The following is a 144,179-nucleotide window of genomic DNA, read 5'->3' on the forward strand; positions in this document are numbered from 1 at the left end:
TTATTGAACAATGGCCTGGTGAGCTTTTAAAACCATAAATAAAATCATGTCACTTGTCTCCTGAATACATTCTAGATTTTAATTCTTATTATTTATATGTGCTGCAAGTATAGTCTCCCAGTCTGGTTTTTCATCTTTTAAAAAGATGTTTTGATTAACATAAGGCTTTAAATCTAAAGCAGTTGACTTTACCAATCTTCTCCTTTAGAGTGTGTCATCTGTTTTCCCTTAATAAAATCTAACGAGTGTCTAAATGCATTTCCCCAGAACACTTTAATGTTTTTTCTCTAAAACTTGATTTTTTAAAACTCCTGGGATTGATTTTTGTATATCATGTGAGTTACATATCCATTTTCTCTTATTCCCATGTGGTAAAACAATCGTTCTGTCACCATTCTTCAATACTCCCTCATTTCCCCTCTTATCTGAAATGCCAAATTTGTTTATAAATCAAGTTTCTGAAAAATGTGTGGGTTAGTTTGTGGGGTAAAGCAAATCTCCCCAATTTATTATTTTGCTTTAAAAGAAGTTTGGCCCTTCTTAGGACTCTTTGCTCTTTGGTATATAAAATCACTTTGCCAAGTTCCACACAAAAAAATCACAATGAACTTCTAATTAGAATTCTATCGAAACTTTAAGCTAATGAGATTAAAATTGATATATATTTTTGATTATATTGAATCTTTCCAAGAATATGGTATATGGATCTATTTATTTAGATATTTAAAAATACCTTTCAATAATATTTTATAAATTTATCTACAAAGTACTTGCACTATGAAAAAAATTTTACGATATTTTTTGGTTGCTACTATAAATAGTAAAACTGCATTTTCTGTTTGTTGCTGTTGTAAAGAAATGAAATTGATTTATTTACATTGATTTTGTTTCCAGCAACTCTGCTAACCTCTTATTAATCCTAATAAATTTTTTATAGATTCTTTGGGTTTTCTTTCCAGATAATCAACTATATCATCTATATCATCTAAGCAATTACAATATTAATTCTTAATTTTCAACACTCTACCCTCTTCCTTATTTTTTTTTTTGCCTTATTTCCCTGGATATAATCTCCAAAAAAATGTTAAATAGATATTGTGATAGTGGAATCATTGTGTTTTTTCTTGATTCTAAAGAGAATGTTTATAGCATTTTGGCATTAAGAAAAGTGATAGCTTGAAGTCATTATAGATTTTTTTTTCAGGTTATAGGATCCCCTTCTATTCCTAGTTATGTAAGAATTTTAATCATAAATGGATACAAAATTCTGTCAAATGTTTTTCCTGAGTTTATAAAGAAGATCATATGGTTTTTCACCTGTCAAATATTATTGATGGGAAATGTGTTGATTGATCTGCCAAGATTCAAATAACCTTGAAATCTTGGAATAAACACAACTTTGGCAATCACATAGTATCTTTTTACATACAACACTAAATTAATATTTTGTTCAGGATTTTGCACTTACACAAATATATTCAATTCTTTCTCAAAGTATTCTCAGATGGTTTAAGTATTGCATTAAGTCAGTATCCAAGAAGGAGAAAAATAAGACCATTCTAGATATTGCAAGAAGAGGACACTTAATATAGAGAATGAAATTAGTTACAAAGTTATTGGATGAGTTAGAGGGGCACAAAAGGAATAGTTACCCAATGAAGGTAATAAGGGCTAGAGAAACAAAAAGTTACCCAGTACTAATGACTGCCATGATTCTGAGGCTCCTTGCAGTTGGAAGGGAGCTGAAATGAGAAACAAATCATTTCACCATTAGTCTCATTTTCCAGACTCTTGTCAGTGCCTCACATTAGCAGAAACTAACGGGAAGCCAGATGGCAAGAGGACTCCGAGGTACAGTGTGCAGGCTTCTAACGCCAGAGGTAGAGAAAGAAGTATAGAGGACAAATGCGGAGTAGAGGGAATCCGTTATCTATCACAGGTATGGAGATTTATGCCGACCTTATAAAATGAGCCAGGGAATGTTCTTTCTTTTTCTATTCTCTGGAAGATTTCATGAACATGAAACTGTTTGCTCAACTGAATATTTGGTAGACACAGCCTGGTGCTTTCTAATAAAGATTCTGAACTACCGATAAAAGTTTTAACTGTTGATTCACTGCAGAGGTTCCATTTCTATAGTGTGACAAAGGATATGGATGATCGAGCTATGATTCTGACTTACTGTCTATTTCATTTTCTCTCCTAACTTTTTTGAATTATTTTAATCCTTTCTTCCCTTGTATTTTCTGCATTTCTGAACATATTTTCATGGATCTAAAATATTCTGTGATATTTATTAATTCAGAAAGCTCAACCTTTATGTACAGTGGAAACTTGTGCATACCGTGGGAAAGGAAGTATTTGCTTGATGCGAGAGACCATATAGAAGCTGGATGCAGCTGTGGGCAGGGCTGCCTTTATGCCCATGAGACTACACTGTTAGCTAGTTGCTCGGGGCTTCACACCAAGAAGGACTCCCTCTTGTTTTACTGCTCTGCTGTCACTGTCTAGAAATTCTTCATTTTTTTTTTAAAGATTTTATTTATTTATTTGACAGAGAGACACAGTGAGAGAGGGAACACAAGCAGGGGGAGCGGGAGAGGGAGAAGCAGGCTTCCCAATGCGGGGCTCAATCCCAGGACCCTGGGATAATGAGCTGAGCCAAAGGCAGACGCTTAACGACTGAGCCACCCAGGTGCCCCATAGAAATTCTTCATAGTTTTTGAAAAGGGGACCCCACATTTTCTTTTTTGTATTGGGCCCTGCAAATTATGTAGTTAGCTGGCTCTGTTGTGAGTATTGGATTGGCTTGGAGTTAAGCTTTCTTTTTCTTTTCTTTTCGTTAATTGCTAAAAAGTATTCATTAACTGTGAAAATAAGTATTTTTCTAAGGTCTTATTAAAACTATAATTCAAATATTCTTTAAGAAAGGAATAACAGCATTGATTTAGGAAATCCAGGCTTACAAGGTAACAAAGGAGAAATGGCTTTAATACTGAGTTGGGTTGTTCCACAAATTGTGGGAGAAACAGAGAATTTGCTATTGAAAATTGAGTAACTGTGATCGTCAGTGCACTTTTATAGGATCTTACTAAGGAATTAACTTGGGGCAATTGGCTGTTAGTGATTATGTCCACAAGTTAGAGTAAGTTTTAAATAGCTTTGCTTGCAAAGAATAACATGCCAATCACTACTTTATTTAATTTGATCATTCTAATCATTTCTTTATACGAGTAGATAGATGTTAGCCTGAAAAAGCTTAGCGTCTGTCAAATATGAGATAGTTGTTTTAAAACCAAACATTTATGCAAGGTCAGTTTTCTACATTGCCCGTTAAGACCTGTACTTTTATAATGTCTTTTGACACTGATATAAGTGGCTGAGCATGAAGCAGACGAAGAGGTCTACCTCAGATGTAGCCCAGGGGCATCCTATCCAGTATTTAAATCTAAGTTTTTAGAGAACATATACAATTTGACGGGATTATATATGATATATTCCTGGGAGTCTTTTCTCATATTCTGTTCTCTTGTTTGGCCTCTCTGATCAAACAAGGTTTTGTTTTCTTTTTACTTTATTTGTTTGGGTATGCTTGGTTTAGCTTGATGCTAATCTTGATCAAACCTGGAACTGGAGTACATGGCCAAAAAATTCCTGAAGGACTCTCTCAGAATGTTAAAATAAAGTCCCAGGAGATTTTTAGATGTTTATAAATCCTGGAGAGGTCAAGAGGCCCTTGTTCCAGCTCAACCTCCTTGATGTGGCAAGTTCAAATATCCATGCTACTTTATATTCTTTGTTTGTAGGAAAGGTCCAGGAGAGAAACCTCAAACCAACCCCAGGGGCTTTGACCAAACTGGAGAGAGTCCCAAACCCTAATTTTGATGGCATCTCATCAGACCTTGTGAAAGGTATCATGGAATAAATTCTGGGGCTGGTGGGTAGGTCCTAGATTACAAGATTAAGCCTCTGGAACAAGGGAATGATAAAATCTACCTCAAATCAAGGCGAAAATTCCTTTTCTGAGAAATGAAGTTACTCTGATATAGAAGCAAATCAAGGCACTAAAAATGCATCCTAGATGCTGATTCACAATTGCCTTTTGACCTAGCTCCAAGTAAAGATGTCCCCAAGATACTCAGGAGGAGATTTATGAGGCCACCTTTCAGGTGAAAAATAACCAATATTAATATCAGGATGGCCAACATTTACCGAGAGAATAATATGAGTACACACTGTTCTTTATATAATTCTTAATTCTCTTAATAACTCATGAAACATACAATTATTATTTTATTTTAGTGATAAAGAACACTAGGCTCAGAGAGTTCAAATAACCTTACAAAGTTAGTGAGTAGCAGAATCAAGACTCATACTCTAATCTCTGGCATTAACACTTGGCTTCCTCAGCAATCTTATCATGTAATTTTGACCTCTGTGGGAAGAGAGCCTTCTCCAAGGTCACTGAAAGAGAGCCAGGGTATTTCAAGCATTGTGTTCCAAATGGGAAAATGCATGTAGCATACATGATTTCATGTTATAAACTGTCAGAAAATATTATTTATGATGCTGGAAACTCGATGATAAAGGACAAGATCCTAGGTGTTAGATTCTAAGTTCTGGTTTGTAACCGAGCGCTAGCTTGTTGTGTTGATTGTCAGAAAGTTTCCTTTTCCCTGCTTGAAAAATGGGGATACTATTCTTCCTCACTTCGTAGAGTAGTTGTGGTAATCAGACAAGATGATACTGTACTTAGCACTCTGCTTGGCACTTAGAAAGTGCTTAAGAAATGGTAGCGATTGTTTTTGAATGTATTCCTATTGTGGTCTTTGTTGCTTGTCATGTGGAGTCCCAGAGTTGATGCTGGTGCTTTGAAAATCCTTGGTGTCAGAAGCCACCGCGTAAATGAATCGGAGAGGTACAGGTGTGGTCCTCCGGCCTAGCAGAGCCCGAGTTCGCACAGCCACCAAGCAGCGGGAATGAAAAAGAGCAGCAAGAAGCGGAAAAGTCACCAAGAAGGGTGAGCCTCCTGGCATCCTGCTGGAAGAAGGAAGGAGACCCGAGAGACTCCGGGCACCATTATTGCACTGTGGGGTGTCAGAATCCAGATCATTTCACTGCCATCAGCTGGGTTAACCAAACCCCTTCACTGTCCTTCTCCAAGCTCCTGTGCCGCTGGGAAGTCAAAACTCTACCCCTTACTCCCCTTAATTGTATTCTTCAGCCTTCCCAGTGTTCTCCTTTCAGCTCAGAAAGCAATCACCTAATAATATCATTCGAAGAGAAAAAAATCTTTCTCCAGTTTACAAAATTGCAAGTAATTCTATTATTCAATTAAAATAATACCCTTTTCTGAGCACAACCTCCTGTCCTAAACTGAAACCCTAAATGGGTTGCAGACACTTAAAAAAAAATGACCGAAGGATAGAGTACCCATGGTTTCTCTATTCTTATATCAAAGAATGATATTCTCCCAGAATTTTCTGGCATGCTTATCCATTTGAGTCACAGATTCTGTTTCAGTGTGTTTCAATTGCTTCAAAGAATGTAAAACATCATTACCATAATTGCCTCCATATCTTTATAAATATTGCAATATTGGTAGAGTAAATGTAATCTTAGTAGAACCTAGATTGTCTTTTGAGAAAATTTCATTTCATATCTAGAGCTTTAAGACCCTTCGTGGGTAGAATTTGTATTAATAGAAATACTTCATATATTTTATTTCTTCATTTACCAAAGAAATGAGTTGTTTTCCAAGGTTAATTATCTCTGTCTTCTAAAAATATGTTTTTGTGGGGCGCCTGGGTGGCTCAGTCGGTTAAGTGTCTAACTCTTGATTTTGGCTCAGGTCAAGATCTCAGGGTCCTGGGATCAAGCCCCACATCAGGCTCCCTGTTCACTGGGGAGTCTGCCTGTCTCTCTCTCCCTCTGCCCCTCCCCCTGTGCTCTCTGTCTCTCTCTCAAATAAATAAATAAATAAATCTTTTAAAGAAATAAAAATACTTTTTGGTTAATAAAAATAACTTTAAAAAGCAAGGCACAACATACCACGTTCTTTTTTTTTTCAAGGGGTCGTGACATTTTTTTAAAAGATTTTATTTATTTATTAATGAGAGACAGAGAGAGAGAGAGGCAGAGGGAGAAGCAGGCTCCCAAGGAGCAGGGAGCCCGATGCGGGACTCAATCCCAGGACCCTGGGATCATGACCTGAGCTGAAGGCAGACGCTTAACCATCTGAGCCACCCAGGCGCCCAACATACCACGTTCTAACAAAATTTCAATACACTGTGCATATATACAGTTCTGGTTATGAACTAGAGTACACAGTTTCCTTGAATGTTATAGTTTTTCTATTCTATTTTAGTGCTATAATTTTTCCTGGCAATAAATAATGTACTTCTATTGAATTTCAAATTACAGTAAATGTGCTCCGTGCAGATAATTTAACACCTGTAAACTCCCAAGCCCTACGATTATAGATTGCATATCTTAGAGAGTTGAGGAGCTGAATTATATTGCAAAAATAATGAGTTGAAGACTGATTGCAAATGTGTATCTATTAACATAGCCATGAATTTTTTTATTGAATAGATAGATCTGAGTGTGAGGCATTCAATAGCCATAGCAATCTGTTAGATTTAGCAGGTTTAGACCTTTAAAAAATTAACTACAATCATAGCTAATATTCTTCCCCTGGGGATTGAGAAGGGCAAGTCCATTGGTGGTAAACCCAATGCTGCGTATTGGCAAAGTGTACCTTGGATAGGTGACCCCACACCGGGTCGCTCTGGAGGATTGAATATGACTGAAATCGATCCAGGGAGTCCTGAGAAAGAGCCACAGTGCTGTGCACCATCTCACTTCCCCCACCAAATCATGGAGCTACAGAGAGGAGGAACTATATTTAAAAAGGAAAACTGATAAAGTGAGCCAACAACATCGACCTCCTACCCACTCTTGCATTTTCCATACTTTCAGAAGTGATGTTAGAATTATTTGAATTGAACTTTTTATTATTATTGAGTTTTTTTTCTACTGTGAATATCAATTTTATTCACCCAGCTACCGAAATAGTGTTTTATTTATGTGGCCAGAATTACAGCATGGTAGGGCTGGAAGGTTATTTAGAAATCATTGAAATTCTATTTAAGATGTATTTTATGAGAGGTGAGGGCACTGGGGCCTAGAGAAGCTATGTGCCCAGCCAAGGGCTGAGGCAAGAGCAGGTCCCCCGGCCCACTTTCCTGCCCTGGATATTGCTGCAGCCACTTGCCTGGGATTATATGCCCATAGAGCAGTATCTAAGCCTTCCTAAAAAAAACCCAAAAAAACTGAGGGGAGAGTCTTCCAAGGGACTGTGCTACACTTTTTTAAATTGGCTGAGATTTGGAACAAGGGGGGCACCTGAAGTATTGAAGATAAAAGTTGTAAAGATGTCCATGGGTCTACTGCTTTCTCTTAGCCTTTTTCTGATTCATCTCTTAGGTTCTGGCTGGGAAACATCCTATCGACAGGGATCAAATCTTCCTCAGAGGAAATGCTTTGCTGAATACAACTTTCTTATCCTAAATTCTGGGTTTGGTCACGGATTGGCTGGGCTGTTTTATGGGGCATCCAACCTTAGGTCCTTTTCCCCCCCAATCATGACTGAGTTTTTATAAGAGTAAACTACTCAGTTGTTAGCCAAGGAAAATGGGGGGAGTTATGACTTAGAGTTGGAGGTGGGGATTATTTCATTTATTTGGGGAGAGGCTGGTTTACCATATACATCCTTGCTTGAGCTTCCCACTTTCCTCCATCTGTATCATGGTACAAGTAGGATTTATCCTGCTTTCATTTTCAACTGAGGCATCAATACAGTAGATATCAGACATCAAAATGACTGAGGCAAATCCTTATGTGTAGAACTAGCCAAGGAAGTGCTTGAGAACCGATTCCACATTTTTAAACCTCTTCGCCAACTTCAAATGTAAAAGAGTTGAGAGCAGGAAGAAAGAGGGGCATCTATGAGAAGTTTTTAAAGAGAGAGAGAGCTGTTACACTGTGAGTCCCCCATCCCTTCCCAAATACACAGGGACAAGGGGGCGCTGACCTCCAGTCCCACACTTAGGGAGCCAGGAGACTGCTCAGAGAGCTTGGTTTGGTGCCTGAGTCAACCTGAGAAAGTTTAAGAGGTCTGAGAGCAGAATGGAGCTGAATGCTTTGAGACAGTCCAGCGCACTCGAGTTTATCAGGACAAAGGATCTGTAAGGGTTTTCTGTGTCCAGATGGCAGCCATGTTGGAGAGGGACAGGGAAGAAGAGCCAAAGGGAGCCAGAGAAGTTTAAAGTCCTGTCCTAGAGGAACTTCCAAAGGATCGGACCTCTCTTTGGATAACTGGAAAACCAGGAACCAAGAGTAGTATGGTAACGGCAGAAACAGATTCCATCCCCATTAGGAGAGGGGCCTCTGATGGACACTGGAAAGTACCCAAGGAGGAAGGAGGCGGCTTAAAACCTCCATCCCCCCCCAGGGAGTGTTCCTTCCTCTCCTTTCTCCCCACTTCCCAGACCTGAAGGGCTAAAACCACAGTTAGCAAGGGTGGCAGAAGCAGAGCCAGAAAGAGAGAAGACATAGCTTGTCAACACCTCTTCCTAATGAGTGGTTGGGGCTGATCCTGTCCTTAGAAGACAGTGAAATATTTTTACTTTGTAAGCTCTGGGTTCCAGTGTCAAGTTATTCATGATGCAATTTGGGTCCTAATTTTGAGCGCTTTGTTTTGATTCTGTGCCTTATTTTTAAAACCCACCTTATTTCGTCAGAGATATTAATTATAGGATGTCATTATATGAATAGGACTTCATATGTATCATTTTTTTGTTTTGATTCCTAATTTTCTTAATAATCCGGTGATTTACCTAGCTGTTGGTTTTTCTTTTTTTTAAAGATTTATTTGTTTATTTTAGAGAGAGAGAGCGCGCTTGCAGAGCAAGCAAGCGGGGGCGAAGGGCTGGAGGTGCAAGGGAGAGGAGGGAGAGTCTTAAGCAGACTCCATGCTGAGCGCAGAGCCCAACGCAGGACTCGATCCCATGACCCTGAGACCACAACCTAAGCGGAAAACGAAAGTCAGACGCCCAATCTACTGTGCCACCCAGGCACCCCGGTTGTTTTTGTTTTGTTTTTTTTTTTTTTTAAGAATAAGACACTAACAAGCTGACTGTAATCCCACGGGGCAGGAGCTGGGTTTGCACTTGTTGAGAACTTTGAGGCTGTGACAAACTTTTCGCCTTGGGGGATCACCAGCACTCAGCATCTCTAGGACTTTCTCCTCGGGTCGCAGTTTTCTTAGAATGGTTCAGCAGTAGTTCTCACATTATAGCTGCATTAGAATCATCTGTAAGGCCTGTTCAAACAGAGGGCTTGGCCTCATCTCTCCCAGTTTGTGATTCAGTAGGTCCAGAGAGAGACTCAGGAGAATTTGCATTTTTATCAAGTTCTCAGGTGATGCAGATGCTATTGGTCTGGGGACCACACCGGAAATCACTGCCGGAAGTGCAGAGTTTCTCAGCCCCGGCACTCTTGACATTTTGTGCGGGATAATTCTCTGTGGTGCAGGGCTGCTCTGTGTATCTGTAGGATCCCTGGCTTCTCCCCACTAGATGCCAGCACCAAACATGTCTCAAAACATTGCCAAACCACTGACGACCCTAAAGAGTCCTTGTGTCTCCTGCCTGGAAAATCAAAGCCCCGATGTAAGCAATCTGGGAGGCAACGGGGCCCTCGAGAGTCTGACCCTTTAGTTGGGAGAGTCTATTAAACGCCCTTATTTTCAGCATTGCCTCTCACCAGTCTGACCCAACTCTACATTTGCACCTGTACTTCTCTCTAAAGGTAAGTCTCTTCAACAGGGGAGAAGCGAGCCACGGTCCTGGGGAGGGAACCTGGGGGTCTGACTGACCCTCGCATGAACTTTCGACCTACCCTCCAGTGGCAGCTTTGCTCTGAAGTTCTGCTCTCAGAAATGTCCACTGTCGCTAGGATTGGAGGCTTTCTGAGGTTTGGCCGAGCTAAGCAGCTTCCTCTCCTGCAAGCCCACGGGTTCGTTTTCCCGGGTCTGCTGAATCGGTTACCGTTCACCCTGCTGCTTTCCCGAGTCCAAGGTTTGGTTGACATCTTTCATCTGCTGTCATCTCTCCTCCCATTCTCTTTGTTCTTGTGGCTCTGTGCCCTTTTATGCATTTACTTTCAATCTGGAGCATTGCAAAGAGCAACGATAGCCTGTGTGTTTAATCTGCTGTGTAAAACCAGAACTCCCAGCTGCTTTTTGGAAATTAGGTTTCGGTAAGAGGGAGAATAGAAAGGGCATAAAAGTATGTGAGTTGGGGAGGTGTTATTAATGATTTTGGCTAAAAATGCAGAAAAGAAATTTGAAAATACATTCTATTCATATTTCAATTTTTTTTGCCTAAAGCCCTGATTGTTGCACTTTGTTATCACCTATTCAATAAAAACAACATTTGCCGTGGAAAATATAGCCCTTAAGAGACTCTGAAATATCGAGCAAGACAATATTTATTAAAACCTTTTATAAATGTCAAATATACACCTATGTTAGGTTATGATTCCTCACTTAAAAATATAAAGATTATCGGCCTTCACTTTACCCATAAAATCAAAGCAATATATTCTTACAGTAGACTTGCTCTCCACTTTGAAAATAACACTGGCACTAAACCAAATAGCTTAGAATTGAGAATTAAATCCCTTGAAGCATTTAGAGGTGGGTGGTTTTTTTGTTTATTTTTGTTATTAATATTCTAGTCAGTGGAACCACTTGGCTGCTTCCCCAAATACTAACAATCTGAAATCGGAACGCAATCCAAAAGTGTGATTTAGGTCTTAGTCAGACTTGCTCATGTGTAACTTTTCTTATTTTTGAGAGAGGGCCCAGCCCGTGACTTTTGGGGATCAGGTGGGATTTAGCCATAAGAAACCAAAGGGGATATTGAATTTAAATTCAATAATTAACAAAATGACAAGTGAAAATTCTTCACAAATAAATATCTGGCTCTGGGAAAATTACCAGATCCCTCAGGAGTAAATCTCTCTCAGTAGAGGAATTGTAAAAATATCACAGCTGAAATGGACTACGTGTCCTATGAATCAAACTTTGACTTGGCATTTGACTTCTTTTTGAGCTTTCTACGGGTATAGCCATATGTGACAAAATGCCCTCCAGCTACTTATAGAAATGATCAGTGTTTTTTTTATACTAGCACTTTGAAAAATTTTGGTTAGCACATGTTCATTAAATATAAATTCATATTTCCACTGCATTATGACTTACTTGAATCCCCATATATAGACAGGCCACAAGATTTCTGCTAAAATTGTGTAGTATCTCGTGCTTTCAAGCTAACAAGCTCTAAGAAATAATATGGAGTTCTTGCCCTTGATTTTCACACCCGTTGACTTACAATGGCGTATGGTGAGACCTGAATGTGCTAAGATGGAAAGTCAATGGAAAATGTGGGAGGAGGAAGAAGAGGTCATAGACATACTAGAGTATGTCCAAAGTATATATCCAGATCCAGATCTAGATATATTAGACTATATAGAATCTATATTTTCTATAAATATATAAAACAATATATGTAAGAATAATACATATACAACAAAAAGAAGTCAAATGCAAATATGATTTAGAGTGTCTATGAGAACTTGGAAATGAAGAAGGTATACCTGAGAATAATTTGTCATAAGAGCCAGTGAAGTATGGTGGCATAATCACTAGATTAGATATTTGGAGAGCCAGTTATGTGACCTCAAATAGAAATTATCTGGCTTCTCTAAAATTACATTTTTTTATTTGTAAAATAAGATAATATCTGTCCTAGCTCTCAAGAGTCTATGAAGATTTATTGAGATAATATATGTGAAATCACTTTATAAGTTATATGTATTACATGAGTGTCAGTTGTTAACAAAAACAGAATCATAGGAAAATAGAACTAGTGATGTCCACAGGAGGTTGTTTGGTTCATTTACCTACCTAAGCCACTCAGGAAAGTAATTTACCTGTATATGCCTTTGACATATTTTGTGGTATTTCAATTTTCTCCAAACATTTAAAAATTATATTTATTAAAATAAGGCATAGCCTTTTTTTTTTTTTTAGAATGAAATAGCTTTGAAAAGAATTTTAAATTAAGTAAAATGGGATTCTTCTGACGCAGATGATATTACTTAATTCCATAGAGATGAACTCCCCGAAGTAGGGTCCCTTGATAGACTTTGGGGGGACTTTGTGGCTTCACTGAAACTACACATGAAAGTGTGTGTATATGTGCTAAGGGGAGATTTTCTGGGAAGAATATACATCCCTGGGAAGAATGTGCTATAGGTGGTCTGTGCCCCTCCAGAAGGACGGAGAAAATGTCTTTTTCTGGGAGGGGGGAATGAAGTTCACATGTGGAAATTATAACTTACATTCATGGAGGGCTCAAGAGGGGCACTGGGATAACAGCCCTCGTTCGTTGACTATGCCTACGACAACCTCATGAGAGAGGAAAAGATCCACAGCACCTCTTAGGAAGTGCTTGAGTCCAAGTATATGTCATATTAAGGTGCATACATTGGGGCCAGAATTTTCACGTTTTTAGAAAGGTGAGTTGATGCCTTGACCATACATTAAACAATACATCCAAGTGGTTCTGAGAGGTTGCCTCATAATCGTAGAGGCATAAATAAAAGTTTTAAAAAGATTCCCATTAGTTTATTCCATACAAGTCAGATTTTGATGCCAAAAAAAGCTATGAAAAAGCAGTTTCTTTTCCTAGCTTTTAGGATTTTGGAATTGCAGATGAGGGATCATAAACCTGTATTATTATCACCCCATTTAACCAATGAGAAAATGGCTTCAGGGAGTTAGTAATAGCCCTGGTTTGCACAGACAGCAGGTGACCAAGCTGACTTAAATTCCGGCCTTCTGAGTCCAGGTCTATGATATTTTAAGAATTCAATGCAAATGGACGATGCGAAGTCCTGAGAGACACAATTTGGTCTTAGTTCACAGCTACTACCAACCATCTACCTTATTGTTCTTACTGTTTTTACGGGTTGTCATTTTCCCTAGGAACCATAAGCAGCTAGGTGACAAGAGAGTGGGAGAAGGAAGACAGTGGCAGAGTCCAACACATTCCTAGAATCCTGAAATGCTGATGGGAAAGCTGACTGTCCAGATTTAGATGAGTTGGTGGCCAGTCCATGAGATCTTCCCAAGAAGAATTAGGATGAGTTCATGGAACATTCATAAAAGTATTTCTTGAAGATCTACCATATGTTAGGTACTATTCCAGGCACTGGCGATGCAATAAAGTGTATGAAAGTCTCTACTGTGGTAATATACAAGTAACCACATACCTAGGGTACACTTGACTCCTTCACATAGAATTTGGAAAAAAGTCCAGACCGCAAGACAAGTTTTCTTTAGCTAGTAATTGTCTCATAGACCTATGTGGAACTCAGTTCAAGGAGAGGTACTTTCACAGGAAACCAGAAGAATGAGAGAAATTCCTTAAGCAGCTATGTTCCATTTTTCCTATAATCAGGCAACAGTATTAATTCATCATGCTCTCAAAATATTTGGAAAGGAGAAATGAGTAGGGAAGAATACTTCTTTGGTCAAGAGGAGCCTCGAGGGCAGGGTGAGGATCACGGACAGGAGCTCATCAGCGAGGATTCCACTGAGTCATCAGCAAGGCAAAGCCAGAGAGGGGGTCCAAGTGGGCCAGGTAAGCGTAGAAGTGGCAGAGATACACAGTTGGGGGCAGGGGCCAGAGGCCAGGCCCTTCTGAAGCTTGAGTCACAGCATCAGCAATCAAGAGCGGACTGAGAGAAAGAGACTGACCCCCAGCGGGGTTCTTTTTCTGCCCAAGGCCAGACTGCAGGTTGAGACAGCATGGCTGGAGTGGAAGGCTGGGAACCAGGCATTTGCTCATGGACTCTCAGAGCAGTAAAAGCACAAAGAACACATAACATGATACAAGAAGATTCCATGAAACTTGTGAGGACAGATGGGTCAGCTGAACTGGAAAGTGTTCAGAGTACATTATGGGATGAATGATTGTGTGAACAAGCTGGAAACTTAACAACTACTCATAATATCATTTCTATATTAAAATAAGTTGTGCATTCCAAGCCATCAATGTCAAAACAGAAATTGTAAAGAATTTTGGCCTGGAGATACTTGAATTACAATTTCTGTCAGTCACGGAGGCTGTGGCCAAGACCCACTAGGTGGCAGTGTGGTAGTGATTTGCTGGTAAACACAGACCAGAACAGACTGGAATCTCAAGCTATTAGTTTTTTCTGACATTTAGAAGTTCACAATAGAAAATGTGCATGGAATAATGGATGGAAAGTCAAACAATGACCACCATGTGAGCAGCCATTGACCTATAAAATAAAACTGTTTTACAAGTAGTTAACAATGGAGCATTTTATAAAAAGTCAAAACAGCAGTGTTGTCTGCTATGTTCTTAAGTGATTCTTCTGATAGGTGAATGTTAGACATACCTAAAATATAGATAGGTGATAGAAGAAGACAGTGGATACCTCTCTCCCAGCCCTTACAAAAGCCAGGCTCCCTAGCGGGACCTAGCAAGCTTCAGGGGTTTTCTGTCTCAGGCTTCACTTGCTCCTTACCAATCCAAGGTTCCTGTTGCCTTTGGAGATGCCATTGGGGACCAATCCCTGACAAGTCACCTCATATGACCATCTTACTTTGTACTTTTCATTCGTATTTCCCCAAAATTATGTACAAAGCACACTAATGTTTTGCATTATAAAATTTCCCTGTTCTTTCTTGTTTCTTGGATCATCACTTAATAGCTGTGTGATGTATGACACATTATGTAACCTTTCTGTGCTTCATTTTTTTTTTATCTGTAAAGGGGAATGATGATAGTATTAACCTCTTAAAGTTATTGCAGGACTGACATGAGTTAATATAAGAAGTGCTTAGACTGATGGGCCACACGGTAAACACCATGTAATAATTTGCTCCCAACCGGAAAGTAAGGTAAAAAGGAAAAAACTGCATTCTGGTTCCCTTTTTATTAGTGCCTTTTAAGTTCTGGATATATAGCATATATGCTCAATAAATATTTAAATCGATAAATGAACAAATGAATGGTTAAAATATGATGGCGCACTGAGATACACGGGGATGACTTAATAAATACAATCCAACCCTTAACATTTGGAACATCTTTTTTTCTTAACGATTTTATTTCTAAGTAATCTCTACATCCAACCTGGGGCTCGAACTCACAACCCTGAGATAAGAGTCGTTGCATGCTCCACCGACTGAGCCAGCCAGACACCCCTGGCACATTTAAAGAACATATTCTTGCATGAGTAAAGATAGAACACTTCATAAATAAGCCTTTAAAATATTTCTTTACATTTTAGATTGATCAAATGTTATTAAATATCAGGATAATAGTTAAGAAAGATTAGCTGAATCCCAAAATATTGATTTTTTGAAAAGATTTTATGTATTTGAGAGAGAGAGCACAGGCAGGGGGAGGGGCAGATGGAGAGAGAAGCAGACTCCCCACTGAGCAGGGAGCCTGATGTGGGACTCGATCCCAGGACCCTGGGATCATGACCTGAGCCGAAGGCAGACGCTTAACCATCTGAGCCACCCAGACCCCCCCACCAAAATATTGATTTAAAATAGTAGACATTTTTAGTTAGAAGTTACCTTTGAGAAAAATAGGCTAACCCTTTTATTTTTGGACTAGAAGCCAGGCCTTTAAATTCAGTGTGCTTTTTTTTTTTTAATATTTTCTTCCCCAGTTTGGCAAAAGCCATTAGTATGAGTATATTAAGTGTGGTTAGATTTTGCTGTTAAAAACATAGGTGAGGAATACTCTTGACATTCTATATTTTTATATGGTTGTATCCATTTATATAATATTGAAGCATAATTTTTGGAACTGCCTTCTTTACCATCAAAATATAAAAATGTATTCTTAAATCTGTACTTAGCCTTTTTCAAATTATGAAGCACTTTTAGCTGTTTGCACCAATTTACTGTGTGCTTTCTTCCCCTTTGACGCTGCTTCTCTTACCTTGAAGGAACTAGGTTAAAACTCTACTTATCAGAAAAATTAGGCTCAGAGTAGACAAGTGATCTTTTAAATGTATCAAGTAAAATTTTAAACTCAAAAGATCTGAGCATTATTCTTGAAAATAGCTGCAACTAGAATAACATATATTATATTTTGGAGAAAATTCTTTGAAACAGGAAAATGTTAATTCATGCACAAAAGTTGCCCAGACACAATCACCTAGTGCGGTTTCGGTGCAGCCTGCACACAAAAACCAATCCTTTCCTTTTGCCACACTGGGACCTGCCCATGCAAATTTGCCAAGGAATCAGGGGGTCTTGTTGGTTTGTTCTTGTTTTAAAAGATAATCTTGCCGATTTTAAATTAAAAATATTTTTATTGCCATAAATACCAGTGTGACCTTAAGTGAAATCGCAGGTACCATTGGGCCACTGTTTGCCCAATGTATGCCCAACTGTATGCATTCACAAACAAGAGTTGTGCAAGGCTTTTAGTTTGGCAGAAATCTCATTGCTGTTCAAGTTAGGATCTATGTATTTCTTTGTACTTTTGGCGCAGTCCAGTACTGAGATTATTCTTTAAATATCACGGTTTGAGTGGGTTTGACAACATGAGGGACATTTGTGATCTTGGCATGAGTAAATTGAGTGGAGATTTGGAGCCAAGTGTGCTGCAAAGAAACTGGGAGATAAGAAAATGTAGGCTGGGAGGATGGACAGGTTTTTATAAAGAAGTTTTGCTGGGAAGGGGGAGGAGTATTAGCTGAGGGGGACCTGAGGTCATGGAAGGCTGTCAGTGGTTGTTGTAAGTGGAGAGAGGTACTATAGCAAGGTTGCAAACTGATACAAGAGAAACATCTTGGTGTGCTTGAGAGGACTGGCTTCAGACACAGAGGGACTGTTACAATTTCCCCACGGTAGCAAAAGAGAGGAAAGAAAGTCAAGGTCAGATAAAAGCAGCTGGTGGATTTAGTGATTGGAATATAATTATCGTGTTTATTTCCTCAATAAAGTCCAAGACAGCTGCAGTTGATGTACTAGGTTTATAACCTGGATCTTGCTACAGGTTTTCAGCATTTAAACATATTTTAATGCATCTTTGATACATGCAAAAGCATGTTTGTCACGCACGTGTAAGTTATGAAGTATACATAATAAAGGAAAGTCCTGGGCTCCTCCCACCCACTTAAAAGCTACACTTTAGAACTTGACCACAACCACTCACATGCCTGGGTACTCCTTCCTGATCCTGTTGCTCTCTCTCCTCCCCAAAAGCAACCAAGATTTTGAAATGTGTGTTGTAACATAAGTATAAACTAGTGATCTAGTGCATCCTAATGCCTTCCTGCATGATTGTCTCATGAGTGACAACTAGCAGTTATATTGTTAAATAGACTTGGATCAATTAGCAATTCCAGTGGATGCTGCATATGATTTAATACAGAATTTTGAGTAGCTCATATTTAATTCCTTTAAAATTACACCATGAAAAAGGGGCCTTATTTATGAGAGATGATAAACAAAAGGAAGATGAGTTTGAATAAAGCTTCCCTATGCACTCGACTCATGTTTGAGTCACATCCAGTGCTGTAGAGCAGGTGTGATTCAGTCTATAAACTCTGCTGGCAGGAAATATCACATTTATTTATTATTTTAAATCCCTATAAAATCCGCTCTAAGCTCCTATGCTGTCAGACAGGTGAGAAATTCAGTCTTAGTCATTAAGGCTGCAGAAGAATCGAGAAAGTGTATGTGGTGCTGACATATTGGGGGAAGACTGTTTCACCTCTAGTTCATCATGGTCATCTTATCCCCATGCTTTATGCCGAGGCCCTCTGCTGCCATCCCACATGGAGGCTGGGCAGCCTATGCTTGAGAGCCAGCTAGAGGGGTGAAGAGGACAACCAGACCCCTCTGCAGAACTGCTATTTCTCTGGGGCTCTGCTCTGGAGCCATGCTCAGAATCCTGCACATAGAACTCCATTCTTTTCCTTCTCTGTTGAAATCTTTCCACCTCCCTCTGTTGACCTCAAAGTCACTACGTCCTCTCACCTCTACCCCTGCCATACTTATCGGAATAATATCAAAGAGGTTAGACTTTCACAAGAACCAGGGAAATTCTGCTTTTTCAAGCGGCTTCTGCTTTTCATTCTGCCATGATTATCCTCTGAGTTGAAGGAGCCCTGCTTGAAATTGGCAGTGGGAAGAGAGCGGAGGAGGGAAACACAGTTAAACAATTACTATCTCAGCGAATAATCCTGCAACATTTCTATAGAATGCATGTGTTTGTTATTAAAGAAATTTTTTTTAAGAAAGAAAAAAAGGAAAAACTGTGGTCTACGTGGTATTGGATTTTGACCTTGTGTGACTACTGAGAAAATGGGGATGCCCCCCACCTAGGTCATCTCTCTCTTTTTATGGCTAAGGCGACTGAGTTCCAGAGACAACACGGTATAGTAGAGACAGCAAAGGTTTTGCAATTAGCAGAATGAAGTTAGCTCCCAGGGTTCTGTGCCTTATTAGTTCAGTGATCTTGGGCAAGTTATATAGTCTCTCTGAGATTCAAGGTCTTCATCTGTGAAGGGGGATCATGACATCTACCTTACAGGGTTGTCAGGAGATTTAAAGCGCTGACATGCATACGTGGCATCTTACACAGAACTGGTCCAGAGAAGGCATCCAACAATGTTAGTTTCATCGCCCTGGCTCACCGCCATACATGCAGGATGTGGCAGGTCCAGAATGAAATCCCCGGTTCTCCTACTTCCCGTGCACTTCCTTTCATAGTGTACCATCACTGTGGTCCTCTGAGAAAGGCAGTGAAACATGAAGGAGCAGGCCCTATTGACAGGAGACAAACTTGTTACCAGAAGACAGGTTCAGTGGGAAAAGGACATGGCATTTATCAATCAACACTTTTCATTTAAAAGATTCATAATATTTGCAAACACACTTGGAAGCACCAATTGCCTTTGTTTCTGAGCTGCAGGGGATGGGCCTAGGCCTGACAGTGACAAAGGGTGAGGCTCCCAGCCGCTATTTTTCTCAAGCTGGCTTTCCCATTCCTAAAGATGAGCCAAGTGGTCAGCAGGCAGTTGATTAGCAGCATTTGTCATGCTTCAGGGTGAATGGAAATGAGGCCAAGTTGTGAATTCTCTTCCCTTAAGGGTGGGTGCACTCCAGAAAGGGAAAACAATGTGCCAAGACTGATGAGTCCAGCCCTGATCCTGACCAAGCAACTCTCCAACATGGATAACCTGTCACCAGGGCAAGGACATCAGAAGAGGTGATGGCTCAGCTCAAGCCATTCACCACAGAAGAGGTAATCCCATTAGTGAATCTTCCTGACAGAGGACCACCTGTATCCTGCTAAGTGAAGAACAATGTACTTAAGCTTACTATGTGTTTTAGACTTAAGCAAATTGGAACCATAATTATTAATTCATTTATTCACTCAACCAACATTATCAAACTGGAGGTTTTCTTTTTTTTTTTCCTAAGATTTTATTTATTTATTTTAGAGAGAGAGAGAGTGAGAGTAGGGGGAAGGGTAGAGGGAGAGAATCTCAAACAGACTCCACGCTGAGCACAGAGTCTGATGCAGGACTTGATCCCGTTACCCCGAGATAGAAACCAAGAGTTGGATTCCTAAACGACTGAGCCACTCTGGTGCCCCAAACCGGAGGTTTTCTAAATCAACATTATCAAACACATACTCTGTGTCAGTGGATTTCTATGCATTAGCTATTTTTTTTAATTTTTTTATTGTTATGTTAATCGCCATATATTACATCATTAGTTTTTGATGCAGTGTTCCATGATTCATTGTTTGTTCATAACACCCAGTGCTCCACGCAGAACGTGCCCTCCTCAATACCCATCACCAGGCTAACCCATCCCCCTACCCCCCTCCCCTCTAGAACCCTCAGTTTGTTTTTCAGAGTCCATCATCTCTCATGGTTCGTCTCCCCCTCTGACATACTCCCCTTTTCTTCCTCTCCTGTTATCTTCCTCTTTTTCTTTTTTCTTAAAATATGTTGCGTTATTTGTTTCAGAAGTACAGATCTGTGATTCAACAGTCTTGCACAATTCACAGCGCTCACCGTAGCACATACCCTCCCCAATGTCTATCACCCAGCCATCCCATCCCTCCCACCCCCAACCACTCCAGTAACACTCAGTTTGTTTCCTGAGATTAAGAATTCCTCATATCAGTGAGGTCATGTGATACATGTCTTTCTCTGATTGACTTATTTCACTCAGCATAACACCCTCCAGTTCCATCCACGTCGTTCTATGCATTAGCTATTAAAATGAAAGCCAACATTTATTAAAACAATGCATTAAGCACTTTACATGAGTTATCTCTTTAATTATCAAAAAACACCTATGAGATATTTTCTGGCATCCTGCTTTACAGACGAGGAAAATGAGGTTCAGATTGGTAGGCACATACAATGGTAGAGCTGGGATTTGAATCCTGATTTGCCTGTGTTCAGTCAATGTATGATACTGCATTCTAGGGTCCAACCTAGTGCATGTCACCATCTCTGGGAAATCTCCATTCTAGAAAAGGAAGAAGGAATGCTAAGGACAATTATAGAGGATAGACCTGGTAAGTGGAAGTAACATTTCTGATAACTGATCCTGTTTGTGTATTTATCACAGGTAAAATAGGCAACTCAGAGTGATTTCTATTCAAAAACATTCAGAGGAAAAATTCACCATATTTTCACGTTTAAGTAGTAGTCTTAAGTGAGCACTTACTGTAATATAGTCATTTCCTGCCTGAAAATGAAGAAATCAATCTTGCTATCGTAGGTAGTGTCCTATAAGTGCTCTAAAATGCAAGTGTATGGACTCCGAAGCTGGGAAACTCATTATCTAAAATGCTGGTCATTGCCCCTAAAAATTCAGCTATTCACATTAATATTGGGGGAGCACCTGATCACTCTTCTTCACATCTGTATATGGTGCCCAAACACCTGACAAAGTCTTTGATGAGTCTTTGGTTCTCTGTGCCAAAAGGAAAAGTTAATTGCTATAAACTGTGACCCTTTGAGAGGGAGATAGCACTTCCTTGTATTTGTCGGAACCTGGACATGTAATATAATACCCTTTTCTGAATCTCAACCCCTCCGTGCAAGATGTGGTATTTGCACCTTGCTACACAATCCTGTGACGAACTGTGTACAGGACTGGTTTCCAGCCACTTCGTAAGTGCACCTCAGGCAGTGTTTGTACTCATGAGGGTTTATGTAAAGCGTTATGACTCAGTTATAAAGTACTGAATGTAAGTTATAACCAAACCTTCACAGACCATCAGATGGTTACCACCACCAGCAGATGGTAAGAGCAGCCAGGAGCAAACCATAAGTTGGTGAGTGTTCGTTTTCAGTGCTACCAGCATTCGCCATCTGCCGCTTGCACTTAGTACACTTGGGCTCCTAAATCCACAACCATACTCTCTCCTTTCCAAACTCTTCTTTCAGAAAATAGGACTTCTAAGAATTAATTTCCACTGTTACCTTCTGTAGCAAGTGCTTGGATGTAGAAGAGAGACCATCAGTAGTCCAGACATGACTTCTGAGTCAACATAAGATGTTGGTCTTTCCAATTAAAATATCCTATATAGATTTCTAAGTCAATTTCTCTCAGTTTATATGATCAAGTGTATCCTCCTAAAGTAGCCCCTCAAAAGTCAGAGGATTCTTAAAATTGTGAAAATTTTCCCATAGGATTCACTACATGATATGCAGAGGAGATATTTTGTACATATAATCTTATCCTCTGCTAAATTTATTAGGGACCGTGACTTCTACTTCAATATGTACCCAATCTATAATGCAGAGGTGGTTACATGATATGTGTTCAGTAATACTGTATTTGTTTTCTATTGCTGTTATATTGGAGGTTTAAACAATACAAATTTATTCTTAGAATTCTGGAGGTTAGGGAGCACTTGGGTGGCTCAGTCAGTTGAGTGTCTGACTCTTGATTTCAGCTCAGGTCTTGATCTCGGGGTTGTGAGTTCGAGCCCTGCGTTGGGCTCCATGCTGAGCTGAGTGTGAAGCCCATTTAAAAAAAAAAAAAAAAAAAAAAAAGGAGGTCAGAAGTCCACAGTGAGTCTCCCTAGGCTGAAGTCAAGGTGTCGTCAGGGCTGCTTTTTTTTGGAGGCTTGAGAGGAAAATCACTTTCCTTGCCTTTTCCAACATATCTTGGCTTTGTCAAGATATGTTTTTTTCCTCCATCTTTTTTTTTATTATGTTATGTTAATCACCATACATTACATCATTAATTTTTGATGTAGTGTTCCATGATTCATTGTTTGCATATAACACCCAGTGCTCAGCCAGCAGCATAGCATCTTCAAATTCCTCCCTGACTCTGACTCTCCTGCCTTTATCTTTGACTTATAAGGACTCTGGTAATTATATTATGGCCACCTGGATAATCCAGGATAATCTCCCCATGCCAAGGTCAGCTGATTAGCAAGCAACCTTAATTCCATCTACAACTTAATTTCTCATTGTTAAGTAACATAATATATTCACCTTTTCTGGGTGTTTGGGGCATGGACATCTTTGGGGAGCTGTTACTCTGCCTTCCACAAACACTAATCAGGTAAGTAAACACAAAAAGGGTTAAAGTCAAATCAGAATGGATTCTCAAAAAATCTTGTCTTTTAATTCCACAAGAATTTTCTGGAAATTCTAAAGGAAGAAAATACTAGATCTGATCCAATTTAATATTCTGATCATATTTATATTTATATCATTTTGAGACTTTTTCCTTTTTTTACAAACATCTTAGTGTAAGGTTTTCTGCTATCGTAGTCAGCCATCTGGCATTCTTTATGATAAAGTTCAAGGTTACACTGCTTCAAATTGTGTCTCTTCTTGAAACTTTTTTTTCCCCCTGATGATGTTTAATTTCCCTGATACAGTCAGACTGCCAGACAAGGTGTGTCATCTTTGAGTGAAATCTGTCTGGAAGCAAAATATGATGTCGGAAGCATTAAAATGTTTCCAATACATTTGGGCCATATAAGGTTTTTAAGTGCCTCTAATAATTGAGCCTTATTGACATTAGATTCCACAAACTCTCAGCACTAATGTTTGTTTATTGTTTGACAATTTGCTGTCAAACAAGCAAGCAAGGAAGCTACATGATAATAACCAATATGGTCTATCACTTTATCTTGCTTTAACACAACACATGACATCAGAATTCTTCAGCTAATTGACAAGTGAGACTATTCTATGGACAATGCAAAATGGTCAAACATTAATGAATTTTAAGTAAGTAAAGATAAGTAGGAAGACCTAGTTTTACTTTTTTTTTTTTTTAAGAGAGAGTTGGGGGAGGGACAGAGGGAGAGGGAGAGAATCTCAAGCAGACTCCCAACTGAGCACGGAGGCTGACACAGGGCTTGATCTCCCAACCCTGAGATCATCACCTGAGCCAAAACCACAAGTTGGACGCTCAACTGACTGAGCCCAGGCACCCCTGCTTTTTGTTTTTAATTCAGGTTTCAGCGGTTGGTTTATTCATTGTTTTTTCTCACTTGAGAACCTACAGAGATTTGTTGAATGAGAAATGGAATACAATCAGGCTTAACTTGCCTCCAAACTAAAGGAAGCCCATTCTAGTTGGTTGAAGCCAACTCTGACTAAACATTCCAATAACATTTCAGTTATATACGGGTGGATGAAGATATTTCAGGGCAGCACATTCCATGGCACGCATGATAGAGGTGTATTATAGTGACAACCCGGTGTCCGTGCAGACTGACTTTCATCTGTTGGTGAGCAAAGCCCTGGAGGGTGTCTTGGGATTGGCGCACTACGAGTGGTGTCCATGGCAGCCCTTGCGAGTGAGACATTTGTTATGGTAGGTTGTTAGATGCATCGAAACATGCTCTTTGAAAACCTTCCAGAAACTAAGTGACCAAAGGATGACATTTCTTTCTCTACTTTCTCTAACCCTGATAACTGGATGAAATAATAAAATGTATAATTATGTGCTTTCCACACCCAAACACATTTGCAAATTCAGTTCAATAAATTTCAGATATTCATAAACTATTCCTGTTATCCTATCAATAGACTAAACTGGGCAGAAAAATAAAGAGTTTCTACAAACCCAAACCACAGACATGTCTCTTACTTAATATGAGATATTGACCTGGTCTTGGGACAGAAATTCTTAACCTCAGGCTTATGAATAATTGGATGGTCCAAAAGGATATTGGGCCAACAGTGAATTCTCTACAAGCACAGGGAAATATTGTGGATATGAGGGCATTAGGCTTTTCCTGGGATGAGGAGCCATAACTTTCACCAGATTCTCAAATGACCTTGTATCTAAAATATAATAACAAAGAAAATAAAATGGCTCAGGACCAGAAATTTAGAATCTTTTTTCCCCCACCAAGATGTTGCTTATAAACCTCAGAAAAGAAATGTTTCAGGTTTATGATGAGATGTTTTTTGGCTATAATGAATAAACTGAGCAGCAGCTTTAGAAAATTAATGTGAAAACATAAAAAATGTAATTGCTAAGTAACCTGTGCATTAAGCATCATTTTCAATTAATTTTAGCTAAGAATTGGGCTATTAGTTTTAACATCTCACAGTCACATTTATAATTAAAGTTAATCACTTTAAAACTCACTTTAGAGGCTCTCCAAACCACAGCATGTTTTTGTTTATTCAAGAATTTCTCTCCTTTTAAAATTATGAAACACTATATTGTCTTGACAGACTTCCAGAATACTGGAAATGTACACATTCTTTTCTTTAATGAGAGCTTAAAAAGTGAGACTCTATTGTTAAAAGAAACAAAAAAAGGAAAATTATTTAACCCAATATTCAATATATAGTAAGTTTCATATGAAACACAGTATTTTAATTCATTTTAACTATTTTGGATCTATGGTAAGAAGCTAAATTGCTTCCTTGAAAGGTAGCCGTAACAAATATTCCTAAAATTTTACAAAATTATCAAAGGCTTTATCTATAGTGTATAAAAGAAAATGTTGACCATGTTTTGGTAAGTAAGCACGTGGCTGGTGAACCTGGAAAATTCAGACCATCCTGGGGGGCCTTGATTCAAAACTATTAGGAACAAAACTTGACTTTTCTAGAATGGAGTTAAGTCAGTAATTTTAGGAAACTTCTGGGAAAAAAACTTAACTTTTTGGAGATGATGGAATTTGATTACTTCTGTGATTATTATTATTGATTTTTTTAATGTACTTTTGGGTTTTTTGGGTAATTTTATATTGAATCTGGTATAGAATGCAATTTCAGGGATGCATTATCAATAGCTCTTAGAATCTTTTTCAAATAGCCTTTTTAACTTAGAAAAGATTTCATTTCACTGAAAGCTCAGGCCTTCTCCCTGAGGTCCCTTAGGTCAGCCCGAAATCTCCACAACTCACGATCTGAAGTGAACTACCTATATCGTAAGTCATCACCCAGAGAACGGAAAGGATGTTTTGTAGTCACACAGAACTTTGTCTGAAACTTCTGGTCGGCACAAAAATAACTTACTGATGGATGGGTGAAGAAATGACTAAATAATGAAAAGCATGTCTCTGTGGTACTGTGGCAAAGCTAAATGTATCCTAAAGCCCCAATTCTTACATTGCTCCCATTTTCCTCTCCTAGGGTCAGACAACGAGTACTTAGTTCCAAGGGCAACGGAGAGGGGGTGCAGTGTGAGCTGGGCAGATTAGAGACTAGGTGTCCTGAGAAGTGGCTATGAACTGGAAATGACAGGAAAGAAAGTGCTGGTGGAGGATAAATCACCAACACAGAGACAGGGGCACCTCTTCTACCCAAATGGATGCCCCGAGAGAGGGGCCCACTGGACCCCCTAAGGCAGCAGATAACCCTCAGTGAGGAAATTGTTTCTGGGTTTGTTTTCTTCCTCCTATTAACAATTTATTTTTCTTATTGTAGAGTACCCAATATTCACTGTAGAAAATTTGGTAGTACTTAAAAAAGAAAATTCACCCCTAACCACCCCAACAAGTAAGGACAACTGCTGATATTTGGTTATTTTCTTCTTAGTATTTTTCCTACATGTACATCTCTAGCCACCTGTTTGTTTGCATGCCATCAAAATCCTGGAATCTAATTTGTAATCCAACTATATTCTCTTAATGTTTTATACACTAATGTTTTTTTTCCAGAGACACTGGCTTCTCATGTTCCTGGGCCTTGATGGGCAATCCCTCCTTACTGATGCCAACCCCTCCCCATTATACATATTCTCCAAAGACAGAAGGAGGGAAGGAAGAAGGAAGAAAAGAAAGACTTACTTTGGCTTAGGACCCTTTCCTCTGCTATTTCAGGATATGATCCCCACTACACCTTACTAACCCCCTTCATCTCCCGTATCAAAATTTCTGCACAATTTGTTTATACCCAGAACACAGAATAGTATACAAATGGAGGAAGAGAAGATGCTTCATTGATCTAAACCTGGGCTGCGAATAATTTTCCATCAAATTAATCAACTCAATTTGCTCTAAAATTCCTTAAGGGGGGTGATGATCAAGTGGCCCAATAGTTAATAAGGACTTAACAAATAAATGCCTAATTAAGTTGAATTTTACCGGGTTTTTGTTGTTGTTGTTGTTGGGGGGAAGCGGAAAGAAGCCTGAAGAGAACAGGAAGGCATCGGTTGCCTGCGTGGAGGTGGAGGTGGTGTGCCAGGGATCCCGCTCAAGGGAGAGAAGTGTTAGGACAAAGGGCCTAGGCATGAAGAAGGCAAATCTCAAAAACTCGCAATCTCTTTTTTCTTCAAGCAGACACCTCCACCCAATGAGACATTTCCTGTGAGACAGCTGTGGAAGCAACTCCTCAGCTTCTTCTGCCCGGGAAGGTGTTCCTCATGCTCAAAGGAATGGGTTGGATGAAACAGATAAAGCTGGGTTCGTCGAGACAGATCTGTATTTGTGTATTTGTGTGGATGAATAAGAATTCCCTAGGCTATGATATGAGGAATTCTTAATCTCAGGAAACAAACTGAGGGTTGCTGGAGTGGTGGGGGGTGGGAGGGATGGGGCAGCTGGGTGAGGGTATGTGCTATGGTGAGCACTGTGAATTGTGCAAGACTGTTGAATCACAGATCTGTACCTCTGAAACAAATAATGCAATATATGTTTAAAAAAATGAAGGGGGGGGCGGAATCGGAGGGAGAGACGAACCATGAGAGACTATGGACTCCGGGAATCAAACTGAGGGTTCTAGAGGGGAGGGGTTGGGGGTGGGTTAGCCTGGTGATGGGTGTTAAAGAGGGCACCTTCTGCGTGGAGCACTGGGTGTTATGCACAAACAGTGAATCGTGGAACCCTACATCACAAACTGATGATGTAATGTATGGTGATTAACATAACATAATAAAATAAAATGAAAAAAAAATTCCCTAGGCTAGGACAGCCGTAGACAAAACTATGAATGAAATTGGTTTGGGGAGCTGGGGCTAGGGGGAGCACCCACGTGTCCTGAAACCCCCTCAGAGACAGGAGCATTGGGGATGCCGTGAATCCTCCGTGCCTGGCCCATGGCAGGCACGGGACACTGTTCACTGAGTGAGTAAACAGAAACTGACCTTCTAAGCCCCTCTTCACGGTGAGGAAGGAAGAATTTGCCAATTGTCCTCAGGTGGTACAAAAGAAGGCACGCTGTCTCATTTCACCTAAGCACACAGGGAGCACAAGGAGGAAAGACAGAGAACAGATTCAACTAAGGGGAACTTGAAAACTCTCGGTATCTGTCATGAGTCATGGATTTTGTCCTATTCCCAAGTTGAATGTTCGGACATTGAGATAAAGCAGTTCTATTAGTGCCATGAGAGGGGTTACAGATAAGTCTAGAGGGGTCAAAAACAAACTGGGTTGTTAGGACAAGCTGAATATTTTGCATTTATCTTGTTGCCATAAGAAGTCACTGAAGTTTCTAGGCAAGAAAATGACTTCATTAAAAATTAATCTGGTGGTTTTATGAAAGAAAGGGGGGGGTCAATGCCTGTCAAGGATCTATTTTTTTTTTAGGGAGCTATATTAATGAATAAAGATATTAAAGCTTTATGAGGAAAAGTCCATTAAAATTATTTCGGGAGATGGTTTTACTTATCATATCTTAAAACTCAAGTGCGACTCACAGCTTAAGGGGTTTTGAATTGAAACCTCTTCATTTTATGAATTTTCTTACTGTAAATAAAACTTCACCTCTGCCACAAGTAACAACCAAGTCTCATATTTAGGATTGTAAATTATTTCCAATCAAAAGGGCCCTAAATACCCATTCTATCAACACCACTGCTAATACCTAAATACCCATTCTATCAACACCAGTGCTAATGCCGAGTGAATAGGACAATCTAGCTACACCTGAGTGAAGGTCCTTGAAGACTATGAAATTTTCTCTTTCTCAAAACTTATCATTCCAGTGGGGTCTTCATGCTCACTGAGCTAGAAATTAAACATTTTGAGGAGTTAATCCTTATTTTGAATGGAATTCCCGGTTTCTGTAAGCAGCAAAGAAAGCATGTGCTACCTGAGGGAGATTTACCTGTAACAAACCATGTCTTCATTCTGAGAGTTTTAGAGCTTTTATATTAAGGAGCCTCAGCAAAAATGATTATATGATATAGCTTACCTATTTTTGGTTTATAATTCTTTAAAAACTAGAAAGTGGGAAGAAGTTGAAACATTTTTCATTTTCTCATGTTTGTTTTTTGTTTGCTTTTATCAAGGTGTAACTGACATAGAACATTATATCAGTTTCAGATGGACAACATAATGATTTGATATTTGTATATATCACAGAATGATCACAGTGAGTCTGGTCAACACCCACCACCACACATAGTTACAAGGTTTTTTTTTTCTTGTGATGAGAACTTTTAAGATCTACTCTTTTAGTAACTTTCAAATATGTGATACAGTATTACGAATTTGTCACCATGCTGTACATTACATCCCATGCCTTATTTACTCTATAACTGGAAGTTTGTACCTTTTGACCCCCGGTACCTGTTTCTTCCAACCGCCATCCCCCACCTCTGCTACCACCAGTCTGTGACACACTTGTTTCTTTGTTTTTCCTAGCTTCTACATATAAGTGAGATCATGTGTATTCCCATTTCCTACTGTTTCTGTGGGCAAAGAGCAAACAGGAGAATGTTGGAGTACATACTTCTTGCTTCTCTCCTGACTCCCTTTGGGATCTCTGCGTTAAAGGTTCCTCTGGTCCACATTCCTTTATCTTTGAAATTTTCGACTCCTTCTCAGTTAAAAAGGCCAATGCTGTGCTCTAGCTTAACAGCCTGATACAGAGGGCCCAGTGATGAAGAGAGCAGGAGTAGAATGATTTGGAGGTAGCAGTGTTTCCAATTCAGCTTTAATTTGACAGCTCTTCATTTCGGAGTTTGCTTGATGTATTTGCATAGCCTTTGTAAAGCTGCTACTCTGCTCCCTTCTTGGCTACCAGGTTTTTCTGTGTACATACAATTGCTCAAACCCAGAGTGGAGGACAAAAACCTTCTAGAACCTAAGCACCTACACATATGTTTGTGTTTTATTAATTCAGGTTATGAATTTTGACATTTTAATAGTTTGAAACGGGCATCCAGAAATAAAATCTCAATTTCTTTTTTAATTTTTCTTTTTCTTTTCTTTTTACTTATTTTTTTTTAGTAGGCTCTACACCCAATGTGAGGCTTGAAGTCACGACCCTGAAATCAAGAATCACTTGCTCCACCGACTGATCCAGCCAAGTGCCCCTAAAAATCTCAAATTCTATCACTGCACTTGTTATAGGAAATAAGGGTACAACTTCAAATGATGTGATTTGCAACTGAAGCTTGACTCCTACAAGGCCCTGGATGCTCGGCCCCAGACTTTTCCTCTTTCTCATCTCTCACCATTCACCCTCTCCCTGATCTGCCTGGCCATCCTGACCTTCTGGTTGGTCCCCAAACATGCCCAGAACATTCCACCTCAGAGGTTTTTTTGTTTGTTTGTTTGTTTGTTTGTTTGTTTGTTTTGCATTTGCTGTTCCCTCAACCTGGTCTGTCCCTGCTGCAGATATTTTTGAAGCTGTATCTTATCCCATTTAGATATTCCCCTCAGACATCCGCCCCCAGAGAAGACTTCGCTGATGCCTCTACGTAAAACTACACTCCTGCTCCGGATCACTCTCTAGACTCTTCCCCTGCTTTATGTCTTCATAGCACTCATCACTTCCTTTTGCTATACTTTGTGTGTAATGATTTTCTGCCCCTCTGGGATCCAAGTCATTAATGGTAGAGACAGTCAGGCCAGAACAGGACCTGGTACAAAGTAGTAGGTGCTCATGAGAACTATGTTGAATAAAAGAACAATTGTTATCACAAGATTATACTTTCTAACCTTCCCATAGATGGTAAGGGGCCCTAACAGCCTTCTTGGTTTTCTTTTCATTTTTTTTCTTTTCCTGAGGGTGAAGTTCATCAAAACGTGCTCTGTTGTCAATCCTTCACCTAGTAGGTTCCCTTACCTGTGGAACTGTAGGGAAAAAATAAGAGGACAATCAAATACTTACAGGTTTGCAGTAATTAATTCATATTTTATAAGCTCTCAAACCTGAGTGACTCGTCTCAGTGTTGCTTAGCTTCTAATTTTGCAAAGGATTGACAGACAATTTCATCCAAGTGTTCTTTTTGCTGAGGAAAGTGGATTTTTACCTTTATATCTGCTGCGCCATGAACTAGGAGCATATGTCAAATCATTAGATGGGAATTCAGAACTTCTTTGCTATATTGTGTTTTGTCTTTAAAAGTCCCTGCAATTTAAAAAATTTTCTCATAGGTCATCTTTACATTTCAATAAAAATTCTTTCCTCCATCATCCAGCAAAATCATGGATCCAGTAAGTTGGCCCTCATTAATCTCTTGATTTGCAAAGGCCCCTGGCAAATCACCTGTATTCTCACCATTACCATTTACCAGAAGACAGTATTTTTGCATAGGAGGGTATTGAGCAACAGGGGACCTGTATCCTTGGCCTAGCCCTAATATTTGTTAGTTGTCAGATTCTGAGCAAGTTAAACTCTTTGAGCTCCAACATTCCAATGTGTACATTTTCTTTCAAGGTTAAAAAAGTAATTTCAAATCCTCTATTAGGTAACTGATCAATCTGAGAAGGAAAATCTACTGGTACGCTATACACTTCATAAGACATTGTAAGAGAGCATCGTTCTTGAGTATATTTGGGTAAACATTGTAAAAGCATCATTCTCAGATTTTTTGGTTGGCACACATTAACTTTTGTTTAAATAATTAATGAGGAAGCTGACAGGAAATAAAAGAGCTGAGTTAACATGCATTTGAGGAATGAGGATTTATTTTGTCACTAGGAAAAGGAATGCTATGTGAGGCATCAGGCTAGTTAATAGGGTTAATTTCTCTCATAACAATAACATGTCACTTTCTGTTTTTTAAATCATTTAAAAGTTGCTAATCAAATACAGTATGGCAAAAAGTTGCGTTCTTATAAAGGCAGAAGAGTATAATTAGATAATGTTCTTGCTAGCAAGATGTCAAAAAATCAAGCAATCATTACCTTGCCTTTTGAAGTAAATTATTCTTTCTTTTTTTTCTTTTCTTTTTTTTAAGATTTTATTTATTTATTTGACAGAGAGAGAGAGACAGCGAGAGAGAGAACACAAGCAGGGGAAGTGGGAGAGGGAGAAGCAGGCTTCCCGCCAAGCAGGGAGCCCGATGCGGGGCTCGATCCCAGGACCCTGGGATCATGACCTGAGCTGAAGGCAGATGCTCAACAACTGAGCCACCCAGGCGCCCCTAAGTTATTCTTTCATACATTGAAAAGATGGAAATAAAATGAAGCTGCAGATTGATTGCATTTGCCAGAAGATCCCCTAGAACTTTCTTTCAGGAAGTTTTTAATTCAGATTGTACATCTCCAGTAAGGATTCCAAAAATTTTGGATTTTATTTGATGAATTAAGGTGAAATCTGGTATTTAAATTTGTTGTTGTGTATGTATAGGCTAGGTTTGAAGAAAAGTCTGAAAATATGAACACGAACTTCCTACATCTGTCATTTATCAGTAAGATCCTTCTGTTGCTAGGTCCACAGTTACAGAGAAGAGAAAAGTCTTAATGATTGTTACTGTTATTTTAAAAATATTATTATAAAATTAATACAAAGTCATTATAAAAAATTAAAGGAACAAAATGGTATAAAATAAAAATTAGAATGAATTCAGTTTCATTCCCCATTGATAGTCTCTTTTAATATTCTGGTGTGTATCCTTCCATGCCTTACACTTTTATACACACACACACACACACACACACACACACACACACACACACTTTAACAAAGATGGGATCCCACTATCCAAGGTGTTCTACGACTTCTTTTCTCACTTCACAGTATCTCTTTGACATCTACCCATGTCAGTGGATATGGATCTTTTCTGTTTAGGGCTACATGGTATTCCATTGTGTCAACATATCATAACTTGACTAGTCTTCGACTGATGAGCACAGAGGTGCTTTCCCGTTTTCACTGAAAGACAGCTAACAGTCCTTGAGAACCCCAACTCTGGCATCAGCCTGCATGGCTCATAAGCCCAGTTCCTCTACTTACTAACTTGTGTAAGTCACTTAACCTCTGTAGTTCTCAGTTATTTCAGCTGTAAAATTGAGGGGGAAATTAGTATTTACTCGAAGATTTTCGTGAAGAGCTAATGGATATAAAATGCTCAGAATTGTGCCTACCTCGTAGTAAGTACTATATGAAGGTTTGCTATGATATTTTGGTTACTATGGACAATACTGCAATCCATTGCTTTTATATATATCTGAATTTTAACTCTTGAATAAATCAGATGTTTTTGAAGACACAGAATTTAGACCATGGTGAAAACAGCCAATGAACTCTTACTCTTCATTTCTTATTTAGCAGAAGAATGAATAGAAAAGGCAGTGCATGGCATGAATACTGGTGCTAGACAGTGTAAATAAAAATATGTATTTTTTTAATTTCTCCAACTCATCATTATTCCCAGTGTCCTGGTTCAGTCCATAATCTTTCCTTACCTGGGCTATTATAAAAATCTCTAACATTTTTGCCTGCCTGCTTCTGAGTTTCTCACCCCTTCCACAAAACCTCTACCACTTCTGTCAAAAGGACTTTCTAATGTTCCCTAATGTCTCCAGGTTAAAACCTAAAGTCCTTAACCTGGAGTGCAAAGCCCTCTGTGACCTGGTCCCTGTCTAACTTTCCAGATTCCTTTTTATAACTCTGGCTTCCTTCCACACTCCTGCCATCCTGGCTTTACCTATACCCTTCTGAAAGGACCACACTGTTTTCTCCTCTGGAAATTGCACACACAGTTCTTCTGTCTCTTTGAATTCTGCACCCCTCCCATCCATCCTCTGAAGCCTCTTTGTCTTTTAAGACCAATATCTTGTATCCCCATGTCTTTGAAATCTCCTTTGAACTATAGCTCCCCAAAGGATTTCTGAGAACCCCTACTTTATATCATCATTTTGTACTCCCATTAGGGCACTGTTCATATTGCGATTGTATGCTTATAAAAGTGCCAAAACACACCAAACCACAATAAATATGAGGAAACAGACTCCAGCTCACTCATTTTTATACGGCCCTAACTAAATATGATGTCTACTACATTATGGGAATGCTTTCTGAATTAATGAATGAACAATCTAAAACTGAATTTCTACTCATGTTTTATTATAAGCCTGTTCCCTTAGGTGGGGAGGTGTGGTAAGGCTGGGGAAATGCATCTACTTCTGGGGATAAGCTAAAGTCTCTCAAATAATCACCTGGGGATTTTAAAGCAGCCTAACATGGATCATGTGAGTGAATGTTGAATAAGCTCTGAATGAAGACTAAAAAGACCCAGTCATGCCTTTACCACTCTCTAGTTATATGATCCTGAGATAGGCACTTAACTTGTCTTCATAAACTAAAAAATGGGGGGTCTGAAAGAAATATCTAAAATATTTCAAAGGTTATTTTTCCAATAACTAAAAAAATGAATATAGTGCCTAAAAGAGGATGTGGCCTGCTCAAGTTCATTCTAACTCATTCCTTTATGGAAACAGGTGTTTCTAGATCAGCAGTGGCACAGTGAGCAATGATCCCAAGTGTCAAAACTCATTAAATGACTATTGTAATAGAACAGATGATCAGGTTTGACATTTCTGTTGAAAAATGAATGTGTCAACATTTCCTCATGTTTTGAAATAAGTGTGTGAAGGGTATTCCCAGGGCTCCCAAATAGCACAATTTAAACTGCACTCTATTTTACCAACATTGTGGCTTCATTAGAGACTATATGGAAGTGTAAATGGTACTATTTATGAAGTCAACTGTACACGTGTACACTTTTTTGTTGGTAGTAGAATTAAGGCATCTAGATATTTATAAACATTTTAGAATTCAAAATACCAAGTCATCTTGCTCTAATTTAATAAACGCAGATCTCATATAATTGTCAAGAACTTATCCTTCTTTACTCTGGATCATAATTACAGGTGGAGAAACAGAATACTGAAAGATTTGATGGGTATTAAAATCTCATTTTATTAACTAATTTAATGTGCATGTACCGTGATTTGATTAAGCAGAAATTATTATTATTTATTTATTTATTAGAAAGAGAGAGAGGGAAGGGGCAGAGGGAGACAGAGAGAGAGAATCTCAAGCAGACTCCATGCCCAGTGTGGAGCTCGATGTGGGGCTCGATCTCATGACACTGAGATCATGACCTGAGCCGAAATCAAGAGTTAGATGCTTAACCAACTGAGCTACCCAGGCACCCCAATTGAGCAGAAATTAAAGACTAAATTGTTTTACAATAAATCTTCACCATGCCCAAGAGTGTGATGCCGAGAGTGTACCCCTCTTTGGTAAAGGATGTAGCACTCACAAGGTGATTGAGACACTTGTTGAACATCTGCTATATGCCAGACTAAGTGCTTTACAAATACTACTTTATTATCATTGAATCCTTAAAATGGCATTATAAGGACATACTATAATTATTGACACTTTATGGATGAGGACAAAAGAGCTCAGAGTGGTCAGTACAAGTTGAGATTTTAACCCAGTTGTTTGATTCAAAAGCTATGCTCTCTGTATAACACCACACTTCCATCACCAAATAAAACATAGCTAAAAATGCAGCATTTGGGCTGTGCCTCAGGAAGGGATTGAAATGAGGGGTGATAAAAGCAAAGTCCTAGGATAATCACAAGGTAATGTAAACTGCGTCCTAATGCAGCACTTCTCAAATTTTAACAAGCTGATGAATCATTTGAGGATGTTGTTAATTGTGGAGTATAATCCAGTAGGTTTGGGCTGAAGCCTGAGATCCTGCTATTCTAAAAATTTTCAGTGATGTCAGTGTTTCTGATCCTCAGACCACACTTCGAGTAGCTAGGCATTGATGTACGGCCGGTTCAGTACCACGGACAGTGGAACAGGTGGGTCGCCATTCCCATCTTCTCCACTATTTCAGTCAAATCTAGTATCTTCTGTGGGTAGATTCTTGTAACGAAATACACAGTCAGAAACTTTCTGAGAAAGTACTTCCTGGATTGCCAGCAGCCATGAAGTGATCCTTCCTCACATATAGGTACAAATCTGTTCACAGGAAAGATTTGGGGCTTTCAGAGAATGACGGTGTGCCCCCCACTTTGTATTTTTAAAGGCATACTGCTAGTGCTCCTCAGGTAAAAATAACCTAATCAGGTTTATCATCAAATATGGGGGTTAATACAGAATTTATAAAATATTTAAGTAGTAGTATCAGCTACAATGTTATAAGACCTCTATCTGAGAGGGGTTAGTACTCTTACTTGCATGTTTAATGAAGAGAAATTAGCAACATCTTTCTGCTGCTAAATATACTGAACTATTAATCAATTATACAAAATGAGAAAAGAAAAATTAAAAGTGTGGCAGAGTGCTATTCAAATTCACAGTGAAATAAAATGACCTTTAAAATTTCTTTGTAAATATATTTCTATTACCTTTTTCTTTCCCCTGTATTTCTTCTACCTTGTTCAAAATTTTAAAGATAAAATCAGATGGATCATTTTCTTTAATTGACTTTGTCGTTTTTTACCCTTTATTTTGAAACAGCAACTATGGCTTCCAGCAGAGATACCTTGGGGGCCTTAAGACTATCAATCTCTTTCACACTTAGAGTAAAACAATTCAGATAAGAATCTAGCAAATAATTGCATTTGTTTTCCATTGAAAATGTTTTTTATTTTTTGGTTGAGGACCTCTTCTCAGGTCTGGAGATGCTATGGGCTACATTTATGGCAAAAGCAAATGGATATAATCACACATAAACTTTCTGACAGGCCCTCCCTTAGCTTTGTTACATGATCTCTTTATGATATTCTTTTTATTCCTATGTGTATTTTCAAAATGAATTTACTAAAAAATGTGTGTTGCCATTCATTGGGCTTACATTCACAGTATACCAGGAATAAAAATTTAAATCTTCATATTTCAAAATTTTTCTCAAGTTAATTCTTGATTCCAAAGAAGAGTCTTCTTTTTAACATTAAAACAAGCTTGGGGTACATGTGTGTATGTGCATGTATTTCAATATGTATTGACAATCTATGTCACAGGTGAGAAGAGTCTTATATATGTTGTTTCATTCAATTTGCACAGAAACAGTTTGAAATAGGTACTTTGTTCCTACTTAAGGAATGGGAGAAATAAGGTTTAAAGTCCCTCTGTCAGTAGAGTTTTTAGGTAGCTGAGCTTGAATTACAAAGATGCGTGCTCTCTTTCCACTGTGCACTCTTATAAGATGGGCTTGTTCTAGTGGAAACTTACAAATCTCACAAGGACAGGGCAAAAATATTATGTGTGAAGTGCAGTGCAGCCCGATGGTGAGAGGTCCCATCCATTATTTCAAGAGCAGATATGGAGCTAAATTCAAAATCCATTACCAGTGGTATTATCCTCATTGGGCTTTTTTCAGATGGACAGACACTGGCCATTAGCAAAGATTAAATAATTTACCTGGGCTTGCCTTGAGCACTCAAAATGCCGGGAAAGAATTTGTAACTAATATCTTGGGAGTTGTTTGGTCTACTGAATTGTAGATAATCGCCTATTTATAAAACACCTTACTTCAGTCTTTCCTGAGACAAATAGTAATTATTTTTTAAAAGAAATGTAAATAATTTCCTTTTGGTGGTCTCATGTAGTCCATCTCTGCTGCTGCTTCTTTTTTGGTTGAATCACTGAAATCTAACTTCAGAAATGAGGGGTCATCAACATCTGTGGCCAGAAGACTGGGATTATTTTTCCTTTCGTAGCCCTTATCACTTCCTCTTTGAGGAAGGCTCAGTTATTCAATGTGTAGGACGGCTAGATGGCCATTTTAAATGTTTCACCACTTGTATTAGATGCAATGCCATGTTTGATGATCTCCATGGATGCTATGAGCCTGTTATTCATTCCTTGGGAACCTAGTGAACATGACCAGGTGATGTCTACTCTCAGGAGCTTTATAGAAAAATGTGGCTTCATAAACACATAGGAAAGGCCCAGTGGAACTACACACCTTTAGTGTGGGTGCCTTGACAAATGTGTAGGAAAACCAAGAGAATTAAGCAAGTGGCTGTGGGCTAAAGAGTACTAGATGCCGGTGGGGTAAAAATAAACCTACAGATGGTTTATTGGTGTGAATTATTTCTTCACCTCCCTCCCTACTCCTTTAGTTTAGTTTTTTTTTTTTAAACATTTTGATTGTGAAACTTTTACTGAAAATGCCAAATCTCCAAATTCTTCTAGTCAAGACAGGAAGACTGGACAAGAAACCCATTTCCACATTCTCTCCTCATTGCCATGTCTAAATTCCAAAATGTGGGGTTTTGCATAGACTCCCTCCCCTCCGCCCCCCGAAACCCTTCTTCCCTGTCTTAAATACACAAATATTACTTCACCAGAATGCCATACTTGCTTTCTAGTCCATCACCTAAAACATACTCAGGAGACACAGGGGCACCCCACTTCAAGTGCTGGCACTGATGTGCTCCGCACAAGCCCGTGTCATGGCTGGAATAGTAATTCAGAATTTTACACGAAACCTTATTTACTGAATTGACCTGCATATAATAAAATCGCCACTCTGTCTCTGCCAAATTGGAGATAATTATCATATCGTTTTACTCTATGTATAGGGCAGTCTCCACTCACTGGATGTTTGGGAACAAGGAGGAGTAACCTGTACCCCTCATTGACTTTGATGTTTGGAGTTCAACGTCAGCACCGTTCATCGAAGCTCTCAACGGTCCGGTTCGCCCTTATGCCTCCGGCCCATAACCCTCACCCCCAAGCCGTTTCTCGCAGCTTTTGCCGGCCGACCGACGACTAACCGGCTGGGCGCTCTATGGCGCTGTAGACAGAGGGGGCGTTCGCAGGGTCGGCTCGGAGCCGAGTTTGGCTCCGCTCGCGCAGCGCTCGTGCAGCCCGCCAGGGGGACCCCGACCCGCCCAGGCGGCGTCTGATAAAGAGTCTGAGGGGTGTGGGGCCCAGGCGCCTGCTCCAGGAAAACCGGGAATCCGCAAGGGCACCCCTATTGCTCCAGAGGACTGGCGGGGCCCGGACCTCGGCTCTGGGACCTGGGGTTCCACCGCAGAGAGAGGCGCGCCCCACGGGTGGGTGTGTCCGCTTCCACCCGCTGGCCTTCCAGCCCGGAGAAGAGCTCCTGAAAGCGGGTATTTTGTCCCCAAAGATAGGTTTTGTCTGCGGTAATCCCGGATCGAGAAGTGCAACTTTGCGGCCGGGTCACGCGTTAGGGGGCCTTTGGGGGGCCTGGGAAGGGGAGGAGAGGACCTGGTCGGCATCCTCGAGGAGGAGGCGGGCTGCGAGAGCTGGGGCAGCAGGGCGGGGGGAGTTCCCACGGGTGGTGGGCGGTGGTGAGATTGGCTAGGACCCGGGTCCCGACCGTGCGGTGACGCTCTTGGAATCCCGCCCCGCCCCTGTCCCCTGCCCCCAGCCCGCCTCTTCCGTGCTTAGGGCGTGAGGTTTGGTTGGGATCCGTCTGGAGCAGAGCAGAAAACTTTTCCCCTCCCGCCCCCTGGGTCCCTTTTGTCTTTTTTGGAGGCGGCGACCCCTCTTGAGCTGCGAGTCCCTGTCTCCAGGCCGGCGCGCCGCGCCCGCCGACCGCCGAGGGCAGGAGCGCTCGGGCTCCTTGCGCTCGATGGCGGCGGCCGGCGGCCCCGCGACCCACGGCGGGCACAGGCGGCAACACGTCCCCGGCCCAGAGGCCGCCGCCGCCCTCCCGGCGCGGGGGTAGGGGCGCCCCCCACCCTCCGCAGGTCCTCCGCCCTCGCCGCCCGCCCCCTCGCTTGACTCATCCGCCCGCGGTGGCCGCGCCGCGTCCGCCGCCCGAGCCCCGCCGGAATGAGGAGGGAACCCGCGGCTGCCCGCGGCTGCCGAGATTCCTGCTGACGCCCCCGAGCCCGCCGCCTTCCTCGTTCGTCTGCGGAGGCGCCTGACGTCCCAACTGCTCCTGCAGTGAATGTCCAGAGAGGCCACTGGACCCCTGAGGCCCTGCGCTCAGGACAGGTGAGGGGGGAGGGAAGGGTGCTGCCGGGGGCGGGGAGGGCGCTTCTTCACCCCCACTTCTCCCTGCTTCAGGCACCAGAGTTAGGGTAAACATTGTCTCCCGAAGTTTGGGAAATAAACCAAGTCCGCCATCAGTTTCGGACTCCCCAGTCCTCGGAGCGCAAGAGAAGCTTTGCGGGGCAGCCTCTGGGAGCCCGGAACCTTGGAGCGCCTGGCTAGGCTTCTTTGAGCTACACCCTCCTTTGTCTCGGTTCCAAAGAGTCAGCATTTTCTGTGAAGACGTGCACAGCGTCAGTTTATAGTAGTCCTTGGCAGGAGCAAAGTGTAGTCAGGGTTTCCTAAAGGCAGTATCTGGTAGTATCTACATGGGCAAAATGGAGAGGCGAAGCAATTATTTGCCAAATTCAGCACTACTTTTCCCCCTATATAGTCATCCTTCAGAAAAAAAGCTGAAGCTTTGCAAGATTTGCTTCATTAATCATTCTTTTGCTATAATTAATTGTCCACGCAAGCATTTCGCATTGTGTAGGTGTAAGCTCTGTGTCTATTTACTGCCCTTAGATTTAGAGGGAGAAGTGTATGTGTGTGATAGATGTAATAAATATAATTCATTATTCAGTACCAGGCATTGGTAATGACAGAAAGTCAGATGCTTCACATATATGTAATTTACTAATTGGAGTCAGTCCCAGTACACCTGAGTCTGGTGTATTTCGGAACCGGATATGTTGCATTAAAGTCCCTCCTAACCTTTTTTTTTTCTTCTGAAAACCTTCAGAAGTAGCTGTGGGCAAATGTATGCATAGAAAACATTTAAGGAATCGTCAACTGTTCTTATTTGTCCGTAAGGATATTGAACTCTTTTGGTTTTGCAGTCAAACCAAGTTCTGAGCTACACTTTCTGAAGTACTTTATGCATAAATATTACCAGCTCCTGTAAAAGCTATTTACTTGGATGGTTTGTCCCGTGTTGCATTATAGAAATACTTATTATCAAATGACCTTGAGTTTGTTATTTGGCTGCTGATATGGGAATATATTACCATTTTGTGAAAAACTGGCTAAATTTTGAAACTTTTTCAACCCTTGCTTTTCCCGCTACTGTTTATCCGGAGAGAAGCATCTGCTTATAGTTTCATGCTTTTCAAACAGCTTAAGTGAAGAATAGGAGTCCCTCTAAACAGAAAATAATGTTTTCATTAAGTGGAAACTATAGTTAAATGTCACATCAATTTAATGTTATGAGACTTTTTTTTTTTACTCTTAAAAATATATACTGAGGTGTTAGGAATGATTTTCGCTAACCAAGTCCTGCTAGAGAGCTCATAATTACGGGATGATTTAACTATAATTTGTGACCCTGGTTATAATTAGCTTTGTATCCTAGGCTGGGAAAGCCTTTCAGTGAAAGAGGGAGTTCTTGTGTGGGAAGGCTCTGTGTGTGATTTCCAGGCGGTCGGCAGAGAGAGGCTTTACCTGTTGCTTCTGAGTCAGGTCCGGGTAAATGCCATGTCTTATCCCAAAGGCACCCATAATCAGAAGGGATTGTTCAGGAAGGATCATTGTAAGGAAGGATGGCTACACTTGTTATTTTAACTTGAAAGAATTTTTAGTGAAGCTTTGGAATGCTCCAACAGCTAGATTACTATACTCGGACTTGTGTGGTTTCAGAATTTTCAGAATTTTGACAACAGCTCACTGGGCAGAGAAAGATAACCACTGACACACAGGGGGAGTGAATCTGAACTGATTGCTTAAATTCATTCATTCCCCTGAAGATTCTCAGCATAAAGGAAATGAAATTCATATTTAGCTCAGGAAAATAGATAAGAATAAGGATAAAAGCAGATGTCACCTTTTACATTTCTTAAGCAAAATTAGTTGAAGATAAGTAAGTCCTCATAATAATGCCCTTATTAAACAGAATATAGCATCTAAAGGGAAGGTAGTTTTAAAATAAATAAATAAATAAAATAAATTTCATTTGTTATTACTCTCCCTAAATAGGAGACAGCGTGGGAGGTTTTCCTCAAGCAGAATGCATTTGGAAAAACAAAAACAAAAACAAAGCTTGTGTAGAGACCAAAAAACAAATCTGCAGTGAGATGGACCCTTCATTTTATTAAGGGATAGATGATTTGCAGTTTTGGTTAGTGTATCTGTTTTGTCTGTTCATGTCTGATATGTGCCCAAGCACTCAGAGAACACGGATGAACACATGTTGGGGTGCCCTGCTAGCTGATGGACTGCAAGGTAGCCTCTCCTATGGGAACTTAAAGTTTGGTGGGGAGAAGGCTGGAAAGTGGGCCACAGATCACTGAGCACGTGGGATGGTCCTTGAGCATCAGGAGACTGGTGCACACGGGGGGAGCTGAGGACTCTGGATGGGGGCTTGGAAAACCCAAGTTGTCGTCCTGACCAAGCCACTGAATGAGTGGCCCTGGATATGTTCCTTGGCCTTAACGGGCTTCTGCACCCTCCTCCCATCATCCCCTCATTGACAGATCGAGGGCTTTGGACCCATGATCTTTCTGTCCTCTTTTTAAAGTGCTGTATGATGAGTTCTGGTGGAATTGAGAGGGAGAAGTCAGAGTGTAGTTTGGGAAGGGTGCAGTTAATAGAGTTTGGGTCAAGGGAAGACAGACAGGAGGCCATGCTGGACACAGAGAAAGGATAATAATGATGCTAATACGAGGTAAAGGAGATCTGACCCATCATTGATTATCTGAGCTTGAAATACATAATAAAATAATAAATATCAACTTTCGCTTAGTACTGGATGGTTTTTGATGAATTTCCACAAATAATGGCAATTGATTTTTCACAACATCCCTAAAAGGTAACGAGAGCAGAAAGGTGACAAAACTGGAACTAATACTATAAATTATAGTATGCATGTACCAGTATGCCCCGTTGCCTTTCTGCAGACTTGTAGAGATAGGAGAAGCTAGAACGTGCTTTGGAAGCCCTGTGTTCATGGGACAGAGAGATAAGGTGGGTATCTGATTTTAGTGTAGGTTTAAATTTCTGAGTAAAAATTTAGGTTACATTCTGGAAGATAAGTCTCCAATTATGAGATCAAGACCTCCTGAAATGTCTCGGTTCCTATTGTTGATGATTAGTTTAATTACTTCTGTGTGCTTCCTCCCCACCTCACCTCCCTCCCCTTCCGCAGCAGGAATTCTGGGGATTTAACTATTTACAGAGTCATTGATAAGACTCTTCTAAGAGCTTTGAGTGCAGCTGGGAAAAAGAAACTCATATAAAGATGGGGATTTGGGGACCATTTTACTACTAATGGGATATGTTCTAAGAGCAAGTTGCAATTTGGAAACTTTTGTCCCTGGGGGTGAAATTACACAGGAGTCATAGGAACTGAACAAGGTGTGAAGATGTGGATCTCTACATTCCCTCCTGCTGCGCCCTCATCTGCCCAAGCATTAAGTGCATCAAGGGTGGACAGGTGCCACCCTCCCACCCTGTGTCCCTGGCCAAAGGAATTGGTCAGGATTCACCTGGTTATATGTGTAAGGAACCTCTGTTTAAACAAAAAAAGGACTTATTGGCTCATGTGACCGGAAAATCCAAAGATGGACCTTGCTTCAGTCATGGCAAGAACCCAGAGACTCACGTGAGCTTTGCCAGGGCACTTTCTCTCTCTCTCCCTGTTTCTCAGTTCCTTTCTCTCTGGGTCAGCTTCATTCTGAGGCCCCTTTTCTGTGTGCTGAGAAAGTTGACTATCAAGTAGTTCCTAGCCTGCATTCTGGGGCTTTTGAGCCATAGAAAAGAGAAGTCTTGTCTCTTCCAAGTTCCATTCGTAGAAATTTCCTTCAAGGGCTCTGACTGGCCCCATATCAGTCCACATCCATCAGAGAGTGCAGTATGATGAGTGTGGTCTTGAACTAGATCCTGTGCCCCACGTTGTGTACGAGGTGCTGGTGGTGCGGTGAGGAGGTAGAGGCTGGTAGGGACACCATGATGGACAGTTGTGTCAAGATCACAGAGAGGTGTGGGTCTCTGAAGCTACGGATGCTGCCAGTCAAAAACAACATGTCTGTTATCAAGGAGAATTGTCCGCTCCTTTTCTGGGACAGACCCCCTAAATGGTGATGTGGAGTTTGCCCATGGAGGCAGCTCAGGTGCCCAAGACCACTGCAAATTCCAGAAGTGGAACTCTCCTCCCAGCCAAGGCAAAGCCGAGTGATGAAGTAACACCCTTCATGTCTAGACTTTGCTGAAAGAGGCATGGTTGCCAGCATATTTCTGACTGAGGAGCCCACCATTTATCTATATCCACATAAATATCCCTGTGCTTTATTTCCAGCCTAGCAATTTCATTATCAGAAGCCCTGGTCATCTGGGGACGCCTGGGTGGCTCAGTGGGCTCAGGTCATGATCCCAGGATCCTAGGATCGAGTCCCACGTCGGGCTCCCTGCTCAACGGGGAGCCTGCTTCTCCCTCTGTCCCACCGCCCCCCCACACTCGTGTTCTCTCTCTCTCTCAAATAAATAAAATCTTAAAAAAAAAAAAAGCCCTGGTCATCTAAATATCATTAAATTGGAGGCCTACCTTAGGCACTACCGATCTCGTGAATGTTTGAACAGGAAAGTGAAGTGATGAACACAGCACTATTGTTCATGGAGGTCCCGAGTTTGTGGGGGATGGGCAAAAGGGAGGCAGCAGACATAGATTAGAGTTACCACTTAGGACATATGTCCTTTTTTTTTTATTTTTTAAAAAAATTTTTAAATGTTTTGTTTATTTATTCATGAGAGTCAGAGAGAGAGAGGCAGAGGCAGAGGCAGAGGGAGAGGGAGAAGCAGCCTCCCCGCAGAGCAGGGAGCCCGATGCGGAACTCGATCCCAGGACCCTGGGATCATGACCTGAGCCGAAGGCAGACGCCCAACCATCTGAGCCACCTAGGCGCTAAGATTATAGGTACCAAAGTAGAATATTGGCACGTGTAAGTGACATCATGAGTCTGGTAAGAGTGTATGTCAGGATAAAGGAGCATCTGTTTTGCCATGCGAGAGATGAAATGGATCAGGAGGGACCACATAGGAAGATCAGCAGGGCCAGTAGGTGACACGGCTGTGTGCTGTGGGTAAGTGCATAGCAGCTGACTGTGTAGAAAGGAGGCCAGTGGTCACTGTGAGTCCAAAGGGCACAACCTTTATGCGTGTAGCACTGACATTTATTGGGGACCTCCCTTGTGTGCCAGGTCCTGTGTTACATGCTTTAAATTCACCATATTATTTAAATCTCATAAAAGCCCTCTGTGGTGAGAACACTGGAAGTTAGGGAGGTAATAACTTGCTCAAGGTTATGTGGTCATGAAACGGCAGCACTGGGATTCAAACCCTGGCCATCCAAAGCAAATACCCCTTCTTTAATACACTGTGCAATACTACCTCTCAAGGCCATGGTCAGAATCCTGTAGATGAGGTAAAACTGAAGATCGGGCCTTCTAATAGGCTACCAAAGTGACGGAAGTTCCAGAGGGGATGAAATAGAGGTTATTAGGGCAAAGGTGCAGAGCACCCATGCTCCGGGGCCAAACGGGCAGGATTGCCAAAGCCAGAGGGGGGACAGACCTAGATTTTTGGTTTGGGGTTTGGGGTGTAGCAAGGGAAGTGGACGGGAGTGGTATCAGGAAGTGAACAGGTAGGCAGATCAGTACAACAACTGGGGCCTGATTGTTGATCTCAGAACAGGAGCTCTGCCATCTGCTCTGCTTTAAATACCCTTCCTGGTGTAAGGCAGGAAGAACATATACTGGGCAGCTCCTCAGAGGGAAACGGGATTGTATTAGTTGTCAGGCACCGCTAGGAAAAAAAGAGCTAACATTTGTAGAGCATCTGCCATGTGCCTTAGATACATAATCTCCACCAAATCTTTATTACAGTCCTGGGAGGGTAAATATTATGGCTGGCTTTCTTTTTCTTTTTCTTTTTTTTCTTTTGAGCCAGGAGCTAGAGGCTTAGAAAGGTTAAGAAATGATCTGCCTGAGCTCCTGGAGCCAGATTGGAGATGAAGGTGCTGTCATGGAAACCCAGTTCTGTGTGAATCTAGACCTGATTCTGGATCTTCAGGGAGTCATCCCAGCCCTGGCAGGCAAGGTCAATGTCAAGTCTGGGGAATAGAAATGGGGAAGTCAGCAGGGCATATGGTTGTGCAGGGAGACTGAGAGCTAACTTGTAGTCCTAAGCATGTGAGAGGGGAGCAGGTCATCTGGAGGGGGTTGTCCAGCAGGATTATATCCGGCTTTGGCAGAGAGCCTAATAATCCAGTAGGTTTTTCCCCTCTGTGCAGGATCTCTATCATTATGCAGGACAGATAACATCAGCAAGTCAGATGTTTGGAAGGCTTAATTCTAGTCCCTGATTTCTGTTGAAGAGAAGGGACCTCTGCCAGCTGCCATGGCCTGAATGTCCCTTTATATGGACAGGTACTTAGCCCTGAAATATGATAAATAGATACATAGAGGGAGACAGAGAGGGAGGGCGTCAGGAAGGGAGAGCACTAGCAGATACTGAATGTAGTAGGTATGTGGAACCCACTCCAGCGATAAAGGTCTATACTTGGAGATACTCTGGATGAAACTGCTTACTAATTGAATAGAAGTGACATCATGTCATTCCCCAACAAATGCAAGATCAAACTTTTATCAGGTCAGGCATGTGACTGTGGATTTCATTATGTGCACTGGGCTGCGTGTGTATGTGTGTGTGTGTGTGTGTGTGTACACGATAAGCGGAAATGGAATGTGAAGGTATATAAAAATATACATTTTAGGCATATTTGTGAGAACTCAGAGCCTATTTGGGGAGGTAAATATAACCGTGCATGAAACTTTTAAAGCAACACAATAAAACAATATGATTTTAGAGTTAGAAGGATTTTTCAGAGTACAATCAAGATCACAGTGCCTGCTAGCTATTATGAAATACAAACTTAATAGTAGCAGTTGAACTAAATGTTATGGAGACTAAAAAGAATGGAACCATCTAAAACCTAGAAGGCCAATCCAGGGAGGCTTCCAGGAGGAAGTGAGTTCTGATGACTATGTATGAGCAGAGAGATGAGAGGAGGAGCGTTGCAGGTGGAATTAAGAACTTATTAATGCTCTCCGACCAGAGAGCACCAGGAATTACCCATGGTGGAGCAGGTTGGGGTCGGTGCTTGTTTCAGCACGGGTGAATGTACACCATAGGGGAACACGGGGTGTCTCAGTAAGAAGGTGTTAGAAATTAGTTATTATAAGATTGTAAGATTTGAGCTTGTGTTATACGATTTGCGGAAGGTTTAAAGAAGCAGGGCTTTGCTCTAGATTGAAGCAGGAATAATCCTGTGATCTTCTATCTTAAGTCTTATCTGAAGGAGACAAGACTAGAGAGGCTAACACTGTAATTGACAAAGAAGCAGCAGTTCCGTCTGAACCGACTGGGGGGATATTGCTCATTGTAGGGGTTGGACAGTGTCTGTGTTTCTGTTTGTGTTCAGGTGTGATTACAGAGTGGTCTTATTTCTGTCCTGAGCTGTCGTGGCCACAGGGTGGCCTTGTCTGGTGTTGAAGTTCGTGAAGTCGTTTCCATCCGACAGGAGGCCCTCAGGGCCTGGTTGTGAGTGCCAGGCCCGCTCCTGGCTATCAGGGACGGCTCTGCTCCTTCCTAACCTGGAAGTGATATCTCAACGTGTTTCTGATTCCAGACACCAACCAAGATTTCCATCACATGAGGGTCCTATTCGTGAATGTTTCTCTTGGGGGTTATTGAGGTGACTTTCTTCCTAGATCAGAAAAATTATTTAACAATATTTATTAAATGCCACTGTTTACTAGGTACTCAGCTAGATTCTGCAGATGTCAGGATGACAAGGATCTCAAGAATTTCATAAACAAAAGGGAGAGCCAGAGGTAAACCAATGACTGCAGTGCCCTGAAATCAGGCTGGTAGAGATCTTAGAATAGGTAAAGCATATTAGAGGCTCCTTGGATAAAAGGAGTAAGGACAAGGAGCCGGCTTCTTGGCAAATGGGGAGCCAATCACAGAGGTGCTGATAGGTTGGCAGCTGCTGAGGAATATTTTCCTTATTGAGAAGCAGCATCTTGGGGCTGATGTGCAGGGTGAATCCAGGGAATCTCAGTATTCGCTCTGTGTTGATTTACGCGTAGGAGAGGCACAAATTTGGGCTCACTTGGCAAACCACATATCAGATCAGCTCCGTGAACATCCCTGTGTGAGTATCTGTAATACAGGAGAGTTACTTAGCATTTCTGAAGAGATGTTCTTACTTGTCATCGTAAAAGCAATACGTGCTCCCAATTAAAACTTTGGAAAATACATTAAGTGTAACAAATCAGGGAGAAAATTTGCCTATAATCCCCTGACCCCAAAGCACCCATCAGATTTTGACATTTTCGTCCTTGTTTTTAATGATTTTTTTTTCCCATAGTTAATAACATGTTACAACCTGCTTTGTTTGCTTAACCTTATGTCCTAAATATTTTCCGACTCCTAGGCAAGCTTTATTAATGTCTATAATATTTGATTGTGTGGGTGCACCACAATTTATTAACTGGTGGTTTCCAAATATCTGTCATTATAAGTGGCATTTTGATGAAATCTTTTTTCAAATTTCAAATTATTTCTCTAAGCAAGATCCGTGGAAGAGGCTAATTCCTGGGTCAAAGGGTATGGATGTCTTAAGACCCTTGATACTTAATGCAAAACTGATTTTCAGAGTAGGTGAATTTGTGATTGACAGTGCATGGAAATACCCCTTCATCATGCCTATCCTAGGGTTTTATGTATTTATTTTTAAATAAGAAAAGCTACCATTTCAAAATGACTAACACTTTTTGTTAACCACGTACTTTGTTTCCTCGTTATAAAACAACTCTCTTTTAGAGTGTAGACTGCTGAAATATTGTGATAAACCATTCAAGTTTTAAATATGTATTTACACACATTCCTGCTTATGCATCTAGACAGAGGCACAAGACAGAGAGCAGATTAGCTTGTAATTTTTTTAAATCATGAAATGCATATCTTGTGAGGGTGCTCTTCAGACCAGGCTGTGGAGAACCTTCTGAGCCAGAGCTCCACTTTGCAGAACAAACCCTAGCCTCCTCTGCATCCATAGCTCGGTGGGGTATTGTAACTCTTGTGCTCATGGTCCCTCCACTGTTCAGAGGGGCTGTAAGCCAAGTGAGGGCAAGCCTATGCCTGCTTTGTCTCTGGCTGTGTTCTCAGCAGGGGACCCTGGACCAGGTTGAGCCAGGAGGCAGAATGTGAGGTCCCAGATACAATGCGAAAATGCTTGAGGTTTTCCCCCTCCAGAATATCTGCTCTCTTAAACCACCAGTTCCCCTCAAGTAAGCCAAAGATCCTGAATTTTGAGCCTTCTGATTTTGCTCCCTTTTCCGGAAAAAAAAAAAAAAAACAGTCACGTCATAGTATCTAGCTTTCATAGTGAGGAACTTTGACTCATTCCATAAGAAGGCGGAACTTGCATCTTAGGTAAACCTCCGTGGGGTTTTTTCTTGTCCCAAAACATTGCCTGCAACTACAAGGGAACTATTAAATTTCCCATAGCAGTCCATTTGATGTGGGTTTTGAGTGCCATTTTCAATCTTTTCACAACTGCTGTTTTTCTACAAAAATAATACACAACTAAAATAAAAATACTTTTGGTTTTCTTCTAAAAGTTGAGGGAGAATTATAACTCCGTTTTCTTTTATGGATCTCCGTCTGTAACTTTGAACAGAATTACATTCATTCATTAATTCACCAAATCATGATTTAGTGAGCTTCATTCAGAAGTTGCTGCTAAATTATACTTATGACCCATCTGGTCAAATGTGAGGCACATCCCATACAATGATGATGTAGAAGACCCTGTTGGAAAGCAGGACCCATATATTTATGATTCGCTTACTGATAGCATGCACAGGAGAGTCAACTCAAGCTCTGTAGGAAGTTCATTAATTAATAGTTGATTCAATACATATGTGTTGGCAGCTGGGGATAGGGTAGAGCTCAAAACCAAGGTTGTGGGTGAGGGCACATTCTAGATGGGGGGAGACAGACAACGTGGGTTCAGACATGGAAAGGGCTTGAGGAAATAAAGGAATCTGATGTAACAGAGTGCCTGGGCTTTTGGAGATCAGATGGCCAGGACAGACCTCTCTGTGTTTGAGGCATCTGGGCTTAGACCCGCAAGATAATAAGAGCCAGCCTCGCATATTGGGGAGGGCGGGGAGGCTTCATTTTCAGTGTGCTTGGAAGCTATGAGAAGGTTTTTCTTTTGGAGTATGATGTTTGAGGCCATTTATTAAAAGTAGGGGGTTGGGAGCAAAAGCACCATTCACGTTAGAAACTCAAGATGTGCCATACATCATTACGTGGCTGAAGACATTCCATATATAGTATATCCACCTTCAAAGAGTGTTTCATATAAATAGAACATTAAATGCTAATATAAATATAGTCTTCTCAGTAGAATATAAACAGCTCGGTCAGCCCACTGCACATTTTTCTTGTTATGTGAAGCTTATATTTTTTAGCTGTGCCTAGTATAGTGACTTTTATATTGTATGCATTCAGTAAATGTTTGCTGAATTAATTATATTTGATCCTCTATGATGTCAGGGGAAGAAAGTCTCCGTAAGATATAAAACACAGACTTTTTAGTAAGGGACTAAATCATTTCTCTGAAAATATTTTAAGTGTTAACTTTATTCTGAATGTTAATAATATATATTTTTAAGGATTTATTTATTTGGGGGGGAGGGACAGAGGGAGAAGGAGAGAGAATCTCAAGCCAACTCAGGGCTCAATCCTATGACCCTGAGATCATGACCTGAGCCAAAATCAAGAGTCAGATGCTTAACTGACTGACCCAGGATATTAATAATATTTAAAAATGATATTCAAATTGTTAAATGAAATATTGAAAATAAAAATCTAATTGACAGATACAATTACCTTCTTTACATACTCCCCCCCCTCCCGCCGCCCCGCACCTGTGCCATATAGGCAGAAATCTCTGGGAAGTCCACATGGTGGTCTTATCACACCTTACTGGACACATGTGGAAATCCCTTATTTATTTGTGAGCCTTCCAATCCTTGAACTAATCTCTGTCCAAAACTAACTCTATCCAACACCTGCATAATTGAACAGAAGACAATAATAGCATGTAATTAGTGATGTTTGTTAGTGAATGTTTAGCTCAGTGTCTTTGGGGAGATCTCATTCAAAATATACTTATTGAGTCATCTGGTGTTTATCAAGAGCGTGCTCGGTGCCGGCCACTGTGGTCAGTGCTCGGAGCACAGCGGCTTCTCCTGGAGGAACTCACAGTCTAGAGGGCTGTAGTAAGGCTCAGTACTTCAAGCGAGGATAACAGCTTTGAAAGATGGTACAGGGGTCTCCCTGAGTCTAAGCTTGGGGAAAGGGGTGGTAGTGAGTGAAACTGTGGACTAATTCGCAGAAGCCTTAAATTCAGAATTTGGTTAAGTGATTTTTAAAAGACAAGTTATAAAAAGAAAACAAAGATGAAAAGATGGCACACTCCATCCATCTCCAGGTAACAAGGCCACGTGCTTCCTGATTCTCATTTCTACTGATATTCCCTGGGGAGTTTCTGTTCTCCCGCTCCAACTGTCAGAAGCTCATTGCTCATTTGGCAGGAGACCTGCTGACTGGCAGGCCCCTGTGACTCAACCCCCCCTGCCAGCCCATGAACCGAGCCCTCTCTGCTTCAGCTGCCTTCGTGGGGGGAGGGGGGGGGGGGGGGGGGGGGGGATGGTAGGGAGGGTGGGTGTGCAAATGGGGGGGAGTGTCTCTTGGCTCTCCTGCCTTGGGGTGCAGCAACCTGAGCTCTTCCTTCTAACCCTCGTCAGCATCACTCCTCCCTGACCTTCTCAGACTCCTGTAGCTTTAGATGGGAAGATCCTCAGCCCTGCTGCCTTCTTGATTTCTAGTGGAGCACCACTCATTCATTCCTTTGTGCATTCTTTGATACATATTTTCTGAACGCCTACAATGTACCATTTTAGTCCCTGGATATCTAACAGGAAACAGCTCCCCTCCTAATGATTCCTACGTTCCAGTTGGAGGAGACAGAGGATAACCTATAGTCTATTGTGACAGGTAATAAGAAAAATCAAGCAGGAGCCACGCACAGAGAGCAGTTGGGAGGGGGAGTAGTGTGGCACAGTTACGAGAAAGGCTCTGGCATTTGAGCAGGGGCCTGAATGAAGGGAGGGAAGGAATTGTTAGACTCTCTGCGGGCAGAGAGTGCCTGGCCAGGGTACGGGAGGCGCAAGGGTGATGGAGAGGCAGCCTCTGAGAAGTGGGAGTTGGCTTGGAGTGTTTGCACAGCAGAGAGGCCAGTGTGAGTGGAATGAAGCAGGAGGCTCCTGCAGGGTCTTGGGGCCACGAAGGAACTTTGGACTTCCATCTGAGTAACATGGGAAGCATCTGCCCATCCAAACCTGCAGAGGGCGCTTTGCTGGGCCCAGTCCTCACCATCATTACTAGTCTCCGAAGGAAATGGGCAGTAAGCAGAGCCCTAGGTGTCTGCATTCACCATCTGTAGGCTCTGCCTGATGGGTCTGAACTGTGATTCAAGGTTCTCAGAAATCATGGGATCAAAAGAAAGTGACATCGATAAAGACCCTGAAGCAAGAATAACCCAGAGAACTCTAAAGCCAATAGGAGATGTTTTATTTTGGGCTTGTACAAAATTTTGTTGTGGATTGAAAACAAATTCACAGATTCAGAGGATGAGAGCCGCGAGGAGTCTTTTTCATACAACAGCGAGAAATGTGAGGTCTGGAAAAGCAGTTCACCGTTTTTAAAGCCTGCTTACTAAGTACAGGCGCAGATAATGGGATTAAAATCCAGGCCTTTCTCCTCCTAATCTTGGCCCCTGGGTGATACACATATGTAAGGAAAAGAAAAGCTATGAAATTTGGACTGAAATTAGCCACCTAATATGAATGACCCTGAGGACTATCATGGTCAAAGACTCGGGGCATACCCCAAAAAACCTTCTCTTAAATATTGGCATTGTTCGGTCAACAGATACTAATGGAGCACCTACTGTGTTCTAGGCACAGACTGTGTCTCATGCTGGAGAAAATCTGAGTGGGGTGGACTAGGAGCTTATCATCTGGTAGTGGGGCACAAAAAATTACATCATCAGTAATGATGTGATGATAAGTGTGATTAATGCCACAAAAACATAGATGTTGCTAGGAGAGAGGGTCATGAGTCAAAGGGTTGGTGGACTGTTTCCCAGGAGCTGTCTTGAAGATGGCACCAGAGACAAGAGGAACTTGTCTGGAGAGGCTATGCCAGAGAGAAAAACCATGCAGGCAGGTTGAGGAAAGAAAGGGTTCGGTGTTTTTGAGAACAGAGAGAAAGCCCTGTCATTGGATCATAGCAATGGAGAGAAGGTGGAAGGAAAGGTTATATGCTAGACAAAGGCCATCGTGAAATGCCCTGAGGGAGATGATAGGGTTGGATACTTGTTCCAAAGAGCAAGTTTTGAAAGAGGAAGTACATGAACTGATTTACCACCACTGGGCAGTTTCGTGGTAAAGAGGTCAGAGGAGGCAGGAATACATGAAGGAAGAAACAGCAGAGCTTAGACGGGATGGCGGAAAGTGATGTTGGAGATTTGTGGACAGAGCGAAGACAGGTTTTGAAGGCAGCATCAGCCAACATTGGTAACTGATAGCACGTAGAAAATTAGGGTCCAGGATATGCCTAGATTTTAGCATGACCGAATAGAATGGATGGTGGTATCATTTGAAAGGATGAGGAAGACTTAGTTCCTAAGTCTGGTTTCTGAGTTCAGTTTTGGACTCATTATAGTTGAGATGCCTATGAGACATCCCAGGAGAAAGTGCAAGTGGACATTTGGACAGATGGGTTTGGAGCTCAGATGTGAAATTTGGAATGGAGACATAAATTTGAGAGTTATGAGCATATAATTGGTAGTAAGTCAAGGAGAGAAGAGAGACTGGGCAAAGAAGGTGACTTAGGACCATGCTTTGGGGATTGCCATGTTTAGGGGTGGTTAGAGAACATACCAAGAAGTAGCAGCCCTGAAGGTAGAAGAAAAGCTAGGGGTGTGATGTCAGCGACAAAAGGTACACGATATCAGCCATTAAGAGTTGTTGGCATGTGTCACTTACTGAACACTTTCTGAAGATCTTGGTTCAGTTTCTTTCTCCAATTTAATCTCTTAGGACTACACGACTGTAGTATTGCCTTCAAACTTTTGAGCGAAATGGGATTAGAAATCACTGAAGTCTTTTCTTGAATTTCATGTCGTAGTTGTTGGTACCAAATTAGAACAGAATAGGTGCATGAGTTATTTCTTCACAATAAAATACTGATAGAGTTGCACATCTGAAGGTCAGTTTCATTATTATGCTGATTACCAGGCTATTCTCTTATCAACTCCACTGCTGCCTTCTATTTGACTTGGTCTTTATACTTTTAAAGCATTTGCATATACTTCTTAAAGCATTACTAGGTCATGTATTACCTTTGCAAATAGAAGTTTTTAAAACCATAAATAGAAGCTTAAGCTATTTTATGTTCCAGGACATTATAAGAAAAGCATATAATTTAAGAGAGTTGCTTGAACATCTTGCAGAAAACTCAAAGGATTACGCTGGCTCTTATTACTAATGCATTTTTAGCTCATTAAAATGGAAGAGAAAAGACACCTGTTATTAGAGGTTACTTCTAGCCTCTCCGTTTGGGAGCCCAGCTTACCCCACTCAGTATGCGATGGTGGACCCTGAGGGAGCATCACATCCTGTTCCTATTTTCCTGCAGGGAAAACACAGTGGAGAGTCACTGGTAGTACATGAAATGAATGTGCAAAAATCGAAAATCATCTTTGTCAAATTAGAAGCAATGAACTACATCTACTTTACTGTTTCTCGAGTCTTCTAATATAGTCTTTCCATTTTTTAAATATTTTTCTTTTTTTTAAGATTTTATTTTTATTTATTTTTGTGAGAGAGAGCACAAGATGGGGGGGAGCAGAGGGAGAAGCAGATTCCCCACTGAGCCGGGAGCCCGATGTGGGGCTCGATCCCAGGACCCTGGGATCATGACCTGAGCCGAAGGCAGACGCTTAACTGACTGAGCCACCTAGGCGCGCCCCCATTTTTTAAAGATATTTTTTCATCATATTCAAATATTATTTAAGATTCAGGAGTAAACCTTATTTATAAAATGAAGTTATCAGAGCACTCAGTAATGCTTATTGTGTCCACAGTACTCTCTCAAGTTATGATTGAAAAGTCTACAACAAAACCTCTCCTGGACTTGGAGTTCTTTGGAAGTTAGCCCTGTGCTGCCCCACGTCTCCCGGGACAGCGAGAGCTTCCAGTTCCTGCGTTAGTACCTTTCTTTTCTTACTTAAATGCTTAGAAGGCGAATTTGGCCATGGGTTTATCTGTCCTGGCCCAAGTGTCCATCAGTTACGTAAGGCTTTCATTAACAGTGTGTCCTAAGGAGCAGTGCCGGATACTGCTTGCTGGATTCGATGATCTCCTTTTCTTGCTTGCCCCCAACTACAAAAAGAATTGAAAAAAATTGTGCCTTTTGGTGAACCATCTCTGCAGCTAAGCCTTGAGGAAAGGAGCTGGACTGACTTCCCTTTTCAGAGTGGACTTTTTGATAAGTATCCGTGGAGGTCAGCCTGACCTTGGTTCGGTATGGCTGGTTCCTGAGGTGGCGTGCAGAACAGCCAGGTGCCCTGGGTTACCCACCGCGAGGGGGACTCCATGACCTTTTCTCCAAGTACAGTGCTCTCAGGATGTCAGCTGTCTTCCCGTGGCAAGTGCAGCTCAGTGAGTGGCGGTCACCCAGCCGCCAGTCGGGCATCATCCTGTGATGTTCCACCTAGATAATGGGAGGCGGACTTTTCTTTCTGTTGAGGTGCACATGTAAAAAGCAGCTTGTGGAAGGAGTCAGGGTGTCATTTTAAAATATAAGTGTCAGGGGCCACGAAAGTTTATTTGGATTTTATCCTTTAGTTCTCTAGAGTTGATCTAATAGGATTTGGGGAATTGCTAACCAAAGGTTAACGTTTGAAAGGCTGGCTGAGCGACCTGCCTGGAGATTCTCTGAGTGGGATCCCACCTCTGATCTGTGCTCTCTCTTACTTTCATTCTGGAGACCACTGCCATCTGGCTGCCTGGCCCCACTGAATCTCCTTCAGAGATACTTTTAAAGTATAGAGTCAACTTTTGATTCTCTGAGCTCTTTATTGTTTTAAGTGAGGTTTTGTTTGGAAAAAGAGTCCCATTGCCAGGGATTATTTGAAAATCGCTGGAGAGTTTCAGCTTCACCCCTGAAGAGCTAGGTGACCTTGGTCAAATTACGTAACCTTGCTGGACCCCGGGTTGCTCATCTGTAACATGGGACGTGACCTCCTTAGAAGGGTCACTCAGGTTGTAAAAGGCTATGTAAATACACGATCCGGCAGAGTGTGTTATACCGAGTGACACTGCCCAGTGTGGTCCTTTCTCTCCTTTCACTGCCACCTGGATGACCTTGCTTTGCACACATGCTCCGATGAGGCAGCTGTTAGCTCTGCCCAGATGTGAAATCCTTGTGGGGGGTGGTGGGGTGGTGGGCAAGGACTCTTCTGTGGATCCTTCCCCTGCCTCTCTTGGGAGAGTTGGACGCATCTTCCAGGACTTTCAGGGTGCCTTGCTCATGCCAGCAGTCCAGACTGATGCATGGAGGATGGCTAGTCCCCCTTCTGTCTCCCAAACCCAGGGGTGTTAGTAAAAATGGACCTAACAGCTCTCTCAGGACAACAGAAAGAATCGACTGGAGAATGGAAGGGGAATGTTGCTTTTCTGTTAGTGGTGATACCACTAGCAGCGCCACCAAAAAATAGAGCCCACTTCAGCTCTCTTGATGGGGAGCTGCGCACTCGCCTTTTGGAGACTAGTGGATGGAAGGAAGGCTGCAGCCCCACAGGAAGTCCCCCCTCCACTTGCTTGGGGCAGACGCCAGGAAGATGCACTTAGAAGCAGGAACGTTTCTGCTCCTCAGTCCGCTGAGTTCGTGCTGTTCCGTTTCTTCTGTGAAGTTGGCCACGCTCTTCAAGGCACCTGCTCTGGCCCCCTCGTGACCTCAGACAGGAAGCAAACCCTCTCACCCGTTGAACTGTGCGAGCCCCTCAAGGCTGGGTGTGATGCCCTGTTGTGTTTAGGATTCCTCCCGGAGGTCATGGAACTGTCGACCTAATTTGAATGAGGACAGCACCTCTGAGGGGCTCGTTAGCTGCCCGGAGCTGCCCGGAGCATTAACTGCCCCGAGAGGGAGAGTTTCACTTTGATGGAGGGGCGGGTCTTATCAAGCCAGAGGTATTAGCCGGTTCAGAGGAGGAGCCACTCTCTACTTAGACATTTTCTTCGTCACGGTGGCTAAGAATCCGCAGTGCCATCCCGTAGAGAGTGAGACACTGAGGCAGCAAGTTTGGGCAGGCTGGCATGCTAAAACACAGCCAGATGGGAGTATTGCCTGACAATAGATAATCCAGCCTTTTCTTGGCCTTATTCATCTTGATGTTTGGAAACATCCATGAAGCCATCTTAATAAAATTGGAAGTTGAACACTTGACCGCCTGGCAGTGGCAAAGCGTCTGGCTCCGAAGCCGTGAGGACGCGGCCGTCAGAACTCATTGCACCTGGACAGTGCTTTCTGGTTTCTCTGAGGACACTAATCAATAAATCATGAGCTGTTGTGCTCAAAACCCAGTAAGTGTCCTCAGTTCTAACTTTCAGTGATTTAGTAATGCACATTTGATTGGCATAGAGAGATCAAAATGAACATCAAAAAGTGGTGAATACCGTCTTTATTATGAGTACAAATGATTCCTTTTCTCTTTTTAAAATTTTCTGAATAATGCTGATAAATTGTAAAACTTTGAGGACCAATGAACCCAAAGTACTATAGAGGAATAATTTATTCACATAATCTGACAAAAGAAGAAATCACTTCTTGAGTACTTTCTGAACATTATTAGTTGTTTTTGTCCATGTTTTATATAAAATAAACTTACCCTTTCAGAATGTTTTTTTTAATTTTTTTAAAGATTTTATTTATTTATTCATGAGAGACAGAGAGAGAGAGAGAGGCAGAGGGAGAAGCAGGCTCCCCCGGAGCAGGGAGCCCGATGCGGGACTCGATCCCAGGACTCTGGGATCATGACCTGAGCCGAAGGCAGACGCTTAACCATCTGAGCCACCCAGGCGCCCCAGAGTGTATTTCTTTTAGTTTATTAATATTGGTCATGTTACTGAAGTTTTGGTAAACACAGCTGCACGATGTTCTGTTACCTATGTTTTTATATATATATATGTATATATATATATATATATTTTAAGGTTTTATTTTTTTTAAAGATTTTATTTATTTGAGAGAGAGAGAATGAGAGATAGCACGAGAGGGAAGAGGGTCAGAGGGAGAAGCAGACTCCCTGCTGAGCAGGGAGCCCGATGTGGGACTCGATCCTGGGACTCCAGGATCATGACCTGAGCCGAAGGCAGTCGCTTAACCAACTGAGCCACCCAGGAGCCCTTTATTTTTTTTTTAAGTAATCTCTACACCTAATGTGGCACTTGAACTCATAATCCCGAGATCAAGAGTCACCTGTTTCACTGACTGAGCTAGCCAGGCACCCTTGTTACCTACGTTTTTAAATTATAGTTTTTAATTAATAAAAAAGGGGAATATTAGTTCTTGTGACATTTAGAGCTTTCCTTTGCAATTTCCTTGATTCAGGAAGGAAAACAGGTTTCCCAGATGTATCATTGAATATTTTGGCATTTTTATCAAGCTTCACACTTGCAGTGATGACCAAATCACACTGAAGTGAACTTGTCAGGGAGCAGATGACTCCCCCTTGAAGTTTTCTGATGGAATCCTTTTCTGTTCCTCTTGTTAGAAGCTTTAGAGTGTCAGATAGTTTAGGATTATTTTTGCTTTTTCTCTCATATCACAAATGTTTATATTTGGAGTACCTTTACTTATTGTCTTTTTGCAAAAAGATTTCTTACTATCACAACATCTCGTCCAGTGTTAGAGAGAAACATGAGAATACCAGTCATTTTTAATATAATCTTTTGAATATAAATATAGAAGAAAGCAGTGGGAAGAAAAGCAGTCCTAATCTAGAAAGAGGATTTGCATTGTGAACATGGTGATCCATGCATGTGCTTTTGGGGCATTGTAAATTACAGAGATCACAATAATAAATCTTTAATGTCTCGGTGCCTAGAGCCACCACAAGAAAGGAGGAGGGCCAGGGCTCCCTGCCCCGTGCTTTGTCCTGGAGGTGAGTGGAGAAACAGCCCCGGGGCCCTGGGAGGGCCGCATCAGCTTGTTATGGCCATTTTTATCATCTGTTTGTTCTTCCAGTGATCTGACAGAGTTTGTTTACATTCTAAACAGAGTTTATTGTTGAGGATTTGTCAGACCTTTTCTCCTGTTAACCTTATTGCATCAAACAGTTGTCTTATTTTGCCAAACCTAAGCTCCTCCAATAAATAATTTTAATGAAAGTAAAGATAGGTCGCTGCCCTGCTTAAACACTCACTGTAAAAGTAAGTTTATAGATCATTTTGTAGAGGAAGCTGTTTAACAAGATCGCTTCCGATTCCCTCCATTTCTTTCATCCCCACCAAAATCCCCTGGAGAAGATGCCAATTCAAAGCTCATTGTCTAAAGAGAAAATTAATTCCTTTGCACTTCTTTAGCTTTAAAGTTAATGATGTTCCAGTGGAATAAAAGAAGTTTTGTAACCTTGCAACCTGTGAGCTTGCATGCCATTTGCCTTTTTGAAAACACTTTTCTAGGAGTGTAAGCATCAGCCAACTCATAAGCAATCTCCCATGACTATAAACTACAAGAAGAATTTTCAGGTAAGTTCTTAGGGGCTACCTTTGGCCCTCTGGCCATGCTTTAAAATGCAAGATGCACAGTTGAGAAAATGATCCTTCAATTGAAGAAGAAACTCTCCCCCCTCTTTTTTTCCCCTGAAATCTTACTGATATTCTGGGGGAAAATTGTATTATTTGTGAGGGGAGAACTCTTAAACTTGAATTATCTAGAGTTTTCCTGTTTTCTTTATTTCCACTTAGGTGTCTCTGTCTGGGTTTATGCAACTGATGTGCAGTTGTCGGGAAAAATATCTGAAGTACTGGAAGAACTTTCTGGTTTCCTTTCTCTTGGCTGCTCCCAGCCCCATCCTGGAAGGGGAAATGGTCTCTAACAAACTAAAACAGGAGCCCCAGCAGGGACCAGTCCTGTGCACTGAAGCTCTGGGGAAGGCTAAGAAGGACAGGGGAGAGACCTCCATGTAGCAGCACTGGGGGGCTGTGAAGTCTCTGTGGGAAGGAGTAGCAGCTCCGTTTGCTCAAGACAGAGCTGAATGCTGAGCTCCTTTTTGTTAGAGCGACTGTAATTGCCCTAATGGTGCACCTTCTACAGTTTCCTTTTAGCGTTACTAAAGGCAACCGTGTTATTGTCAGCCATAAAGACCGGCACATGGGAATCGATTGGCTTTTCAGAGCAGTAGAGAGGATCAGAGGGAGTGATTAGGAAGGCTTCTAAACGCTTCACCTTGTGTGGCCGCCCCGCCATATCTCCCATGGCTGCAGCATCGCCTGGTCTCTGCCCCTTCCCTACACCAGCCTTCCGGTGCAGAAAGCAAAACTTGGGTCTTTAAAAAGCTTCTCTAAGTGATTAGCACTGAAATATTTTTTCACCAAAAAAAAAAGGAAAGAAAAAGAAAAGAAACTAGTAAAAATGTAATCTCAACGGATAATGACTTTAGAATATCCTCTGATAAAACAGATTTGCTTTGCATGACAATGCTGTTATTTTAAAACTGTGTCAGAAGGCAGTATTCCTATTTCTTACCCCCCCCCCCCCCAGCCTTGGAAAGCCAGGTCCTTTGGTCAACAACCCTGCAGTATTCCCAGGCACTCCCCCTCGGAGAACCTATTTCTAAACCTGATCCCTTTCAGTATGGTGAGGCAGTCTCAGCACAGCTCATGGGTCAGTAATCCCTTAATGCTATTAAAGCGAGTGGGTGGAAGAGGGCCCTTCTTCAATTACCAATTCTAAGAGGATTTGGCCCCAAAGATTCTCCGGAGCCCTATCATTTGGTGACAGTATGCCTTTTCTCACTCAAAGGTGGTAGGTGCAAGACGCTGAGATGCTTGGAAAGAAAGAATGAGGGATCACCTGTCTGTGACTGTCCCCCAGGCCTCTTGTGTTTATAGTAAAAGTAATATAGCAATATTAAAGGCCTTTGGGGAAGTTCCCATAATTCCTCCGTAGCAGAAGGAATGTTTTTGTTTGGATAGAGTTTTTGGAAGGGTGGGAAGTCTTTGTCTTTTAAGTTTGAGTGCAGTCATGTGAACTTTGGCCACCTGGCTTTTCAGGTTTGTTTGCAATTGGTTGAGTCAAGGGGACTCAAATCTGTAGAGGGAATTCTAGGCCGGAATCATGACACAGTTTCCTTACCCGTCAGTATCTTTCCCTGGAATTGTCATACATGAGACAACTGGACTTTAGGTTTAAACTGACTAGGCTGGCTTAGAGCCCTGTCCCATTTCTGTTGGTTTGTTTTTTTTTTATTCTCTTTGGGAAGTCCTTTTTTTTTTAATGTTTTATTTATTTATTCATGAGAGTCAGAGAGAGAGAGAGAGAGAGAGAGAGAGAGGGAGAGAGGCAGAGGCAGAGAGAGAAGCAGGCTCCCCGCCCAGCAGGGAGCCCGATGCGGGACTTGATCCCACGACCCCGGGATCACGACCTGAACTGAAGGCAGACGCTCAACCATCTGAGCCACCCAGGCGCCTAAGGGAAGTCCCTTTTTAAGTCTTTTTGTGAAGATAGGAAAGAACACAAAAGTGGGAGATAATCCAATGTCTTAGAGCATTGAAAGTTTACAGTTAGTCTCTGCTTCACAGGCAGAAGTTTTCATACTGAATAGTATGGGAGTGGAAGGGAGAATGGCAAGGACCACTCAGGAAAGAGGAAAGTAAAATTTTAAAATTCAGTAACTTTATTACACTATCCACTAGTGGCGATCCTTTGGAGATTATGTCCACTTCAACCATCTAAATGTCAAGAAGGCAGTGAAGGAGTTGAAGTTTTAGATGAGCAATAAGGCTTGATTAATAAGTTGGAAAGTGTGAAAGGATTCTGGAGACCAGAGGGCTTATATTAATGGTTTTTGACTGTGTAAGAATCAGATAGCTTCCTCTTTAGGAAGAAAACAATTAAAAAGGAAATGTGCTGAAACTACAACGTTAGGAAATTATCTAAGTATAGATGCTTCCAAACTAAGTTGATAACCCCCGGAATGAATTCTCAAAAGAGAGGTGATATGTCTGTCCTTGGAGAAAATGGGACCTGTCCTCCGGGTAGAATAACTCATCGCTTAGGTAAGTTCTGTTTCTGTTGATGTGATTGAAAGGTGTATTCTTGCTTATGTACATTTTCATTCGTCTATGGGATTGTATAGTCAAAATTCATGTATCGTTATTGCTTCTGTTTCTGAGAAGGTGATTGATTCTTTTGGTGAGCGTCATAATTCGGTAATCATGCTTTCTCAATCTTGTCACCAGAAACAATGACTATTAATTTTTGTCTGTAAGTAGGTACCTGATTTTTAAAATAATTCTAATACTTAAAAAATACATGCATCCCTCAATTATAAACACTAAAATTACCAAGACTGAAAAAAGAAAGCACTTGAATGTCCTTACTGAAAACATGTATTGGCAGTTTATGTGAACTACATCAACCGCTATAGGTGGAGGCGCTTATAAAACCATTTAACTCATGGCACTCAGCGTATCACTACATGACAATATATTTTTTAAAGATTTTATTTTAAGTAATCTCCACACCCAACGTGGGGCTCAGACCCACAACTCTGAGATCAAGAGTCGTATGCTCCACCAAATGAGCCAGGCAGGCTCCCCTAAATGGCAGTAGTTTTAACACTAATCATTATGTTTAAGGAGAAGACAAGCAAACTTATTTTTTTTGAAAAAAAAAAATCCATGATTCATCTGATAAAGATGTACTAATATAAATATAAAATAAAACATGTTTTATATAAAAGTAAAGTAGATATACTATGAAAATACTACTATATTCCAGCTAGATAATTAGGTAAATCAATGACATTTTCATTGCCTCTCAACAAATTAGGACCTTAGAATAAATTGTAGGTTAGATTATAGATTGTTGGATTTGGGTAGTCCTCTGATTTTACAAATGAGGAAACGAAGATTTACAATTGCCACTCAATCATGCAGCAAGGCTTGGAGAAGCAGGAACCAGATTGGGGTGGGGGCCATCTCCTGGTTCTCAGCCCAGGGCATGTTCCACTGTCCAGAATGCCACGTATAGATTTTGAGAAGGGCAGTGAAGGCACATGCTGGGAATAATGATGAGAAGGAGAGATATTTCAGCGTTTGTACCATTAGAGGGAGAGAGGCAGGAGCCTGCAGAAAAGCATTTAGGAGAGCTAGGACCAGGAACTGTGTGTCACCAAGCCAACTCCCCTGTCCAGGACTCCTGTGAAAGGTAGCCATTGCCAATGTAAAGGACTGTGTGACATAAATACCACTTTGGAACTTGAATTTCATCTTTCTGTGAAGGAGATGTCTAACATTTGTTAGTGTGTACTCTATTTTGCTAGGTACTTTGTTCATGCCTTCTCATTTGATTTTCACTGTACCCTGTGAGGTAACAATTCTCCATCTAAGAATATTCTAGAAAAAATGAAGGAACTTACCCTTGGTTGCTTACCAGGTAAGGGGGTTGTCACTAGAGCTTTTTTGCTCTTTGACACTTATGTCGCTTCCCTCAACCCACAACTCTATCATCATGTAAGAAAAAAAAATGAGAGAAAAAAGGTGTTATAAACTTGAAAGTGATACAGTGTTCATATGGATCCCAGGACCCTCCAACCAAAGATGTTTAACATGATAGGGGAAAGCAATGATATAGCTCTTCAGAGTTTCAGGAAACCGTTAATTTTAGATACAGAAGCTCACAAGCCAGATTTTAATACCATCAGTTGATTCTGATGATTCGCTGATTTTCAGATCTCAAAAAATTTCTGAGTAAAATTTCCAGGTCAGTTGTATTTAGTAAGGGCCCTACGTTCACTATTCCATGGGCTGATTTCATTACATGGGCTCCCATTGTTAATAATAAAGCTCCAGGGTCTCCCCCCAGTTCTTCGTTAATACCCATTACTTAAGTGTAAAAATTGCCATATAAAAATGGCTCATCCTGACACTTCAGGGTTACTAATAAACGTTATTCTGCTTCCAAGGGCATAAGAATGGCCAGAAATAAGTGTTTCGGTTTTTTGGGTGTTCTAGTCAACTCAGAGTTGCTCTAAATGCTTTATCACTTTTCAAAAAGTATACCGAATGAAATGTGCAACAAGCCCCTGAACTATTTTTGACTATAATCTTTCTTTGATTAAAAAGATCTCATGTCTTGATTGACATGATTATAAATCATACCGTTTTATTTATTTTATCTCAGTTGTTTGGATCCTGGAGAAATGATATATTATTAAACCTCCTGGTCATCTAATTTTAACCAAGAAGCATTCTGAAGTTCTTAACTGTGGCTGTAGAGCAAATTTGTATGTGCCACATTTTGGTGAAATGACCAGCCCTGATGACCATATCACGCATAAGTGGCACACATTATGTAGGGTGCTATCACGCAGCGGGCCGGGGAGCATGAGTGAGGCATTCAGAGCAGCTCTGCCACTCTCTCTGTGGGCGGAAATATGCCTTTAATCTCAAGCTGTGTCTGAATTTACAAAGCAAGACTAGTACTAACTACTTCATAGGATTGCTGAGAGGTTTAAATAGTGAAGTGTATGAGAAAGCTTGACAAGAATTAGTATTCTTCATACACTTAAAGGGACAAACTATCATGAATATCTCTCCCGCATAGCCGGGGGGAATGCATTGCATACGGTAGGTGCTTAATGAATGCTGATAATGGATTGGGACTGTGAAAAAAAAATACTGCCCAGTAAAGGAGCAGATGTCCACTAACATCAGATGTTGCCTCACTGCCGGCAAATTCCTTCTTCTGGAGTCAGCTCCAGTGTTGGTGGGGTTGCTCTGATCCTCCAAGGCAGCCTTGAGTGTTTGGTCTCCTCTGCCCTGGTCTTTCTGGGCTCTCCATTACAGCAGGATTTCTCAACCTCCACACTAGTGACAATGAGGACCAGATAATTCTTTGTTGTGGGAGATCATCCTGTGTGTGTGTGTGTATGTTTTTTTTTTTTTTTAAGATTTTATTAGAGAGAGAGAGAGAGAGAGAGTGAGACAGAACATGAGTGGAGGGGGAGGGGCAGAGGGAGAGGGAGAAGCAGACTCCCCGCTGAGCAGGGAACCCAACTTGGGGCTCGATCCCCAGAACCCCAGGATCATGACCTGAGCCGAAGACAGATGCTTAACCAACTGAGCCACCCAGGCGCCCCCATCTTGTGCATTTTAAGATGTTTAGCCTCTACTTATTAGATGCTGGTAACATCCCCTTCCAATTTTTTCTGGAACAATAAAAATATCTCCAGACATTCCCCCTTGTCCTCTGGGCACAGAGCTGCCCCTGGTTGAACACCACTGTCTACAGCAGACATACGGCATTCCAGGCTTTGCCGTGAAATCGTTGGTTTGTCTGTGCCCCTCCCCACTAGACGGCCGGCCCCCTACAGGCAGCACTGTGTCTTTCTCTGAGCCACCATCCCCACCCTGGTAGAAGAGCAGCCAATAGAGAAGGAAGAAAAGGAAAAAAATACCTAAAGAAGGAGAAACAGTTACAATAACTGTATTGGTCCATTATGTGTAATGGATTTTTGTTTGGGGGGAGGACCAAAAGGGCAGGAACTCATACCACCTGAGATCTCTTTTCCTGAAGCCATTAATGTCACCATCTTATTTTCAAATCCTCCTCTCCCCTATGCCCTGATCATTGATAGAATTATGCAGTGTGTCTACTCAAAGTAGATGTTAACCTGGGATTGAATGCTTGAGACTTTAGGCTTCACAGTCCAGGCAGAGATTAAAGGCACCTCTCTCTCTCCGCTCCCCCCAATCCCTGGAACACCTTCCACAGCTGGACTCCAACCACCTATTCCCTGAAGCTCCCCAAATAAGTGTCTCTAGCTTAGAACCTCTCTATTAATCCCAGAATCACGTTTTCTAACCCCTGGAGACTCCTCTTATATATTTCACAAGCTCCAAAACCAGAAACCTGGTGTGAATAGGTGTGAAAAAACTCATCATGTTCCTTCCTTTCTCCTTTTCAGCTTCCTTCAGGATTCTTTATCCCAGAGAACAAAGCCATCCCAGCCCTAATGCAGGGATCTGGAATCAGAATCTTCCTTTGCCCCTTGATGACTCAGTGACCTTCTGCAGATGATTTCTCATCCTGTTGCCTCATTTTCTTCATCTGTCAGATGGATATTGATCTCCCAGGGCTGTTGTGAAGATTACATTAGATAATGTATGCAAATTGCTTAAATGAAATAATGCGTGTAAATCAGCGAGGGGAAAAAAAATGCCTGTTCTGCTTAATAAATGGTAGATGCTGTTATTGTTGAAAAAGATGCTTGAACCGGCCTTTCTGCCTCCAGTTTCACCTTCAGTCTGTCTGTCTATTGCCTGGTCCCTGGACACACAGATTCCTTAGTGTCTGCCTTTGTCTTCATAACGAAGGTTAGCCTCCAGCATGACGTAGATGGCCCTTTGTGACCTGCCTCCTGCTTACCTTTCCATCTCACCATGGATAGCATCCTGACATGCTTGAGCAACCCAGATCCCAGCATGCCAGCCCCTCAGACTTCTGTGCCTCTGTGCTGGCTGTTCCCTCTTCCTTGCTTTCTTTTCTTTTCTTCATTGAACGAACATCTCTTTAAGACAAAGCACCATCATCTCTTCATCTTAGAAGCAGTCCTTGGTCACCCTCCATTGAGATCATTGTTGCCCCGTGTGCCTGTTACCACACTCACACTCTGTGCTCGTGCAGCTTCTGGCACTTACCATGCGTAACTTAGGTTTCTTGATTGTGTCCCCCACTAAGTTGTGAATTTTTGACATCATGTTCGTTTTGGTTTTCTGTGATGAGTAGCCCATTTCTTGACACATAGTAGATGTTTAATAATTATTCATAGTCAAAGCTAGGATTCCACAAGATTGAATCAGGCAGTATGGACTTAGAAAAATGTAGAACAGTTGAGTCAGAATGAGTTGATGAAATAACTGGCAAAAATTAGGGACAAAGAAACCATGCAGGTATCTTTATTGGATGGAAACAGGAGATCCATAGATACAGAATCTAAAACAGAATCTTAAAGCTGGGACCAAGTGAGAAGTCCTAGCTGAGTCAGGTAATCTGTAATAGGTAGCAGAAGGAGAAATACCAGGGGGTCTGGGTGTTAAGGCATGATGCCTCCTTTTTTTGCCCCCAACTTCAAGGAACTAGATCTCATGAGGGAGAAACAACAAAAGAAAATAAATAAATAAATAAATAAATTCTTGTAAGAGAGTGTTATTTAAAAAGGTATGTACCTAGTGTTAGGGCAATGGAGACGAAATAATTTTTCAACAGATGGAGTCATGTCATTGCCTGGAGACCAGAAATGACCAGGCAGATGTGTGGTGGGTAGATATTTTACATCAGTTTCAAGCCTCCAGTGTCAATACCAGCTTCATGGAAAGAGCCTGATCAAAGATCATGTTCAACAGGCCAGGCTGCCTCAGGATCATGTGGCCTCAACCTGCACAAGGTGCCAGTATTTTGTCATTTTCTACCCGAGCATTTTTAAACTAGTTTGCTACCAAAAGCAACAGTCTCAAGAGCCCCCCCCTCCACTTTTTTTTCATCAGGAAGATTATTTTCCATGCCCATAATGTAAAGCAGGGAAACATGGCGCCCAGTTTTCTCAGCACTAAGGAGATAACCAAAACATCACTTAGTAATGTTACTAACCATTTAACTGACGATTTCTTTGAAGGAACCGTATTTTTCTGATTGGACAAGGAACATGTTGATACGTTGCCCAAATATCTACTTTTATAAATTACATTTGAAAAGTCTCTGACCATGTTTTATCTTTTGAAATCTCATCTCATCTTCTGAAAAAGGATTTTGCTTTCTTTTCTGATCTTACCGATTGAGCACCACACATAGCTTTTCAATTAAGATAATGAACGAATTTCCGTTCCCATGATTTGTTCAGTGTTTTGTTGTTGAGGTGAAATAGCAATGAATCACAGCTCTGGTTGTATTTAATGATTCAATAAACTGTACTTGTGAGTCAGTTGTTAGGGTTTGAAGTCAATATTTGTCCATTTCTCAAAATCTTACACCAAACCCGGAAGATTTGGCTCTTGACTATTCTGTGTTGAGGGAACCAGCATCCTATTAAACCCAGCCTTGAGTCTGTAAGATCCGAGACCACCTAAAGGGAAACACTGAACCGATAGGCAAGAAGGAACCTTTATCAAGGCTTGAGGTGATTTTTACATTTCACAACTATCATATTGAAATTCCTTTTTGTTCCTGCAGAAGGGCATATAGTTAATTCTGCCAGCAGGCTCCTGCCAGGAACTGGAATGAATATCTGTAAATACTCAGAGTAGCAGGGGTGGAAGAGCTTTCTTTTTCCCCCCCTCCCCACGCTGCTTCTGCTTCTGGCAAAGGTTGGGATGTTGGCAGGGGCGCCCCGCCTCTGCACAGTCTGCTCCGGGAGGCGGGGGATTCCTCTTACTTCCAATTACCAGTTTCTTTACATGTGGGAGGACATTTTTTGGCACATTATCCTCATTTCTTCATGTCTGGCTGACAGTGCCCTTGCTAATTTATTTTTTGGCATCCTTTATGCATTTGTTAAGATGTCAAAAGGTATGTACAAGTATTGGAGTGAAGGCTGAATTTACATTCTGGAGCTTCCAGTGGGTATGAGATGTTAGAAATTGTCTCTTTGGAATAGAGATTACAGTACTGGGTAAATAGAGGACAGCGAGCGTGATTTACTTGCCTGCTTACAAAAGGCGGAGAACCCTTTAGTGAACGTTGAATCGTGAAATCCTAAATTTGTAAGCAGGTAAGGATCTAGAAGTTAACGTGATCTATTCCTAGCTGAAGAAATTGAGGCAAGGCATACTTAAGTGATTTGCCCAAGATCACCCAGCTGGCTCATGCTAGATACTATACTAGAATTCTGGTCTCCTCTCTTTGTTCTGTAGTATTTTCACTATATCATAATGTTTTGCAAGTAGTAGGCACTCAGTGATGTATTAGATACATCAAGTTATCTGTTTTCATAGTTCATTCTGCATATAGGAGGGAACAAAATAAGATGATCTCCCCACTTCCCCTCCAAAACAATTCTGATTATGGATTGGCCATAATTCTTGCAGCTAGACGGAGTTGCCTGGAAAAGGGGTCACTTCAGTAGATTTCCCCTCTCCCAAGTGGTTGGAACCTTAGTGGAAATTGGCATTTCAGCCAGCTGAAACATGTCAAAATCAATCTGTAATTTTGGAGGCTTGGAAAAGCAGTTCCAATCGCTGGCCCTGGACAGTCTGTTCTATTTTACTATCTGAAATATTAGTAGCGGATTTGTGAAGGCACACTCAGGAACATATCTCCCAAATTGTTTCTTCAGAGGGAATGATTATATAAACAACTAATTTGAGTAAAAGTAGTTCAGAGAATATTTCAGGTTCTGGTTGAGAATCTTAAATGCCCATTTAAGTAATTTTTAAAAAGCTCTTGTTAAACCTGGTATCAGGAAGTGATTTTTTTTTTAAATGAGAGGTTAATGAAACTACAGTTCAGTTCATAACAATTGCTTCTAAATTCATTGGTTGGATGGAGAAGATTTTGCTGGTAATGATGGTAGAATAGACTCACCACACACCTTGACTGAGTTGTGTTATGTATTCAAGAACGTAACTCACGCTGGATCCAACTTTGGATTTAAAGCGAATGCTACACGTAATGGCAGCCAAAATACGGAGGGCATAATAGTGTGGTTATCTAAGGTAATAATTCCTTTTTGATGGCATTTCTGAAAGGGGCAGGGATACCAAGCTTATAATGTTCTATCTTCCTCCCTGGAGTAAATATGAAAATAGTGAGAAGGGACATCTGATGTCAGAATAATTTTCAAAGAAAAATATCAGACAGACTTGAGTTATGAACCTGTGTGCACTCTTGATTTCAGCTCAGGTCATGATCTCAGGATCCTGGGATCCAGCCCTGCGTTGGGCTCTGTGCTCGGTGGGGAGTCCGCTTGGGATTCTTCCCCCCTCCCCCTTGCATGCTCTCTCTCTCTCAAATAAATAAATAAATCTTTTTTAAAAAAATTATATTAAAAAAAGGAAAATGCTTCGGATACCATTGGAAACCCCCTCCTGCCACATCCCATACTCTGTTCTCCCTCCTTGGAAGTAACTGGTACATCATAGAGCCTTCGCCTCCCTGTTTTTGTACTTTTTCTGTATATGTTTATAGCTGATTATTTAGAGCATTGGATTCTGTATTTTGAAATTTACATCAGTGTTTTCCTGTCCCACATACCCAACTTTGTGGAATAAATGCCTAGAAAGGAAATCATTGGGTCTAAGGGTGTACCCATTTTTAAAATTGGATACGTATTATGACATTGTTATCCTCCCAGTTATGTTCCCAGGTCCATTCTTACTACACACTTCTCCATCAATTGTTTTAACTGTGTAAATTTGATAGGTATAAAATGATATGTCATTGCTTTACTTGGCATTTCTTCATTAGTAAGGTTGGGCATTTTTCTTTGTGTGTTAATACCCTTTTACAATTTTTTTTGGTAAATTGTCCATGTTCTGTTTTTCCAATGGAGTGTTGTTGGGGGCTTTTTAACCATTGATGTCTTTCTTTTTTTTTTTTTTTTTTTTCTTGTCTTCCTTCCTTCTTTTCAAGTAGGCTCCATGCCCAACCTAGGGCTTGAACTCATGATCCTGAGATTGGGAGTCACATGTTCTACTGACTGAGCCACCCAGGCACCCCTAACCATTGATTTCTAAGAACTCTTTATATAGTAGGGACAGTATTCCGTTGCCTGTTGTATATGTTGCAACTTTTCTTTGTTTGCAATATCTCTTCTAAACTTGACTACAGTGGCTTTGCCATATAAGAATTTTAAATTTTATATATTCATAGCTTCCCTTAAAAAAAAAACTTAATGGCTTTTGGCTTTCTTACTATGACTAAAATAGTTAAAAGAAGGAATTTGTGAAGTGCTTTTATCAGAAAAAAATTCTAACTTGCCATGAGTAATTCATATAATAAGCAAATGGAACATTATGTAAAAATAACATTTCCCAGAATAAATAGGGGGAAAAGTTATACACTTAAAACAATAAAAATAATGCAACTTTAAAGTAAAACACAACGAGCAATTCTCAAGGAATGAAAATCTAGACACTGGGCATCCAGTGGAGAGACTACAACACTGTTCATGGAAAATAGGACACAGTTGAGTAAAAAATGGAAAAAATATTAAGAGACTAAGTAAATCCAAATGAAAGAAATATAAAACTCACAGCCAATTGTTCTTTACAATTATGTAAAGATTTATGATTAATTGGATACGATTTACAAAGGACTTTTTATTACACTTAATGAGAGTTACTTGGGCACCTGTTCAACTTTAATAACACTTAATTTTTGTGTTTGTTATTCAGTCAACATGTATTGATTACCTGCTGTGTTCCAGAAAATAATTTGTGGGTGATAATTTTGGCTTATGAGATCGATCCCTATGAAATTGCATATGCCCGACCTGTTTTTTGCCCCTGCAGTATCAGCACTGGCCTCTGATGCAACCTAATACCAGCTTGGCTCATCCTTCTCTGCTCCTGCCTCCCTTCCACTCCACCTCCAGCTGCTGGGTGGGAGCCAGGGCTCACTTAACCACCTCAAGATTCCATAGTTCCTTTTTCTCTTCCAGAATGTGACTACATTAATTATGCCTCTCTTTCTCTATTTTCAATATTTCCCCTTTCCCTTTGGTTCTTTTCCTGTAGCATATCACATAACCAAGATTTTTCAAAAATGTATCAATTTTATTGTGAAATATGCTGCAGGAGCAAAAGAGAAGTCTATGCTGTGTGCAGTTTAAACAAACTCATCTCAACCTCGAGGAATTTCTATAAATCCTAGGTTTACAATTTGCTTAACTTTATAAGGATTTGATACACAAGATATACTAAGAATACATGTGTTAGGGAGCACCTGGGTGGCTCACTCCGTTAAGCATCTGTCGTCAGCTCAGGTCAATGATCCCAGGGTCCTGGGATCGAGCCCCGCATCGGGCTCCCTGCTCAGTGGGGAGTCTGCTTCTCCCTCCCCCACCTCCCCTGCTTGTGCTCTCTCTCTCTCTCTCTCTCTCTGTCAAAAAGACAAATAAAATATTTTAAAAAAAGGAATACATGTGTTAGATGAAGTGAAGTACCCTCTCTTCTACTAGAAATTGTATTTTTATAATCACTTTTTAAGTTATTTTGAAAATGTTGCCTATTCAGCCTACCTTGTTGTATACAAGAGTGCTTCTTCATGTCATTTCTCTATCCTCTCATGGCAACTCTTCCTTAAGTTTTGCATCTTAGTCCTATTTACCATCCCCCATCCTTCAAATCTGCAGTGGCTTCGTTTCATATTATTTTAGTCATGGGCAACACTACTTCTCCTTCTATATCTCGGTGCAACCACACCAGGTAAAAACACTTGGGAAAAACACATTAGTGGAATGTTCTGTCTTGGGCTCCTCACGTTAATGGGCCTGTCCGTTCTGAGGGATATCTGAAATATGATTGCATTAGTGATCACTCCTTATTAATTCAAACCCTGTTGATAAACGTGACAAAAATTTACAAGAATGTTGTATAATTACTTTTCAACGAGAGCAGCGTGCAGATTTCCTTTCCAGTTGTTCACACAGAATGAATGACCATTGCAGATACCACTTTCATACCAAGGACATTCTAGATACTGTAATGATTAATTCTTCCTGATTGTTGTGATTATTTCATAACTTGTGTCCAGAAATAGTCCTCTTTTTAACACCAAGGAAATTTTTCCTACTAATTTACATTGGTGATCACTTACATGGTCAGCACATTATTGGAAGAAGCAAATTATATGTTTAAAATTGCAGATTTTTTAAAAAAGATTTTGTTTATTTATTAGGGAGAATGCATGCGAGCAGCGGGGAGAAGCAGAGAGACAGGGACAAGCAGACTCCATGCCAAGTGTGGAGCCTGATGTGGGGCTCAACCTCAAGACCCTGAGATCACGACCTGAGTGGAAATCAAGAGTCGGGTGCTTAACCAACAGAGCCACCCAGGCGCCACTAAAATTACAGAATTTTGAATGAGAAATATATCATCTTTGCTAACTTGCATTTTTAGGTGAGAAGACATGGATCATTCATCCTCTGGTTTTTGCGTGAAATCCTTATTTCAGAAACTTTTCAGAGTTGCTTTTACTGCTGAAATGAGCTAGTCCTGCAAGTTTTTTGATTTCTTCTTACAGTTCATTTTCCATTCGTTGACTTTGTGTCACGGTAGGAGAGTCATTCTATCTAAGAGTGCAAAGTTATGTGCACTCATGTCCGTGTGCCCAGCCCCTCACCTCTGACAACTGGATTGCTCCCCAACAGCAGGGAAGTTGCCACAGTTTTAGTGGGCTGGTGCCATTGACACGTTGTGGTTTCCTTCCCGGGTGCACTTCCTGGGCTATGCAGCTGCCCTCCCGGGCAGTGCTTATTGCCTCCCTGTGCCTGCTCCCACCGCCCACCGCAGGTCTCCTCACCCACTGCTTCCTAGCCCAGCTGACAGACCTGCGATGGGGAAGCCCTCAGTGGACGTCGACTCTCCACTGCTTGGATGGACCCGGGTGAAATTGCCAGTGTTTGACGGGTTTTGACTCACAAAGTCAGCAGTTTCTTCTACTTCAAGCTAAGACATGCTTGTCTTCATCCTTTTATGATTCTCTGGCTTCTGGGAAGAGATGACCCTCCTCTCCAAGGTGAATTCATCCATCTCAGGAACCCATAAATTCTTTCTCTCCTGGGGTCTGCCTCCATCAGTTACGCTTGTCTTTTCATAGCTTTCATTTCTTTTCACCTTGGCTCCTTTTTATTAACCATATAACATAGCCCACCCAGTCTTTTCTGTCTTTATATTTGATTTTTTAAAACTATATACAACATGCCACACATATAAAGGAGAAATATAAAATATATGCACAGTTTAAAAAATAACAGTATAACAAACATCATCTTAAAACTAGTCCCTTTTCAATATATTTGAAGCTCTCGTGTGCTCTTCTTCCTTCTTCCCCCAAACAATATCCTGAATTTTGTATTATTTTATTCTTTTCTTTATGGTTTAATCACATGTGTATATATCTCTTAAGAATCTTTTGTTTAGGGACACCTGGGTGGCTCAGTCGATTAAGTGTCCAGCTCTTGGTTTCAGCTCAGGTCATGATCTCAGGGTCATGAGATCGAGCCCTGCATGGGGCTCCACGCTCCGCATGGAGACGGCTTTTCCCTCTCCCTCTGCTCCTCCCCCCACTCCTACTCTCTCTTGCTCTCAAATAAATACACAAATAAAATCTTTTTTTATTTAAATTCAATTAGCCAACTTATAGTACCATAAATAAAACCTTTAAAAACATTAAAAAACCCTTTGTCTCACATGTTTTTAAACAGAAATAGAATAAAAATGTATATAATCTTCTGAAGCCAGCTTTTTTGCCCACCAATATGTTTGTGAGGTGAATCTATGTTAACATTCAGTTTTCTCTCATCTGGTTTCCCAGTTTCCATGGTGCACTGTTGTAGACTCTTCACCTGATGCATAAATGTCCTGAATTCCAAACAAAATAACTTTACTTCCTAGTTTTTATTCCCTGGAAATAGTCTATTTTGTTTCACTTTGTCAGCCTTGTTGCCAGAAACAAAACTCTTCTGTTTTAAACAGAAGACCAGTGCCCTCTCCTTAATCATGTGTCCGTTTCCAACTACTTCTCTGCCTTTCTCCTTTCCTTCAAGACTGAAAATCTTAGAGTGAGTAGTTCATACTGTATGTCTTAGCCTCCCATCCAGGCTGCATTTGACCTCTTGATGGTTGACCTTCCAAGTTTTTCAGACTTTCTCCTTTGATTTCCTTGATAAAGCTCATGAGACTATATATCAGGCATGATCTCTGAATTCTCTATCCTCTGTCCTGATTTTTACATAATAACTCTATTGATGCATTATTAACATGCCATCTGTATTCTAACATCTGTGATAAATGCCGCTCATTCGTCCTACTTGTATTGGGTATGTAATATGCTCCGCTACCAAGCGTGGACATACAGAGATTCGTCGGATGTGGTCGGGGAGTTCAGAGCCGTGAGGAGGCAGATATGGACACTGTATTCCCAGTACCGTACAACAAGTGCCCCATTGTACACGATACTGTGGTGGCCCCAAAGGAGGGACGTATGAACTCTGATTAGCTAGAGCAGATAGGTTTCAGGACCCAGTGGAGCTATTTGAAGGATGATTAAAAAGTTACCAGAGGGACACAAGAGGAGCGCATTCCAGGTTTCTACCTGGCGGGGGCAGGGGCACCTTCCAAGGGTTTTTCTTCAGCTGCACCCGGAGCTGGAGAAGGTCTATGACAAACCTCTTCCCTGTGATTAGTTCTGTCACTGCTTCTGTCTCCACTCTGCATCCCCTGAGTTTTCTATTTCTTACCTACTTTCCATGATTCCTGCCTCTAGGCTCTGGTTGGCCCCAGAACCCAGATTGGATTTGGCAGGTGCTACAGCTACAGGGGCTGGGCAGTCAGACACAGAAGGAAAGAAAGGAGCGTGAGAAAAGTCAGGGATGCAAAAATGGCATGAGGCAGGTGGGGGGCATGAGCACATATGCATGGCTGGAGCACAGGTAGGGCGCTTATGGAGAAGAGGTGGGAAACAGAATTGACCAGAAAAGCAGTGTCCAGATCATGAAAGAACATCCGTGCTTTGCTGAGGGGTTTGGACGTTATGTGGCCATGAGGGAAACTTGAAAGGCTTTCAAGGAGCAGAGTACATGAAAAGATGTGTGTTGGGTGTTCTGTGCATAACGTTCAGCTGGTTTTCTTGTTTCTCTGTGGAAGCTGTGGATGAGGCACACCACCCCGCTCTCCCTTCAAAGAGGAACTTCGGTGGGCGTCGGCCTGCAGGTGTCACAGCCTTCCCACAGGGCCTCCGTCCCTGGGCTGCCCCCCAGTGACGACTGAGCATGGCAGGATGTTCTGCCCAACGCAGGACTCCTCTAGTGGGTGGCCTTTGCTTGAGGTTGTGCTGGCAGAGACTCTCAGAGCCACGTTTGTTGCTGCTTCTTTCCCCCTTTCCTTTCGTGGGGGCCAAGGGTTTAGGGTGGTCGGAAGCTCCCTCCACCCATTCTGAGCCCTTCCCACTTTCTCTGTACCAGGGGTTCCCCCGAGTCAGCTCTTAGATTTCTAATTATGTTACGGAAACTAGACTGGCTTGTGTGACAGAAGAACCAGGCGGCACCTGGAGATCTTGGAGGACAGGAGATTTATTTAACACCGGCGGACTCAGAAGAGAGTGATCTCCAAAAGTCTGAGCCCCGCACACAAAGGAGGCAATTTATACACTTCTCCTTCCGCATACTGGGCACTCTGGGCACACGTGCAAAGCGAGGGGAGGGAGAAGACCCCGGAAGAAACCCGGGGCAGGGGCTGGGACTTCCTTGCTGGCTCCTTGGCCATCTTAGGACACAGATTTTTCCTTATCAATTACATCTTGATATCTGCTTCCCGTAGGACATGAACTGACACATGATGCTTCGAAGTCTATTTTTTAAATTTCGGTGTATGTCTTTAGGTGGTTTATTTATGTTTTTCCCTCTGAGCTAGCATGCTTTCCTTTATATGAAGTAAACTGTGGTATGAAGTGAGAAGTAATCTTTACATTATCCGAGGAGAGACTGGACTCCCGGGAGAGCCAGGCTTCCCTGCACCGGTTTATCATTCCAGCTACCTGGGCTCTGACAGGCTTCTGGAGGACCTGTGCAAAGCCGCCAGCCTTTCTCGGTTCTACTTGGTCAGGGTTTCCCACATCCCATCATGAGTCAGGATGGGCTCAGGTTCAAAGAGTTGACAGACAGGAAACGCTTCAGACAGACAGGATTTTTTTCCTGCCTGTCATTCTTACCATAGAAAGTATTTGAATATCTCATGACTAGCAGGTGGTTAGATCAAAGAGGAAGATAATTCAGCATCTTAAAAAGCCTGTGACCTAGCATTTTGGGGGGACAGAAGTAATTAGAGCAAACTACCAGGTGAATTTTGAGGCAGTGTTTTCTTTGTGGCATATTGTGCCTTATATATGAAAGGCACTTCCTCGCTCTCTCTTTTTAATACATGTTTAAATGTTTCAGTGAATCATGTTCTTGAAGTCAGCTCTCAGAAAAGCATGGAAGTTCATTTTTAGTTTTTAGAATGTCTATCGTATTTATTGCAGTTTATGTAATACGGCTCACAGCAAAATTCTGTACTCCATTTATTTAAAATAAAGTGCTAGGTTGACTAAGATGTTTTTTGAAACCAAAATGGATGTGTTTGAGTTAAGTTGTGGAGTTGAGCCGTATCTAATCCCCTGGGCCGACTCTCAGGTGTTCTTGTGATCATAACTCTTTTGTGAGTTCTCTGTGAATGGGAGTTCTCTGTGTGGTCCAGGATTTAGGGAGGGACTGAGGACCAACTTTATGGTTTTGGCTGCCCTGCTTTGTTGTCATCTTACACGTTAGAGTCTCTTCAGTAGGAGACAGCTAAAAGGCCAACAAAAATTCAAATGGATTCAAAATCTGTGGAGTGAGAAGATGTTAAATGCCTTTAACATGAACTTTTCCATAAAAAAACACATTTTTTAAAAGTCCGAATGATTTAATTATAATTGTGGGCATTTTCTTGTGAATTTTCATTTAAAAGGAATACATAGTATGTTGCTGAAATGTGAAAAGAACCATGTAAAGAAAAACCTCGTATTTCTGTGATATTGTTTAATAGTGCTAGGAAGTCTATTTGGTGAGAGGATTTCATGTGATATCATAATTTTGCAGTACTTAGAACCCATGCACAAACGAGACATTGTTCCTGTTCAGGGGGGCAGATGATTATCAGTGAACATGACAAGAATGACTACTTCAAAAGCCCAAGTGAAATGTTAATGAACTTATGTTTTCATTCTGATGAGATTGAATTTAGGGGGGTGCATGACCTTCTTATTTAATTAATACTAAGTTATCAATGTTGTTGGAGTTGTAGGGAAAGCACAGTGGCATGTAGGTGGCTACTACAGGGAGGCTATCTGTGTCAAATGGAAGTTTGGGAAAATCAATATGGCATCTCACATTGGCATTTGAGATTTGTTTCAAACCAGTAATTGATTGTGTTTGATGGGAATGAGTGGATGGGGTGCTAAGGCAAATCAATGCTATTTTTTGAGGTGTTTATTTTTCTTAAACCTCATGCTTATGAAAATTTTGCAAATATAGTATAAAGAACTTTTTCCCCTAAACCACTTGAAAATAACTTGTTGGCGTGAGTTAGTGTGCAGGTACTTACAAAGTAAGTGTGCATTTCTTATAAAGACACTCCCTACAATAACTACAATATAACCATCAAATCCAAAACTGTAATATTGATACTTTACTACCCTCTAATCCTCAGACCCCATTCAAGTTTTGCCAGGCATCCCAATGATGTCTTTTATAACAAAAGGATCCAGTCCAGAATCACGTGTCAGATTCAGTGGTCATACCTCTTTTTCTCCTTCAATCTGGAATGTTTCTTTCGTCTGTCCTAGAGTTTCATGATCTTGAAAGGCCATTTTTGTAGGATGTTTTTCAGTACAGGTTTTGTCTGAAGACCCTTCCTTGTTCTTAGAATCAGGTTGGGCAGGAGTATCATAGAAGTGGTTGTTGAGGAGGAAGATAACTTTCCTCTAACCTTTTCGGTTCAGTGTATGGAGGCCTGCAAATTAAACTGACCAAGACAGGTTAGTAAGAGGAAAGAAAAACAGATTTAATTAACTACATATGTACGGGAGTTCACAAATGAAACTCAAAGTAGTAGTAAATATTTGAGACTTATGTACCATCTTAATGAGGAATGGGGAGGGCCCTGTGACAGCTGTTTCTGGGAGAACAAGTGACTTTTTAGAAGGGAAGTGCAGAGAAAGGACACTTATGGAAAAACAAATGACTCTTTGGAATGATGAATGGGCCCTTCGGAAAATAGATGGGAGAGACGATGGTTTTGCGACAATATCAGTCCAGGTGTGGTGCCAGCTTCTCTTTCTGAAAGAGAAGATTGGAGTTGTTCCCAGAGATGGGATTTATGACAATGGAAATTTTTTTTAAGCTCTTTTGAGAGTCTCTGCTTTTAGGCAGATAAGAGATTTCAGGAACTCAAAATGCCTTTATCCTAAAATAATTTTTATCCCACAGTGGCTTATTCTGGATCCTTTCATGGTGCTTTTTTCTTATTGTGTCAATTAGTGCACGATTTCAGTTCATCTCATGATAATGATGTTCACTTTGATCTGGTGTCTGCCACTCCTTAATCAATCAAAGTTTCACAGTGCTTTCTATTTATAATGAATAAGTATTTTGTGAGGGGATACTTTGAATTTATGCAAATATCTTGTTCCTTCCTAAACTTTCAATTGTTGCATTTACTAGTTTATATTATTATGGTCTCATGGTTTAATGGATTATAATCTGTGACTGTCATTATTTATTTTGATGCTCAGTTGTTCCATATTTGGCCAGTGGGAGCTCATTCAAGCTGGCTTCTATGTCTTTTTGACATATTGCCATCATTGTTTGAGTATTTCCTTGCTTTTGGGGGGCACATGTTATTCTGAGATCATCTTACACTTTCCCTACCCTAGTTCTGAAATTAGCCATTTCTCCCAGAAGCTCTTATTCCTTTTCGTGGAGGATGGTATTTAGAAACCAAAATCTGGGTGATAGGTGTGTTCATTGTGATCTGGGTGTTGCTGTGGCTCACAGACATTCTCAGTAGACAGTCATCACTGCTGTCCCCACCCACCCTAGGGGGAATCCCTGCTCATTGTTCATGCTCTGGTTCTCTGTGCTGGGCTACTGTGCAATAGTGCTACTCCTCTGTGTTATTCTGGTCTCGACGCCCACATCAGGCCCCCTTGCCCACTCCTGCAGGGAGTCGTGTCTCACCTTGTTCAGGTGTGACACCCTGGGTGGGCCACAGCCCCAGTGGGAATGCTTCTTGCTCTGCTTGGGCTCTGAAAATCTGTGCTTGGGTACCCCCACCCCCTCCCTGTGGGGCTGTCTTCTTTACTCTGCTCAGAGAGTGACACCCAGGTTTGGTGAACATCTTCCTCATTCTAGCCGGTCTCTGACCCCCACGCCCATCACTATGGCTTCCCTACTCCTATGTGGATTTCTGCCTTACTCAGCCCCACCAAATGGCTTTAGGAATGAATTGTTCATGAAGGGAAACAGGGCTTAAGGCCATTTGTAAACGTTGATGTGGAACTAAGCTAATAATTTGCTGAACTCAGAAGATCTGTGGTCATATTTTTTAAACAGTGTTCTGGAACATACCATTAATTAAAGAGAAGCGATTTCTTAAGTATCCACAGGTCCATTTATTTTTTTAAGATTTATTTTTTAATGTGAAGATACGTATTTTAATATGGCAGAGCTTTGATGTTTAATTTATTCTGTGTTCAATGAGAAATGAACACACATTTATAGCATATCTTCTCCAAAATAGACATGTGCATTAATTACTTAGGAGTAAGTTGTCTTCAGGGGATTTTGTGTCCAAAGTAATCAATGATGAAAATTTCAGAATCAAGTACCAGTTCCTCATTGACATTTCATCAGATCTGTGCTCTTTGGATTCAGACAAAAGGTCTAAAGTACTGCCCACTCTGCACATGGGATGTATACTGGTGACCCCAAATTTATATTTCCAGCCCAGATCTTGGCCCTGTAGCAGCCTTCAGATCTCTCTACTTTAGCCTGCCCTTTTGTCTCAATTGTGCTAAAATTCTGTCATTGACATGCCTGTGAGATACCAAAATGGAGATGTCAGGTAGGCATTCTTTGGGTTTTGTGCTCCTTTGATACCTCACAGGCATCTCAAACTCAGCATGTCCATACTTGAACTCTTGATTACGAACACCATCATCCCCAGTGCAGATCTTCTTCCCAGTCTTCCCTGTCTCAACAAATGGCACCACCATGCCCCCAGCGAGAGATCTGGAAATGTTCTTGATTCGTCTTTATTCCTATGTAGAATAGGTCAATGCATTCTGTGGTCTGTGGTCTGTTCTGTTCTTTTCAATACCTCCTGTCTCAACTCTGGTTGGGATGGGAACGGGATAAAGCTGGGAATGAAATGTCTAACTTCATTTAACCTTGACCTTGAAGTGAGGACAGTTCCCTCCCAAAATCTTTGACCCTGCCTACGCACAAACACATCCTGTCTGGCACCATCAAATGTCCCAGGCCTCCCCTTGTCAACATAGTTCCCAAAGGCAAATTACAAGGGGCCTTGTGGCCCAACTTATGACAGAGTCACAAGATTTCTGCAGACTCTTCAGTTTAAAGCATAGGATATTGCTCTGAGACCCTGGCTCTGAATGGCTCCCAGGGAGGACCTACTTTGGAAAAAAGAGCAAAAAGATAGAAATGGATACATGGAGGGCCAAAGTTCTTCATTACAAATGAAAATGGGATAGAGCTGAGAATGAAGAGCCTAGCACAATCTCCTGGCAAGCTGGCTGTCTTGAGAGTGAGAAACACCTGTGGGCTGGAGAAAAGGAAACCCCCCTTGGCTCTATATGGGAGCCCAATGGGCAAGAAGCCTGCATTCTTCCTTCAAAAAGAAAGGGAAGGGAAAAAAACACAACAGTATCTCTCACCTCATCTGCTTCTCATTCTCATTCATTATCCTCATAGCTGCCAAAGTGATGTCTGCCTATCAGATCATGTCCCTAGCCTGCTTAAACACATTTAACAAACCCCATGATTCTTGGGTACAGCGGCATGACCCGTCCCTGTCCCTCTCTCCACTCTTATCTTGTGCTGTTCACCCCCCTACTCTCTAAGCCCTGAGCACCTGGTCTTTTTTCTTTCTTGGAACATATCAAACTTTTTGCTGCCTTAGAGCTTTTGAACATCCTCTGCCTAGAAGATCATTAACTTCCCTCTTCCAAGTAGAACCTTTGAATCTTTTCACCACAGCCAAATGCTTACTGATAAGTGTGATTTAGGGACTAGTTTCTGTTCTCCTTCAGTATTATTTATTTTGTACTTGAAGGAGAATCTCAGTGGCAGTTAGTATGAAATAATAATTAAACTTAATTTACTATGAAGAAAACAACAAGAAAAAGTCTGCTTCCAACTGCTTCCAAAATAAAAGTCTTAATAAAAATCAATGTAATTATGACATTGAAAATATAAAAAAGAAAATAAACTACAATGTCTATAAAATATTCAACATATGAAACACTTTGAAATCCTGGGAAAAAAAGGGAATTCAAAGTATATTGTTACCAAATTATGTCTAGTTCAGTTTTCACACAACTTGCTTCAGTAAAAATGATGAATTTTTATTAATGGTGTTTGTAAATACTATAATAATTTCTTACATGTACATGGCACAGCCCAAAGTACAAGAATGTGTGCATGCATTGTCTCTCTTGAATTTCCAGCCTCATGAGATCAGAGAAGTGACTTGCGTAGCATCACCCAGCCGAGTCCAGTGCCTTGGACTCCCACCTTCGTTCAGGAAATATTGTGCATCAAGCACTATGCTAGGAACTGATGAACAAAATGTGCTCGTGCTCTACTAGAGAAGAAACATAATAAACAAGTAAACCAGCAAATACATTTATGTGCTTGGAGGGATATTTTTTCATTGCTCATATACACTGAATATCTGGAGCCAGGAACATATCGAACTTCCAAACCAACTTTTAGATATGAAATACAGAAGAAAAGGAAGAGTCAGAGACTCTTTTTTTCATATTAACTCATAGGAGATAAATGATTTGAGGCAGTATAAAATTATATTGTTTTGTAGATAATGTATCCATGAGAACTGAAAGCTCATCCCTACCACCCCTTCCAGAATAGAATTCAGTGGAATGCAAGGATTTGTAGAGCTAGCCTCTGAGGAAGCAGGAAGAAAGGGAAGAAAACCAGGGAGTTAGAGACCAGAGAGGGCAGAGAGAAGAGAGGTTTGGCCCAAAGGGAAGCGTTTTCTTCTACTGAGTGATACGGTGCCAAGTGACAGAGACGAGCAAAAAGGGTAAAGAAACCTCTTTCACCCCCAAATTAACAGATAAAAATGGAACGTGGAGGGGTGAACGATTTAGTGCATTCTCCTCAGTTCTGTGTGCTTGGCTTGCCAACAGCAAGCTTCATTATAAATGAATTACATCCTTCCTTGGTGAAGAAATCAGCTCTTTATAATTTCAAGAGAACTACATGTCAGAAAAAAGAGAACCAGAGACTCCATAAGATGATAGATTTATTTAAGTTTTGAAAGGAATTGGGACTCCCTTGACCCCCACTTTCATAGTTTACTAAATTGATGGTAGGGACGCCTGGGTGGCTCAGTCGGTTGGGCATCTGCCTTCGGCTTGGGTCATGATCCCAGGGTCCTGGAATCGAGTCCCACATCGGGCTCCCTGCTCATTGGGGAGTCTGCTTCTCCCTCTGCCGCTCCCCCTGCTTGTGCTCTCTCTCTCCCTCTGACAAGTACATAAATAAAATCTTAAAAAAAAAAAATAGATGGTAAATCTGCCCAGCCCTCCTCTGCTCTAGAGATCCCTTTCCTCCACTTTAGTGCCTTCGGAGCTTCCCATGAGATCATTCCTGGAGGGTGTCTGAGGTTGTACCTTCACCTAAAAGAAAACTGTAATCTGATATGCAAATGAATTACTGTGCTATATATGTGTGAGGAATTATTACAGTATTTATAAGCATCATTAGTGAAGATTCATCATCTTCACTGAAACAAGTCATTTGGAAATTAAACTAGAGATAATTGGGTAACAATAATACTTTGAATTCCCATCTCTTCCAAGGTTTCAAAGTGTTTCTCATACTGAATATTTTATAGACATTCCTGGTTTTTTTCCTTTTTACAGTTTAAATGTCCTAATTACATTAATTTTTATTGAGACTTTTATTTGGGGAGCAGGCTTTTTAGTTGTTGGTTTTTTGTTTTTTGTGTTTTTTTAATGGTAAATTAAGTTTGACAATTATTCCATACTAATCGCTGCTGGGATTCTTCTCCAGGTTACAAAGTAAATAATACTGTAGGAGAAAGGAAATTAGTTCCAAAATTACATTCATTATTTAGTATTTGACTCTAGTGTGAAGATTCAGAGGATCTGTTTCACTAAGAAAAACAATATTATGATTCATGGGCATTAAGCCTCATGCCTATTTTATCAGTGGATTAAATTTTCAACTTTTGCTTATAGGATTGCTCTGTGTATGTGTGTACATATAGTCAATGAACAGTAAGTCTGTAGGAATATGAGAACCAATAACATTCAAAACTAAACTTTTCCCTCAAACAGCTTCTTTTCATTCGTTCCTTGTTTCCCTGAAAGGTGTCTTTATCCATCCAGTTGCTCAAGCCAGCAACTGGGTGTCATCTTGAAAGCTTCCTCTCCCTTACCTCCCACATCTGCTCAAACACCAAGATCTCTTTATTCTGCCTTCTCAGTTCTGTCTACTCTGTTCACCCCATAGCCACCACCCTGGTTCCAACTCCTGTCGTCTTTTGTCTGGATTGCTGTAGGACTTCTCAATTGGTCTTCCTAGATTCATTTTTGCCTCCTTTCCTTCTGGCACCAGCACTCTTTTAATCATACAAATCTGATCCTGTTCTTTCTCTGCTTGAAGCCCCACTCGTTGTGTCTCCCAGGATAAAGTTTAAGGCCCTTAATATGATCTGTGAAATCTCATGTGATCTTGCCCCTACTACCTTTTCCCTCACTCCCTTGCCTGAGTCACATTGCTTTTTGCTCATTTCTTTGAGACATGGTACTCTACCATTTCAGGTTTGGCACATGCTGTTCTTCCTTCCCTCCTCTACTTGAGCTTAAAGTCGCTTCCTCAAACTTCTTAAGACTAAGGTGGGTTACCGTGATATTCACTTCCATGCCATCCTACACTTGCCCTTTTAACCACATGTAACACTCGCAATTATTGGTTCAATGTCTGTCTTCCCCACTCAACAGTTAGATCCAAGGAGGGGAGGATCAGGTCTGAGTTGCTCATCATTTTATCCCCAGCTCTCAGCAGTGTGCTTGGCACATAATGAATGCTCAGTGAATATTTGTTGGATGAATGAAAATGAATAAATGAAATGAGTGAGTGAATGAATGATGGACCGATGTAAATGTCACTCAAATACTTACTTTGGTGTTGAATTATTATGACAATTCAAATTAGGATAAAAAAAAAACCCAAATAATGAAAATTTGCGCACAAATGGGTAGTACTTTTAAAAAGTTTGTTTGAAAGTATTATCAACAGTCTTGTATACTCAGGTTTAAATTGATTTGGCAATGTGTGGGAACAGAGAGGAAGGATCTTTCAGGTGAAGAAATTTAAGTATATTGGTAAGCCCTGAACAAGTGGAAAGTTTTCTTTATGAGAATGTATATAGAATGTAACATCTAGAAAATATTTGTCTCCTCGTACGCATGCTACAACATATCTAAATAACTCTCTAACATGTCAAGGCCGATCTAACATAAGAACTTCACATTCACTGGAAATTTGCAGACTTCTTAAGAACACAGCAAAACCAGGAAGTAGGCACACATCCAGTAGTCAGAAGACAAGGAAAATAGATGTCATAAAGCCCAACGCATATGTGTACCCAAAGTCTTCACTCCAACTTTGCTTGCTTTTACTGTGCACATAGCATCAGTAAACTTATTTACTTGGCTCTCTCATTTCTAAGGACAAAGCCCCACCCAAGAACTGGATAGGACGAGCAGTTGTAGCAACCGTACTCCCAATGGCAGTGTCAGCCAGCAGCATGGTCACCTCACCATCCTCCAGACTTCTAGGCAACTTTACTTGTGTGACAGCACTAACCACATTCACCTAGTGACACAGTTATGCTTGTAAAATGTTATTTCCCATTCTTGATCCATAAACATCTTAGGGAAAGACCTGGGCTTTTCACAAAGCTTTCAGAGTATCACACAAAATCATGTCATAGCTGATAATCATATTCAAAACAAAGCAAAACAACTCTGAGACATCAAGAGAAAATTAAATTATGTTCAATATTGTTTGAGGAACCTGGAATGAAGTATTGTATTTTTTTGAAGTGTCATATTTTAGAAATATTTTTATCCCTAATAATGAAAGTTAAAAAAAGGTGAATACAAAGTTACTACTTCTGTTCTTTAGGGCTACTCATAAACTGGGGAGTGTCCCAAGCCTGAAGTTTCAGTATTTCCCAGTTCTGATTTTATTGATGTATAGTTTGCAAACCCTTTAAACTCAGCCTAGCTCATAGCAACCTATAAAGAATGCGAGGGTTAGTATTATAATTTAAAAAAAAATAAAAACTTGAAGTGGTAACTTAAATTATTACCTTAAGATTACAGTTTATTGGGGCGCCTGGGTGGCTCCGTTGGTAAGCGTCTGTCTTCAGCTCAGGGTCCTGGGATCAAGCCCTACATCCAGCTCCCTCCTCAGCAGGGGGTCTGCTTTTCTGTCTCCTTCTACCCCTTCTTCCCCACCCGGCTCATGCTCTCTCCCTCTCTCTCTCTCAAATAAAATAAAATCTTTAAAAAAATAAAAAGATTACAGTTTATTAAGGACCAGAACTTTTAGTCTTTTCAGGATACATTTAGCCATAAAAGCAATGGAGCAATGTGACAAAATCAAAGGCTTTAGTGTCAGAAAGATCTATGTTTGGATCCTCCCTTTGGTCACATACTGACTGAGTCACAGTGGGCAATATGCTTAATCTCTGTAGATGAGGGCAATCTCTGAGCAATTATTAGTCATGTGATATTATATATCAGTTTGGTGAAAAATGAACTGGAACTACAAGAGGGAATCCTTGAGAAATCAGCTAATGAATTTCCTTGGGCTCCTGAAGCTAGAGGGTCAGGTATTAAACAAAAAAAACTCTTACCTGGTGACAATACCCCTCTGCATTTAAGTCATTTTTTTAGTCTCTCTGGCTCTCAGTTTCTTTATAAAACATTGGAATAATAACAGAACCTAGCTGTATCAGTCAGGTAAGTTAAGTGCAGTAACAAAACCAAATCACATCTCAGTGATTTAAAATAACAAAGATGTATTTCTTATTCACGTCCATTGTGGGTTGACCAGCAGCTCCTCCACATCATCCTTACACGAGAACCTGAGATGATTGACTTTTTACCGTCTGGAGGGTTGTCAACCATCATGGCTAGTGGAAGAGATCATAGCAAATTACACACTGGCTTTTAAAGGGTTTTGCCGGGAAGGGACACACGTCTCTTTCCTCACATGTCAGTGACCAAGGCAAGCCACTTCTCTTGCCTAGATTCACGGGGTTGAGAAAACGCAATCCAATAATGGGTCTGTGGGCCTAGAAGGAGAATTGGAATGTTGGTGAACAACCCTAATGACCACCCCCTGGCCCTATTAGCATTGTCAGGGAGATTAAGTTAGTGAACGTAAAACTAGGCACCGTGCTGGGCACCTTACAAGAACCAAATAAATGTTAGGGCTTGTTATGACTTACATTGGTTACAAACTTCATTCATAATGATGACCTGAGGTTTATTTCCGCTTGTTGCCCGTAGTATCCCTTAATAAAAGGAAACTTAAGAAATAAGGCCTGTGTCGAGACAAAATACAGGGCTGCATAACTGCGTAAGCTTGCAGGATGGAACTGCCTCAGTGTCCTACATGGACATAGCGCAACAACTCAGATGACTTATGTTCACAATGCTCAGTTCTTCTTTTCTATCCAGATGGGAAATTTGTGGCTTATATAAACTGTTAAAGAACAAAGAGGACTGGAGTGACACATTTAATTTTATGGAGCCAAGTACATTATTTTCCAGCACACGGCCCCGTGTCTACACGTTTCCTTGCACTCTGTTAAGCGGCAGCCACACGGCCACTCTGGTTCCGGGTTGAGAGTAAGCAGGTCAGGTTGTAGTCAGAGCGGTGTAGACAAAAATAAGTCCTCTCGGTTTTCAGGGTCCCCTTTCTTCTCCTTTAGTCTTGGGTCCTCAATGCCCCGGCAGCATCTGGAACTCAGCCGTCCCCAAGTGAATGAAGAACAGAATGAATATGCAACAGTTGTCCCCATGTGAAGAAATTTCAGGCGCAGGGAGAGCACAAGGGGGCATTTTCTCAGTGCCTGGGATCCTGAAATCCTGTGCTGATTGCCTTTCCCTTCCCACTCATTTCCTCCCTCCTTCGTAGCCAGGCTGTGGTCACTGGGGAAGCAAGGAGGAGTACCTTGACCCCTGCAGCACCGCTGGACACGGCTGCCTTGAGCTCTATTTCTCTAGTAAATAGCATTCCCTTCCCCACCTCCTTCCCACCCCTGAGAAAGAATCCTGTTTTTAAGAAGAAACAGTCAGTCCCCTCCCCGATGTTTGATCCGAGTAGAGGCTGAGTCTCTTGAGGAAATTCTTCCATCTCCGTGGCTCAGACTTCAACAGGCATGGCAATCACCTGGAGAGCTTGTTCAGACAGACTGCTGGGCCCATCCCCAGGATTTCTGATTCAGGAGGTGGCAGTGGGCCCATGAACTTGCATTTCCAACCAGTTCGCGAGTCATACCAATGTGACGGTAGTTTGAACAGCACTGCTCTGAGCTCCATCCCTGCTCCTTCCTCCCGGTGCCTCCAGAGTTCCCGGAGCTTGTTTCTTTTCAGGTACTGGGTTTGCTTAACTTTTTTCATGTTGCTTTTGAACTGTTGGGATGATCCTAATTATTCCTCTTCTGGTATTATAAGACTCGTGTTCTCTTTTATGTGTCTGGCCAAATGTTGTTTTGATTGTTACAGATGATGAATTCCTAAGCATTGGAACCGTCTGGTCCCAGAAGACCTTCTGGAGGGAGGGAAAGCCGAGGGGGTTATCTGCCCAGCACTTCTGAAGGCTGTATTTGGTCAGAATAGTAAAGGGATGGCTTCCTTGTAGCAAAGACATTTGGACCTTTAATCAGCTATTTCAGAAATTTATGAGTGTTTTTCTTATACTCCTGGTATCTAACTAGGCAGTTGGCCTTTTTGAAATCATTAAAGGAAGTAAAGAAGTTCCTTCAGCCACAGGGGTGGAATATAAAATTAACGTGTCTGCAATTTTGCAAATCTCCTTTAGTTGACTGAGTCCAATTGTACATTCATAGCTGTAGCTATTAAATTGGTCTTGATGTAACAACAAAGTAACTTGACTTTTGAGAATAAAGACACACATGAGCCTGAAGAAATGAAAGTCCAGATTTTAAGTGATCTTCTATTTGGGATATGTAAGATTAGATGAACAAACAAGGAATTGTATTGAGTTAGATGGCAGAGTGAGCTCTTTTCCAGAGGGCTTATCTGGATATTTTCTCCATGTATATGTTTTTTCACTGTGCCTCTAGTTACACACAAGAATTTGTGTGGCTCCAACCCCAGTAGATTGTAGACAGCTGTGTATGTGTGTATGTATTCGAAATCCATTTCTCGGGGCACCTGGGTGGCTCAGTCGTTAAGCGTCTGCCTTCGGCTCAGGTCATGGTCCCAGGGTCCTGGGATCGAGCCCTGCATCGGGCTCCCTGCTCAGCGGGGAGCCTGCTTCTCCCTCTCCCACTCCCCCTGCTTGTGTTCCCTCTCTCGCCGTCTCTCTCTCTCTGTCAAAAAATAAATCAAGTCTTCAAAAAAAAAAAAAAAGAAATCTGTTTCTCAAATAAATGAGATTGCTTATCACATTGAATTTTTGATATTCAGTTAATATATTTACAGACCATTTCTTCCTGTCATTAAATGTTTTTCTACATTTTTGAAATGACTACTAGTATGCGTTTGTTTGAGTGTACCATCATTGGTTGGTCAAATCATTGTGTTAATATAATTGGGGGGGGAAGTACATGTTGCCGAATTACCCTCTAAAGAGAGAGAAAACACTTTTATATAAACACTGCTAACTAATAAAAAAAAAACCTTTTGCTGCTATTTCCTTAGTTTGTCCATATGACACTTTTGGGGGAAAAATAAAATCTTTAAACCGATTGGGTTTAAAATATTCTTGGGGCATGTGGGTGGCTCAGTCGGTTAAGCGTCTGCCTTCGGCTCAGGTCATGGTCCCAGGGTCCTGGGATCAAGCCCCGCATCGGGCTCCCTGCTCAGTGGGGAGTCTGCTTCTCCCTCTTGCACTCCCCCTGCTTGTGTTCCCTCTCACTGTCTCTCTCTCTGTCAAATAAATAAATAAAATCTTTTAAAAAATAAATAGATAAAATACTCTCAAATCAGTTCAGGGTGCAAGGGTCATTTTTAAGCATCTTTCCCTTAGTTCTGGTCAGATCTATAGCAGCATACCAATGAGTATTTGATTTTTATTTTATGTATGCATTGAGTGATGTAGTTCTGGGCGGTTTATGTGTGTGTGTTTTTTGGGTTTTTTTGAGGAATTTGTTTATTTCTCACTTACGGTTTTGATAATTTTTATAGAAATGGGTTCTTACAAAGGTTGGAAATGGAACTCATTCTGTCATCACCAACAGTTGCAAGTTGTTGAGGACATGGCGCTCTGCTGTGCAAGTCAGAGATGCATATGATTTCTTTCTTTAAATAACATTTTTTCTTTAAATGACATACTTTGTTGTTTCTTTAAATAACATATTTTTCTTCCCTGCATTCTAAATTCATAAGCATAAATTCTTCCTTCTTCTCCTCATCTTCTTGTTTTCTCTCAACATTTTCAATCATGCCTGGTTCTTTCCCTTATCCTAATTCTGTTAATGTGCAGTATGATTGAAGGAGAAATCACATGTTCTTAGAGCTCAACAGATCTGGATTTGAAACCATGCTCTTCTATTTCCTGGCTGTGTGACATGAAGCAAATCACTTACCCTCTCTGAGCCTCAGCAAAATGGTACAGTTTTTCCTCCCTCACAGAATATTTCTGAAGATTAAATACAATAGTGTATATTAAGTTCCTAACAGAATATCACAGCTCAATAAACACTTGTTCCTTTTCCATTTCTAATTTTTCATTCTTCCTTCACAATTTTCATAATTTCCCCCAGTCTCCAGATGAATAATTTGAACTTCTTGGCTGTTCTCTTGGAAAAGATTCAGAGTAAAACTTTTTGTTTCTTTCTGGAATTCATCATTTTTAAAAAGTCCCTGTTTAACTAATATTTACTTTGATCTCAGTAAGGTTGCAGAGCTCAGGTTGGTTAACTTTATTCCTTTTAAATCCGAACGAATCCTAAAATGACCTTGTAAACCGTACGCAGTCCTCAACTATTTTATGAGAGCAGGTGGGGCTGGGTTGGGGAACTATGATGACAATGACGGGTGTCTCCATCAAGTAAGACTCGGAGATTTGACCACCGAATTCTGTCTTCTGCTTGGGGATTGCTGATGGAAAGTTGTGCCGGTCCATTTGTGCCATGCTCATGGCTCTCGTGCCTCTGTGTTCTCTCCTGGGAATTCCTCCCTGCCTCTCTGCTTCTCTTCCTCCCTTCTTTGAAGACGGGGTGAAGGTCACCTTCTTTATGAAACCTCTGCTGCTTATTCCCTCCCCTAACCCCCAAGGTCACTGGCTCCTGTTGGCCTTCTCTGCATCCCATAAATACTTCTGTCCCTGTGCCTAGAGTGCGTCTTAGTACTTGCTTGGCGGTCTGCTTCTAGGCTGTCAGCCCGATAAAGGCGCAGAGGGTGTCAGATCCACCGCGGAGCTCTGGCGCCTGGTTGGTGTTCCACAAAGTCCTCCTGAGTGCGGAAGTAAATGTTCGACACCACAAGCATGGGTCCTCAGATAAAGCAGCATTCAAGATTGAAATTACTGTAAGTGGTGATCCGAATTAAAAGCAGCCCAAGCACTGCTAACGATGAGTGAGATTCTCTGCTTTCCAAAGTGAACGAGAAATTTGAATAAATTATCAGCATCGTTCTGGAAGAATTAGGAATGTAATTTGATTTATTTAATTACTTGACTTCATTATCTTATATGGATTTAGGAGGAAAGAAGTCCTCTTCATCATGTCAAAAGTAATAAAAAAGAACCCAGATGCCCTATAAATAAACGGTTTAAAGCAAAGCATACTGAAGCCTGAACAAGCTCAGCAATTATTTCAATCCTCCTTATAATTTTCCTCTGGAAGATCAGCCAGCTCAGAAGTAATGAAGTGACTACAGGAGCGGTGTGGTCAGAACTTGCTCTGACAGACCTGGGAAACAGTTACTTCTACGTAAGTTACGTATCTTCTTGGACTCTTAGCTCATCTGCTATAAAGGGGTTGTTAGGCACCTGTACGCCATGGGCATGAAGCTACAGCCTACATTTCAGAGTTGTGAGGATTTAATGAGCCAATATATGAATAAGTCAACAAATGTTTGATTAATCTCCAAAAAGCTACAGATAAAATCTGTGGTTCAGCATGTAACTATAGCAAATCTAAAAAGTACTTTGATTATTAAAGCAAGTTACGTTTGTCCGTGGGTTGGATATCACTGAGGATCAAAAATGTAAACTAATGCTAAGTATTTGTTTTAAAAGCATACAGGTCAAAAACTCATCATTATAACCCTATTAGTCTGATTTTGATGAAAATCATGAAGATTGAAGGCATTTTTAAAACTCAGATTGAGGCCACGTGAATTTATAGGATGGCTCAACCGTGGCATAAACTCATCTCAGGTAAGCCCCCGGGATGTCGACGCTTGAAGAAAAGTTCCACGTAGTGCTCGCTTCGGCAGCACATATACTAAAATTGGAAGAAAAGTTCCACGTAAATATACTTTCTCTGTGTTCAGATTAAGCAGGGACAGGGCAGGCACAGGGTAACCCTTGAGTACAAGGGACCATCTCCTTACCACCACCCCACCCGACTCCGGCACAAGCTCCTGCCAAAACAGATCCTCACCCTCTAGGACGACTCTTGGGTCTCTGTAGACAACAGAGCCGTGCTGCACACAAAGGATGAAACAGTGTCAACGGATGGGGCAGAACAGAGATGTAATTTCAGGGCATGAAAATTAAATAAAATTCAGCCTTGCTTCTTCATCTCTTTGAGGAGACGAATGCAAATCAGGTTAAGTAGAACCCTTTCCGGAGCCCCGGACCCGGTTTCCCTCATAATGAAGGCTGAAGATCTCTGTCCAGCCTCTGTGGCCGCATGCTTGATGAGAATAATAATTCTGAAGTTGCAGGCTAATCTCCAACAGAAGCCCGTTTTCATAAGGGAATCAAAGTTGTAAGGTTAGATTAACTGAAGATCGTCAGTGAGGACTGAGCTTTGGGGAAAGAAAGAAAGCCCCTTGCTCCTCTGCAGGCCAGAAGGGAGCCGTGTGAATAAGTCAGGATGACCCGGGCACAGGTGAGCCAGTCAGCCCTGAGAAAGGATTTGCTTTACAATGCACAGCATTATCCATGAGCATATCCCAGATTACAGATTTCTTGAAGACAGATGCCAATTCATAATTCATCCTTTATGTTAACTTGCCCCCAGTAAATGCAGGTGTTGATCTTTGTTTCCTGTCCTTCACCGTTACGATGTATCGTAAGTAAATCTTTCATTCCTAAATTTCTGATTTAGTCTGGTTAGTGATTTTAGCCATTTTCTATTTTCTCTACTTTTGCGTTTTTTGCCTCAACAAAATTACACCTGTTTTTAGATCAGGAAGCCCACCAAATTATCCAAATGTATACCAGTTTGCTCTGCCTTTTACTGTTGTTTTGTAAGCTTAAGCATCTTTTGGTTTGTTTGTTTCTGTACTTAATTAAAATGGAAATGAAATAAAAGCAGTGTGTGCTCCTTGCAAAAGATGAATAATTTGGATATATCTAAAGCGAGCGTCCCGCTCTTGATGCATAAGCCGTTAGCAGTGGCCCTCCACATCCCTTCAGTGCATATCGAAACACATGTTCTGTATGGTTGTCATAAACAGAATCTTACTCTTTATTTCTGTTCTAAAATCTCAAAAATATGATGTAAATAGGGGCCCCCCGGGTGGCTCGGTCGGTTGAGCGTCAGACTCTTGGTTCTGGCTCAGGGCCGTGAGATCGAGCCCTGCGGCGGGCTCCACACTCAGCAGGGAGTCCACCAGATTCTCTCTCTCTCCCCCTCGGCCCCTCCCCCACCTCTAAAATAAAAATCTTTAAAAAATATGATGTAACTATTTTTCCTCATTGGTACATACTCATTGTTTTAAATATCTGTATAATACTCTGTTGTATAGATGCAGCCTAATTGACTCAGCCAATCTTCTCCTGATGAACACTTAAGTGATTTCCAAGCTGTTGCCATTCCCGTAGCACTGAACGCACACTTTGTGGGTACTTCTGGAACTCTTTCTAAGGGATGTAGTCATGGAAGTAAAATGGTGGAGGGGGGAGGCAGGGTCAAAGGGAATGGACACTTAACCTTTTGAAAGTCACTCCCAAGAAAAGTACCAGTGTGTCCTCTCATTGACAACTTTTTAGGGTTTATTTTCTTTACACCCCACCAGTAATGGGCATAATCAATCCCTCTTTTTCCTTTTTGTCAATTAGTAAGTGAAGATCTGTCTTTACTTTTGAAATTGCTTTAGTCGGCATTTCTTTAATTTCTATTGAGTTGCTCTTTTCCTTTGTTACCTGGACATTTGTACTTCTCCTTCTGTGCCTGGACTATGAATGTCTTTTGTCCATTTTTCTTTTGGATTGCCATCTCTCACAGGAAATTACCAGTGAAGCAACCATTATAAAGTATAACAGATATTTGAAGCTAAAAATATCTCAGACATGACCCCCACATACCCTGCCCTTGTAGAAAGCGGAGATGTGCATATATGGTGCTTTTAGGAACATGGTTCCATCCTTTGCTGCTGTTAGGGTAAACCTCCCTTGAAATCATTTTCTGCCAAGCACTCTTTCCAGTTGTTGTTGTTTTTTTTCCTATTCCTGACATCATATGCAGTTTATCATACTTCTTGATTTTCCCCTCTCAGCTAATATAATCAGTCAGGATTTATAGATGATCTGGTAATCCCAGCACCCCCAACAGGACAATTCCTGACCTTATATAATTTTTTTTAAGAAGATAAGGAAAGAAGCAAGGATTTTTAAGAAAATATGTAGAACTGATGTATGGTTTCAGATAGTTAACCTTGCATTAATAATCCATAATTCCCCCCACACACCGAACATGGTTCTCCTTCTCTTCCTCCACTGTACCCACCTTTCCTTCTTCCTTCTTTTCTATCCTTTGCCCTTCCCCTCCTCTTTCCTTCTACTTCCTCCGTATCCCTATCCAGCAGCAGCTCTGACATAATTAATTTTATCCCCTAGAGTCTGGGTAAAAACTCTGCATAACACAGTCATTGACTGGTACTTCTTCAGTGGTGAAACAGGCGCTCCCATTAAATCCAGGAGCCAGGCAAGAATGGCCACGCCTCCCTATTGTTTTACTTGTTTACCTTTGCTCTCCAGGTCCTAGATGGTACAGTTAGAAAATACCAATTGTAGGGGCTCCTGGGTGGCTCAGTCAGTTAAGCATCTGCCTTTGGCTCAGGTCATGATCTCCAGGTCCTGGGATCAAGTCCCGCATCAGGCTTCTTGCTCAGCAGGGAGTCTGCTTCTCTCTCCCTCTGCCCTGCCCCTCCCCACTGCTCGTTATCTCTCTCTCTCAAATGAATAAAATCTTAAAAAAAAAAAAAGAAAATACCAATTGTAGGTTTAAAATTGGGAAAGAAGAGGCAAAAACATATCTGGATGATGTAATTGTCCTTCTAGGACACCTAAGAGAATGAACTAAAAACTTTTTTTTTTTTAACAGTCAACAAGTTCGTTAAGGCAGCTTAGTAAATTAAGGCACAAAAGTCAATAGCCTTCCTACATCCAAATGACAACCACTTGAAGACAGAAATGACAGTGACAGAAAAACGTACTGCTATATAGTAGAAACCCAGTGACAAAATACCCAAAAAACAAAAAGTAACAAGAAATGGAGAAGATCTATGTTTAAAAAAAAAAAAATTCTGACATAAAAGAAAACTTTTAGATAAAATGCTGCTGTGGCATAACAGTGTCAATTCTCCCTGTATTTATCTAGAAATCTAGTGGGATCTCAATAAAAATGCCAGATTTGTAAAAGTCAAATTCTGAAGTTCACTCGCAACATAAAATGTGTAAGAATAGACAAGAAACTTTTGACACAGGAGAATGAGAATAAACTAATCTTATCAGGTATCCAAATATGTATTATAATATAAATAGTCATCAAATCAGTTTGGTTCAGGCAAATTAATAGATTAATGGAACAGAAGGGTCAACCTTAATATTGACCAAAATGCATATGAGATTTGGTACATAGTACAACTATAAGAAATTAATATGCAATGAAAGTAGCATTTTGAAGCAAGGGAGGAGAGATTTATTTCCTGTAAACAAGTCAGATCCCTACCTGTATTCTTACACACACACAGAAATCCAGATACGTGAGAAAATTAAAATGTAACAGAATTAGAACATAAAATTACTGGAAGAAAACATGGGAGAATTTTTTTTAAAGATTTATTTATTTATCTGAGAGAGAGAGCGCACGTGCACACACATGCACACAAGTGTACAGGGGGGAGGGGCAGAGGGAGTGAGACTCCTAAGCAGACTCTGCATTGAGCAGGAAGCCCACTGCAGGGCCCAACCCACGGCCCCAAGATCACAACCTGAGCTAAAATCAAGAGTTGGATGATACAACCGACCATGCCACCCAGGCGCCCCGACATGGGAGAATTTTTAACATAAACTTCCATTGAAGAAGACCTTTCTAATGGTTCTCTGAAGCCATCAATCAACATACCGATAAGGCTGACCACTTATAATTAAAATTTTCTGTTTGGTAAAGGATACAATAAAAAAGAACCAAAAATATAAATTAAATGTGTTTGCCAGGCATATCACTACCAGAAAGCTGGTTTCTTCAATATGTAAAGAGTTCGCATAAATCAATTCTAAGAAACAAAATGAGAAAACATTCTTCCCACTTCTTAAAGAGCTACAAGAAATCCGACACTCTGCTGACCTCTAGGATGGGGAAACGAGGGAAACCAGAGCTGTAGGTACTTATCTTCACTTTCTATTGCTGGATACCTTGAGCACAAGTAGCTTCCACATAAAGAGGAGGGGAGGGGAGAGGAGGGGAAAGGAAGGGAGAAGGACAAACTGACTAACAAATACTGTTTTTAAATTGGAAGTCTAAAAAATCTGTTTTCTTCGATTCACCTTGCTGCCACTAACCTGTACAAGTAGGAGAAAAGATGAAGAAAACGGAAATAGAAATAGTCACGTGCACGCCCGCTGTCTCCTTTACTGGAGTTTCTCTAAAGAATATGTTCCTTAGTGCTAAAAGACTTTTGTATTACCGAGCTGAAGAGATTCATTCTTTTTGTGACCGGTGAGGGGTTTGGTCTTGCCCTCTCTCATGAGGCCGCCTCTCATACCTCTTTCTCCCGTGCCTGAAGGGCGATCCTGCTCCGGTTGCACTTAGGGGGAGAATGAAATTCTATAGTGGAAATGATGAGGTTCGAATTATTTCGTAATGTGTTCCTCGGGTTTTACAAATGCTTCATGGCAGCCTTGAGCTACCGTGGTTTGGAAAACTTTATAAGAAACTTCATGTACAGTATGTTACTATGGATTAAAAGATGGCACAGCTGATGGCTAATTTTGATGGTGTTTTCCTCTGGTGAGAAATGGTTCCTCATTTGCAGTGGAGAAGAAAGGAAGATGTTTGGCATCCTTACCGGTATTGGCCCAGCTGCGTTACATACAGAGCTGGTGGACTTACAGAAGACATTTTCCAGAAAGTAGAGCAAGTAGAATTGAAACTTACTACCAAGCTTCAGCCCTTTCCCCCCTTTGTCCTATAGAAATGTCAACAGTGTGTTTGGGACTTTCTAGGCATTTCAAGTCCCTAGAAAGGTTATTAATATACTGGAGTCTCCCTTACCAGTGTTGTCTCCAAACCACTGTCACCGTAGCTCTAAGCAAAGTTACCATAGACGTTCTTCTGCAGAATAGAAATCCGTATACAAAGTCCATCCTGGGGTTTTAAGTGTTTCAGCTCTTTATCCAGGAATATCTCCGCTAATTTCCTGCATTTTAGTAAATCTGTGACTTATTTAGCAATAGCTTCTGTGTGTCTATTTCAAGCCGACTTCCTGCCTGGACGCGCTGTGAACAGGGAGTGTGAGTAAGTGCTTGTAAGGGCTTGTCCAGGTTTGAAGAATTGGGGTACAAGGCAGGAAGCATATTTCCACTTTGGGGGAAATAGGCTTCTAAATTTCTTCTGTTCCCGTGGAAAATGTCTCCCACTGGGTCTCAGCAGGGCTTTGTCTAACAGCTCATTATGGATCTGTTACTTGGTTTCCTGAAGACTTTTGTGTTCCTGAGCTTCGTGGCTTTTAGTCCTGGGAGACCAGTTCCATGTCACTGTTACACAGTCTGTAATTGGTTTGGGCCCATATTTTACACTTTGTCAGGCTGGCTTCGGTAACAAAGAACATGTATAGATTTCCAAGCGCTTTCTGGGTTCTAGCATTTTCTGCATGCGTAGGATGTACTCGACCATAAAGTGGTATTTTATATTTAAGGACTTGAGTCTCATTCTGCTAATTATAAAAAATTCTGTATCTCCCTTTGGTTCCAGCACTCATGCAGCTGTGGAATTATACAGATTAAGATACCCTTCTCTCCAAGGCAGACCAGCAAAGGTCTTCACGGTGTACACAAAATCATAGCGTAAACCCCTTGTCACAAAATTAACATTTTGCAGTTTTCCCTTTGTATCACCCTTATGGCAAATTCTCTAGTCCCCGTATCCCCAAACCCCATATTCCTCTTCATTTTCAGTCTGTTCTATGCCCAAGGGTACCAATGGAAGCAGAAAGGTGCTTGCGGGATTGATCAGATACTCATGTGTTTGGTTCAGCTGCATCATTAAGATAAGTAAAAACATCAGATGAACTGGTTTGGGTTTTCCTACCTCATTTTTATTATTGCTTTTATTTTTTTGTCTCAAGACAGGTCTCCAAATCTGAAGAAATACAATTAAAAAGAAAAGCATGCTTTATATATTCCCCCATCTGCCTCTCTCTTATATAAACGCAGCTCTTCTCTTCATAACTACCAAATTATTAATGCTTCGGCCACTAAAATACACAGTCTCCATTCAGATAGTTTTGACTCTAAGTCCCAGTACAAACTTGCAATCATAATTTCCTCTCCATGTACAGTGAGCCATCATTAATTATTTCACTTAGTGTATTGAAATATATTTTGGTTTGCCTAGCAGATCAATGAAAAAGTTAATGGTACTAAGCAATGAAGAATTAATAAAAATAGCTATTGTTTATTGAGAATTTACTACAATCAACACTATAGTAAACATTTCATAGATATTGCTTCATTTTATCCTTAACATGACCTTACAATAGACACAGCTAACGTCACTAATGTAGACCTTAGTTCCCAGCTACTGAGTTGTGCTTCACGTTCATTATTATTTCCTTTGCTCTCCTACAACCTTACAGGTATTGTTACTATCCCCATTTTACAGATGAGGACACTGAGGCTCCAGGAAGTTGAGTCAATTGCTCAATTGTGGCTATTAAGTGGTGTGGAGGAATTCAAGCCTTTCCTGCCTGGTCTTCCGCCTCCAGTACACTATATACTATGCATTAAAGAAGGTTTTTGCCATTTTACAGGTAGAGGAACTGAGATAAGAATTTAAAACAACTTGTCTAAGGGGTGCCTGGGTGGCTCTGTCGATTAAGCATCTGACTCTTCATTTCAGCTCAGGACATGATCTCAAGGTCATGAGATCAAGCCCTGCATCGGGCTCTGGGCTCAGTGCGTAGTCTGCTAGAGATTCTCTCCCTCTCCCTCTGCCCTTACCCCTGCTTGAGCACTCACACACACTCTCTCTCTCTTTCTCTAAGATAAATAAATAAGTCTTTTTAAATAAGATTTTATTTATTTATTTTTGAGAAAGAGAGAGAGAGAGCACATGAGCTGGGGGGAGGGGCAGAGGGAGAAGCAGACTCCCTGCTGAGCAGGGAGCCCAATGTGGGGTTTGATCCCAGGACCCTGGGATCATGACCTGAGCTGAAGGCAGACGCTTAACCAACTGAGCCACCCAGGCACCCAATGAATAAATCTTAAAAAAAAAAAAAAAAAAAAAAACTTGTCCAACATTGCCTGGCTATCAGGTTTCTGTGATTCCAGTGTCCATGTGCAAAACCATTTTGCTACACATTAAAAAATGATTTCTACTCTATTCTTATTTTTAAACTTAAATATGATTGAAATATTAGTCACCCATAGAAATTTTCTCTTCCAACTCTGGTAAGGATATAGAATAAAAATCCCAGTCTGAAAGTTTAAAATGTCTCTACTGGGAAGAAAGTCCTAAAACTATTCTAGCTTGAACAGAAAATATTTCCATCTGTTACATTTGTGGATACCACATGGGGTTTTTATATAATGTTTTTGTTTGGTCCTGAAGGGATAGATTAATTTTCACTTCCTTTTGGCAGATAGCCTCATATTCTGGTGAATTTTTAAACCTTGAGATACGAATAAAAATTCAAACATAGAAGTAAGACAATATCAAATATATTTAGGACAATGAGCATCCTTTAGCTGAGAAGATGAAGAAAAAAAAAACCTGGTGTGAGGACCATTGTGAAACAGTGAAGAACACAAATGAATTCGAATCTGTTTGCACGGCGAACTCCTACTGATAAACCAAGTCTCCACTCCTGCCACTTCCTGGAAGCCTCCCCCTGCTTCCTCCAGATAGTGTAGAAGAGCATTCTCCAGGATAAGTCCATCATCATAGCCATTAGTTCATTTCATTTGAAATATGTACTTTACTGCTCTTCGACTGGACTCCATATTCCTTGAAATCAAAGACTAGATGTTATTAACTCAGTGTCCCTGGTCTCTAGCACATTTCAGTCATAGACGGGCATTCCTCAAGTCAATTTGTAGTCAACAGAGAAACTTGCTGAGCATTTATCACATTCCCGGCGTTCTGTGAGGCATGGGGATAGCATGTAAAACAATAGGAAGAAGAATATTTAAGCTAAAGAATGAACACCGGCCCGGGGGTCTGAAAACTTGAATTCTAGTCCTATTCTTTGTGCTACTTCATTGTTGGATCTTAGACAGCATTCCTGGCCCTTAGTTGGTTAAAAGGAATGTCTGGTTCAAAGACTTCTGACGTCTCTCAACTCTGCAAGTATACTTACTTATTATCTCAGATGGAAGTGTGCGGATGCATCTGGAACCACATCTGACGTGTGGGAGGCTCACACTGTGGTCGGAACAGTAGGTCGGTGTGGTCAGAAGAGGACATGAGAGTACAGGAATAAGCTTCTGTGAGGATGTGAATCCTAAGTGTGGAAGAATGCCCTGAAGAGCCGGTTCCACAATATGCTTAAGCTTGTGACTTGGGTGAAGGACAACAACAATAAGGTTTTTAAAATGATTAGCAGAGCAAGAGTAGGAGAGGGTAAGCCTGACACAGAGACGTGATGGTGTGGGTTTAACATATGATATGCAAAGCAGAGATCTCCTCAGTCAAGGAGAAAGAGCTTTTGGCTAAGGGGGTAGAATAAGCATGGTCCAGAGGGAAGATGAGCCCCAGGTAGGCGAGTAGATAAGAACGGGGTGCGTGAGTGAGTGCAGGAGTCTACATCTCCAGGGAGAAAGGTAGCAACTGAGACTGAATCCCTACTGATGACTTCTGAGATCTACGATGAATGGGTAAGATGGTGAAGGCCCAGAGACAGCCCAGCAGGAAGCTGGTCTGCCCAGTGAGGAGGAAGGTGCATGTGTAAATCATAAGCTGGTCATCTTGTTAGCTGTGGCAGGCAACGTTGTGGCTGACTTACAAGCCCTGGGAATGGAAACTAGGCTGATGAATATGTAGCTAAAAGTTAACCCAAACTAAATTTTTTTTTTTTTTGGTTGTTAACAGATGATTATATTCATACCTGTTTTTTATTTTGACTTCTGACAAAATCATGGTACCTTTTTGGAGAATATGGAAAGTGAGCGTGGCTGACCCTCTAGTTAGGTTTATTTATAACTAGTCAAATGGCCTCCTCAAAAAGGTAGCTGCTGATCATTATATTCTTGAGGCCAGAAAACCTATTTGAGTCTTCTGCTATAACTGAAATACCAGATGTTGGTGTTTACCAATTATATGAGAGAATATCTACACAAACTAACAGCCTCTTAGGAGAAGGTCTCTACTAGAATACCACAGGGCTTCCTTCAAGTTCCAAAAGTTTAGGTAAAGCTTTGGATCCAGAGAGATTGGGAAACACAAACTCTGTGCCCAAGTTAACAGAATGAAATTCAGTTAGTAAAATTCTTCACTTGGATCTTTAAGGAAATAAGTCCCAGCCCTGCCCTGGTATGGCAGAGAGCACACACAGTCATAAAAGTGTAGGATGGAGGGGATGTGGCTTTGCAGCATAAATTAAAAAAAAAAAAAAAAAAGATTTAAGCCACTTTTGCATAGACTGAACACCGCAAACCAAGTGGACATTGCGGTTTGGGGGTGCAGAGGCCTGTGCATGTACTCTCTCCACGTTTACAGTGCCACGGGCTTATTGCAAAACTGCCATTAGCATCTTTATGTTGTTCCCAGGGTCAGTCCCTCATTACTGCTTTGCTCTATAAGTTGAGATTAATTTCCCGAAGATTATAATAAGACACCAGTATTTGTGTCTTACTCCAGCCCCGGCGCACGTGAATGGAATATTCAGGCACTTGGGAGTGACCCTTGCTACCTTCCAAGACCTGGCCTTCCCTTTCCTCTCGAGCCTTACCTGGTTTCCTCCCTCAGTGCTGAGTCGGGTGCTAGAGGCAGACCCGGGCTCTGTGCTCCAGCCTTGCTTTCTCTTGACCTTACCTGAAATAACTATTCCCTCGACTTTTCACTGTGATGCAAGTTAGAAAGCTTTCAGCTGCGGGAAGCTGCTGTAAAGCTCTGCCATAATAGAAACTTTCATTCTAGGGGTATTAATTCTGTTTTAGGGGGATAAACCAGCTCCTACACTGGGGTTCAAGTTCTTTGAAGCAGTGACTGTGTTTAAGCACCTTTGCTTTCCCCTCTGGGTTCCTCGGGGCCCAGTCCTAACAGTAGCTTACCAAAGAAGGGTATTGGCACCTACCCTGAGCTTGCTGACCCTCGGGAGTCATGGTTCCCCTGCCTGGGCCTGGCCAGGGCAGCCTGGTTGAAGAAGCCATGGCATCCTTTCATTTCCCCCTACCCTCTTCTTGATTCCTAAACTCTGCCCAGACTCTTTTCTCCTTCCATTTGCTGTAAGTGTTTGCACTTAGACTGCCCTTGCTTTTCCTTCCTGTCTAGTCTAACCTGCTTGCTTACTCACAAAGCCCACTCGCTGTCGTTCTTCTCTGCCTTCTTATCCTTAGCCATCTTTCTCAGATACAGTTCTCTCTCCCAGCCCCCTCTCCTCTGCCAGCCTCAGGAATGGGGAATGGTAATGCTAGCAGAAATGTTTTAACAAACGGAGGTGGACGTGGACTCTGTACGGAAGGGTAGTTCACGGTGGTGTCTTTCAAAGCAGATGAAAGCCTTTGCCTTGTTTTCGTTCTGTTCAGAAGGATCGCAGACTAAATCCTCCCCCTGCCACAGGGAAGTAACTGAGTTAGATGGCTTCTATCTAATCAAATTATTTTATTCAAACATTTGAAACTGTTTTGAGGTCAAGAAAACATAGGTTGACACTAAGCTCCATGGTTGCCAAGGTTGGGGAGAAATTCTGAACTGCAGTATGTCTGCTTTGATAAATTTCATAGACTTATGCTATGGGTTAGAGTATAGCTTGTTCTTTCAGCATTAAACTATTTTTATCCTAGTTATAATTCCAATGAAGGCTGGATTTACTCACCAGCTTGTTCAGCTAGCTTAAAGTGTAGATACCATCCACAACCCTGGTTATTTAAACACAATTCAGAAATCATAAATAGCAATTCAAAAGGAGAGCTCAGTTTCACAAGATGAGATTTGATGCCACGAAGAAACCCTCTCAAATATTTGCCAGAGACCTTGTGAGTCCTAAAATATCCTCTGTTTCGTACCAGCCAGATCTGGCAGCTTGAGAACTATTCTTACAATAATGACAAATATTTTACCAACTCACAACGTGTTGCTTTTTGTCTTGGTATTAATTTTGTTGGTTCATATTTTTAACTGGGCAAGTTAGTATAGGAATGTGATGGCCATCCAACAGATAATCAGGAAAAGAATTATTCTCTTACTGAACATTTTAGCATATGTTTCTTGAACACTGGCTATGTGCAAGTTATTATATTGAATGCTTTTGGTAATGAAAATATGAATTGAACTTGATGTTGGACCACAAGAATTGAAAGAACTGAGACATTATAATGCAGCAAGTGCCATAGAATGCTTGCGAAAATGCACTGAGAAATGAGGGCTCGGGTGGGATTTGCTGAGTGAGACAAAGAAGGCTTTCTAAAGGCAGTGGGATATGAGCTTTGATGAATAGCCAGTTGTTAATATGTGCAATGCGGTGTGGAGGGTAAGGGGGATCTAGATGAATGGAACATTATTAACAAAGTCTCAGAAATAGTACAGTATAAAATACAGGGAACATTGTTAGGTTTTAGTTTTATGTAAATGAAAGGGAGCAGTTACTGATAAAGCTAAATCCCCTGGGTCTGAAATCCCAGCTTTAACTCTGCTAGGTAATGGGGAATGTTTTATCCATTATTCCACTCTTTAAGCAATTTCAGAGCTGTGTTTGAGGATAATTAATCAGATAATTAATCTGTCCTCAGCGTAAAAGCTTGACTGGAGGAAGAGAAATTGGAGTTTGGAAGGCCAGCTGGGAGGTTATTATAACAGTCTAGTAAGAGGTACCACGAGCTGCCCTGGGCTGGGAGGGGTAGGATTGGAATGGAGGGTCGAATTGAGAGACATCAGGTGGTGAACATTTCTAGGATTTAGAACCTGATGAGAGGAAGAAGAAAGAGAGGAGTTAAAGATAATTATGAAGAGTCAAACCTAAGAAGTGACATCATTAAGGAAGTCAGACAAGTCAAGCCGGACTAGGGGAAAGTGGGTTCAGCTTTTCTAGTGGTGCATGAATGTACCTGTGCTCCCCAGTGGGGAGGCGGAGATGTGAAATGGGAACTCGGGCTACAGTCTGAAAGACAGGCTTGGGATTCATTAGCACGGAGGTAATGGCGGCAGGTGTAGGAGTGGATGTGAACTCCAAGGGAGGGTGTAAAGAGAACATGGCCAAAGATAGGCCTCTCTCAGGGGAAGATGGTCTGCATGTAGGTGAGGGAAGATGAGCCAAAATTGAAGTAGTCGGTGAGGTCAGGGAAGAGCCAGACTTAGGATCATAAAAGACTGCAGAAGAGAGATTTTCAAGGAAGGAGGGGTCAGCACTGTTCATGGACACAGAGAAATAGGGAGGTTGAGAATGGAGCAGGAGAAATGAAATGTGGGAGTTAAGAGTTCACTGGTGACTTTCACAAGAGTGGGTTTTAAACCGTGAGTTGCTGGAATGTATTTTCTTCGTAAGTCTAGGGTTTGATGGTTTGGGGCCTATTATCCCATTTCTTTAAAATAACACAGATAATTTAAGACGGCGCGCATGTGTGTGCGTGTGCGCGTGTGTGTGTGAGAGAGAGCCTTGTGACCAGGGACTGTTTTATGTAAGTGAAAAATTATTTAAGTAAAATATACCTTGAGTTCACATTTCATTAATACTAGAGATATCAATTCAGCCAATAAAGGAAATCTCCAGGATTTTTTACATTATTCAGTAAATAAAACTTCTACTTCAGCTATGTCAATTAAAAAGATATTCCCCTGCCCCTTTTCAGTATATGAAACAGCAACAGCAAAAACATATAAACAATTGTTGAACTGGTGAATGTGTCCTGGAACATATTGGATTATCATCTCTTTTCCTTCTTTTCAGAGCAAAAGACTGAGCTATGATAGCAACCGGTGGAGTGATAACTGGCCTGGCCGCCTTGAAAAGGCAAGACTCTGCCAGGTCGCAGCATCATGTCAGCCTCAGCCCATCGCCTACTGCCCAAGAGAAGAAACCCGTCAGGCGGCGGCCTCAGGCCGATGTTGTGGTGGTTCGAGGCAAAATCCGGCTTTATTCCCCATCTGGTTTTTTCCTCATTTTAGGAGTGCTTATCTCCATTGTAGGAATTGCAATGGCAGTCCTTGGATATTGGCCCCAAAAAGAACATTTTATTGATGCTGAGACGACACTGTCAACCAACGAGACTCAGGTCATTCGGAACCAAGGTGGTGTGGTGGTCCGTTTCTTTGAGCAACATCTGCATTCTGATAAAATGAAAATGCTTGGCCCTTTCACCATGGGGATTGGCATTTTCATTTTCATTTGTGCTAATGCCATTCTTCATGAGAACCGTGACAAAGAAACCAAGATCATACACATGAGGGATATCTATTCCACAGTCATCGACATCCACACACTGAGGATCAAGGAGCAAAAGCATATGAATGGCATCTATACTGGTTTGATGGGAGACACAGAAGTAAAGCAGAATGGGAGCTCCTGTGCCTCGAGACTGGCAGCAAATACCATTGCCTCTTTCTCGAGTTTTAGGAGCAGTTTTCGGATGGACAGCTCTGTCGAGGAGGATGAGCTTGCGCTAAACGAAAATAAGAGTTTGGTGCATCTCATGCCACCTTTGCTTTCGGACAGCTCCGTCTCTGTCTTTGGCCTCTATCCACCTCCTTCCAAGGCGACAGATGGTAAGACCAGTGGCCCTAAGAAATGTGAAACCAAATCAATTGTGTCATCGTCCATCAGTGCTTTTACATTGCCTGTGATCAAACTTAATAACTGTGTTATTGATGAGCCCAGTATAGATAACATCACTGAAGACGCTGAGAACCTCAAAAGTAGGTCAAGGAATTTGTCAATGGATTCCCTCATGGTCCCTTTGCCCAATGCCGGTGAGTCCTTCCAGCCAGTCAGCATGGTGTTCCCAAGGAATAATTCCATTGGGGAGTCATTGTCGAGCCAGTACAAGTCCTCTGTGGCCCTCGGACCCGGGGCTGGACAGCTCTTGTCTCCTGGGGCTGCTAGAAGACAGTTTGGATCCAACACATCTTTACATTTGCTCTCGTCACATTCAAAATCCTTAGACTTAGACCGGGGTCCCTCTACCCTAACTGTTCAGGCCGAACAACGGAAACACCCAAGTTGGCCTCGGTTGGATCGAAGCAACAGCAAAGGATACGTGAAGCTAGAAAATAAAGAGGACCCCATGGAGAGGCTGCTTGTGCCCCAAGCTGCGATCAGAAAAGACTTTACCAATAAGGAGAAGCTTCTCATGATTTCAAGATCTCACAACAATTTGAGTTTTGAACATGATGAGTTTTTGAGTAACAACCTAAAGCGGGGAACTTCTGAAACGAGGTTTTAATGTTCAAAAATGTATCATTTTCAAAGGCTGTATGTTTTAAAACTATTTTCACCAGTGTTTCCATGTTAAAGTATGGGCTATGAGCCTTTTTAATCAAATAGTCTGTAGTGGGTTAGACCTGGTTGCTTACTTCCGTGGTGGAGATGGCTGTATGTTTGGGTTACTTATGCTTGCAGGACTTTCTATGATCACACATGATTTTATACTCTCCCTTCCTTTGAAAGCAGTATCTCTTCTATCAGTATGAACAGAGAACACTTCCATCTCTACTAAAACTCCCTTTCTTTACTTTCAAGTTCTTTCACCGATGGTCATCTGCATAGAATCAAGTGTCCAGTTAGGAAAAGGTAGGGTACCAAAGTGTGGACTCGAAGTACCAAATTTAGGCCCAAGACTCAATATAAACTTATAAATGAGCATGAGGACAAATCTAAGGTGTGATTTTCTGAACAACTGCTTTTTTTTTTTTTTTACAAAATTGGTTAAATTATTTAAAAGGAGAAAGATCTAGTTTCTGGGTGTGCTAAGTAATGTGAATTGGTGAAACTGGTTTAGTTCTATGTGAGCTAACTGATAGGAATTATTTAAGTTGGTTGTGACTAGTACCCTGAGCTCTGGGTAGGTATATCTTTTTTTATTATTAGTTCTATTTTAGTGATATTTTATCAAGAAACCATGTATTCAAGAGCCATGGCTGAGAATGCCAGTTATTCATAGGGGTAAATATCAAAATGCTATTAGCTATAACTTTAGATATTCAGAATCAAAATTTCTTTGCAACTAACTTGAAAAAGGAATGAGCCAATTTAGTTTGTAGGAATGCTATCTTGAAATAATTATATACATGAAGAAGATGTTGATTAGTCACAAAAATGCACTATGGGTTAGTTAACGCTAACTAATCTCAGTATCTTTCCTAGCCATCTCTTTTATCGTCCAGCATCCATTCATTCCCACATCCTTCTTTTCCCTCAAGACTTTTTAAATCCTGTTCTTTGGAAAATAATCAGCTAACCTTAACATTTCTTTTTATCTTTGTTTATCACTAGCTTGGTGACTCAAGAAAATTGACAAATTGGACTCAAGTCCTTGACAAATTGCCTTGAAATTTACCTTGTGCTGGAAAGCCTTTTGAAGACCCCAAAGACTTTCTTATGGTGTAATACATTTTTGGGATTGTGGCTCTCAATTATTGAAGATAACAAATGTGAAAATGAGTGTTTCCATCAGAAAATGTTCATGGTTTCCATTAAGGTAACATTTAATTGTAAGAAATGTTTGATGGAATACTCAGGAAATTTTACAGGTTCTTCCCGGTGCCGAAATGTTTCTGAGCATCAGTATTATTGCAGCTATTGTGGAAAAGGAGAAGGAGGTATGTTTCTGTTCGTAGCTCCCCACAATTCCCCCTGTGTTGGCATCACGAGCTTCCCTGAATTGAGTCAATGTTACTTGTTAGAACACCAAGCTTGTGTATTTTAATAGAGTGGACTCAATATTTTACTATAAAACATTTAATAAACTTCCGTTCTTAATAGAAATTTGTGTTCTGCCTACATGTGCTATTATTTTTTAAGTAAAATATGCAATTCTCTTTAAAGTACTGTTTTTCAAACTTCCAAGGTATATTCTACTGAAGGCGCCTGATACTCTAGTATATGTATTGGGTTCTGTGGCTTTCTTATTTTGCTTCTGTTAAAGAGCTAGGTCTATCCACCTATTTAATTAGGCTATTTTCATATTTGTTCTCCTTGTGTGATGATTAATTTTATGTGTCAACTTGACTGGACTAAGGGATGCCCAGATTTCTAGGTGTGTTTTAAGGGTATTTACAGAAGAGATTCACATTTTAATCTATCAACTGATCACCAGTGCAGATGGACATCATCTAATCTGTTGTGGGATTGAATAGAACAAAAAGACAGAAGAAGGGCCAATCTGTTCTTTGTGCTTGAGCTGAGACATCTGTCTTCCTGCCCTCAGACATTGGTACTCCTGCTTCTTGGGCCTTTGGATTTGGACTGAGGTTTATTCCATTGGCTTCCCTTGTTCTTAGGCCTTCAAGTTGGGAGTGGAGCTACACCGTTACCTCTCCTGGGCCTCTCTAGTTTGTAGATGGCAGATCATGAGATTTCTTGGCCTCCACAATTATGTGAGCCAATGCTTCATAATAAATCTCTCTATATCTATCTATCTATCTATCTATCTATCATCTATCATCTATCATCTATCTATCTATCTATCATCTATCTATCATCTGTCTATCATCTATCATCTATCTATCATCTATCATCTATCATCTATCTATCATCTATCTATCTATCATCTATCATCTATCTATCATCTATCTATCTATCATCTATCTATTTATCTATCATCTATATCATCTATCTATCATCTATCTATCATCTATATCATCTATCTATCATCTATATCATCTATCTATCTATCATCTATCATCTATCTATCTATCATCTATCATCTATCTATCTACCTATCATCTATATCATCTATCTATCTATCATCTATATCATCTATCTATCTATCATCTATCATCTATCTATCTATCTATCATCTCTATCATCTATCTATCATCTATCTATCTATCATCTATCTATCATCTATCATCTATCTGTCATCTATCTATCTATCATCTATCATCTATCTATCTATCATCTATATCATCTATCTATCTATCTGTATCATCTATCTATCATCTATCTATCATCTATCTATCTGTCTATCATCTATCTATCTATCATCTATCTATCTATCATCTATCTATCTATCTATCTATCTATCTATCTATCTATCTATCATCTATCTATCATCGATCTCTCTATCATCTGTCATCATCTATCTATCTCTATCCTATTGGTTCAGTTTTTCTGGAGAACCCTAATACACTTGGGATCATTTTCATTTAAAATTTCATTGGCTTTCAGGAATACAACCAGGTATATAGCACCTAGCGAATGTCAGTGATACTCCCAAGTTTGAAAACAGTGACTCTGAACACCCCTGATGTGACAAATGACTAAAGCCATATAATTTGCTCAGTTCATCCCTGAGAAAGCTGTAACAATTTAAAGAGGATTAAACAGCATGGGTCATAGAGGATTCAAATAAAGGAATTGGGGCTCAAAGCAGTGATTGCTGCTCATCCTTCTCTTCATCAAAAAGTCTGAGGTTTTTATTTCCCAAACAAGTCAGCTTTATGAAATGATTAACTTTACTTTAAATTAATCAGACTCCTGTTGCTAATTAAAGCTTCAGATGAATATGAGACAGTGGATGTTACCATGTTGATTCGATGCAATTCTGCACAAAAACAATGCAACTTGGAATTTTAGTTAGAGTGCATTTTGTACATTTCCCTTAAGCTTTTATAAATATTGAAAATTATTTAGGAACTCCCATTTCTTCCTTTGGGAAACTTCAGCTATCTGAACTGTGGGCTAGTTACCTCTAGTCCAAAGAGTTTGTAAGGCCTGTGGTCTACCTGGGATGTATTAGTTTGCTGGGGTTGCCATAACAGAATACCACAAACTGGATGACTTAAACAAGAGAAATTTATTTTCTCATAGATCTAAAGGATAGAAATCCAAGATCAAGGTGTTTGGTTTCCCCTGAGGCCTGTCTTCTTGGCTTACAAAGCCATCTTTTCCCTGTGTTCTCAAGTGACCTTTCTTCGGCATGCACATCTCTGGGTCTCTCTTCTTATGAGCACAGCAGTCCTATTGGATTAGGGCCTCATTTCACCTTTATCACCTTTTTCAAGATCCTACCTATCTACAAATATGATGACATTCTGAAGTACAGGAGGTTAGGACTTCAACATATGAATTTGGAGGGGAACACAAGCCTGCCTATACCACGAGGTGTGCCTTTGAGAAGTGGGAGAGCTAAGTGAATGTTCTTAGCCTAGAGCAGGTAAGAAAAACACAGGATGCCCCCAATGGCTTTACTACCGCAGCTCTGTAGCTTTCAGTAAATAAAAATCTCAATTTCACTTAATTCAATTTAAATTTATTTCTTAATTTCAAGCCTTAGATTCCTCAACTGTGAAATGCAATGAGTACGAATATCAACAATAAAGCCCAAACTCTAAAGGCTCGGGATTCTTGATGCCCTGGGATGAAGACCCACTGCCTGTCACTATCTCTGCAGCAGTTTACTTCTCAAATAATGAGGAGAAGGAACCACAGTAGAGCAGAGGGTTTAGACTCGTGGATGTTGGAGCCAGAGTACTAGGATTCGCACTTGGCACTGCCACTTTCTGGCTTCTGCCACTGTTGAGGCAAGACCACCAGTGAATACCATCTGAGTACCAGTTCCACTCCCTGGCTAGTACAGATAAAATCAGTTGATGCTCATAGAGGGTCCACGATGGTTCCTAGCTGGGCACACAGTGAGCATTCAGCATTTCTTTTACTATTTGAAAATGTCACCTGAGAGCTTTCCCATCTTCTTCACCTTACCACATCCCACCCCCAGATATACCCCACTGGCAGGATGAATAAAGGCCTCGTAAAAATGTTCATGTGCCATTCCCCATAACCTGTGAATGTTACCTTATTTGGCAAAAAATCACTTGTAACTCTAACTAAATGTAAGATGTTGAGATGGGGGAGATTATCCTGTATTATTCAGATGGCTCCATTGTGATCACAAGAGTACTCACGAGAAGGAGGCTAAGAAAGAGTTGACTACAGAGGAGATGATGTGATCAAACCAGAGAGAAAACAGAAGATGCTAAGATCCTGGCTTTGAAGATGGAGGGAGGAGCCAGAAGCCAAGAAATGGAAGGAACAAAGCTCTAGACACTGGAAAAAGCGGGGAAATGGATTCTTCTCTCAGAGCCTCTGCAGGAACCAGTCCTGCTGACTCCTTGACTTTAACCTAGTGAAACTGACTTTGGACTTCTGACCTCCAGAACTGTAAGTGAATAAGTATATGTTATGTTAACCCACTAAATCCGTGTATTTTGTTACAGCAGCCATAGGGAACTAATACATTAGCTTTTTCAGAGAAGGGAGCCAGTTATCAGCAGACTAATAAGCAGGGTAAAATGCATCTATCCCAGGTGATGGCAGGTGGCCCAAAGTTGATGTATGGTCAACATTAAATTTACTTTAACATTGATAATGTAAGTATAATAATTTAGACAAAAGAGGTACAGCTTCTACGAAGCAGGAAATACTGACTTTAATAGATAATAAAAAACAAACGGCCAACAGACACATGAAAAAATGCTCAACATGACTAGTTATCAGGGAATTGTGAAGCAAAACCACGAGATAGCACCTTTCACCTGTCAGATTGACTAGTATCAAAAAGACAAAAAATAACAAATGTTGGTGAGGATGTGGACAAAAAAAGAACTCTTGTACACTGTTGGTAGGAATGTAAGTTGATGCAGCCACTGTGGAAAACAGTACAGAAGTTCTTCAAAAAGCTAAACATGAAAGTTCTGTACAATCTAGTAATTCCACTTCTGGATTTTTACCTGAGGGAAATGAAAACACTAATTCAAAAAGATGTATGCACCCCTATGTTTATTGCAGCACTATTCACAAGAGCCAAGATATGGAAGCAACTGAGGTGTCCATCAATAGATGAATGGATAAAGAAGATGTGGTATATATCACAATGAAATATTACTTGGCTATAAAAGAGAATGAAATCTGTCATTTGTGACAACATGGATGGACCTAGAAAGTATTATTCTGGGTGAAATAAGTTAGAAAAAGGCAAATAATATATGATTTCATTTATATGTAGAATCTAAAAAACAAAACCAATGAACAAACAAGCAAAAGCAAAAAAAACTAGAAACAGACTCATAAATAAAGAGAACAGATTGGTGGTTGCCAGAGGGGAGGCGATGGAGGGATGGGCAAAATAGGTGGAGGGTATTAAGAGGTACAAACTTCAAAATATATATATTCCCATATTTGGACAAGAGTGTATCTTAAACTCTTGGCTTCAAAGCAGCTATCAATTGTAGAAGTTTTCAGAGTCAAATTAGTGTTTCTGTTTATGTAATTTTAGAAGAAACAGTGGTAATATCAGTAAAAAGGAAACTTTTAGCCCAGCTTTGTATCAAAATGGATATTGTACTAGCAATGAACAGTTTACTAAAGATAAATTTTTAGTTACTTGCTTTAGCAGTTCCAATTTAACCCTTTTTAATTTATGGAAACATACCATGAATGACTAAAAGAGGTAAAATAAATTTTTTAAAAATCCATCAATTTACCAAAACTTTACCTATAGTGTTTTAAATATGAAAGTCTTGGCCTGCCCAATGATATACATCCAACCGCTGTGGTATTCAGATTGTTCAAAGATCTTAAACACTATTCTCCAAGTAGCAGTGCCATACATAGATTATCTTGCCTCTTAATTCCAAAGAATTGCCCTGTTACCCTTCCCACATGCCATATATAATCCCATCTCAGGCCTTATATCAATATAATAAAAACCGTAATGTTGGATCAGATCCCCATTTAATGATTTAAGTCCTTTGTGATCTGAATTCAAACTGAAGTAATTCAGTTGGTTTCTTTCTATATGCTGCTTCTTTCAGGATGATGGCATAAGGGGGGAAAGACCAACTTCATTGAAGTGCCTACTATCTTCTTTTTTTTTTTCTTAACATATAATGTATGATTTGTTTCAGAGGTACAGGTCTGTGATTCAATGGTCCTACACAATTCACAGCACACACCATAGCACATACCCTCCCCCATGTCCATCACCCAGCCACCCCATCCCTCCCACCCCCCACCACTCCAGCAACCCTCCGTTTGTTTCCTAAGGTCCCTCAATCTTTAAATGTCGGCAGGTTAGTTCCTATCCTGGAAACACATCTCTGGTAAACTGATTTACATGTATATTTCTTCTTTTGCTGACTGTAAGAAAAGAGAAAGTAAGTAATAAAGAGGATACAGGAATCTCTACACATAGGATCTTGTCATTGTCACACATCAAGTTGGTCTTCACTATAATCTTAAACTTTGAGTATTCTGTTCTTATTGCTTCCCTTTACTACTGATTGGTTCAGTAGTTATTTTATTGCAGAAATTACTGAGAAATTTATTTTCATTCCTCCCTTTAATTCACCACCTTAATACTTTGAGATTTCTAATGATTTCCTAGTTCCTTCTCATCACCAAATAGTATGGATTGTGTCTCCAGGAGCATGTGTACTCTGCAAATTAAATTTAGATTTTGTTTGCAGTGCAATTGTTTATAATCTAGATCATAATGCCATGATATTTGTGGCACAGAGATTGAATACTTGCTATGGAAACATAAAAGCCTGGAATTTAGAAGCAATAAGACATTAGAGCTGACACCCAGTGGGACCACAGGTTAGTGGCAAAACTAGGACTTGAATCCGAGACTGTTGATTCCCAAGATCAACATCAATTAAAATCAAGCCAAGTTTTTTTTTTAAGGTTTTTTTTAAAAAACATATGTTCAAATTCTGATGAATAGATTTTGAGTTGATTAGGACTCGCAAAGAGAAAAGTATCTAAAATTTCAGGCAGGAGATATAGTGTTGAGACTTTCATCACATCTTAGAAGTACGTGCGGGGTGCACAGGGGGTGATATACTTGGGGCGGACATTAGATAAGGCACAGAGTTTGGAATGGGAATTTTTAGTATTTATCTTACACATTGATTTTCTGCATTTTAATATATTAACTATGAAGCTCTGCCATGAAAATTACGCCATTATGCCTGCCTGAGCCATTATATTGTCTTTGAACAAGATTTATGGAACTAAAATGAGTCATTTGCATCCATATTCAATAAACCACATGTACAAGAAGGAAGGCAGGAAGACCAAGAGGAAGGAAGGAAGAAGTGTGGGATTTGAGGGAGAGGAGACAATACCATATGTTCTTAATGCTTATTGAAAACCCATGCATAACAAATGGCATTCCATTTACACTTTATTTTGGAATAATACCAAACTTATAATTTTTAAACATGGAAGCAGTGAGAAAATATTCTTAGTTGTTTTAAAAATACATTTTAATAGATATTATCTGTGTTTATTTCCCAGCTTATTTCTGTCATTCACCCTAAGGGTTAGTGAATTAATCACTAATTTGAGGTTGTCAACTAATGAATCATCAATAGCTCAAAGCTATTCAGAGATTATTATTTTAAAAAATGAAATCACTTTTTTTCTACACTCATATATTTTCTGTGTTCATTAGGTATATTTTTTTTTCTCTAAAGCACTTCCAATTCCAAATGTGTTACCATTTACAATGTTAATAACCTGAGAAGTCAAATGAACTTTCCAGCCAGTTAATTGAAGAGTTAAGGAAATATCTTTCAAAGGTTCTTGCATTTTATGTTTGTTATTATAGTCTATTACTGTTTCAGGACCTTAAATAAAATACAGATGAGCAAAAATATGAAGACATTTAGAACCTGGATCATATTTAGTATAGGTTATAGTTAATTATCTCTTACAGTGCAGTATGCTCATTACCAACTCAGAGGGGAAAAAACTCTCTTACAAAGTAATCTAAGTGAAATACACTCTGGTGTGTGAATGCTGCATTGTGTTTTATATTGATTTGCAAGATATTTAGCAATTTACAAAGTAAATTTAATAGAAGCCATTCTTTTCTTACGCTAGAGTTCTGGTAATGATGTACATTAAGAAATTCTGATGCAAATTATTGTAGGTTTATAAACTTATACCAAAAAAGTCTAGTCCTAAACGTATAACCTGCTATCCAATATTTAAATGTGTAGTATTTCATCTGTGGCTCCTTCAACCTCTTCTCTTTCAATTCTTTTTGTTTATATGTTGCATTATTTACTTTGTTGACGCAATTTTATGGCTCTGTTCTCCGGCTCAAGAAGAGATAAAATTGAGTATTGACCATCTGAAGCATAATGGTAACACTGCCATGGGCTCACAATGGAAGGAAAGGGAGAATATCTGAGAAGGTGTGATGTTGGGTATTTCTAGGTATACTTTATATTTTTTTGTTGCCACAGTCAACCAAGAGTTGACTTTTGGTCAGAATGGAGATTATTGCCAATTTGGTATGTCATTGAATAAATTGTATACTGGAAAGTCCAGGAAATTTAGGAATTGATTTTAATATATTCATCGTAGACTCTCTTCTCAATATTTCTATTCTAGACTTCAGACTCTACTCATCAAGGTGCCTCAGAGTCTTGCACAACGTTGGTACATATTGGGCTCCTAATGGATATTGGTAGAATTTACTCTTCAGTTCATGGTGAAAAATAGAGACTGTATTTCATTGTCCTATATTTATGGGTCAATTTACAAAAATCTCTATGATAAGAAAGGGGAACATATGTGGCTGGTTATAAAAGTGGAATGCATGGACTGGTTTATAAACCAACTGCAGGAAGGTAAAGGAAGAATTAATCCAGTGGTACTCTTGGTCGTCTGGTCCTGGAAAGAATAAGAAAGTAATTTCAAAAGCTGTGTATATCTTTTTAAAAGCATAGAAAACAAACTGAACTGCAAAAGGAATTCAGTACTTGGAGAGTTCGTCAGCGGCCTTTTTGAAACATTAACTTTGTATTATCTTTTTGTCCCATATATTTGCTTTTACTCTTTAAGGCCCAAGCCCTATTTGAAATTCATTTCATCAATGAAACAATTACCCAGGTGTACATAATATTTCAATTGCATGAATTTGTAAGTCAAAATGATCATTTTCAGTTAGCGTTTCTTTAGAGTTACAGGGTATGGTTCATTACCAAGGTCTTGTGATTGGTATAGCACATCTTCCCCCATGCTCATGTCTCCCAGGAATCCCAACAGTACCTGAGCATGCAAATTACTTTCATTTCCTAGATGTAAACCTGAAATAGAAACTTGCTCTTAATGAAATTTTATACCTATGTGCTAACAGCAGATACCAGGAGAGTGGGAAAATAGAAATTTAAGATGCAAACATTCACTCTTCCAAGTTAAGTAAGAAAAAAATCCTGCCATTATTTGAGGTAAAGAAATAGATTCTTTAAAAGACTCTTAAGTGTCTCATGCACACCCATGTGACTTCTGTTTGTGGCACTGAGAAACCTCAAGGAGACCTGCATCATCCTTGACACACTGAAGAATATCAAAAAGTAAGTAATGCTCTCTGAAGTGAAACAACTTGAACTAGATTTTGAAGGATTTGTATGAATCAAGGAAATATTTCAAGGACAGTCTTTTGGAGAGAAATTGCAGCTCAGGTTAAAACCCAGAATCAGGGAGAAGTAAAGCCTGCAGGACACATGGCCTGCCTAGAGTATTGAGTCTGAACTAGAGAGGAACAGAAGATAAGTTGGAAATTAGCAGGAACTTAAAAAGTCAGGCCACGGAGCTAGGTCCTAGGGTAGTGTTGAGACTCCCTAAGCATAAAAGAGCTACCCAGAGAGATGTTGATGGTTCACCCTTTTCTCATACTCTCTCCCTCCCTCAGTTCCCCAAAGCATAGCTTGAACCTACACCTGCATCTTGCCTCTTTTGGACAATGGATGCTGGCTTGTACCAAACTATGTCTTTCACATCTTCCTCTCTTGCTCTTCCTGTCATTAGCTGTCCCCAGTCTCTTTAGTCTCTCAACCATGTCTAGGTTTTTCCTTTTGCTTTGACACCCCAAGCTATTATTTCTCTTTTGCTTTCAGGACTTTCTTCAACTATTATTCATATGTTTAGAATTATTTAAATGATATTACCAGTTATGGAAATAATGTGGGGTCACTATTAGAAAAAATCCACATCCCAACAAAATGGAACTGCATCATTTAGAAAATGAAATGTCCCCCAAGGTCCCACACTTAGATGGCCAACGTGACCATCACTTTTTGAAAGCCCATTGTGTACCAGGCATTATGTGAAGTGCCACGAAAACAAATCAGCTTAGACATTGTTTGTCCTTCAAGGAGCTTGCAAAATTCAAACAGCGAAGTCCTCCTTCATAGCATGGACATAAACACTGTGCTATTGTTGTTAGCTCGCACCTTGCTCTTGGCACTAACCATCCGCGCTGGCCCAGGTCAACTTCCTGACTTTGGCCGGCCCTAGCTGCACTGAACCCCTGCTGACAGTAGGAGGGAAGAGGAGGCGGAGCCTGTGGACTGAGAATGAAGAGGCTGAATCAGAAAGACCAAGGACAAACAGTTTCGAAAAGACTTTCTCAGATGATCTAGACACTCAAAAATTACTAAGTCATTTCACCTATCATTGAGTGGATTTGTGCATATTCTAAGCTTCTCGCTTTCTCAGTGACAGATCTTCTGAGAACTAAAATTATTATTTAAAAAAGAAGAAAAAAATACTCCCCTAGGCTCAAAGTCTTCTCAAACCCTGAGAAACAGATTGGCCTATATTCTTAGCTACACTTGAAAAAGCACCCAGGTGAAGACGTGTACTGGACCCAGGCCAGAGGAGACCCTAGGACATTTTCAATATACATCTATTGACAATTCAGGCTTCACTACTACCTCTACCTATTCCTATCTCTCTGCATGGCTCTTTGGGAGCAACTTCCTCCATCCCCTGAGCTCCCAAGAGGTGAAGATCTAAAATGATCATTCATGCTTGTCAGTTGATTGATTGATTACACTTTGATGTTTAGCCTTTTTTCTCTGTGGAGCAAACATCTTTGTTCTCCAATAAATCATCCTAGTCTTGGCAAGCAGGTAGGGCAGGGAGAAATTCTACCTCTGCAGGCTTCTGGAAAACCAGAGCTGGCTAGCTGCCAGGGAACTATTACAGGAACTGCTGGGAATGGAGGAGCCTACGACCCATATCACATGCTTTTTCTAGGACTTAGAACCTCTCCACCTAGAACCTCTACATTCCCTCCCTATGGGCCGCTCCCCCAACCCCTTCTGTTCTCTTCTCTACCTGAATTTGGCTTCCATTCCATCTGCTCATCCCTTAGCCTTATTCTTTCTCCAACTTCCCAACCATCTACTCTAAGTCTCCTGAGCATATGCTTTGTGGCTTTCATTACTTGTCAAATTGCCCTAAGCCGATAAGGGCACAAATCACCGTTAAGTTCTTTTTGGTTGATTATCATACTCGCCAATAGTTACAGACAGGTGTAGCTGATCTCTTAACTTGCTACTGGGTCATAATGAAGACAAGTCTCTTCCATGTTCTGTGACAATATAGACATTTATTAGCAAGTAGGAGTAAAACAGTTTGTTCTGAAAGCTTGATAAAGTCTTAGTTCTCCAAAAATGTATATGCTTCTACTACACTGCAGAGGAGGAAAAAGTTTTCCTTGACTCTCTTACAGTCCTGGTTGGGTCTGAAAATGAAACTGAGAAAGGGAGATTAACAGGAGAAAAGAATACAAATTTTATTAAAATTTTACATGTACATGGAAGTCTTCATAAGAGAATAAAGACCTGACGAAGTGGCCAGAGCAAGAAACTTTTATACTTTTTAGACAAAGAAACAATAAATTTGCTAAAAACTGATGAGACAAAGGGGTTTGAACTAAGGGTAGTAAATGGTGAAAAAAATAACAAGATTTGTTTATACAGCTTTTTAGCCCTAACTCTTCTTCTCCGGTGACAAGAATGTCTTCCTCTTTTCTTTCAGGGAAGAAAAGCAAGTGTGGAGGGGAGATCAGAGTGACCTTCCTGCTTCTGGTGCTTTCTCAGACTCCTTCAGTTTAAAATATTCAATATGCCAAGGTGCCATATTTTGGGGTTGTGTGTCCTGAACCCCATCAATGCCTTGCATGACAGTTTTACTCAAGACAGACTTGATAACAATCTAAAGTAGGGGTTCCCAAACTTTGGGGCTCAGGAACCCTTTATGCTCTTAAAATTTATTGAAGACTCCAAAGAGATTTTGTTTTTGTGTTTTATATATATATATATATATATGTGTGTGTATATATATATATATATGTATTTATTGTATTGTATTGTATTGGAAAAAAAAAACGAGAACTTTAAAAAATGAAAACACACATCCCATTAGCTTTCAGGGCAATGATGTTTTCATGTATCATGTAGTGTCTGGGAAACTCCACTGTACATTCCTAAGAGAATCAGCATGAGAAAAGCAAATGTAACCTTATTATTAGGAAAATAATTTGACCTTGCAGGCCTGTTTCAAGTCTTGAGGGCCCCTGGAGGTCCCAGCAACATCCTTTCAGAATCACTGATCTAGAGTCAGGACTCAGTTATTCAAGAATGAACAGATGCAACTAGAACCCTCTGAGCCAATATCTGGATATAGAGCAATTTAGGAATGAAACCTCAGGCACCATCCTTGAGGATGAAAGACTTTTGAAGAAGGAAATAAAAGGGATAAATAAGAGGGATCCGAGGCCTTTTAAATTAAATCTGTTTATACGCATGCAGGGATAACCCCAAAACACTGGAGCAAATCTTCTTGTCTTAAACACTGCAGACATCACTAGTGGAAGCCCATCTCTCACATCCATTTTGCTTTTAGAAAGCCACGAATTTTAACAATGGAAGCTCCTTTCTAATATCATTACACTAAAGAACAAAATCTCTTGTTGCTGAGAGATTAAAAAAAAAAAAGGTGAAGGTTTCACCTCTACCATCACTTCCCACTGAGTGATTTTGGAGCAGATCCCAGACATCCCATTTCATCTGTAAATGTTTCAGCATTTATCCCTAACGGAGTCTTCTTTCATCTTAATTTAATTACAATACCATTATCACGACAAAAAAAATGATGTTAATTCCTTAATATTATCAAATATTCACTTGGTATTAAAACTTCCCTAATCATTCCATATTTTCTTCTGCTGGTTTCTTCATATTAGGATCCAAATAAGGTCCACACATTACAATTGATTAAAATCTCTTAAGTCTCTCTTAACCTTTAGATTCCTCTTCCTCCCTGCCCCTGATCCTTATGATTTCTTTATTGAAGAAAGCAGACCATTTGTCATCTATCATTCTCCATATTCTGGATTTAGCTGATTGCATGCCTCTGGTGTTATTTGACAGTTTCTCTGCCCCATATGTCCTGTGTATGGATCGCTTGATTAGTGAGGTTTTTTGGCAAGAGCATTTTATAGGTGGTATTGTGTATTTCTCATTGGATCCTCTTAGGTACATGAGATCTGTGACCCCTTTTTGTGATAAATGGGTTGTTAAATTTACATTGTGTTGGGATTGAGAAATAATCTTTATTGAATTAAACCTCTGAGATTTCTGGGATTTTCTGCCACAGAAGCCATGTTACTCATCATTACTAAGACATCGATAGTAACATCACTTCGTCCAGGAAGAAGTATTATAAACTAATTACAGGCATCAAGATGATCATTTTTGACCTGATCAATTTTCAATAATATTTTTATAATGTAACCTCTTTACCTGAAAAAAACAACAACTATTTCTACTCTTATTTCTGCCTCTGATGCTAAAATTTCTGAGAGAAATATGTGACTGGAGCAGTTTCTTTGTTGATAACGATTTTATTGTCTTTGGAAACTAGAACAGCCTAATCACCAACCAACGATGCCAGGTAACAAAGGTTTTTTGTTGTCTCTACATTCCATTATGAACCCTTTTGTTTAAACAATAACAATTTCGTTCTGTTCAATAATAGGCTTTTTGATAACATCCTCATGTATTGATGGTTTGGCAAAGATCTCCTAAGCAAAGCAATTTTTGTAAAAACCACAATCAAAACTTCAATGATTATAATAATCTAGAGTCACCAGATTCTCAAAAGATGAGGATTCACAGCAGAGGGGGGAAATAAATAGAAAAAAGGGTGGAGAGCTTTCCTTTACAAGGTGGACTTTCATCATGAAACCTTCCTTCCCGCACGGTAAGAGGCATTCAACACCCCCTATAGCTGAGCTAGTAAAAAGTTGCTCAGTAAGTGAAAATGTCACAATTTACTAGGAAACTTCCTGATACACAGAGAACAAAGCTTGATAGCAATTCTTTTTTTTTTTTTTTAAGATTGATTTATTTATGTTAGAGAGATTGGGAGTGTGAGTAGGGGGAGGGGTGGAGGGAGAGAATCTCAAGGACACTCCCCCACTCAGCTTGGAGCCCAACACGGGGCTCGATCTCATGACCCTGAGATCACAACCTGAGCTGAAACCAAGAGTTGGACGCTCAATCAACGGAGCTACCCAGGCACCCCCAAAACTTAATAATAATTCTTAAATGGTCTAGAAAAAGAGTTTTGGCTCATATGCCTTTATAAAAGTTTTTGCTGCTCTTTGTTTGATCATGATTAATTTGGCCAGAAATGATGAGATTGCAGCCTCTACTGTTAGCCCTCCTGGTATTAATCATCTCCAAGGTGATTCATTTTCCGTGGCAACTGTAATATTTATTTTTGCACTACAGCAGTGGCTGGTCTCTAATGGTTGGAGGGCAGAGTAATCCTGAAATGTTAAGTCTCAGTCATAAATTTCTCAGTGCTGATGTTAGAAAACCAGTTCATCACTTCCAAGTATTAATACTAATCTGTATTCAGGCAATTGAATTACAAGGGTGTTCTGAGCCCATCTTGTCCTTCGTTCCAGGTTACCAGGCTTTAAGGTCCAAAGGGTTTTTGCTGACTAAAGAAGCTCCTGGTGTTTGCATCCAAATTTTCATAATAATTTTAAACATACATCATGTATTATTACCATATTTATATGGAAATAGACTGAGGAGGTCTCACTATAATTCCTTCAAGGAAAAAGAAAATAAATATTAGGTATGACTTTATGTATTCTCCAAAACAGAGATATCAATCAAGACCAACTGACAATGAGTTAAAGTTTCTGCATTTCATTAAAATTAACCATATTCAAGGGTGAATTGCAAATGAGGAGAAGTCTCAAATCTTTCCTGTCTTCGTCGGAAATAATAAATGTTGTACCAGGTATAAGATTTTCCTAGAAAGTCTCCCGAACAATGGAAGTGAGCAGGCTTACACCTTAGTAGATTCAAATGTGGAAGAAAGCCTTTTCTGAAATATGGCCTGAGGCAAAATTACAGATTCTTGGTCCTTTGAATTAATAGTGTTTGTATCCCTGTCATGTTTCTTTAAGTTCTTTCCATCCTGTGTGTCTTCTAAAATATCCAATTAACCTATTAGATTAATAAATTTTAAAGTGCTAGCTCTCCTAGACCTAAAAAAAAAAAAATCATGCCACGTAGGCACCTTCCATCCTGCCTGTGTGCAAAATTGGCCCCATCTTTTTCCATCACCAAGGGTTAGAATGGTACCACAGAATAGCACACTGCCCCCTTAAAAACCTCTTAACATCTCTGGGGTGAGAGCAGGGAAAGCTGTGAGCAGGGATGGAGGGGGGATGGAGTGTCAGGAGAGAGGGTGAAGTCACCAATTGCAGACTGACCACTTAGAAGGGCCACACAGCTGGGCGCCTGAGTAGCTCAGTTGGTTAAGCAGCCGACTCTGGATTTCGGCTGAGGTCATGATCTCAGGGTCTGGGGATCAAGCCCTGGTTGGGCTCTGTGCCCAGCGGGGCGTCTGCTTGAGGATTCTGTTCCCCCCACCAACTGAGTTCTCTCTCTCTCTCAAATAAATAAATACATCTTTAAAGAAGAAGAAGAAGGGCCACACAACTGTGGGCACCGAGATTCTTACCTGTTCTCCAGTGAGAGCTGCCTGGGGAAATTTGGACGTGTTCACACCTGGCGCCTGCTGGTTGCAGAGACAGAGTTTGGGAAGCCGAACTTCCCAGACAGGGGACTTCACCCACCATATGTTCAGAAGACACACTGCAAGAAGAGGGAAGGAGAAACCTTATTTCTAGTCAAAGAGCCAGTTTGAAAAAAGAATAGTCTCAGGAGGCACCTATCTAAACTTTTGAACTTTTTCTACTGTATTCCTTAATTCAGAGACAGTGCATTCTCCAGATAGGACAAAATGACCACCTAGAATCAATGCCATCCTGAGTCTACTACTTCCTCCAATATTTGAAAGTCAGCCATTAAGTGGTTCTATCTCTTTCTTTCAATGCTTCCAATTTTGGGGGAGGGGGCAGGGTGAGGACATAACACTGCTGGAGCTAGGACACAGTAATTAGGTCTGTTTTAATTAATCTAATTAATTTTAATTAATTTAAGATGTTTGTGCTTGTAATGAGGAAAATCCCCACTGAATCTCAGACTGATTTCCAAATGCACTGTCATCATGATAAAAGGAATCATTTGAATTAGACATCAATGTAATTAGGCCAGTTCTCTTAAAGGAAGCACGTTATCATTGAGGTAGGGCTATTCCAAGAATGGACACTCCCCCGGGTGAAGACTGAAAAATAAATAAATTGATGTGATTCTTTAGAACCAAATTATTTTATGAAAGCAAGCCTCAGAGTCTGGGTTCCTGGTGGTGGCTGCTCTCTACTGGGTGAATATGGAAATCTGGGTTTCCTCACAGCACTGTCAGTTCTGTTTGTCTGCCTCTCTCTTCTTGGTGGAAAGTGAGTCACTTCCTGTGCTTTCTTTATTTCCAAGTTCTGCTTCATTGTCTTCAACTTTGAGGATTTTTCTCATTGTGTAACAGGCATCTAGTTCTCTGTTCCAAAAACAGGGCCACGAAGACGCGTCTCGGTGGTTGGTGGTTGGTGCTTACAAAGTCCAGGACATAACAGTCTTGGAAGGAAAGCCTCACCCTTTCCACGGACTTGCCCATGCACAGGAAAAGGAGGTGTAAGTGGCTCGGTGAGAGCCGGGTTCTCCCCCAGAATGATTGTAAGTGAACCAACCTGAAGCAGCAAGATGCTGAAGTACGTAAAAGCCCTCGATCACAGCATCTTCTATTTGCAGGTGGCTTACAGGATGACCTTGAGCAGAAGGAAAGAGAAGGTGGCTCTGTTCTCCACTGGCTCTGTACTGGCTCTCTTGGAGGCATGTCCTACTGTAGGGGCATGATGTGCTTTGAGGACAAATTTTACATTCCGATTAACGTTCTCTGCATGACTTAGGGAACTTGAACTTCGGGGGGCAGGGCACCAATAGGAGACCAGGTGATACAGCATGCTGGCAGCTGTAAAAATCACATTGTCGTTGCCTGAGGTCCTGCCTCCAGAGGCACCATGTTTTTCAGACCAGGTGAGAAGGGAGAGCAAAAAACAAAGGAAGTAAAAGACTTCAAAGATGGCAGAATCATGGAGGCTCGGAGTAGACCAATACAAGTAAATGCTGTGAATACACTTGATTGGACATTAAAATTCTATGGGCTGATCAGAATACCATGTGTTTTCTCTCTGTCTCCTGCTTTGAATAAAGCAAGCTTTCTGCTGCTTCCCTTAGGACACCCAGCTCTGACAGCTGTCTTCCTTTCGGCCCTGAACTTCTCTCTCCTCTATGGTGCCCAGCAGCCTCCTCTGGGGGCTCTGCAGAGCTCTAGAGCCTTGCCTTCCCTGCGGGGCTGCAGAGCTGGAAAAATCTCTTGGATTCATCCTCCTTGCCTCCCTTTTATTCTTAAGTGAATGAATTCAGAGGGAAGAGAATGTCTTAGGAAAAGAGGGGAGTATGTGGCAGAAGGGCAGAGTGCAGGAAAAGAAATTGAATGACTCTGGCATGCTTAAAGCACCCCAATCTACATTTGCCCCGGCTGGGAGAACCACCTCCTGTCCTGCAGTCCTTGGGGTGCCAGACCCTGCTGACCTTCCTTGGGGGTGGCCCCGTTGATTGCCTTGCATTCCTCCAAGGCCCTCCTTTAGCCTTGGGACAGCCCTGCTCCTTCTCCCCACAACCCATGGGCAGACAGATATGACCCTGCTACAACAGGAGCCCACATCGTGAACCAACGCAAAGCCTATTATTTTTTTAAGATTTATTTATTTTAGAGAGAGAGGAGAGCAAGAGAGAGTGTGTGAGCAGGCAGAGGGGAAGAGGGAGAGGAAGAATCCTTGAGCAGACCCCCTGCTGAGCACAGAGTGCAATGGGGTTCGATCAGATCCCAGGACCCTGAAATCATGACCTGAGCTGAAATCAAGAGTTGGTTGCTTAACTGACTGAGCCACCCAGGCACCCCAAAGCCATTTTCCTAGAGTAGGTTAACTGCTAGATCACAGAAGCCTGTGAACCTTTGTCCCTAGAGGGTGTCTCCCAAGTCGAATTCTCAGGAGCCTCCGAGGGCCATCATATGGTGATGGGAGCATGGGTTAGAGAAGAGAGGCCTGCACTCAGGCCATGGGTCTACCCCTAAACTTGAGTGTTCTCATCTGCAAAAAAGAAAAGGAGTGCCTTCCTCCTAGGGCTGTTGATAAGATTAAATGAGATCATGCCCATTAGACATGTAGTGAGTATATCTCACATGTTAGCTGTTGTTATTGGTGGAGTCAGCCTTAAGCAAAATTTTAAAGCAGACTGTTCATTTTTAGTCTTTTTATTCTTCTTTCAATTCTTCCACATCTTATTGGGCAGCTTCACTCTTCTGCGCTGCAGAATGTCTGCGTACCACGTTCCCTGTAACTACCATGCCCAGGACTCTGATGGCATAAGCCCCTTCCCCACCAGGCACAGAGCACCAGCCCCCCAAACCAAACAATGTTAGACTGAGATTGCTTCCACAAGCAGCATCTTAAGAAGTTGTCCGTTAAAAACAAACAAAAAAACAATTTACTTTATACTGAACACTCAGAAAACATCTTATCCCTCCCGTAAATGTAAATGCCTGGTTCCCATTCCTCCACGCAGGATGGAAGGGCTAACCTTAAACCTAAGTGGTACCAAGTTTTAAAGAGTTTCCTCTCTCAGGTAAATATGTTTGCATAGAAGCAGGGGCTTCCTCTGCCCAGCTCGCATGGGCGTCCAGCTCGCAGGCTGTGCTGACCAAGTAAAACAGAAGGGACATCAGTTAGTGCCGCAAAGAATGTCAGTGCTGTAAGGAATGTCAATGCCAGGAAGATGGCTATACTTTATTCGGTAAAATTTATGTTAATGAACTATGCAAGTGTTGACTATGATATCAACAAGTCCTATCCTTCAGAACATGGGCATGCTTGCTTTTAAGATTTTATTTATTTGAGAGAGAGAGAGAGAGAGAGAGTGAGAGAGAGCATGACTGAGGGAAGAAGCAGAGGGAGAAGTAGGCTCCCAGGGAGCCTGGCCTGGGACTCGATCTCAGGACTCCCGGGATCATGACCTGAGCTGGAGGCAGACACTTAACCAACTGAGCCACCCAGTCACCCCATGGACATGCTTTCTTAAACAGTCTTACATTTAAAGGAAATTCATTAAAAGACTTTTACCTACAGACCACATATTATTGGATTATTTTTTTAAATCCTTATTTCAAGTGTTAGTGAAGAACATGATTGCAAACTTCATGTATATAAGGATTTTTTAGGACGGTCACCAAGCATTCAAACGTTACCGTCCCAGTAATTCTGGAGTGGCCTCTAGGACTCTATAGTTTAATGAGCACACCAGGTGTTTCTGCTACAGGGTTAGAATAATGTTCTGAGAGAAACTGCTGCAGACACATTCTCTATGGCGGGAGTTCTCAACTGGAGGTGAATTTGCCCCCAGGGACAAGGTCTGGAAGTGTTTTTGATTGTCACAATTTGGTGGGGGAGGGGCCGAATGGGCAGAGGTCAAAGATGCTGCTAGACACATTACAATGTGTGGGACTCCCCTCCTGCCCCACCCCCGAGGCAAGGAATCTCCTGATTCAAAATGACAGTGGTGTTGAGGGTCAGAAAACCTGCCCTCCAGCCATACTGGCCTCTTCAGAGGTGGGTCCCAAACTCAGAACAGTCTGCCTTGAGTTTGCAGTTTGCGCACGTGGTGCCGGCTCACCGCTTACCCCAACCCATAGCCACTCCCTCTCAGGAATTTACTATAGAGCGTCTTGCCAACGTGGGTACAAAGATGTAGGATGGAAGATGCTGGCTCATCTCTGACCTTTTGGAGGCAATTTGCCGGCCGGCTTGAAGGCCGATTGGCGGCCACGTGGCCACCCCTGAGTCACCACTGCGTTTGGCAGACACACTGGTGCTGGAGCGATTTCTCAGTGGATTTCAGTCCCACTTGCAGTTCGGAAACAGTGCAGTTGGAATCAAAGTAGATGATAGAAAAGCATGGCTAAACTAGAAAGCTGTGGAGGCTCTGCTGACCAATTATGTATGTCTCGTTTCAACTCAACAAGTCAACAAACGGTTCTGTGCCAGGCAAAGTGTAAGACACAGGGAAGGATTCAAAATTGGATGAGACAGTCTCTTCCTCGAGCCACAGCCCCAGCTGCCTCCACCTTCTCTCTGCTGTGGGCTCCCTCCTCACCCACCCAAAAAGCCCGTCCTTATGAGCTACTTCTATTTATTGGCTGCTTAGGACCTTCAAAGCTAAAAGGCCCCAAAGAGACCAATCTAGAAGTCCCGGAAAAGGCAACAGAACACTATTCTTCTGTATGGGAAGATTCTGCTACTTAATCATTTACAAGGGAAGCGCCTTCAATGGGCTATTAGAGGCTGCATTTCTATACACAAGAACCAACTCAGTGAATGCCTGTAATTTGTAGAAAGCATCTATTCCCAGATGAGGCTACTCTGCTAGTTCAGATATAATCACCATAGGACTCAAGTTTGCCTGGGGCGGAAAAAAAGGAAACGGCCTTGAAGTAACATACTGGAGTCAGAGGACCCAGGCGCCCTGTGCAGAGCCAAGAAGCCAGGTTATGGTCAGAACACACAGAAACCCAGTGAGGTCTTTCCCTGGGAGAGAATGGACCCCACGAGCCCCATCTACCCTCCGTTTACTCACACCATCTATTCTCCTTTGCAACCTTAAAAGCAACTTCCTGTTTCTGTGCTCTAAGTTCATGGTAGAAGTTACCTTCCCAGGGCAAGAGAAGTAGTGTGGGTCTGGCACTCAGGCAGCTTCAACACTGGGCAATATTCTTTGTCTTTAGCTGGGAGGTAGGTATATGATGCATTATAAGGATCAATCTTTAAAGAAATGTTACCTGCATTCCTTGGTATATATAAAATATTTCATTGTAATGAAACACAAAAGTTTCCCAAGTAAATTTTTTTAAGATTTATTTATTTACTTGCGGTGGGGGGCAGGAGGGACAGAGGCAGAGGGAGAGAGAAACTCAAGCAGACTCCACCCTGAGCACAGAGCCCCACTCGGGGCTGCATCTCACAACCCTGAGATCAGACCTGAGCCCAAACCAAGGGTTGGACACTTAACCGACTGCACCACCTAGGTGTCCCCAAAAGTTCCCAAAGTCATTCTTATGATCAACCACATGTACATTTAGTGTTGTTTCCCCAGCTCTCATTGTTCTTCCTGCTTCTTCCAAACTCCCATTCCTCCTATGGCCTCCTATTCCCTTCTCCCAAACTCCTCTCTCCCAGTTTCTCGATCCTGTATCTCCACCTGCCACTTCCTCCCACTGCCTCCCCTTCCCTTCTGGCTCTGTGTCCCATTTCTGCAGAACCTCCTACTCTTCCCTCCCACAGCCCGGGCATCTGTGAGGAGGGAGGGGCTGGTGTGAGCAGGCAGTCAGGTTAATTCTAGACCAGAGCTTCACTTTCAGATTGTCCACATGGTCCCTAAATCCTCAGTGTTTGCATAGCCATACTTCTTTCAAAGCGTTCATTCCCTAACTTTCTGCACCCAGGCTCTGAGACTATTTACAAAGATGCATAGAATATAGAAAGATTGAATAAAATAGTGCAAGAGAATCAGAACAAAGATCTCACCACTTTGTTGGGCTGCGTTTGTATGAAACTGTTCTACTATCAATGGACTTATGCTGTGGCTATGCTTCCTAGAATCCCATCCTGGGGTGGTTCCAGGTTGGAGCTGGCCAGAAGAGAAGCTCGGGCAAGATTTGGAAGGCAGAAGGAAGCAGCTGCCTCCCTTTCTGCAGGTCATGTGGTCAGAGGTGGCAGCAGGTGTCTCAACTTACTGTCTTACTGTCATTCCTCCTGACTTCTGACCCTGATGACCCGCAGTCCCAAGCCTAAAGCCAGACACATGGCTGTGGACCCATAGACTTGTCCCATGGACTTCTCTGCCGACTCCCCCTCTGTGACCACTTCTGTGCCTATGTGAGTTTGCCTTCTCAAATGGCCCGGTCAAGCACCCCAGGGATCCTCCACCACCCCCGTGAGACCATCCATTCCCCAGGGCATTCCTCCCCACTCTCCATCCCCAAATTGGGAAGGGTCTAATTCCTATAATAAATCTATCGTCCCATCGTTCTTAAAGGTTCCTGAACTGACACAGTGAGAACAGTGTTCAGAACCAAAGACAATGCAAATCAGACATTCCCTTCGAAGCGCTGACTGTGAGCACCACAGAGGTAATCTAGTCCACCAGCCTCATTCACAGATGAGGGAACTGAAACCCAGAAACAATAAATCAAGATCATCTTCAAAGTCAGACAGCTGCATGGACAGGCACAGGGATAGATCCCAGTTTATATACTTATATAGTTTCTATTTTTTTTTTTTTACTTAATAGCGACTAGAGCCCTATTTTAAATTACTGACATTAAATCAGTTTGCTTATTTAAAAAAGGATGGGGGGATGGAGGGCACCTGGGTGGCTCAGTCAGTTGAGCTTCCAACTCTTGATTTTGGCTCAGGTCACGATCTCAGGGTGGTGAGGTTGAACCCCATGTAGGGCTCTGTGCTCTGTGGGGAGTCTGCTTGTCCCTCCCCTGCCCCCTGCTTGCGTGCTCACTCTCTCTCTCAAATAAATAAATAAAATCTTAAAAATAAAAGGATGTGTCAAAGCAGTAATTAGTACTTTGCCACTACTTGGAGCATTATTTTACAAAATAGAGAGCTGTTAGGATTACTTTGTTTAATATCTGACCGGAAACTAGACAGTATATCATAGAAGTGCTGAATTTCACTTTCCTTAAAAAAAATCAATAGAAAAAGTTATTAGAATGAAAAAATTATGAGTATATGACAACCTCAAAGTTGATCCTTAATCTAAAGTTACTAATGGCAGTATTACTTAGCAAAATTATATGTATTAATTTTGTGATTCACTGGAGATATTAGCATCTTTAGTATTTAAAAATAAACATTCATCTCAAGATGTTCCTGTTTATATTTTTAGCAAGGAGATATGTAGTCTGTGGAGTATATTTTAGCTGTCATTAAGCCAAATACACAAACACTGGAATTTCCTCACTTCCAGCTTAGAAATATTCCCCTTTAACATCAAATTTGCATTTATAAAAGTATAAATAGAACATGTGTTGATCAAAACACCAATAGTGGCATGGAATTATTTTCTGGGGATGAAAGGAAAGCCCGAGATCGTACAGCTCCCTGGGCAGGGCCCCCGGGTAAGACGGGAGCTCTACCTGCATCTTATAATGCTGCTTCGTGGGGGCCGATCGTCCCACAGTTGGCAGTAGGAGAAGGTGCTCTGGACACAACCCCTTTGTGAGACTGTCTAGCTGGGTAACCCTGAGAAGATCATGTCTCCGCTGTTCTAGTTTGTTACCTCGTCTGTGAACTAAGAGAGTAAATCTGGATAAGACCTGAAGCGTTTTTCAGTTAGTTAAATCCCATTTTTTTATAGCACAAGAGATACAATAATGGTATAAGGAAAATTTGATGAGGGACATTGTACTGGTATAGATATACTCTACTTTTGCCTAATTCACGGAATTGTAATTCTGGCAGATTTCTAGATACTGTGGTGATCATTATTTTAAAAATAACTTTTGAAGGGCATCCATGACACAGGCAGGATTCACCAACAGAGTAGCTTTTGGCATAAGACAAACTTAGCTCCATATTGGATAATAAAGATTTTTTTTTCAGCTCAAGAACCCGAGTTCCTTCTCAGGCACTTCTGGAGCATGCTGATGCAGATGCTCTGCTTTATACCCACACCTGTTCACCCTCCTTCCTTCTTTTCCTCCACCACGAGAATCCAGAAAGCTACAACACTCACCTCCCCAGGCTTTCTTATATCTGGACAGACCCAGTCTGGCCAGTGAAACTGAGGCAGAAGTGACTGAGAAGAGCACTGGGAACACAGTATAGAAAAGGCAGGCAGGCTGATTCCTCATCTGTTGTTTGGCTCACTTCCCTTCTCCCAGGACAGGGACTCAACGCTGAGAGGTGCAGGAGTCCTCCTGCTACTATGAGGCCGAGGCCACATTCTAAGAAAGGGGGAGTAGCCCATAGGGATCTGGGCCCCGATGGCATCTCTGAGCTATTGGCTAGCTTAACAAGCCCCAGACTCCTTGTTGGGGAGGACACAGTCCTGATTGGTTTAAGCTTTGGATGTCCTATTGCTTATAGCCAAACAGTCCAATGAATACATATGAACTCTGTGGACAGTGTTAAAGGGCATGGCTTAAAGTGGGAAAAGGGGACGAATAAGTTTAGACCACTATGCTTCAATGCCATTATTCAGGCCACAGAATTTTATATACCCAGAGTGAGAACAAGAACAGTCGCAAACGGAAGAATTACGGAAAGCGTGCCACGGCTCTGTAGCAGGGATGAGGTAAAGCCACAGAGCCACAGAGAGCAGGGGGGCGAGACAAGGACGTGGCTCCTCCCGGGACAGGTGGGCAGATAAGTCCTTCCTCTTCCTTCCCTTCCATGCACACAGCGTGTAAAAAGAGCAGAACAACTGAAGGAACATGTGCTTTTAAAATTGTTGGTTAAGGGGCACCTGGGTGGCTCAATCAGTTAAGCATCTGCCTTCGGCTCAGGTCATGATCCCGGAGTCCTGGGATTGAGCCTCACATCGGGCTCCTGGCTCAGAGGGGAGCCTCCTTCTCCCTCCCCCCCTGCCCCTCACCCTGCTTATGCTCTCTTTCTCAATCTCTCTCTCTCTGAAATAAATAAATGCAATTATAAAAAATAAAATTGTTGGTTAAAAGCAAGGACAAGTTTTGAAATTTTTGATAATATCAGCTCCTCTCAAAAAAAAAATAATATCAGCTTCTCTCTATCCATCACTACTCGTTAGTTAGTTGTGTGGGACAATTCTTACCTCTGCACATGCTCAACAGTACAGTTGACTTCCAGTCTTTGTGACTTTTCTCAATCAGACAGGAGATTGGATTTATAGCCCTTGGGATTTTTACTGACTATCATATACTGAATAATGGTGCCCCAAAGATGTCTACACCCTAATTCTCGGAGCCTATGAATGTGTTACCCTACTTGGTAAAGGAAACCTTGCGGATGTGATTAGGGATCTTCCATGAAGGATCTTGGGATGGATTACTTCCTAGATAGGTTATCTGCATGAGCCCAGTGTAATCCCTAGGGTCTTTATAAGAAGGAGACAAGAGGGTCAAAGTCAGAAAAAGGCCACATGATGACAGAGGTAAGAAAAAAGATTGGAAGGGGCACCTGGGTGGCTCAGATGGTTGAGCGTCTGCCTTCGGCTCAGGTCGTGATCCCAGGGTCCTGGGATCGAGTCCCGCATCGGGCTCCCTGATGCTTGGGAGCCTGCTTCTCCCTCTGCCTCTCTCTCTCTGTCTCTCATGAATAAATAAATAAAAAGTTAAAAAAAAAAAAAGATTGGAAGATGCTATATTGCAGCTTTGAAGAGGAAGAATGGGGCCATGAGCCAAGGACCGCAGGCAATCTTAAGAAGCCAGAAAAGTCAAGCAAATGTAGTCTGTCCCCTGAGGCCTCCAGAAGAAATAAGAACTTGACAGCACCTTGATTGTAGGACCTCTGACCTTCAGAACTGTAAGATGATAAATCTGTGTTGTTTTAAGCCATGGAATTTGGGGGAACTTCTTACAGTAACAGCAGGAAATAAATACACAGACCGTTTTCCCCATCTGATGCCAAGCCCGCAAACCAAGTTATGCCCAGGGCCAACCTCAGATAGTTTTATTTTTATTTTTTTTATAGATTGGGAAATTATCTATCTATCTATCTATCTATTTATTTATTTATTTATTTTTAAGATTTTATTTATTTATTTGTCAGAGAGAGAGAGAGCACAAGCAGGGGGAGCAGCAGGCAGAGGGAGAAGCAGGCTCCTCACTGAGCAGGGAGCCCGATGTGTGACTCGATCCCAGGACCCCAGGATCACGACTTGAGCTGAAAGCAGACACTTAACCAACTGAGCCACCCAGGCATCCCAGTTTGGGAAATATTTAATGTAAATCTCTTTGGAGTTTTGTTCTGTTTTCCAGCTTTACTGAGATATTGTTCACATATAATGTAGGTAAGTTTAGATGTGATGATTAGATACAAGTATATAGCACAATGATTAGATACAAGTATTTAGCACAATATAATTAGTACAATAAGGTTAGTTTATACCTCTATCCCCTCACATAATTATGATGTGTGTGTGTGTGTGTGTGTGTGTGTGTGTGTGTGTGTGGTGATATCCTTTATGACCTATTCTCTTAACCTTCAAGTACATAATGCCTCATTGAATATAATCACCATACTGTGCACTAGAAACCCAGATTTCATTTATCTTTTAGCTGGGCGTACGCACCCTTTGACCCCCTTTGACATCTCTGCATTTCCGCACGCCCCACCCCTGGCCCTGGCAACCACCATTCTTCTATTCTCTGTTTCTATGAGTTCAGCTTTTTTTTAGATTCAACATCTAAGGGAGAACATACAGTATTTGTCTTTTTCTGCCTGACTTGTTTCACTTAGCATAACACCCTCAACGTTGTTGCAAAAGGATTTCCTTCTTTTTTTATGGCTGAGTAATACTCTGTTGTAGATGTATACACCACATTTTCTATTTCCATTCATCCATCAATGGACATTTGGGTTGTTTCCATGTGTTGCCTGTGAATAGTCAGACCGTTTTAAAGTAAGAACGGGTGGGCTTGTTTCAAAAGGCCTTTTCTTTTCCCTGTACCCAACTTTCTCTCCACAGGTGCCCCAGGCCACCTGTTCTATCTCGCTTACTCTCCTTGACCTGGGCCTCTCCTCTCCTCTCCTCTCCTCCTGACACATATTCTCTGTCCTAGTTCCTCAGGAACATGAGCTACTTCTTCTGCACCCTAGTTCATAAATGAGCTTGTCAATACAAAGTAAGGTTTAGGGGGCCCAGTCCTGCAGTTGCACTATAGGATTTGGCTACTTACCATTCACGTGGTCTGATGCAAACTCACCTGGGCAAAGTAATAACTTTCCCCATGTACGAAATAGGGGTAAGAGCAAATGTCCTCTAGGGATAGGGCCGAGATTTAAATATTTGTGGCTTGGTTAGCATGGCTAACCATTAACATTAATAATGAACTCTGATGACTTGGAGCTATTTCATTCAAGTCATTTGGAGGGTAAAGGGCGACTTCAATGTATTGCCTTACCACAAAGCATTTCATCTCTTGTTACAGAATTTCCCTTATATGACAAATTAGATTGTGTGATACTGGAGGTTGGGAAGACTTTCCTTGGCCCAGCATACCAGTCAGTCAATCTATAACTATTCATTAGGCATCTTCAGTGTGCTGGTAAGCCCTGGGCAGGGTGTGCATGTGTATGTGTGTGGGTGGGTGTAGGTGGAGGGTATGTGTGGTGTGTGTGTGGGGTGTGTGTGTGTGTGTGTGTGTGTGTGGTTGTGTGTGTGGTTGTGTGTGTGTGTGTGTGTGGTATGTGTCGTGAGGGGGCACAGATGATAAAAGAGGGTTTCATCCCCCTAGGAGTTTACTATGTCACAGACCATCTGGGCTTCTCTCTCTAGGGTATCCTAATACCAGCGCAGACCCCCTAGTGCAGGGGGTGGGGTTGAGCCCGTGCTGGAGTGGTGGGGGTGGGTGTATTGATAGCTCGCACTACAGGGACGCTATCAGGGAAGGAATCTGCTGCATCTGGGGACTAGGGGGCAGGAACAGAACTGGCTTTATTTTGTGCAAGTCACTTTCATCATCTACTTGGTGTGGGGCCATAAAAGGACACCTCGGATGCCCCTGAGTAGCCACTTCCCAGAAAAAAAGATGGTTTTCTGAAGTCCATGGCATAATTACTTATGTTCTTCGCCTGTGAGGGTCTCTTTCCACTATGAAGGTGATTTTCGAAAACTAAATGTTCTAAGTTTTAGTCCAACCAATTTAACTGGCCGTAGGGGGTAGATTGGAGGTGGAACTAGAGACTGTGAATCAAAAGTAAGGCCATTTCCACTGACATCAAGCAAGAGTGACAAACAAGTAATTAAGGCTAGCATGTTTCTAATTAAAACTCTGATCGCGTCAAGCTTTCCTGACCCAAATAGCAAGCCACAAGTCCTACTGCTTAATGAAAGCAAAATTCTTACCAATCGATGCTCCAGACTAATGCTCATTCATTTATATAAAGGTCAATTGCCACAAATACCCACTGCTGATTGCCACCCACAGAAAAAGTGGTGGGAGGGAAAAAAATTCGTGTGTTGTGGTGCCTCTTGTGTACTTTCCCAGCTTTTAAAAATACCTGTGTCTGTGTGGTGACTACACCAGGAGGCCTTGATTACAGTGCATTTTATGTAACAGGTTAGAAGTGACTGTGCTTTTTGGCTGTCATAATGGAATATTGCATGTACCTACAGGATGGCCAAGTGCTTTTGTTTATCGTCATTATCACAGAGAGAGCACGTAAGTGCATCCTGCTCGATTTCTTAAAATGCCTCCATTGCTCCTTGGGAAAGCATTGCCAGGCATGATTCATGTTCCCGCCTGTCAAATTGCAGTCCTATTTTCAAACACTTATGGAGCAGGGTACAACATACCATAACCAGATCCTAAAAAGATGAGACCTTAAAAGAGCTGGCAGCCAGATCATGAAGGAAAATGCCCCCCTCCAGAGGCTTGCTTAATTTTCAGGCTAGAAACTTCCCCTTCTCTGCTACTGAGCTGACCATGAATGGAAAAGCAACATCCCATAGTTCAGCAGAGGACGGGGAAATCTTATAGAGCGAAGTGTAGAGAGCTACATTTTTTTTTTTTAATCAGAGAAAAAGTTGTTGGTGAGTCTAATTTAGTCATAAGGTGGCCTACTTGTGTTTGAGGCAAATTCCAAACATCAAGAAAACTTACTTGAGAGTGCTCTTCTGAAAGGCAGAAGGGAAGCCATGCTTCCCAGTGAGTCCATCTGTCCCAGCAAACAAAGATGAAGTCGCATTCTAGAATGCAGTAAGATAATGCAGAGGCTTCTCTAAGATACTTATAGTCCTGGATACATCAGTCATGTGATGTATGCCATCCTCTAGGTACAGGTGACAGACTGCATATCACACGTTTCACCTTGCTCTTTGGGACTCTGATTTCCTATCCTACCAGAGTCCATGGTCAAGGCTACCCAGCTCTTACTTTGGATACCTGCACACTTTTGTCTCATCTCCTACACGTTCATGGTTTCACAATATGGAATACCTTAGACCTTTCTTTCACACAAAACTTACCTCTTCTGTTCAATTTTTTCCAACCTCTGCTCTTATTCTGCTAACCTCAATGAATCTATTTTGCCTGAAGGGTTAATGGCCCGCATTGGTTTCACTGTCTTGTTCTATCTCAACCTCCTACCTCTGTGACTCGAGATACGCAACTTGCAGTTCAAGAAGAGCTTTCTCAAAATAGTATCTTAATGTCATCGTATCTTAAAATAGAACCTGGGGCTATAAACTATGCTGCCAGGGGCACCTGGGTGGCACAGTTGGATGAGCAAGAGACTCTCGGTTCCAGCTCAGGTCGTGATCTCAGGGTCCTGGGATGGAGCGTGGAGTCGGGGCTCCACGCTCAGCAGGGAGTCTGCTTGAAGATTCTCTCCCTCTGCCCCTTCTCCCACTCGTGCATGCTCTCTCTCTCTCTCTTAAATAAATAAATCTTAAAAAAAATAAATTGTGCTGCCAGCAAGCCAGCAAGCCCTGTGCCCCAGAACCCCGTACCTCTCTCAGGTGGGGCTGCTGGAGTGACAGCAAAAGTACCCCTGCAGCAAGCATCCCCAGCACACTGGTCATGGCCAATCTTTTAGCTGCAGGTGGACTGCGGTAGGGGAACATGAGGTAGGGGAACGTGGACTAAGCTGTGGGCTGACCAAGATTTCAAATTCCTGCTGAGATGTGGCCACTGGTGGTGCCATTTTGTATAGGTACAAATGAGCTCACTTGTCTTTCATGTCCCTTTACATATTGTAAAGAATTTTTAAACTGGTATTGTTGTTCTTTGTTAAAGGCTAAAATGACGTTTCAAAAATGCAAATCTGATCATGTCACTGTGTATCTTTAAACTTTTCAATGCCTTTATGTTCTTGTTTAATAGAAACCAAAATCTTTATTGTGGACTAGGAGCCCCTGCCTGATCTGTCCTGTCTGCCTCCCCCAACTCCTCTACCCTCTGCTTCTTCCACCTGCTAAAAATGATTGAAGAAGGCAATTTAGATGATATTAACACTTCATGCAGTGGGTGGTCTCCGTTCCCAATGGTCCAAAGAACTGCAAAATGAGGTGGAAGGCAAGAAACATTTATAGGATAAAGAGTAAGGAACAAGAAAGAAAAAGAGAAAAAGAGAAAATGAATAAGAAATAAGGAAATCAGTGTAGAGCCCAGAGTTGGCTTGGCATTTGGGCATCGGCCGACTCATTATGCTGTCAGGTGTCATATTTCTTGTCAGGTGGATGGATGTGAAAGGACAGGCAGGGACACAAAAGTTATCTAAGTTTGAGCTTGCTGATGTGACACCCTTGGCAGGAGCGACTCCATCTGGGACCTGGAAATGTATTTCAACACGCCCTCATTCTCATCTCCCCCGACACCTTGCTCTCTACTTCTGTTAAAGAAAACAATGATCTAAGACTTGTTAAAATGGTAAGGAAGGCTTTGTTCAGGACTCTTGCAATAGGAGAGAAAGATCTGGCTCAACTTCCAATACAACAAGGACAGTGGGAATTTATAGGCAATGAGTAGCATGAAGAGGTCAGTGATGAAGAATTTCTAAGAGGAGATATCAAGGTGGGGTGGTTCTTGCTAAACCGACTTAACAGGATCTTGCTGAAGGCAACACATCAAAAGTGAGGGACTCTAAACTGACTTAGCAGGATTTTTGCTAAACCTGGGCTAGGCAGGCCCAAATTATGGGACAGTAGGGGGCAGGCAGGTAAGATCAAGACTTACTCAAGAAGAAGGCTCAGAGGAGCTGGCTAAATTTTGGACAAGGACACGGTCTTTGTCACTCCCTGGCCTCCCAGTCAGCTTCCTCTCTAGCTCTCCCGCTGCCTGTTCCTGCTCCTCAGATGGAACTTTCTTCACTGCCTCCCCATCCCCAGTCCCTGCTCATCACTGAGATTTTAGCTCACGGGTCCCCTCCCCCTGGAAGCCTTCTTGATCCTGCACTCCAGACTAGGTCTTCCTATCTGAAGTTCACCCAGAGACCTTCCGAATGTCTCCCCTATCAGAGGAGAATAGGATGAAGGCTCTGGTTACAAACTCAGTAGGCTGTCACAAAGGCACCAGCCACGGCTGGAGGCTGTGTGGACAGAGCATAAACCCCGACAACACTGCAAACTTCCTGGTAGCAGACTTAGGTGTTTGTTGGAAGGTCTCCATTAAGTTGATGAAAATTATTTGTTGTACTCTTTTGTATAATTTCAAGATAAGGGAGTAACAAATGGTGTAAAGGACTCAATTTTTTGAAAAGATTCAAAACCAAGTTAATGCGTTCCTTTGAACTCAAGCCTCTATCCAGGTCCCTAACGCTGCCAGTGTCTACAGTGATGTAAACATATGTATGGATGGGTTGCCTAATTTCTTATAGAATGCAGTTTGTGTTTTTAATGACAAATAATAAAGTTAACTTTAAGGGACAATGAAATGTTTTCTGGAATGTTTGATGGTGTTTTCATCAACATTTAATGATGCACTCAGATGTGACCATGCTTTTCTGGGTTATATCCTTTTAAGTCATTTGACAAAAAAAATGCTTGTAAGGGCGCCTGGGTGGCTCAGTCGGTTAAGCGACTGCCTTCGGCTCAGGTCATGATCCTGGAGTCCAGGGATCAAGTCCCGCATCGGGGTCCCTGCTCAGCGGGGAGTCTGCTCCCTCTGACCCTCTCCCCTCTCATGCTCTCTCTCTATCTCATTCTCTCTCTCAAATAAATAAATAAAATCTTTTTAAAAAAAAGAAAATGCTTGTAGTTTTGTTTTTGTTTTTTTAACAGAGGTGATTGAATTTAATCTTCAACTTTATGTTTTGATGGCGCAATTTCTAAGCCTTCTTTTCTAATAATTATAACTGCAAACCTCGGAAAGTCCTGTTTTGGGTGACTCTAAGGTCAGAAATATTTAACCATAAGTGATTTTTTACTAAGTTAAAATGGGTGTTTGATATCATTAACTTGTCCTTTTGTTATATAACCCCCATTTAAGATCCCCGAGTCCAGAAACATTGAGATGTTTTCTCTTGTGTGGATTCAACAAGTTATTTGAATCATATGACATATTTCCTATCCCAGCCCCGAGATGACACATTGGTAATTATGCCTGAACCATTTAAAGTTCTGGAATGGATATTTGCCTGACTTGCTGAACCATCAATCAGAAATCTTGTATCTTTCTTTCAGTATGAAAACAGTCTGATTCTGAACTCATAGCAATGTCAGAAATGCCCAGAGTCAACTTACCAGTACTTTGCTATCCACACCGCACTTACTTACATTGGCCCCTTTTGCCACCATTTCATTTATTCTTTAAGCTTTTTAGCCACGCCATAACAAAAGTGAAGCGCATTGTTACTACTGATTATCTTACTGAGAAGGTATGATCTTAAATTTGCCATGAAGTAAAAATCATATCATTTAAGGGATCAGCCAGTTGTGAATATTGCAACCAACAGTTGACAATCCTTCTCTCAAGAAGCTCATTATAATCATAAAAATAGCTAACATTTATTGTGCACTTAGTAGGATACGGTACTGCGCTTGACTTTTATATACATTTTCAATATGATCCACTGATTGAGTTACAATTATCAACTGATGAAGAGATTCTATTGGGGCCATTATAGTTTTTAAAAAGCATAGTAAATACTATAATTATTTTGATTTATTTATTAGTCACAATAATTCATTTCTTTTGAAATCCCAGAAATATTAAAATGAGGGTATTAGACTTTTTTTCCCAAAGGGAGCACAGATTAAAGAAATTGAGACACTATTTTGAAGGAACAAATAACCATAATATAAAGCAGTATAAGATGAATGCCATGTAAGATGCTTGAACAGGTCTCATCTAGCTCAAGAAGGGGAAGTAAGTGGTTAGAAAAAAGTCTTCATGAAAGAAATCATAGTTGAGAGATGCTTTGCATGACTGGTGACACTTTTTTGAGAAAAATGGCATCAACATTGGCCGAGGTCAAGAAGGGAGGGCAGTTGATGTGGAAGAAACAGCACATTTATAGAAGCGACAAAGGGATGGGGGGCTCAATGAAGAAAAAGAAGATAAGAGTCTAGTTGATATTTACAGGAAAGGTGACGGAGACGTGAGAGCAGACTGGAAGAAGAAGGTGGGACAATGCTCTAAAGGGCCCTCTAGGAGCCACTGAGGAGCTTGAGTTTCACCTGATCCGCAGAGGAGGGCACATTAAAGCTTCCTGGCAGGGCTGTGACATCATCAACACAGCGCTTAAAGAAAGTGAATCTTGCAAGGATATTCTGAAAGCAGAGGTTCAGGAGGGTACTGATGTGGAGGAAGCCCATAGAAGGTTATTACAACAGCCCAGGTGAGAGATAAGGAAGGCTGTAGCCAGTGGCAGTGATAATGAGGAGCTAGTAAAGAATGAGCCCACATATGGCTGAGGACCCTCATCCCTGCACGTCGCCGGCCCTTCAATTACTGGGCAAATGACAGGAACTGTTCTCCCAAGCTGTGAAAACACCTCATGATTTTATGTTTAGTTCAGTGGATCCCTCCCCACTTTGGGTCCAAGGCAAAGCTCTGCCTTGTTTACTTTTAATGGAAGTCACTGAAATTTTTCCAAGAGTCATACACACACACACACACACACACACACACACACACACAGGATTCAGATTAGAAAAAGTACAAAGAAATGATTAGTTCATTTCTCCAAGGATTAAGAGAATGAGCCATGTGTGAAGTCCAAGGTTAGGTGGATACTGTGGACACAAAAGCCTTTGAAACGGTTCACGTGTGCGGCCGTGTGTGCATTTATAACAAAAAGTTGTGCTATATTTAACTTTCTGAAAAAAATGTACTTAAGAGGCGACAGTTCTTATAAGATTGCTCCTTTGTTGAAATAGCACAATTGATTTTGAGTGATCGAAATGGGCAAAATCGCATTTTGCTGGATGCAAATGCAGGAAAATTGAAGTTTCTGACCATGCCTGGAACAGCGGAAAAGTCCAGTACCTGGAACACAATTAATTCATTTTACAATTATGTTTTTAATCAAGTTACTTTCACTTCCTATTCTCATTCTTAAAAATACATTAAGCACGTCACACTTTATAGACACAGTTATCAACGTGGAAGGCCACTGGTTTGGAAAAGGTTGAATTTGACCATTGCTATTAACTTTTTACTTGGGAGGAAGCCTCTGATGGTAATGGCAGCAAGTTTTACAGCTGCTTTTTAATTTTCTAGTTCTCCTACCAGGAACTCAAGCTGTGTTGCTTGTCTCTAAATTTCCTTGCCAAGTTTCCGTGTTTCTATAACACCCTTGAAGGCAGAAAAGAAAAAACTGAGGGTCCAGAAGCTGGGTCGATGTGGCGTATAGAGAGGGGAATGGCCTCATTTCTCTACTTACTGAGTAACCTCTTCTTCTCCCCTTTGATTTCCATGACCTATATATTTAAGTGGCAAGCAGCTAAACATTCTCCAAGAACGTCAGAAAGCTGAACACACCTGAACAGAGTTAGATATTATTATCAGATGAAATTTGCATCCTCAAGTCTCTGAAATCCACTGAGTGTTTAAGCTTTTAACAGTCACAGAGGGTCAGCCAATAATCTGTATGGGATTTGTACAAACTAATTTGAGGGGGGATTGGCTTTTTGTTTCTGTTTATTTCCAAGTAGCTATAGCTTTAAGTGCTGCAATGAATCTGCTCCCCTGCTCTTTGCTGTTAGCCCATGGCCATGTTAAAAAAGAAAAAGTCAGGTGCCTGGGTGGCTCAGTTGGTTAAGCATCTGTCTTTGGCTCAGGTCATGTTCCCAGGGTCCTGGGATTGAGCCCCACATCGGGCTCCCTGTTCAGTGGGGAGCCTGCTTCTCCCTCTCCCTACACCTGCCACTCCCCCTGCTTGGCTTATCTCTCTCTCTGTCCCTCAAATAAATAAATAAAATCTTTAAAAAAAAGTCTGCACACACGTGCGCGTGCATATTTGCATTTCTCCTATAAATCTCAAGTACAGTAGACCCAAAGTGGAAGTTCTCATTCCCTTCCTATCGCCTCCAAGATCTGTTTGCTCCCCAGTATTTCATGTCTCAGTACCACCACCATGCTCTTGGTTACCTTCCTCC

General features: G+C 41.2%; 1 protein-coding gene across 3 annotated transcripts; it reads left to right on the top strand.

The window, feature by feature from the left end:
* The first annotated feature begins 39,605 nt into the window (after positions 1–39,605).
* Positions 39,606–109,278, top strand: TMEM200A (transmembrane protein 200A). 3 transcript variants are annotated; one of them, XR_012378431.1, is made up of 3 exons: positions 39,606–39,780; positions 106,252–108,090; positions 108,793–109,278. XR_012378431.1 is itself a non-coding variant. In XM_073893503.1 (2 exons), exon 2 carries the CDS (start codon positions 106,268–106,270, stop codon positions 107,741–107,743), a length of 1,476 nt encoding a protein of 491 aa, XP_073749604.1. In that variant the 5' UTR covers positions 39,644–39,780; positions 106,252–106,267; the 3' UTR covers positions 107,744–109,278. The 3 variants fall into 3 exon arrangements, 2 of the variants coding, with proteins under 2 accessions (XP_073749604.1, XP_073749605.1); XM_073893503.1 differs by having other exon boundaries at positions 39,644–39,780; positions 106,252–109,278; XM_073893504.1 differs by lacking the exon at positions 39,606–39,780 and adding an exon at positions 88,803–88,938 and having other exon boundaries at positions 106,252–109,278.
* The last annotated feature ends 34,901 nt before the right edge of the window (positions 109,279–144,179 follow it).

Source organism: Callorhinus ursinus, unplaced genomic scaffold (genome assembly GCF_003265705.2).
Source record: "Callorhinus ursinus isolate GAN/ISIS: 27379988/994484 unplaced genomic scaffold, GSC_fseal_2.0 scaffold6, whole genome shotgun sequence".
In the NCBI taxonomy this organism is placed as follows: Eukaryota; Metazoa; Chordata; class Mammalia; order Carnivora; family Otariidae; genus Callorhinus; species Callorhinus ursinus.

What these genes read in the sequence shown, in the direction of transcription:
- TMEM200A (XM_073893503.1), top strand. Translation starts at nt 106,268, where the DNA reads ATGATAGCAACCGGTGGAGTGATAACTGGCCTGGCCGCCTTGAAAAGG.